At 36.7% G+C, this 144179-nt stretch overlaps 6 protein-coding genes and 1 long non-coding RNA gene across 7 annotated transcripts; 1 reads left to right on the top strand and 6 right to left on the bottom strand.

Annotated features, from left to right (window-relative positions):
• Positions 1–1782: 1782 nt before the first annotated feature.
• LOC145776335 (melatonin receptor type 1B-like) lies at positions 1783–12607 on the bottom strand. The gene is made up of 7 exons (XM_082587734.1): positions 12232–12607; positions 7268–7416; positions 6764–6898; positions 4899–5027; positions 4232–4430; positions 3337–3464; positions 1783–1920 (listed from the first exon to the last, which is right to left on the bottom strand). The coding sequence occupies exons 1-7, from the start codon at positions 12454–12456 to the stop codon at positions 1842–1844; spliced, it is 1044 nt and encodes a 347-aa protein (XP_082443860.1). The 5' UTR covers positions 12457–12607; the 3' UTR covers positions 1783–1841.
• Positions 12608–18216: 5609 nt separating this feature from the next.
• LOC145775276 (uncharacterized) lies at positions 18217–19119 on the bottom strand. Its single transcript, XR_014290143.1, has 3 exons — positions 18938–19119; positions 18589–18707; positions 18217–18308 (listed from the first exon to the last, which is right to left on the bottom strand). It is a non-coding gene; the product is annotated as an uncharacterized LOC145775276 (long non-coding RNA).
• Positions 19120–41173: 22054 nt separating this feature from the next.
• On the top strand, positions 41174–50208 carry LOC145775975 (melatonin receptor type 1B-B-like). Its single transcript, XM_082587384.1, has 8 exons — positions 41174–41416; positions 41840–41988; positions 42620–42754; positions 42988–43116; positions 43991–44210; positions 47415–47539; positions 48688–48775; positions 49590–50208. The coding sequence occupies exons 1-8, from the start codon at positions 41174–41176 to the stop codon at positions 49734–49736; spliced, it is 1236 nt and encodes a 411-aa protein (XP_082443510.1). The 3' UTR covers positions 49737–50208.
• A 7215-nt stretch (positions 50209–57423) lies between these two features.
• On the bottom strand, positions 57424–66075 carry LOC145776209 (melatonin receptor type 1A-A-like). The gene is made up of 7 exons (XM_082587611.1): positions 65815–66075; positions 64652–64800; positions 62974–63108; positions 62553–62681; positions 60326–60536; positions 58052–58182; positions 57424–57490 (listed from the first exon to the last, which is right to left on the bottom strand). The coding sequence occupies exons 1-7, from the start codon at positions 66073–66075 to the stop codon at positions 57424–57426; spliced, it is 1083 nt and encodes a 360-aa protein (XP_082443737.1).
• Positions 66076–85508: 19433 nt separating this feature from the next.
• LOC145776208 (melatonin receptor type 1A-like) lies at positions 85509–111579 on the bottom strand. The gene is made up of 8 exons (XM_082587609.1): positions 111223–111579; positions 110498–110646; positions 109899–110033; positions 109015–109143; positions 105466–105676; positions 104547–104722; positions 104059–104161; positions 85509–85841 (listed from the first exon to the last, which is right to left on the bottom strand). Exons 1-8 carry the CDS (start codon positions 111487–111489, stop codon positions 85509–85511), a joined length of 1503 nt encoding a protein of 500 aa, XP_082443735.1. The 5' UTR covers positions 111490–111579.
• A 1252-nt stretch (positions 111580–112831) lies between these two features.
• Positions 112832–125301, bottom strand: LOC145775892 (melatonin receptor type 1B-like). The gene is made up of 9 exons (XM_082587285.1): positions 125065–125301; positions 124232–124380; positions 123463–123597; positions 122673–122801; positions 121108–121318; positions 119542–119717; positions 117699–117804; positions 115592–115729; positions 112832–114002 (listed from the first exon to the last, which is right to left on the bottom strand). The coding sequence occupies exons 1-9, from the start codon at positions 125272–125274 to the stop codon at positions 113949–113951; spliced, it is 1308 nt and encodes a 435-aa protein (XP_082443411.1). The 5' UTR covers positions 125275–125301; the 3' UTR covers positions 112832–113948.
• Positions 125302–127933: 2632 nt separating this feature from the next.
• LOC145775763 (melatonin receptor type 1B-like) lies at positions 127934–135568 on the bottom strand. Its single transcript, XM_082587128.1, has 9 exons — positions 135297–135568; positions 134763–134911; positions 134154–134288; positions 132962–133090; positions 130329–130539; positions 129826–130010; positions 129571–129649; positions 129004–129108; positions 127934–128771 (listed from the first exon to the last, which is right to left on the bottom strand). Exons 1-9 carry the CDS (start codon positions 135552–135554, stop codon positions 128679–128681), a joined length of 1344 nt encoding a protein of 447 aa, XP_082443254.1. The 5' UTR covers positions 135555–135568; the 3' UTR covers positions 127934–128678.
• Positions 135569–144179: the final 8611 nt, after the last annotated feature.

Genomic DNA, 144179 nt, shown 5'->3' with positions numbered 1-144179 from the left:
TGGTTTTCCGCTGTGACCACATTTGCAGTTAGCAGTTAATGTGATGGTTGAGCTTGTTTTTGCTCTGACAATGTCAATTGCTGGTTTGGTGGTGGAAAGAGTAAGCCGCATGTCATATTGAATATCCAAAACTCTGCGCTGCTTTGTTTTCAGAAGTAACATTGTTAAAAACCTACAGATTTGTCAAAATGTACTAGTATTTTTGTTGAATTTTAATTCATTTCTTTTGTTATATAGTGTCGGAGTGGACTTAGAGATGATAAATTAAAAAAATTAATATTTTTGAAATGTTTTCATGGCCCCCTTGAAAAAGGCTCATGGTCCACTAGGGGGCCATTGCCCTCAGGTTGGGAACTCCTGATGTAAACCATACATAATAAACATAGCCTAACAGCTTACACGACGGTGAAGTCTCAAATTAAGCAGTGTTAGCGAACTACTCATTTTCTTTACCAGAACCCTAGCGATCTGAAGCAGAAGTTTCAGATGCCTATATTTAACCACAAAACAATCATCATATTACGTTTAATATCAGGTAGCAAATTTGTGAAGTTACAGGTTTGTAAGATTTATATATTCACTTTTTGTTGCCCTGATTATCACGAAGTGAAGACTTGGCAAAATAAAGGTTTAAACCGAAGCGGAGATCAACCAAACCGAATGTGTACCGAAACGAATGTGAAAGAATGCAGCACTCGTTAAGCACAAACCAAAAACCTATTAAAATCAAGACATAGGCTACAGCGTTTCATCCAACAACTTCTATTGTTGGATGAAAGGCTGTATGTAGCTATTAGATCACTTAGAAAATAATCTAGAAAAATGATCAGTAAGATGGTTTGGTTTTGAATCTTTATCCTCGGACTGACAAAACCTTGATAGGCTAGGTTATTCCTGGTAGTTTCGCATAGGCTACTTGTAGAGACTCTTAACGCAGGGCCGATTTGACAAAGTGAAATTTTCCCATTGTTTAAGTGTTATTGTCGGGGAATTATTCTATTCACTAGGTGCTGCTGAATGAAGAGCAGTCCTGAAATGCGTTGCTCAAACACACACCCCGAGAGTCGAACCAGCTCCGCGTGACCTTGAGCCGGGGTCGTAACCACTGAGTTAACGGAGCGGACAAGGGCAGATGCCTGGCTTCCTCGCTTTCCCACTTGTTGGATTTAGATTTCCAACCACCGGGCGCAAGCCTGAACACGACAAGAAAGATTATACAAAATTTGTAAAATAAATTGAGTGAGAATTTCAGCTTGATCGCGTTTTTTCTGCAGCCTATTGCACCAAAACCACTCTTTCCCGGAGGTCGTTGTTCGAAATCAACAAGTCGATAGCTGTTACACTTTGTGAGTATGGAGTCGCATCTAGCCTACGAATAGTTTCAATTCAGTTGCACCAGCCTACATTGAATGATTCTATTTTTGTGAACACTTGAACAATCTATCAAACAGTCTAAGAAACAATAACAGTAGGCTAAGGCGATAGTGCGGCATGCACATCGCTCTGAAAACCAAACCGCTAACTTATGTGATACAGGAACAGGAGTAGCCTACGTGATGGCTTAGTATAGGCCTAACGGTACTGGTAATTTGAATAAAAAAGGAAAATTTTGCAATACATTGATGTGATTTAAGCAATTAACCATTTAAGCTAAACTGGGCTAAAAGAGGGGATTGAGCAAAGTAGTGATGAAGATGGAGAAAACGTCTTCTATTTCATCCCATCCCACCATAGCCTACCCTGACTACAACTTTCACTGCTACACAACTAAGGCTATGGCAAGGTAGAATTTGGTTTATTTATAAAATTGCTTCAAATTATTAGTAGATTTTCTGTTGCTTCTACGTTTTTGTTGCAGACAGTTCGTCCATTTTCTTTGGAACACCAGACAACGGCTGTAACTGCGAAAGGCCGTTTGGTCTGTAAAAATTAAAAAAAAATAGCTTATGAGTTAATTTTATAAAAAAAAAAATAGCTGGGCCAGCAAGTCTTAATATCTTCATATAAGTAGAAGCCCAACCCGTTTATAAATGTTTTATGACAGTTCCAGACAATAACAATTATTTTCATAAAATATATGAACATACAAACACAGGGTGTTTTAAAAAAACTGAAATCATTGTACAGTCTTGTAACTTTGCCAATTATTGTTTACAACACGATCTCAAATTTTAACAGTATGTACAGATACAACATAAAATTTTATCTTTTAATTTTCAGGCGTTTTTTTTTAGGTTTTTTGGCGTTTCTTTTTAGATGTAGAAATGCCGTACAATAGCTTAGAAAAAGCATTTTGTGTAGGCTACTGGAGTATGCTAGATTGCTAGAATACAGACGAACAAGGCTATGCAGCGTGCATTTGCACAACGATTTGGAAAAAAGGGCCAGATGGAAAGCAGATTTGGACATGGCATAAAAAGTTCGAACAAGAAGGTTGCTAGTGCAGAGCAAAAGGATCTGGCCCTTTTCTTCCAAATCGTCGCGCAAATGCACGCTGCGCGGTGCACTGCACACTGCACACTGCACAGTCTTATTCGACCGTGTTCTAGCATACTCCAGTACACAAAATGCTTTTTCTACGCTATTGTATGGCATTTCTACACCTAAAAAGAAAAACGCCTGGAAATTAAAAGATAAATTTTATTTTGTATCTTTACATACTGTTAAAATTTGAGATCGTGTTGTACACAATAACTGTCAGTTACAAGACTGTACATTGTACAATGATGTCAAATTTTTTGAAACACTATGTATAGACTAAAGCCAAGTGAAAAAACTCCACAGTGTTTCAAGTTACTTTATAAGTAGTTTTATTTTGAAAAGCTTAATTAAGAAGTTAAATACGCTTATTTCTAAAAAAAACAGTCTTCTTATTCTTTCATAATAACCTGTCTGTAGTAGCTAATAGCCTAGTCCTATAGTACAACTGTACAGTGTACATTACATGAATGCAAAAGAGTTACGGTGAGCCCTACGTTATTTACTCCTATTTTCTTGGTGTTTGATGGAGTGTAGGCTACTATACAGCATTGCATTTTGCTTGATGAATGAAGTTTTGCCATATTTTTAGAGTTCTTATCATACAGTAAATTTTACCACGAATTACCGCATGAAATTTGCGCATCTATCATATTTGATATTTTTATAGGTTATAAGCCACACAACTATACAGTAAGTAGGCTACGTAATCGTAGCTTGTTAACATTAGTGAACGTTTGAAAAACGGGTAAAAAGAAACAAACGTTTTGTTCATTGTATATGAACAAACAACGTTTAACAAACGTTTAGCAAACGTTTCATTTCCAAATTTATAGTTTCTCTAACCCTGAGTGTTACCTTTTGATTTTGCTGCAGCGAAACAAGTAAACGAGATAGTTTTTGTATCCTTTTCGGTAATTCGGATTTAAAAGACCATATATAATAAAATTGACCGCTGAGTTTGTCATTCCAAGCCATCCAAATACCTGTGTGTTGAATGCACACTTTATCAATAGGCTAATCAACAAAAATATCGCTTCACTGAGCAAGTACCAAATATATTGAAGACGCTCTTGTCAAGCTGTAATACTGTACATTTAGCAATCATCATCATCATCATTTTCAGCCTGTGAGAGCCCACTGCAGAGCGTAAGCCTTCCCCTTTTCATGCCAATTTACATGATTATGTGCTAGTTGGTACCTAGTAAATTTTTTTAAACAATGCAATACAACCAATTGGTACCAACTAGCACATACCAACATTTAGCAATACGGTAGCTTTAACATTGAATGCGAGTTCAATAAATATTAAGTGAAGCAGTGTTCTCGTTACGCTTAAGCTTTGTACTGTTCAAACCAGACACTATAATCTGTCACAAGATAGGGCTAAACGAAGAAAACAAATGCTTCATTAGGTTTTTAGGAACAAAACCAAAACAAACATAATACGTTTGTTTCAATTTCTTGCTATCACAACGCTAACTCGGTAGATGCCAAACAAAGAAAAAGTCTAAAAAAATAGAAGCAACAAAACACAAATGTCAAAATGTAGGCTTACTTTCAGACCGATATAAATAATAGGCTTACGAAGTTTTGTTGCAGTAGCAACTAACAAAACTTTCATGTGCACGATTCCTTGCAACAGCTTATGTTGAAACAAATCAGCATTTAGGTTAGAATCAAAAGAAGAATGAAAATGTGCATAGAAAGATAAGCTGAAGGATTCTTTCATCTTTTAGCTAATTCGATTTACCTTTTTGACTTGATGATGTGGTTGTGGCTTGATTAAAGAACCAAACACGTATGGAGCCCAACAGAGTACAAAAAAGACTACTGAAGTCGCTAGAGTGCGCAAGAGATACATTTCTCTTTTCTCAGAAATACGAGTTCCTTCATTCTTGCTTTTTGGTGCTGCTTCCGAATGCACCAGTTTGCTGTGTTTTCTAACAGAACTGCAATCACATTACAGTATACATTTTGCATTGTTCATAGTTTTTTGTAAACTTTTAACATGGGCTATTAGGCTATTTTAAAAACATAGTATTAAATCTAGTACCTTATAGTACAGGATAAAATTGATTGAAAAGTAGCCAATTGTTTTACAAGTGCTTGCCACAAAACGACAGTTTTTATTGAAAGAACGAAATTTAAAATAGCTTTTGAAACATATTTTTTTTTTAGGTTAAAATTTTTCAATACTGTTGCTTATTTTAGTTTGGCGTGCTTTTCCAGTTACCACTACTAACTGCTATAGCGTTTCTAATCCAGATTTACTCGATCCCCAAACCCACTTTTTTTGCCATTTTTTGCAACCCGAAACCAGAGTTTTTCTGGGTTTTTCAATTTTCGATACTTATGTTAATTAATCGTGTATTATTTTCAGGTCTTAATTTAGTAATGAACAGACTAGGTTGACTTACTGAAATAGATTCCAATAGCAGAATGTGATGATAGTCAATGGCAGGAAATGTGTTAAAGTCATTAAAACAATGTTGTAAGACTGCGAAGCTTCGTCGTTCCAAACGCATACCATCATTCTGTAGTCGTACCTTTTAGCATGTAATGACAAACTTCAGTTTTAGTTTGCAACTCATCTCGACTAATGTTAAATGGGATTTTTCAACTTTGTGTCATATAGTGTTGTTTTTATGTAGCATACAGATTTTGGAGTAGCGCAGAAGAAACATACAGTATACCGACTTTGAATGCAGTTTTAGTAAGCAAGAAATTAATTTTGTAAACGCCAAGTTATAGCCTAATCTACTATGTGATTGTGCGTTTTCAATGTAACGAAGCAGCTGTTGTACGGATTTTAAAGCTTTCAAAGGCCTTTACTGATTCCATATAGGCTACTTTTAAGTAAGTTTGTCGACAATGTCGTATAGCCTGAAATGCTGTAATGTGAAAAATACTTTCAGTGAAAAGTGAAGCGGACAGTAAAATTTTTGATTACGTTGAGAAACTTTACCGTGCTACAGTTTTCAAAATTTTCAATACTCTATTGATCAAGGTTATGATATTGAAATCTAAACTAAGTTTTAATTTTTATTTTCTAATATTCTAAGAAAGACAAAAAATCGTAATGTCTACTCAGTGGCGTAGCCTACGCAGGGTTTTCTCAAGGGGAGAGGGGAGGGGCATTCAAAAATTTTTTCAAATCGAATTGAAGCAAAAACAAATCGAAAAAACGTCCATTTGCTAATAATAACCAGTAGGCCTATCATGGTGCACTGTATAAGATTAGCCTACCATAGGCTACTCATCTTGCATTGACGATAATTTTTTAGTTTACAGCAACTAGTTTACTCATTTGGATAGATTTTGTATTGAAAACAAAAAATATGATATAACACTCTTGATGTCGCATGAAAGTTTTACGTAGACGACGTAGTTAGCTTACTCAACCCGATGCATCACCGGTGTTGTGGGGGCTTTCAGTGGCGTCCGTAGGATTTTGTTACTGGGACTCTGGGAGAGGTGAGCATTCGCTATTAAACTGTAATTTGACATTTTTTTATTAATAAGAGTAGCCTAGTGCTAGTTTATAGTCTGACCAAGGCTTAAAAAGTAGTCGAGGTTTTCTGTTGGTGAAGTATAAATTCTCACGGTCTTTGCGTATAGCCTATCACTGCGATTTTGGATTAAATTATTAAATATATGAATATGAAAAGCATGATTGTAGATTAAGCCTACATGGAAAATAGTAAAAACTGTAGTCTAATAGTTCGATTAACAGGCGATGTCCTTAGATTAAAAATCAAAGCTCTCTGTAAAAGTTTAAATATCGAATGCAATTTATTACGGTACTTCAAACAAAATCATTGCACTCTGAACATATACAAAAAAAATAGAAGGCTTACTCTACAGCGCCGTGTGACCACCATTCGGCCCCCTCCAAAATTCACCAGTGGGCCTCTACTTTTTTGTAGAGGTGGCTAAAATGTTTTTCAGACCATAGGTTGTGAATTCGGCTTAAAAACATCAGAATGACTCCACAATCTGTTGGGACTCTATCTTCGACTACATAACAATGCAAATGGCTATGGAGTTTAACTAAAATTATTAAAAAAATTATAGGGCCGTTTTCAAAGGATAATTTGGGAATGAAAAAGGCCGTTTTTAAAACATGTAATTGCATCAATCTTGAAATACAAAAACTAAAAACTAGGGAAAACAATGACGCAGCGTTTGTATTGAAAAAAAAAAAACGCTAGAAGTTTCCTTCCGTATGAATGGCCCCATGTCCCCACCCTCCCCCCCTGCGCACGCCACTGTATTTACTTACACTATGTCACTCCATCCGTAAAGAGTTGGAGACGCAAGGAAGAAAGACCATAACCATGAACAGATCATCATAATAAGCACTCTGGTGTTGGAAAAGTACTTTGGGTATGAGATCATGTGTACCACTGCCCAATATCTTCATACAGTTAAATGTAATGTTTGTTTTTTTTTAAATGAAAGAATAAAAAAATAATTGCAGAAAATAGAACAGTTCACATCACTGAATAGACCAACAGTAGATTTTTAAAGAGTATGATGCGGTATTCACTTTGTAAAAGCAGATACAAAAACATTTCAGGTTTTCTTTCTATTTTACGCAAAGTTGTAGGCTAGTTTATGTTAAAAAGACGCAAAAAAAAATTTTAAACTCAATTTGATAAACAAATTTATAAAGGTTATGTCAGTATTGATAATAATTTAGTTTATTTTAGCTAAAATATATATCACTAGCAGAAACACATGTTGGCAAAACTACCTGATCTGCAGTTATCACTGCACAACCGACCTGTTGAAAGCTATAAGCATCAGGTTCGCAATTGACGTTAGAGCAGTCACAGAAAGAACGAATCCAAAAATTTGACAAGCCGAACGTGGTAGGACGTTTCCTGTTTTAATGACATTTGCGATTACAGTTGGCACAAACACTCCGCAAACCTGTTGATAATACAATGTTAAAAATGTATCGAGCAATTGAAATCAGCCAGTCTCGCACAATTGTATGATGCATTGATAAAGGTTTTGCTGCCGTAAATGTAGCTTTTTCAATAGGTATTTGAAAAATCACTGGCAAATAAAAATATAAATATTGATTTACTGCTAAAATCAACTAAGATCATTGTAAAAATCATTTGCAATAAAAACTTTTCAACAGTTGCAAAGCCACATAAAATTTACTGCTCAAGATAACCTATCACAGAACTTTAATTGCTCAGAAGTAAAGTCTTCTTAAATACTGGTAGGGCCTACTGCTATTTTGCATTCATCAAATGCTGGCATTTGCACAACAATCCAACCTCTTTATAGTGTAATTTATTAAGAATCGATTTCGCTATCGGCTATATAGTAATAGCATCTTCAGCTAGAACATGTGATGTAAAAAAGAAAATTTGAAAAATATGTAAAACGAACAAATAAAGCAAACTCCAATATTATCAACACGGATAAAAATTATATTTTAAATAGATGGTTAGGCTACATAATAAAATCTAAAGCTGCAACCTAAATCTTAAACTGGTGTTCTGCCACGATTTCCAACAATATAGACTACTGGTACAAAATTCAAAAAATATATGAACATTATCATCCATCAAGTAAATTACAACAGTTTAACAAGACGAATACAAAGAAAAACGCAATTTATCTTACAGTCCATTGCAATAAGTTTACATTGATATAACGTCAAAAAGAATAAAGTGTGAGTGGGCATAGTTGGAGAATCTACACTACTGGGGTCGGTGGTTGCTGATGACATAGGAGTAAGAACTAACAAAACAGACTAAGTGGTTGGTCGAATTAATTTCTGTGTGTTAATGGTAGCTTTGATTTTATGTAGCCATTTATCTTCAGCGATGTCTAAATATTATTTGTTGGGTTGTTTGGCAAAAGTAACGACAAAGCAGTCTGCCAGAGCTGGTATCTTTTTCAGTTCAATGTTGTGGAATTTTGCATATCTTTCAATAATGCTGCTTTATTTCCCGGATTTATCAGAGTAATTAAAGCTCTTCCAAATAGATCTGTGTGTGGCCATGGACTTCTTAATAGTAGGCCCAAAGTATGGAAAACCTTATTATGGTTTGTCCTGCATAGTGTTCGTGACATAGCCTATAGTTCACGTTGCACTGTAGCCAACAGTATATCTCGTAATTTCGGCAAGTTAATTTTCGTGTGAGACTGAAATTTTTGTTGGGTTTACATTTATTAGAAGTGCATTTTTTTATCGTAGGTTTATGCGCTCCATGGTTACCGCATTGCACACTTACAGCACGGTTTGGAGAAGCCATAGGTTGGTGTTTCTGTATTCAGGACAATTTTTTTGTATTTTGTAAGTAAATTTCCCAACGTGCTTGGCTTTTTATGTGTAATCATTTGATTGGGCTGTAGTTTTTTTCTGCGTTAGTGGTCTTGAGTAAACTAGGAAATGATGCAGGCCAGATTACTCTGTTGGCTTAGGTTGCATTTTTTTCTGTGAGTTTAGTTATTCGTTCTGTCCATTTTTCAACAAGTTGAACTTTTTCTTTGGTAATTTTTCGGGAAAAGTTTGATTTCAAAGCTTTGTTTTTAAGTTATTCAATTGCGGCAGTATAGTCGTGTTGTGTTTCATTCAATCTCCTGAGTCGTAATGCTTCTTCATGTATGATTGCCTTAAATGTTGATGTGGGGAGATGTGATTTGCCATTGAGTTACAAACGGTCTATTCTTTGTTGTAGTTGGTGGTCACAAATTTAAAGTTCGAAGTTTTGCAAATGCGGTGGTTAACATCTAGAAACTCAACATTTTTATCAGTTTGGGAGGTGTTAATTTTTCTGAAAGTAAGTTACAAGACGTGATTTTGAAATGCTGTAATCAAGCTGTGTTTTATCAATTCTGTGGTCTTTTGGCGAAATGATATCCAAATTATGTTATCTAAAAAGCGTTTGAATATTTCTGCTTGTTTCAATGTGTTGGAAGCTGTTTTGATGACGTAGTGCATGGCAATGTTGGCGATCGATACAGAATGGTTGTCACCTGTTATTATACCCTCTGGTTGCTTATAAAAACTCTCACCGTTTTGCGTGATAACATTGTCAAGAAAATACAACGTCAAATCTGTGGATGTTTCTATTGCAATCCGACGATATGTCGTGTGTTGATCCAACACATATTTCAGCGCCTCTTTAATTAATGATCCTTTGACGTAAGGATATAGAGCTTTGACATCAGCCGCGACTAAATGTAATTGATTGTTTTTAAGCTTTTTTTTGTGATTTGGGTCTGTTTGTCAGATTGCCATTGCATGAGTGTTTCAACATAGTGTTTGCTATCTCTACAGAATTCATTTACTTCACTGTGACAAAAGGTTATGCTGATGGGTTTAAGCAAATATTCACTTAAAGCGGTGATTCGGGATGTTGTGATACGGCCAGATGCCTGTAGCAATCGTACAGGAATTTCAGTGACATTAATGGTTTTTAAATTGTCCGGTGTGAGTTTGTGTGTTTAGAACAGGGAATAGGCAAATGCTGTTCAATAATACTTTTCTGTAAATTGAAAAAATCATTAAAAAATGCTTGATAAATCTTACTACAAAAGGGCATCCTAAGAAGTAAAAACTATGAATCTAATTGTTTCTAGGTAATCTTTCCGAAAACCACAAGGTCGCTGTTCTTGGTGTCCTGAAATAAATGATAGATATACCACCATATTTGGAATGTACCGCTGACGTCATGGAAGTGCATTACAAAGAATCAATAATCTTCAATACTTTAATCTGAAATCAATTAATTATTATCGGTGATGAAAACATTTTGAATATGTGTCAAGACACTATTCAAAAGTTTTTTTTGGGGTGTCAGCCGCACTGTTTTTCTATTTCGAAGCGTTCGGAAGCAGAAATTAGACAAAATCATCCTCAGTAAATTAAACATTAGTAGTAGAGTTGAGAATGAAATCTAACATGAAGTAAATGGATTGTGGAAAGGTGATGGTCAACCATGGCCACCTGGATAGGTAGCCATGGGTCAACACGTGTTCTCAGTTGTTCTTATCACTCTCGATTGCCGAAACAGCTGTCCATCATTGTACATAAGCGACATTAAAAATTGAACACGTAAAGTACGGTAAATATAATCTCCTAGCTGAGTTTGTTTACATTATATAGCATTTTGTAAAAGTACGTCGTGAATGATTGATCGTTGTATATGCCTGTATAGCTTATAATTATCATCGAGAAGCCAAAACAGAAAGTGAAAGATATCAGTGTTTATTTTATTGCTCGTTCAAGATAATAATTAGAAAATCAGTTTGTAAAATAATTACAGTTTTATGGAATGAGGTTCTGAAAACGCTTTTTTGGTCAAGAACAATTTTTTATGAAGAAAATTACGTTAAAGCAAAATTAAGACCAAAAATATTGCATGGAAACGAATGAAATTTGACCTTTATTTTTTATTTATTTTAGCTTCACAAAAATTACGTCAGCCAATACACGCTTTCAAGCTTGGGTATTAGCCTACTTTGACAAACTTGATATTCGGCCAGCCACTATAAAACGCAATGGGCTTTCAGTGCCCGCAGATACGTTTATAAAACAAAATTTATAAAACAAAATTTCTTTATTTTGAAACAAAACGAAGCAAAATATTTCACTAAAAATTGAGAAAGAAATTTTGCAAAGAAACCGAATATTATGGCAATTTTGACTAAGGCTAAGCCAGATATCCACATTTTTTTTCTATGCTGAAAACGGATATATTCAGATATTTGAATATTAGTTAATTTCTGATAAAGATTGCATATTAGGCCTACTAAACATCTTTCCCAATTTATACGTTACAATGAATTTGATATTTAACTCGTTTATTGGTAATATAATTTACTGTCAATATGCACTGTACAAACTGTACACTTGTACAGCATATATGAACGTGATGTAAGTTCCGACATAGCATAGTCTGCATTGCTCACACGGCATTTAGATTTGAAGGACAAACTATTGGTTCTGAAATTGTGTTAAGACGACCGCAGCATGCCAGGAAAGGGTTCACATTTTTGTTCTTACTAAATCTTTTTTTTTACTTGCCACACAAAGGGCCTAGATAGGAAGCAGACTTTCATAAATAAAATTTGACAATTCACACGTCAGAAACTTCATATTTCTAAAGATGTTGCTCTGCTTATGCTTGGACTTGTTTTTTCGAATGCTACTGGCATGTCACAATCCCAATACGTAGGTCACGTTTGTGCGTCACATGCATGCGTGCTTATATCATGTTGAATGCATAACCAGAATTAGTGGTTTTGCTGGTATCTCAGTTGTTAAGGTTATGTAGGTTAGTTTGGTAGCCTACCATAACAATGGTAAAAAGAAATTGCTTGCTACAACCTTCTGTTGTCTGGTTAACCACGATGTAAATACAAGCCAAGATCAAAATACCAAAATGTAAAATACTGGAGCTAAAATTACAAGCTTAAACGGTTATTCGATATCAGGGCGTTCAAACTCTACATTTGATATCTTGTTGATACTTTTTCTACTGCTAAAGTTTTATCTTTTTTAATCTAATCACCAAGTAAGTCCTCATTTTAAAACAATTGATCCAGAATTTTAAACCAGGCTGACCTGCATATAGCCAAAACTATCGCAATCTATCAAATGGAAACAGTCACATATTGCAGACAACAAAATACAATTAAAAATTCAAATTATCTGTTTCGATAAAACTACAATAACATTATGCGCTTGCTAATAAACAAATTGGCCTATGAACTTACAATAAAGTCAGCGATCGCCAGATTTATGATGAACAAATTTCCATGGTTGTGAATCCTCCGCGCATGACTGATCGAGAAAATGACAATCAAGTTTCCAATTGTTCCTATCAAGCTAATCATAGTAAGATAAGCAATTTCAAAACCCTGTTGAGTCCCAAATTGGCCACACCACGGGTTGTCAGGTTCCAAGTCGCATTTTGAAATGTTGCCTGTGTCGTTTTCCATAATTTAGTCTGAAAACAAAGTCTTGTGTAGTGTTGCCGAAATCCTGTTTCTTGAAATAAACAGCATTTGTCCACTGTTGTTGAAGCTCTTCCGTTTCAAAGTTTCACTTTCATGTCTTAACCAATCTAATTGATACCTTTAGTTTTGTAAAATATATAATTTTTGGAAATTGGGGCGTAATTAACACAGTCACTGAATACGTGAGTTAGGGTTAATTGTATCCAGCCTGCAAGTTTATGTATAACTCCAGCAAATCCATCGTGACTTTTGATTTGCTACCAACACTTTTCTAAGCTTTTTCTCTGATTGTTTCCATAGAGTAAAGTCGTAGGCTTATTCTACTGTCATTTAACAACTTATTGTGGTTAAATAATGGAGACCAATGGTGGAAATTGGTAGCTGTTGATAATTGTAGCATTAGGCAAGTTCATCTTGTTGCCTTCGTTTGACGAGATTGCTACATATGGTACTTTGGCAGTAAGTGCACTAAAATGCCGCACATGGTTTGGAATTGTTGGTAAAATTTTAAGTTATTTACCAATAGTGCAATGAAATTAACCAACAATGTGTGCAGCTTGAAATTATTTCGAATAATCTTACTGTTTATTGCTTGAATTTTTATTGATTAATACCCCACTGCAATAAACAAGTGACACGTCTGGCTCTGCTGTAATGACTGTCATAGCCTATCTTGTAGCTACAGACATAACTACTGTATGTGTATTTCAGATTATGAAGGTATTTTAAAGTTGTCATTTTTTTTTCTTCTTACAATAGATTGCGTCATCCAGTACGTCTGAGCTCACTTTTTTGTGTATGTACATAACCAGATGTAGGCTACTGCGTAATAGAAAGTAGATTACAATAACCTTTGTTACGAGATATGCGACCAACCGCGAAGTTGGTTATTGTCTTCTACAGACAGCTATTATGAATCACAATATTTTCTAAGCATCAATAATGCATTTTTTATTTACATTGCTTCTTATCATCTTATACCAGAATGACTTTTACAATTAGTTTTACTTTTGTTACACCGCAATTGTAAAAACACTAAGAATTTTAATCTTTTTTTCTGGCAGGCCATCTACGATGACTGGCATTTACAAACATGACAACACACCACAAAGTATGTAATTTTATCTTTAATGTTTCATATCATTTTTGAACATATGTGGGATAAATTCATTCACCTTTAGACTGCATTTCCTCTAAATAATTGAAATCAGCAATAATTGCAGCACATACTTAATCTCTTATCTACTGTAGCGTATATTGTGTCACAGTATGCTGCAAAATACCGTGCACGACAGACATAAGCTTACTCGCTCGCATCAATTCAGTGATTCAAGCATTTCATCAAGTGTGGATTTTGATCTAAGCAATCATCATCACCCAAAATTATTTATGACATAACCATCGCGTATTGACCGTTATGCATATAACTTCGGTAGGGAGATTACCTTCTTTGATCAAAAACATACACAACAAACCAAATGCACAACGTTTATAACGGCATTTTTTGACGTTTGTAACGGTTTAACAAAGGAATGGTGGTGCTGGCATTTTTGCTTTTAAAAAATGAGAAGTCCGTTTTGCTTTCGGAGATTCGTTTTGTTCAGATTTCCTCTACAATAAATAACAATAGCCTAACTACTGTGCTTTTTGTTGTGATTACAATAGATAACTGTGTGTTGATTTAAGCTTACCATATTCTAAAGACATTTCACTAACGTTTTGAGCCTTTGAGCAATTTTACATTACTGAGCATCATCTATGCATGATCGTGTTCTATCTTGCATCTCATCCTTTTGTAAACCGCCGTCGCATAGAGCAGGCATGCACATTGCACATTTGACCGATATCAAACCGAAAATGTGACAAGCATTCGGTAGAATTTCTTAAAATTGAAAATGGCTTAAAAATTGGTTGTCTCTGACTTGACATCATCAGGAAATATTAATGACATCACCCAGTGGTGACTTCCATGTTAAGCCCGATTAAAATCGTAAAGTATAATTAGAAGGTTTTAAAATTTGACGTTGTATGTTTTTTGTGCCCCTGTGCCTGTAATAGCAACGCTGTATATCTTTTGTATTCTATTAAAAGAGGCTTTAATTTAAATCTGACTTTGAATTATTTTTATTTACTGCTATTTATCCGCGTTAAGGCTTATATATTCAAATCAACCCTCCGGCAGTTAAAACGATTTAGATTGATTGATAGATTTTTAGCGTCTGAAAAAACAGAAAATATACAGTACATACACAAGTAGCTTGAACGTAAAGGATAAAAATAGTTTATTTGCTGTATGGCTATCAAAAAAAAGCAAAAGGGATAGCCTAGGCTATTTCAATTCGGGTCCCTTTTTTCACTGGCAGACTGTTTCCTGGTAGCCTATACGTTTCTTTTTGTGAAAATTAGAACATAAAAGTAGGTTAAACGTTGTCTATTGCTTGTGCTACGACCATCCATGAATATCCTCGCTAGCTGATTTGTTTATAACAATCTCTTCAACTAATTACAATCAACTATTCAACAAATTACTATCAACGTCTTGTATCATGAAGTGCTGCATCTGGTATGAGTCTATTCTGTGCATCTGCTCACTCGGGACTTAAATTTCATTAAAGTGATTAAATTAAGCTAATTGAAGCGGTAGCTATGTAAAGTGATGCAAAAAAGGCTATCTTTGATGGCTGTAAAGGATTACACTCAGCTGGTATTAAAACTCGTCGTGACAAAATGAATCCTGGGTATTGCACTGATACAGTTTGCTTGCCGACTGCATGATTAAAAAATAAAAAAAACACCAAACTGCAGCTTACAATTTAGAACAGGTAGCCTACTACATGACTGTAGTAGGCTAACTTCCGTACAGCTGAGTATTGCTACCGATCGTCCGAAGAGGCGCCGAGCAGTGAGATGTTCCAATAAACACAGATTTGATAGTATTGAGAACATCCAGCTGTAGCCTGTCTTGACAAGACACTTAGTGGCATTCTTGACGTTGGGCAGCAATATGTTCCAGCACTGTCTTCATCCAATTTAATTTAAATCCTCAACTACCAGGTACAGTAGGCCTATTGGCTTGAATATGCCCAAAAAAGCTGCACATCCCACAAAATTTCGGATTTCTAGCGGCTATAGCCAATCAAATTTATTTCTTTACAAAGCTACATTTAGCAAGTTGTCTCACTTCTTTTTTTTTGATTTTTAACATCGGTTTTAATAGAAGCTTTCAGCGGCCTAAACATTTTTGCAAAAAGACCAGCAAAATTGCAAAATTAAAGCAGCAAAATTGATATTTTAATGACTAATGTTGGAAAATTCAACACAGGGTAATTTTTAAAGTTTTTGAAATTCTCAGACTTGGTAATTCTTTAAAAGTTATCATGATCATTGATCACAAAAGGTTAGAAACTACTGCTGCAGGTCTGAAACAAAATGCTCTTTTGAACAATAGCTTTGGTAGAGAGACCAGAGGATAACCTACATTTGGACGTGGGCGGGATTTTCAGGCTTTTCTGGAGTTCGAAATGTTTCCCATTCGGGAAAATCAAGAAATTACAGTAGCCTATATTTTTTAAAGTCATCTTACGTTGTTTAAAGGCGTCTTGTATGAGGGTCTGGGTCTATCAACGATATTTGGCCTAAACTAAACTTTGAACTTCCCTGACTACTAATCGTATCTCGTGTAGCCTATATCCTTTGAGTTCTAAGTTATGTTATCATTTTCTGTAAATACTGCACATGCTACATACTGTAGCATGCTTAAACTAATCAATGAGGTCGAAGATAAACTGGTAATCTATCAGCTATCTTGCGATATCCAGTGGTGAATGTTTCAGGTAGTGCGATATGATAGCTAAGAATCCATTGAAAAAGTGATAAGATAAATGCTTGTTTGTAAGAACTATGCAAAGCACATTTGCGTTGAAACTATGAAGCTTAAAACCCTTTTTGAACCCTAAAACTGCCGAGGGCTCTTTAAAGAGCCCAAGCCCTAAAAAATACACACTGTTTGTAATCATCACAACTCTGGTCTTTGTTTGCCAAACTGCATAGGTCTTACATTTTTAGAAAGACGCCCCTTGTATTTTCTAAAAGTCAAAAAAAAATTACTAGTTTTGTAGCCTACTTGAACTTTTTCTGCAATTTTCTGTCATTTACAGAGAATTTTTTTTTGCAATGTGAAGTTTATTCGGTTCTTTCTTGGCATAACGCATAAACATTACTGTAAGTGTAACAACGTTTGTGTAGAATGCATTGCACTTGCCTGACATCTAGCGGTAAGGTTTACCTCAGTTTGAAGATTTTTTTTTCAGGTGTCCAACGAAAAAGAAAGAAAAACAGCAAACTTTTTGTAATTTGTCAGAAATTATAGTCATTTAGAACATTTGCAAAAAAAAAATAAACAAAAGTTGTGGACTTATTTCAAAAGACTGTTGAAAATGCAACAACTTTCCTGTTTTGATTTTTTTTTGGCAGTTACCCTTCTCAAAATACACCAGTTCAAAATCAAAGCCTTGCTCAAGCTAAATTCTGAAAAATGCATCAAAAAAGCCTGGCAGTCAAGCGGTTAAATCTCTAAATTTATACTGCTTACCTGTCATCTGTTTTATGTTTGAAGTGTTCTTGTTAGTGAATTGCGATAACTTTTCACTTGCTTATTTCCTGACTTCAAAAAACTATGTTCAGACAGCTTATCCTGCGATTTGTAGGCATTGATGCAACCATGGATGCAACATAGCCGGCGTGTACTGCTTCCAAGTATCTATGCGTAAAAATGACGTGTGTATTGCTAGCCTGTAAATTACCCAGTAAACATTGATTGTTGGGGCAACATTGGCAAGAAGGTGGCCGCAACATTGGCAAGATGCAGACGCCAACGTTGGCAAGATGTTTTTTGCACCATTTGGATGCATCTGGCCAGCGTTGGCGTCTGCATCTTGCCACCGTTGGCTTCTGCATCTTGCCAACATTGGATTATGCATCTTGCCAACGCTGGCTACTGCATCTTGCCAACGTTGCCTTCTGCATCTTGCCAACGTTGGCAAAATGTTTTATGCACCATTTGGATGCATCTGGCCAGCGTTGACGTCTGCATCTTGCCAATGCTGGCTTTTGCATCTTGCCAACCTTGGCTTCTGCATCTTGCCAACATTGGCTTCTGCATCTTGCCAACATTGGCAAAATGTTTTATGCACCATTTGGATGCATCTGGCCAGCGTTGGCGTCTGCATCATGCCACCGTTGGCGTCTGCATCTAGCCAACGTCGACTTCTGCATCTAGCCAACGTCGACTTCTGCATCTAGCCAACGTTGGCTTCTGTATCTTGCCAACATTGGCAAAATGTTTTATGCACCATTTTGCTTCATCTTGCCAACGTTGGCATCTGTATCTGGCCAACGTTAGCAAGATGGCTTGTGCACCATTTTGCTTCATCTGGCGCCTAAATTTTGGTTGACTTTTATGCACCATGACGCTGCTTCATCTGACCTATTGACTATTGTGATGCCCGCGCTTTGACCAAGGTTGGCCATGCGAAGCAAGCTGGTGCATAAAACATCTGAACAGCATTGGCATTTACATTTGCCAAACGTCTTTGTACCTAAACTTTGCTCATCACCAAAAGTTTATTGTTGAACCTAGCTAATCCTTGGGCGAAAGAACAGCAGCAACACGGATTTATAAGCAACACTACTCCCTTTGTGACAAAGCAAAGTAACAGACGAGCTTCTTATATTTTCACATTTATTAGAAACAAGCCACATCAAATCGTATTGACAGATGGATATTCATTGCACATCAGCAGCTTTTTCTTGCGTATCTTTATCATTCTGAATTCCTGCAAATGAATAAAAATATTTAATTCAAGAGGGCTGTTTGGCAACAGTGTAGGATTTTGATCAGTTGTCGTCCAGGATAATACGAAGTTAATTGACAATCTGCAATATCAATGTAATATCCCTCTCTCCAACGTGCGTGACAAAAAAACTTATCATTCGATTCTGCGCCATGCAGAGCGATAATCAAGTTCCAATACATTCTAATTGCGTGTACAGATAGTTATTCAACAACTAAAGCAACACATTCGCAGTTGTCTTTCAAACATACAACAAGCTCACCAAAAGTTAGTTTTTGCCGTTTTCGGCCACCTTGCCTGTCCTTCCAATTTCGAAATCACTCTGGAACTCTTCATCAATTTGCTGCACGGCAGCAGCTTTGTCGTGCGCCATCACCATGTCTAATCATGAAAGTAAAAAAAGAAGTGTTAAATCAGTACTGTATATAAATGCCGACATAGCCTACTAACCACCATGTTCGTTGTTCACATCAATGCGAGTACACCACTAAAACATTTTCATACATTACTCAATACTCTTCACAATTACATCATACATTAATCAAAAGAGCAAAATGGCATAGTTATGACATAATCATTTAGTCGTAGTAGAAACATTTATCCGTACTCACCAAGAACAACCTTTTTCAGATTCTTTTTTAAACAATCAAACGAGTGCTTAGACTTCACGATGTTTTTTTTTTCTTTTTTTGTTCTCGACATGACTTGAACTGTGTTGTGTTCGATAATAATAGTTGGAATAAGTCCACTGATACAATCGCTTGCATTTTTGCCAACAACTTGACTTAAATTTGCCACCTGCAAAATGTAAATCGAATGTAATGACAGGGGTTTCATCCATCATATTAAAAAGCTTCAGCACTAGGGTGGAGTGAATTTCACTTAATGTTTTGGATTTTGATTTAAGGTGTTGTAATGTTGTCTTTGGGCCTAAAAAACAACCCCGAACATAATTTTGGTTCTCCTACCCCTAAATTGACCCTCCTACCTGAGGTCAAAGGTCACGCAAGGTCAAAATTGCTCTATCTCCACTTTTACTGGTGCTAGAAATCTGTTTAATGGCTTAAAAGATTCAGAAAACCCATGTTTCTATCTGTTCTAAGAGAACTTTTTCTTCTATTGCTAGTAGAATTTGACTAAACAGCAAAAATATAGTTTTTGTGGTATTTTTGCTTATACAACATTATAGTTAACGAACTTCAACAGCCAAAATAGTAAATTTCAGCAATTGGTTGGATTGTTGTTTGAGAAGAAGTGTATTGAACATCGAAATATTGTTATCTGCAGCATTGATGAGGAACTGAAGTTTGAACTAAGTATGAAATTAATGTTTTGATGCATTTAAGATGACATTTCAATGGTTGAAAGGCATGAAAATTATTGAGAGAGAGATACAGTTTTGTCAAGTCACACTACGTACAATAATAATTATTACACAATCAAAATTTAAATTGAGCATGAACTAACCAGCAACAACGGGAAGGCTGCGAAGGGACCACCGACAGGTCTTCAAGTCAAGCAGCACTTAATGAAAATCCCATTGCTTGAAAATGAAAATCCAGTTGCACTTTTAAACACTCAAAAAATGTCACAAAACATTTTACCTCCCTCATATTTAGGTTCCGGCTATGCCCCTGGTAACTATAAACAAGTGGTTATTATGCAATCGTATTCAGCAGTAAAATTGCTTTTTGGTGTTGAAAGAGGACATCAACTTCCGAGATTTGATCTTTTTGCGGATCACACCATCCCAGGCATCTTTCGAACCCAGCCACATGCATGGAAGCTTCTGTTACGAGCTTCACATGACGCTCTACAGCTTGATTGTGGCATGGGTAATCAAGTTCAAGCTTGTTTATTTTGAAATTTTGTATTGCATCATCATTTATGACTTTGGTTGCGGTAGGTTCTGTGACATGAATTTCATCAAAATTTGCCATGTTGTGGTAGAACTCGGCGTTGATATTGATCTCCGGTATGATGAATTTTCGAACAGTTACTGTCCTCTCTGCAAAAGAATTTGCCTTTGCACTTTCATCATCTGGGGTCATTTCAACATATTTGCTTCTGCGTAGCGATAGCACAATATTGACAGCTTGCGATCGAATTGTATCATCATCGTCAGGCGTCAGCCATCTTCGAAAGAAGAATGTTTTTGGGGTGAGCTGAGAAGCCATTACGTATCAAAGTTTTTGGTGCAATGTCTCTTGCTTGCTTCTAGGGAAATTGGTTGATTCGTTTGAGCATGCGAAAATAGTTGACAGCTACTTTATTTATTTAGAGTTAAGCTATTGACATCAAACCAACTTAGGAAGTAGACTTTTAAAGAAATTCTACCAGAATTGTAAAATTTTGGCTCGGCTTTGTTTGGGAAGTGTAGTATCTCAAAAGACGACATGCAAGTGTCAACCATCTTGCATGTGACAAGCCACCTACTTCAAACTGTGCTAAGTCATTCTCAAGTTTTCCAGATATGACAGCCAAACAAATTTGGTATGCATAAAATTGATCGGAATTCAAACTTTCCATAACTTCTTTTGGCGTTTGAGGAAATTCAATAAAAGATAATGGCTTAAACTTAACCCCATGCCAATCAGACATTAAACCATTTAGCTCTTTGCCAATTGGGCCTGAAAACGAGTCGGAGTTTAAAAAGACTCCATCCAATTAGTGCTTAAAGACATGCCTGAGAGGTAGTTCGTTGGTATGCAGGACACAGATGACCTATTGCGAAGGTCTTTGCACCAACTCTTCTAATGTGGCAATGCTGCAATGGTGTTTACCTGTCATAATTGCGGTTCCATCTGAGTCTATAATTCACAAATTGTTCTGCAGGTCGGTATTTTCCAGTGCTTTGTGATTCTCAAACAACAATCCAACCAATTGCTGAAATTTACTATTTTGGCTGTTGAAGTTCGTTAACTATAATGTTGTATAAGCAAAAATACCACAAAAACTATATTTTTGCTGTTTAGTCAAATTCTACTAGCAATAGAAGAAAAAGTTCTCTTAGAACAGATAGAAACATGGGTCTTCTGAATCTTTTAAGCCATTAAACAGATTTCTAGCACCAGCAGAAGTGGAGATAGAGCAATTTTGACCTTGCGTGACCTTTGACCTCAGGTAGGAGGGTCAATTTAGGGGTAGGAGAACCAAAATTATGTTCGGGGTTGTTTTTTAGGCCCAAAGACAACATTACAACACCTTAAATCAAAATCCAAAACATTAAGTGAAATTCACTCCACCCTATTCAGCACTTGTTACAGAAATTTTCGACTGTTACAAATGACAGCCAACGTTTAAAGTTTTATTTGGGATTCCAGTCGTCTGTTGTGTTGCGTATGTAGGTCGCAGTGTAGGCTACTGTAAGCTATGTTGTCGCAATGGGCGCAAAATAAAACATGTTATTATTATTATTATTCAGTTGACGGCAATGAAAGCTACATTTGCAAATACTCTACAACCATCACAGACCTATCCACACGACATAAAAATACAAACACATTCAAGCAGTCAGGCAAACACTGCCGGAGCAGCAGAATCAAAGATTGAGCAAAACCCTACACATGTTGTGGGACATCACAAGCTCTGCTACTTTGCTGATATCTTCTTAGCACTCATCTAGGAGCACTGGCACTAAATTTGTCACGAAAATATTTCATATGAAAGTTTTCCATTGGTCATTGAGTTTTATAACTTTCTCTAAATTGAGTTTTATAACTTTCTTTAAATTGTGTAAACGTAGCCTAGTGACAAAAACGACTTTACACAATTATTTCAGGTTCAATGAATAAAAGACATTCACTTACCAGGTTTTCATAAACATTGTCGTAAGTCATTCCTATAGTTTCATTTTGATCATTTCTAAAACTTCTTTTGGCTCATTTCTAATTGATCATTTCTAAAACTAATATCTCAATTGAATTCGATTTTTTATATTTTCGATGCAAGAAGCGAAAATTCCTCTTAGCGCTGTTCACATAAGCATTGTGTTTTCGGCTCTCCACGTAATTGTGTATTGCGCACAACCGCCATGCTTGAACAGTCGAAGTGAATCGAGTGACGTCACAATCCCTTTAGCAAAGGATTAAGTCATGGCCTTTGTCTTCCTTCATCAAAACAAACCAAGTTCTTCTGCTAAATTGCATCTCCTCACGTTGATATAACACATCGCCGCATTCTAAAGCTTTGTTGCCTATTTCACTTCAACGCGTCATATTGCCCAGTCAAAGTTTAAGTAGTGACGTCATAATGGAGTTTTCACAACAATTATTGTGCCTGCAGTGTTGTTCTATGCACCGCGGGAGGAGAAAAAACGATTCGCCGGATCGTTGAAAGTAAAAGTAGCGATCGTTTTGTGAAATCTCGCTTCAAAAAATTGAGGAGAGATTTCGACGCAACATCTGCTCCTGAAGCTGGGAATTTCCCACCAGTAGCGGTGTCAGGGGAGTTCAGGGGGTACTTTTGAACTCGGGCCCTGGATAATGTTAGGAGCCCGTAACTTCTTCAAGGTGGCCGGAAAAACAAACAAACTACCGCATATATTTAGATGTAGTGCGTTATTCTTAAAACTGTTTAGAGTCCCAAAGATCTCATTGGTACCGGGCCCAAATTATCTTCTCACTGGCCTGGTCTGTAGCAAATGATGGTGTACATTTGCATAAATTGAAAGAAAACTTTAGAATAGTTGTTCAATTGGCACAACGTTGGCAACATTTCTAACCGATGTTTGCTGACACAAACATATTTTTAAACAAAACCGCATAAAAAAGGTTTGTAGGCTATTGATATTTTTAAAAATGGAAATAAGTAATAAAAGCATTGGCTACTCTTCTGACCAACGCTGGTCTTATATATTCATAATATACTTGTACGGTATCAGAAAATAATAACAGCATTGATAGCCTATTATTAAAATTTAAAATTGTAGCAAAATGATGGCAAGCTTAATTTGAAAGAAAACACCGAAATTGTTATGAATTGGCACAACGTTGGCAATGCTTCTGACCGATGTTAACCAATCACACAACTGTGTTTTGAAGCAATACCACATAAAAAGAGGTTTGTGTTAGTATTTTTCAGGTTTGAAACAAATAAACCTGAAATAAAATCTTTGAGACCTTTTTGAACGCTTAATAAGAAGTATTGAAATTGTTGGCGTATTGTTGGCAATGTTGGACGAAATTGCCGACCTTGTGCCCTCACATCCAGCATATAGCCAACGTTGCAATTGTTTATTTTGTGGAAACGTGTAGGCTAATGGAAACTTTAAACTGTTTCGGTATCAAGCACGTTATCGCATTCGCGTTTTGTTGCTCCTACCTTTTTCTAGACCTCTGCTCAGTTTGGCATAAACAAACTGAAATGAAACTACTTTGTTGGCAAAGCATTGGCTAATCTTCTGACCAACGCTGGTCTTAAATATTCATAATATACTTGTACGGTATCAGAAAATAATAACAGCATTGATAGCCTATTATTAAAATTTTAAATTGTAGCAAAATGATGGCATACATTTGCATAATTTGAAAGAAAACACCGAAATTGTTATAAATTGGCACAACGTTGGCAATGCTTCTGACCGATGTTAACCAATCACACAACTGTGTTTTGAAGCAATACCACATGAAAAGAGGTTTGTGTTAGTATTTTTCAAGTTTAAAACAAATAAACCTGAAATAAAATCTTGAGACCTTTTTGAACGCTTAATAAGAAGTATTGAAATTGTTGGCGTATTGTTGGCAATGTTGGCAAAATGTTGGACGAAATTGCCGACCTTGTGCCAACATACCCAGCATATAGCCAATGCTGGCCCAGCAATCAATGTTTGCTGGGTAATTACTAATTGATTGGCTCAGGTCGTCTGTACACAATCGTTGAATAGAAATTAAAGTGCAAATAAATCTGTTAAACGCTCTTTAGCAGAGTAACGTAGCTGATATGTCATTGCATTTGCAAACATAACGTAGCTTTGCACTGCTATTGCATTGTATTTAACTATTGCAAACAGAAGTTAGTGTTGCATGTTATTTCTATTCTAAAATAGTAGAAAGAATAACAAAAACAAAACAAACCGGAAACGGACACCGTAGTGTCATTAAACTTTAGTTTTTACTCCAATAGTAAACCTAACTGATAGATTGCTCATTGAGTTAGGCTTTATAGATTCTCAACGTGAGGCTCACCCAAGTTTTGAGCTAAATAGTTGTATCTGTAAATATTAACCGTTTCATGAATTTGTATTGTTTTCAAGAATTACAGCTTGTTTGTGACCTATTTAAGTTGCAGTCATTAATGATTAAAGGTTGCAACTTTTGGGCCTATATCGATATTGTCTTAGAAAAAACTCCGATTTGAGGTTATAGTTAGGGCAATATATGACATTTTGTACCCTTACCCCAAAAAAATTGCAACAGAAGGTTTTTCAACTGATTTGATTATTATTGGGTGTCAGTATTGACATATTCAAAATCTTAAGCAATCCAACTTCCGGAAAGTGGTTATTTTCAAGATGGCTTCCAAGATGGCCGCCAAACCCTTAAAATAACAGTGAATTGACCATTACGCAGTCATCATATCACCAAATCATGTAGTTTTGGTGTCTATATCTAGGTTTTTATACCCTGTGAAGTCAATGAGACCATTCTCAGAATTGTTGAATTATCTGATAGCCTATGAATTCAATATGGAAATCCAAGATGGCTGCCAAACCATTAAAATAATAGTAAATTGACCATAACTCGGTCATCATATGACCAAATCATGTAGTTTTGGTGTCTATGTCTAGGTTTTTATACCCTGTGAAGTCAATGAGACCATTCTCAGAATTGTTGAATTATCTGATAGCCTATAAATTCGTGTACGGTACTTAAATTTATCTCTCTCTTTCCACAGTTGGTTGGTCCACTGGATCTTACAAAAACAATTGCATTTTAGCGACCTTTTATTTATTGCAAAAGCAGGTTTAATAATAGTTTGCTGTCAGTTTTTAAGCTAGAAATTAGTCTACAAAGGCCTGACTCATGAAACAGCGCCAGAATTTGTGTTTTTTTTTGTTTCAGAAATGCTATCTTTAACTTTTACTCCTTTAAAAACAACATATGTCATCGTGTGGAATGAGAATTAATTAGCGTCCTTCATCATCTATTTAAACGTTGGCATAGCATGGCCAGCGTTAATGCAACGTCTAAATGTATTAACTCTTTATGCTTGCGCTTAGTTTACCCAAATAGGTATGTAGGCTATAGAAATTTAACGGGTTTTTTAATAACCAATACATTGTTATTGTTCATTTATAAATGTTTTGGCAGCCGTCTTGGATTGCCATATTGACTTTTTTGGCTATCAGATAATTCAACAATTCTGAGAATGGTCTCATTGACTTCACAGGGTATAAAAATTTAGATATAGACATCAAAACTACATGTTTTGATCATATGCTGACCGAGTTATGGTCAATTTACTGTTACTTTTTTGGTTTGGCGGCCATCTTGGATTTCCATATTGAATTTATAGGCAATCAGGTAATTTAGCAATTCTGAAAATAGTCTCATTGACTTTACAGGGTATAAAAACTTAGACATAGACACCAAAACTACATGTTTTGGTCATATGCTGACCGAGTTATGGTCAATTTACTGTTACTTTTTTGGTTTGGCGGCCATCTTGGATTGCCATATTGAATTTATAGGCTATCAGATAATTCAGCAATTCTGAGAATGGTCTCCTTGACTTCATAGGGTGTAAAAACCTGGATATAGACACCAAAACTACATGATTTGGTCATATGATGACCGAGTTATGGTCAATTTACTATTATTTTAATGGTTTGGCGGCCATCTTAAAAATAACCACCTTCCGGAAGTTGGATCGCTTAAGATTTTGAATATGTCAATACTGACACCCAATACTAATCAAATCAGTTGAAAAACATTTTATTGCAATTTTTTGGAGTCAAACCATATATTGTCCTAACTATTATGCTTATCATGCAAATTGTTCTTATTTCCGATTTAATTTACTTGAAAGAAAATTTTGTTTTCACGATGCAAAATGACAATAGAAATAAACAACAATTGTGTAATGTTTGTTCAAATAAATGAAAATCAATTGGTTTGGAAAAATCGATGCTTTTGATTATTTTGAATCAAAATATGTTTACTTATGAACTACAAAGCAATAAAAATATTTTTTAATTCCACAAGCTTCCAATCAATTTACTTTGCCAAACGTAGCGTGGAATTGATCAATAGCAGAAATCCGATATCAAATAATCAACAAGGTAAAAAAACAAGGTAAAACGTAATAACGTTAACAACCAGGAGAAAATAACTACGAGATAATTTTGTTTTGTGCAAATCATTCAAAATCGAAATTTCTAGTGTTTTTCACAACAATTCCTACTGCTGGTCCCGGCTAATCGGGTTTATTCAACACCGAACGTACTTATGCGTTCCTCCATGTTTGTGAATTATAATATGTATTGTCATGTAAGCTTATTGTGTTCCCTACTATAAGAGAATCTGATTGGCACATAAAGTTATGTCTGCCGATTGGACATCGTACGTAATCAATCGTTCTTACGCTTGAGTAGTTTTCAAACTGACGTAAACATTGTAACTGAAGGGCTTAGCACTGAGTCACTTAAATTGCAAGAGATGGCCACTTTCTCCAGACTTTCTCTCTTTTAGCGGATGTAGGATTACACAGAGGTCTTCTTTGCTATCACAATCTGAAAACGTACGAAGCGTCAACATCTAGTTTAGAGAAGTAGCTTAGTCAAGATTGCAGCAAGAAAATAAATAAACTTTTTGCTGGTTTGTTTATCTTGTAAGCTATTTTTTAGCAGTTTCCAAAACTAATTGATTTTCAGAATCGGTAATACATCGTCGTAGTGGAATGTTCCTAGAAATATTTACGTTTGTTTAGTTTGGAAAGTCTTAATTTGGGTCTCAATTTTGGGTCTTAAGTTAACAAACAATACTGGTTTGTGCAAGAAAGATTAACTAGCCCAGTGCTTCCCAACCGGTGGGTCGCGACTAGAGATGTAAAAAAACGGTTTTTTTTGTTTTAAAAAAAAACGAGCTCGTTTTTTTTGTTTTTTATCGTTTTTTTTTGTTTTTTATTCGTTTTTTTTGTTTTTTTTGTTTTTTTTACCTTTTTTTTTATTAAATGTCACAATATGCAGCAATTAGGGTAAACTCATTGCAATAGCGTCTCTTTCAACAAAAAAATAGTCTCATAACTCGTATAACATCTTTCAAATGAGACAATATGTCTCTCAAGTCTCAACACACGAGCCATAAAGGTTTCTCATCGTCTCAAATAGTAACACAGTGTCCTATGGTTGGCACATCTCAAGTATTGTCTGTAATTTGGTTCAGCCAGTTGTTAAATGCAGTACCACACTCGTGTACAGTTTCGAAGCCACCTGGGATTTTGGTTAATGGGCATGTTACGTTAGGACCAGGTGGTCAGGGTCCTGTTTCTCTACTTCACAAAGGCACTTTTCACCAGCACACCACACCATTACCAGTACAACGTCAAGAGATTGTTTCAGTTGATGTGCATTTGGTGCAAACGTGATGAAAATCACACAAGCGGTTCTCGAGTTATAAGTGAAATAACCTTAGCCACTAAGTGGCTTTATAGATAAGGAGCAATAGAAAAACGGCCATATCTCAAGAACCGCTCAACATATTTACATAAGTTTTAGCTCTACCCCCATGTTTTATGGGGTGGGCTATCTGTTTATGAATATTAAAACAAGTTTTGGCTACTACTTTTTGAGCTAAAAAGAAATTAACCTCTTGTCGTTACGCACCAATAAAACCATGGTGCGTAAATTAAAAAAAAAAATAATTGGGTAGAAGAAAGATTGATGACAAGTTTGGCAAAAGCAGTGTAGTGCTAAAGTCCCAACTTTTAGCCCAAATCACATTTAAATGTAGTGAAAGATGGAAACGTTTTGATGTTTTTTTATTTTCCCTGAAGAGATTCAATAATCCTTTGTGACGTCATAGTCATGTTTGTTTTCCCTTAATCACACCATTGTGCTGTCATAGACATGTTTAAAAGAAGTATGGTTATTGGTTGCACTTAATCCATCCAATTTGAACTAGTTTGCAGAACTTTGAGACTTTAGCACTTTTTTTGTTTTTGCCTAACTTTTCGTCAATCTTTCCTCTGCCCAATAAAAAAAATTAAAGTTTGCATCATGGTTTTATTGGTGCGTAATGACAAGAGGTCAATTTCTTTTTATCTCAAAAAACAGTAGACCTAGTTCTCAAATAAAATAAGTTTTCATCTTTGATGTTTGTTTTGTATCTTTATCCTGCATTGTGGGAATATGGGTAAAACTTTATTCTTGTCAGGAAAAGCATTATAAAGCATTTATTCACTATGTGAACACTGAGCACTGAGCAGTGCTGAAAAACTCCACTTTAAAGGAAAAATTTCTTCATTCAAGGTTGGTAGAATGGTAGTTACTAGCAATAGTCAACATGGGTGGTGGGCATTTGAAAGGAACATTAACCTAAACCTTTTCTGACAAATGCACTAACTTTTGACAGCTAAAAATATCAGTGATAAGGTCTCTTGCATTATATGTCCCAAATAATCTGCAAGAAGCATCAATGACGAAGTGTCCAATCCAAGATCTTACAACACACGAAAAGAATACTTCTGTTTCAACATTTATAAAGCATATACATCGTTGGCAAGCTATCAGTTACAAAACATGTTTAAACAAGCTATTGGCAATAGCTTGCATTAGTAAATTACCACGTCCACAAACAAGGTAAATGTGTGTACTGAATACTGCCACCTTGTTTTGTCAAAATTTCGTCAACCCATTGAGTGTGTACAAGAATAACCAGTACCACAGTATACTAACATCATAGGCTAACTTCCATAAAAGGAAAAAGAAATTAACTCATCTACATTATGTCATGTATCAAATTTCATTAATTCAATGTTTGTCAGGCCTACTGCCACAAACATGCCAGAGAATGAAGAAGAAAGCGAAACAACATAGGTCCTCATAGGACTATGCAAGAACATATGCTGCCAAACACAAACACTTAGGAATTTCAGCACACCAATAAAACTATTTTTAGTAATTTAATGTTTTTCAAGAGCACTATAATGAAACTAAGCTGTAAATTGCAAAAAAATTGCAACTTTTTCAGAAAAATATGAAAAAAAACAAAAAAAACAAAAAAAACCAAAAAACGAGTGTTTTTTTTGGCTCAAGTTTTTTTTGAAAAAAAACACGTTTTTTTTAAAAAAAACACGTTTTTTTTAAAAAAAACTGTTCGTTTTTTTTGCATTTACATCTCTAGTCGCGACCCATTGGTGGGTCGCCAAGCTATTTCAGGTGGGTCGTGAAACATTTCTAAATGTTTCTAAATGTTTAAATTTTCTAAAAAATACCGACATTACTATGGATCTCACAAGTCGCAGTTTGGTCTTGAACACTGAACAGTACCGTACTGCGCTTTCGCCATCGCTACTCTTATTATCTTCACTTCATTTGTTGACTTTCCATTTTCATGAACTGTGCAGTGTGCAGTGTGCACTAGGGTGTTACATTTTGCAAAAAGTTTTTATAAATTAGTGCGGCTATGTATTACGGGTTTTCACTTCTGTTAACAAGTATTTTGGTGCATTTTCAGAATTTTCCCGCCAAAACTGTAGTTCTGCCGCCATTTTGAAAAAATGGCGGTCATATAAGATATTATGAAAGTCTACAGCCTTAAACTGGCGTAATGTGATCATATAATATGTCGATTACGGGGTTTTTGGGGTCACAGAACACGAATTTGGAGTCAAAAATGCTCTACGACAACAATTTTGAAAAGTGAAATTTTACCACTTGAAATTTATGGTGAAATTTTACAGACATGGACACAACCTGACCAAGAATACCTCACTCCAGAATGAATATTCCTGAAATATTGTCAAACTTTTGAAATAACAACACGATTCATTTACAAACAAATTGAGTTAATCACTCTCAAACATGATCCATCCCCGTTTCTTCTGCATGCTAATTCCTTATGCTTCAGCCCTGATTGATTTCACTTCCCAGTATTTCATCAACATAATAGCCCACCAGAGTTATGCACACACTCAATTCACTGAATACTTGATGCATTTCTTTAACAATTGAGTCTGGTTGAGATAGCTTTTTTGTAATCTGAGAACTGTTCTCTGTGCCTTTGCACGACAGGCAAGAGAGCTTGCCGGTGGCTCTCGTCAGAATACTTGTCAATAAAATCACTGATTAGCTTAATCCCGCGTTCCGCAATACCGTTGAGGCGTTGACCACCCTTACGTTCAAAACAAATTTGTTTAGTTTCTTATAGCCTAATCACTGAAATTTTTCCATTCTGATACTGGCATTTGTTGCCACTCTTGATCAGGAAGTTCCAAATTGCTTTTCCAGTTGTTGCCTCGAGCAATGTACAAGCACCTTACCACTTCTCTGAATTGGCCGCAGTCGTACCAAACACCCACCACCAATGGCACCTTTCACTCTCCAGTCTTCCACCAATTTTATTACCGCCTGTTCCTGAGATGATCCGGTGCCATCTGGTAGCTCAGGCAACCCCAGCAGTTGCTTCATTTCTGCATTACTTTCATCATCAAAACTAACGCCGGACACATTATACACAGCACTGTTCTGATGAAACATTTCCTCTCATTTTCAGAATCTTAGTCCCAGTAAATTATTGCCAAATCAGGGGGCTGAAACTCATTTCTGATATTTTAGGAGTGAGAGGACCTAGTTTTATTAGCCAGTCTATGAGCTGTTGTGACTGAGATATTAGTATCTTCGACTTGTATGCCGGACGCTTGAGCCACAACGAAAATTGTTCTTTGCCGATAGCTCAATCCAAGTCGATCAGATGTTAAAGCTGTAGGCGACATAATTCCCATTTTCTTTGTCGTCCTTTCAGGAGTTTTCCAGTTGTCACTGTCACTTTCTGTTTCTTCATCTGTACTTAAGACCAACTTTACTGTTTTCAGATTGTCAGCAACACCCTCTCTCTGTTTCCTTTCACCAGCTGCGCTGTGTCATTTTTCTCTAGCTGTCCCGTCTCTTCTACAGAGCATCTCTGCCAAATGCGCAACCTACTTGATCTCGCTGGAGCTGATTTTTCAGATGTTCCAGATCTATCTCCCAGTCGATGATACCAGAACATAGGCGTAGCCAGGGGGGCGAAAGGGGCCATGGCCCCCCCCAAATTTTCAAAGTTTGGATTCCGAAGTTGAGCCCTTTGTTGAAAATATAATAAAGTTTGTAGAAGTTTATAACGTTTTCCAAGACATCTGGCTATTAACACCCCAAGGACTTGTTTTAGACACACAGAAAGACACCAATAAAGTTTGCAAATCGTAAATTGCGCAAAATTTACTCGATTTACGTTTCTTTTAACTAATTTGTGAAAGCAATTTCAGAATGGCTTACTCTGTTGGGTTTTTGTGTAGCTGAGTTTTTGGTGTTCTCTAATTTTAGCCGCAGATTTTGCCCGTTCGTGTGTAAGAGCTACCTTTAATAAGTTAATAGCTGTTTTTCTGCTAATAAATTTCATACAGATATTACCCTAAAAGTGTTTCCAGAAAGCGCTATAATCCATTATTTAAGTGTAATTTTGCAAAAATTTTCCGGGGGAGCATGCCCCCGGACCCCCCTAGAATACGCGTGCCTTTGGCACGCTCTAACCCCCACCAGTTTCATATCTTTCCCTTGCTCAAGCCACCAGGATAGACCACTGCACATCAGGTGGCGATGTCTTAAATCAAACACTTTGTCGTTCTCTTCTATTCAACAAATATTTGGCCCCCCCAAAATTTTTTTCCTGGCTACGCCACTGTACCAGAATGCATGAAAATTGGCCGAATTGACCAAGTAGTCTTTCATATATCCAGATGAACCTTGAGATTTTCTTCCACATCATGCAAACGTTTTTTCAAATGAATCACTATTATTTCTCTCACGCCTGAAATCATGTTCTAGTTGATACCAAGTTTCATACAAATTCCTCAGATACCGGTCTATATCCGCATTTTTAACAATCGTCAATAACCTTACACGATTCCTTCTCTGTTCAGATTGCTTCTCGTTTTTCTTACCAAATACCAAACCCACGCCAAAATGATGTTTCCATACCTGGCGAATTTTCTCCCTTGCCATCACGATGGATTGATTGATCGTTCTGTGACTTTCGTCTCTGAGGAACAACAGCCTATAGCAAGAACGTCAGAGCTTTTAGGAAGCTTAGCAACACCTAGTCTTTCGCTAGTGTTCCCAATGAGGAAATACTTTCTTTTTGGTCTTTGTGCCAATGACGGGTATGCTTCACCGGCCGTCTCATTCAGTGGCATAACTGATATGAATCTTGTAACTTGCATACGATCACTAGCTACTCTTCGAGTTAATGTAGCTAATGGTGATCTCCGTCGTGTAGAAGTAAAGCATTTACCCAGTTGGGAGAGTTCACTTCGGGTTTTCGAACCTTTTGGTCTGCCGTGGGGTACTCTTCTGCCGTCCATTAGTTAATAAGTAGGTAGGTTAGTAACTATATAAGTCACAGGCTACAGGCTACTGTAGACTAGTTAGTAGGTTTTTATCGGATGTGAAAGTACACGAGAAAGTACATGCTAATTTTTCCCTTATGCTGATTGATATAATCACACCAACTAGAAAAGTTTATGCATACATGCATTTTAAGGTTAAAATGACAATAAGATGCTCTTTTTATGTGAATCTGCAATCCAAAACAGTGTGGTCACATCTATATGTCAAAATTTACTTTACAAAATTGTTGCCGTAGAGCATTTTTGACTCCAAATTCGTGTTCTGTGACCCCAAAAACCCCGTAATCGACATATTATATGATCACATTACGCTAGTTTAAAGCTGTAGATTTTCATAATATCTCATATGGCCGCCATTTTTTCAAAATGGCGGCAGAACTCACAGTTTTGGCGGGAAAATTCTGAAACTCCACCAAAATACTTTTTAACAAAGGTGGAAACCCGTATCACATAGCCGCACTAATTTATAAAAACTTTTTGCAAAATGGTACACCCTAGTGTGCACCCTGTTCTCTATTAGATGGGGAAATTATTGCATTATTATTACGTAACAATTATGCAACAATGTAACAAATATGTAACAATTAGATGTGTTGTGTCGCATTAATTATTTCAGTAGTAAAGATGCCATAATAAATATGTCATACTGTATCTCATTGTGGGTGGCATAATAAAACTTGCAAAGTGGGTCGCGAACTGAAAAAGGTTGGGAAGCACTGATACTAGCCAATCGTTTGAGATCCAAGCAATGAGCATTCTTTCCTGCAGTTGGTAGGCATTGTGCGAAAACAAAGCTGCAAACGTAGAACGTACTACATTATGCATTGTTACGCCTTCCAAGCAAGACAAGCTTTCAAGATAATGCCGGGAAGTGAGCCACATGACTAATTAATGAAATTAGTCAATAGAGCGTGACTATCGTCATAAAGGGTTGTCGTGATATCCGACAAATGATGCCGAACGATTGCTGCACGTCAGTTTGTTGATTCAAGTTTAGCAATTGCCGACGTCAAAGTAACGTAAGAATGTTAAATTTTTGAAAAGATGGGTAGCTCCAATGCTACATCTGATGACTGGAATGTAAACACTGCTCTTACATTACACCGAGGTTGCAGTGCGGTTTTGGCTTCTAGAGTTGATGAGCTATATCTGTTCAGTTTCGCTATTGCAGCTAAAAGAGTTGGCTACATGCCATTAGATAGGCATGCATGTAGGCCAAGAAGACAGGTGTATGTCATGCATCAAAACACCGATGTTGAGAAGTACGTAGGCTATGGCCTGCGAACTCGAAAACCGAAATATGATATATTTAGCTTGTATGGGAAGAAGAGTTAAATCAACAGGGTTCAGCCAGTCAACATCCTGGTCATTGCATCTCATCAAAGTAACGAAACGAATTAATACTTAGCATACTTTGCAAAGAAATTAGCAGATAATTATCGGCTGGTAGAGCATTCGTCATTCTTTTCTTTTTACTTCAAACATAGAGCAAATAAAATGTGCCAACTCTCTTTTTTTTAAATAGTCTGACGTTAGTGCAAATATTTGTCAAACTTCCAAGTAAAAACTAAAAAAGTATTTCTCCTCCATCTAAATTGGAAAAGGGGAGTAACCTATTTCATAAGGTCACAGTTTATTATTGATTTTCATAATCAATAGCCTACCACAAAAAAGTGATCTTAGATTAAGATCAAGATCACCAAAATGAAAGTAATCTTGAAGATCAAAATCAGATCTAGATCAGATCAATAAAAAATCTAGGAGTCTACTTGGTCAAGTGTCAGAAAAAAAGAAGAAAATATTTATTTGGAATCACCGAAAACGGAAAGGATGGAACACGTAGGACGGAAATTAAAAATTTCATTGAAGAACATAGCCTACAATACCTCACAAGGTTTTGCAAATTTTGTCGAAAACAAGCGTTGATGAAATCCTTCCGTGACCAATAAAAATAAACTGAAGACACTTAACTTAAAATCCAAACGGAACCGTTGAATTTCAATGTTTACAAACATCATGATTAAGTTAATAAATTTCATCAAAATATAAAGTATATTTGTGTAAAATAAAAAAGTATCCTTTTAAAAAGATCCGCAAAATACGCACGAATAAAACAAGATAATTTTGTCAACATGTTTTGAGGGGTAAGCATCCTGAGAAAGGTACTTTTATGAAGACCTTTAACTTTACCATGGGTCTTTTTTTTAGAATTTTGTTTCTATAAAACCTGAGTGTCCCATTTTTTCTAGATCTGCTATTGACTGTCACAGCTCACAGCTGATCAAGCATAATAAATTTTTGCAGAAAAAAAAGTGAGAAAAGGCGTTGATCGAAACTCAATCAATGGTTGTTTTTGTATTCGTCATTCAATGGATCTCTAAATATAGTTTGGCTTCTTGTTTTCGGTAACAGCTCGATTTAGCTCAAGCGAAACTACCTGTTGAGGGAAAAATTTCTTGCATGAAAGCAGACCGAATGCTATTAAAATCTCCAGTCTGAATTTTATTTTTAAAGCATCTCCTTTGCAGACCAACTCATCGCTGTGAAAACTATTCTGAACTTTGAAAATATGCAGAAATCCAAATCAAAGCAATTTTTGTCAAATTCATCTATGCCAATGGTTCACTTTTTGAGACACGCCTCCCTTTTACAATTCTAACAAAATTCGCGCCACACCTTGTTTCAAAATAAAAAAACATAAAGCAGAACAGCAATTCATTTCCAGGTAAGTTGCATTAATGCGAAAGATGTAACTTTTTTGTGGATACCAAATGTTTAATTTGGGGATTAGTAACAGATAATGCACATCTCAGACCGGCTTCACATCCAAGTTTGTTTCTAGATTTTGTCTTTATGTTTACGAGAGTAGAAAAACCAATTTTGCACAAGTAAGTGGATGAAAATGGAAGAAGTGTGCGTGTAGCCACAGCATCCACACTCTTGTAAATGTGCACATATTTCCCCCAGAACTCTGTTAGTGGCATTGCTTCAAAGTTGTCCCTTGCAGTAGAATTTCATTTTAGCTTCAAGAATTCCTCTTGTAAATTGTCGGGAAGAATTTTCTCATTTACACGAAAGGGATTCCTTGTCATCTGCCATTCTGGAAGTTCGGTGTCACCCAAGTTTGGAAAATAGCGTTCAAATTCTTGTTTCCAAAGTTGGTAGCACTCCACTTCGAACGTAAGTTCGCCCTTCAGTTCAATTTGGTTTTTCTCAAGGACAGTATCAAGGTTGGAAAATGAAGCTGCGTTTCCTTTTTGAACTCGACGATGCCACAGCCCCAGTTTTGCTATAAAGCCTGGATGGCATCATAGTCTTTGATGCGATTAGTAAGCTTATTCTTGCCTCGCAGGAGCAGATTTAAACTACTAAGGGCTTCAAAAATGTCCACGTAGGTCGTAGGCCAACTCGACGATGCCAAATGCGAAAGAAGCTTCTACAACTTTCGCCGACGACGATTGGCGAAAGCACTCGCCAATTGCAATCTTCATTTTTTTAAAAGAGTCTTACTTGCATTGGAAAAAAGCTAAAAGTTTACTTTGGTGGTCAAGGTGTTTTTTTTTTCAAGGTGACCCTGCGAACGAGTTGGTCTCAAAGCGTCGTTGCTCAGATTTTAAAAACATATGACGCATTGTGGTACAACTTGGTCATTTACTATGGCATCTAAAGCTAAACTTCAGATAATTTTGGTCATACTTTCCCTTTTTCCCCACTCATTTTATGTTAATAGAACTGATTAATTAAAAATAAACCTAATTAAATCAATGCTAAAATTTAAAAAATAGTTTACGCATGGTACTATTGTAGAATTGGGAATACTGTTGTACTTCTAGCCTCTGTCATTTGTTGGTCAGTCGTTGCCATTGTTATCACAACTAAAGCTCGAGGTTGCTGTGTCAGAAAGCCGTTGTGTTACGAGAGTTAAGGTGTCGCGCAAACATTTAGCAACGTCTAAAACATCACAAAGAATGCGAGATGTGGCAACAACACGCTCAACAAACACTGTGCCACTGTAACACAAAGTTTCATCTTCAACAATCGACTGTCCAGCGTAATTGTGAAGACACGTTTAGTCATAAATCATACAGAGTTTTTCAATTTCTTGCGCCACCCCCCCCCCCCCCTGTGAGCCTCACACGCCCCCCAAGGGGGGCGCGCCCCCAGTTTAAGAACCACTGATCTATGCAATAACCCTTGAAAGTTAAAGCTATCAAGTCATAAGCTTTCGGTCAATCCATTTGAATAAAAAGTTTTGCGTTATTGTCAATACGAGGAAAGTATTTCTTGAAGATTTGAAATTAAATGCATGAAGTTTCTCAGTCGGCTAAAGCTGAGCAACCATGATAATCTTGGGAGACAGTTCAAATTTAAAAGTGTTTTCATGAAATGTTTGAATGAATCATATTTCAATGCGATAGAAACCGAAAAACTTTTCTTTTCTTCCAAAATATGACATAATATATGGACAGTATTTCTCAGTTTACTTTCAGCGAGTAACCTCGTTGCTTTCAACATTTAATGCCTGGGCGTGAGTAAAGTAGCCTATACTGTACCGGCCCTGCGTCAAGAGCCTCTACAAGTATGCGAAACTACCAGGAATAACCAAACAAGGCTTTGTCAGTCCGAGGATAAAGATTCAAAACCAACCAACCATTTTGAAAACTTCACAATCCTATTTTTTAGTTTTATTATATCATTTTGGTGCATCACGTAAAAAAAAATTGGCCTATTTCCCACACAGTATGTTGAAACATAAAAATAAAAGCGTTTGAGTGATACGTCATCCAAACATAATTGTTGCTGTGCAATAATTTGAAAGCCGTCTTTAACAACTAATTGCTGTAGTATTTCTCTTCCGTGGAGTATCGTAATTTAATTACTAGCCTACAAATTGGCACACATTTCCTCAACAGAGTGATAGCGTACACGGGAAAGTTTCACTTTTAGCACTTTGTAACAAGCTCCATTGTCGTGTGAGCCTCTTGGGCCGAGGGTCTATTCTTTTACCATCCCAGATTCATGGTGTTTACAAACTAAGCTGGAAGGCTACAAGAGAGCAGCCAGTTTTTTGTTTCATAATCCAAGATACTCAGACATTCCACTACATCACGTGGTTTGAAGATAGTGCAATTACCGATGATATGGTCTGCGGTTTTTTTTTAGGCATCACATCCACAAGTAGGTCTAGACTCTAGAGGAAGAAGCCATTCCCCATTGGTGCATGGTTGAGTGGAAAAGCCCGACGCCCGTACTGAGACGGTTGAGGCGCACCCACACCTGTCTTTGTTATGTCAGGCCTGGTGGGAAATGTGTCGGCATCAGGGATGAACTAATGGTCTTGTGGTGCTTGACTTCCATTAGGAGTTTCATTTATGGCCCGCCCAATTAGACGCAGAGATGTTTGGTCCATCAACTTCGTTGATCAGAAGTTGAGCGCAAGTAATGCCGTTTCAGAGTTGATTAAAAGCTGGATGCCTTAACTTCTGGGCATTTATCGACCAAGCAAATTAGTCATAAAATAGCTTATTCCGCAGATCAACCTTTTTCGATTTTGCACCAACCGTATTATGCTGATTAAAAGCGATGATCACCGATCCACAGATGAACTTTCCGCAAACTGATTCACGATTAATTGATTAACAGACGATTAGCTTAATTGAACGCTTAAGATCTTCTATTGGTGCATCCAACCCAAAGAGTTTTCAACCTTGCTGAAGATGATCAGACCAAAGCTAACATCATTCATTATAATGTATGATGGTCATTCTAGACCTGATTTGTTTTCACTGTAGCCTTGCATATGCGATCGTTGAGATTGAATGAAGCACTGTGTATATCCTAGTCTTTTTTCATCGTATAGTGACATTTACTTTTCTGCAGTTAACATTATCTCTTTAGGTGTCTGGTTATGTGATGCGAGCTAGTAGGTGAATCTGGTACTTATTTATAGCTTACCAACACCCATTAATGACCTGATATGAATAATTGAGAGACGAGTTGAGCGTTTTGGAGTGACCATATCTTTACCATTTGAAGCATGGATATTCTGATATGGAATAACACTGAATCGAAGTTGTCGTTTTGAAAGGTTGTGTATTGGAGAATCCCACTAGGAGTATTTAAACTTTCTCATGATATTGTTTCTGATGAGATTAGATAGGTTGAGTCAATGTTTGAACTAGGCTTACAGTATGTACTTGATCAAGATATGTGGGCTGGATAGCTTATATGTGTTTCAGGGGAAAGGAACACAGATCTATTTGTTTCTTCGAAATGTTAGCTTCGAGGAGTACGGTAGCCTATTGTGCTGCTGTGTCAGCTTTTTGAAAAACTTTGTGAAGATTTAGTTTCTTGAAAACGGCTACGAAGGCATTTTCTTGTCAAGATGTACTCAAGTCATCGAAGTACAGTAGCTTATATAAATTTTTGGATGAGGTGGTTTATCACAAGATTTTTAGCGAGAGAGAATAGCTTAGTCTACTACCGTGGGATATTTTTACAATAAAAGAAAAAATAACGGACGACCTGATAAGTGCCAAAGTCTGTTTTGAAGAAGCTGATGGAAATAAATTATTTTTTTACATTTGGCAAGGGGTATGATGAGACTAATGCAATACAGGCCTATTATGCAGCAAGCAAGCAACCATAAGACCATTCCAGTGGCGTACTACTGTAACCATTCTTTTTTTAGGTTTTGGAATTTTCATAAAGTTTCTAAGGTATGCTCGATTTGCACAGTGATTTTATTCATCATATCACATAAGTTTAATTTAGTATGATTTCAACAGCTTGTGAGCAAACCGAAAACCTAGTGTGTGTTTAAAGCCTGCTATAAAAAGTAAACACCTAAAAATGGTCACCTCACGTCACTGAACAATTCCTGTGCCGTAACACCAAGCCTTAAGCACTAACGAGAGTGGAATGACCAGTTCCTTTCTCTCGGCCTCTTTTTCTTCAGCAATTATACCCATTCAATTTATTACACCCTGGGATAGGCCTATAGGTGAGCGGTGCTTATCAGCAACCAGCTTAAGCCGGGTGTCGAAGCAGATTTGTATAAATGGAATACCAAATCCCTGTCCGCTGCTCCATCCCACTCGCTACAGGCAAGGTAAACAAAAGCAAATGCACGTATTGTTCAAAAGATAAAGAAGATTAAACGAATATGGAACTTAGTTTTGTATAATGGACAATATCCGTTCATACTGTCAATGGCTCTTTGTTTTTAGCGACGACCTGGAAACGTCTGTTGAAATGTAACACTGCTAATTAGTAGGTACTGCATCTTCGGACATCTGCCAGATTTTTTAAGCTGGAGGTTGGTTGGTTTTAAATCTTTATCCTCGGACTGACAGCCTTGATAGGTAATTCCTGGTAGTTTCGCATACTTGTACACGGTACAGGCTCTGGGGCCGGTTACCGAGATTGGCAAAGTAAAGTTTTTCGATTTTTGAAGTGTTGTTGCCGGGGAATTATTCCATCCATTAGGTGCCGCTGAATGAAGAGCAGTCCTTAGAATGAGTTGCTCAAGCAAACACCCCAAAAGTCGAACCAGCGCCGCTTGATCTTGAAGCTTCTTCGTTCACGAAGTTACGCGCTAACTAACTGAGCTATCGGGGCGGACAAAGGCTGTGGCTAACTATATCATGTGCCGAGTATAAATCAACAGATGCAACACCATTCTGGAATCAGAATTCTTACAGTAAAACTGCACGATAGCTGGAAGTTCAGTTTCTTTATTTTATGAATGTAAGGTTGGAAATTATGTTATGCAGTAGCCTATACTGCATATTTTATGAAGTGAACTTCATATTTTATGAGGTAGGCCTATAGTGCATCAACCAAAGTAATTCTACTAAATGCTTATTAAGTGATGCAATTATGATCTTCATTTATCCTTTAGACTTTTGGAGAAAAATATTTATTTGGGCATGAGTTTTACTTTTTGTCCATTTTGGGTGCAAAAAATTTGTTTTAAAGGTGTAGCGGAAAAAAAGTAAATAGGTTATTTAGTGTGGTGTTCAAATTTTGCAGTCATATTAAAACTACCGCACTTTCATCAGCTGACTGTTCCTTCGTTCTATTTATAGCACCCGTCAAAAACGGAAAACTGATCGTGCTGAAAAAAATGCGTTTTTTATGTTAGATAGGGAAATCATATATAAGGCAATCACTTTCTTTTTTTAAAAGGCATTGCTCTTAGTATTACTAAAACATAAAGCCTATTGACAAGTTACTTGATTATGGATGAAAGAATTAACGTTTCTCAATCTGGCAACACTTCAGATCCTTGCGATCTGCAGCCTGAGAATCCATGGTGTGGACAATTCGGAGCAAGACAAATGTTTGAAGTCATTTATTTGATGATTGTTTCCGTTGTGGGATCATGTGGAAACCTGCTTGTTATAGGTTCGATTGCCTACAAGAAGAGAATTCACAAGAATGGAAATATTTTTATTGTCAACTTAGCTATAGCGGATTTGATAGTAAGTGGCGGTGATCATTTCATTAAGTGCTTGTTATTTATTAGTAAATTCTAAAAAATAACATCTCCAAGTCTGGTCTCATCTGGTCAAGTTTAGTTATTTCAACAACAGACGAGATTTTAGTCGCAATATGGATTTTCCTGGGGACATTACATTGCGGGACGCGCAGCTGCTCCGCTTTTCCGCGTATATTAGAAAAGTCAATTGCCAATTTGACAATTTGTTCTCACCTGGCTACAAGATTGCTTTCAATCAATACTTAAATTACTTAAAAACCAAATTCACAACTGTTATACAATCATAAAATGTGCAATATTTTGTAAATCATACAAAAAAACAACGTAACTGTTCTAGTGCTGTTTAAAAACCATAAACGGATGTATTTTCGAATCCCCATGATCTAAAATCCCTAATTTTCTCCAGGTAACAGGTATCATCATTCCCACTGTGATTGCAAACGTTTTTGAGACAGGGCAGGCATTGCCCGACATTCCTTGCATGATTATCGGTTACATTGTCACGATTACTTGCATATGCTCCGTTTGCAATCTCACTTTCATAGCTCTCAACAGGTAAAAGTTTTTTATAAGTCACGTACAGTTTGTTTTAAATGAAACCTTCGTGATAAACTTGTTTTTATCCTTTTAGCGTGATGCTTTCTGCTTTTTTGTTTCGAATCTTTCCAGATGTTTTTTTTTCATGGTACTGAAGAATTTGGGTGTTCGTCCGGATTATTTACTAGTCTAGTAATAGTTGCAGTGTTCCCTTGATGAATGAGAAATTAAAATATTATAAGAAACATTATCTGTTTTATTGCTCTGACGTTTCGTGAGTCGTAGTTTGGCGCATCCTCAGAGCGAATAACTTACAGTAAGCTACAATATGAAGTTTCAAAAATGTGCACTGTAAGAAGTGATTGCAAGAGAAAAAGTTAATGGATAGTTCCGTTTCCGAGATTGGATAGCTTAGTCTTTCAAGTACGTTTTTCAACAATACTTACTTCATCATTTCAGCAGAACAAAGAGATAAATCGCTTTTAAAAAACATTTAAAAATAGAAATTGAATTGCACACAACACTAGCATAAGAGCTGACTTTTGTTGCAGCTAAATAGAACATTTATTAATTATTAAACAGAATTTTGCCAGTGAAACACAAGGGTAAGCCATGGGTGAGCTAACCATCTTTGACTGGTCTTTTTCAGGTACTGGGCCGTTGTTCAAGCAGCTACTTATGAAAAGACATTTTCAAAAAATAAAACATTTGTTATGGTGGCCTTTACTTGGTTATGGTCCAACCTGATTGCAACCCCTACATTGTACGGTTGGGCTGGTCTTGGGTAAGATTTGTATTTGTAATTTGTGAAGTGCAAAGTCAACACAATCGAAAGTAGCCTAGATTTGACAACCACTTAATACACAGAAGATATTTTAAGAGTTCAAACTTAAAAATACCCTGCTTTGATGCGTGAGATGCTCGACGTTATAAAGACGAAAGTTTGAAAGACAATAAGTGTTTATTTGCAATTAACTTTACAGAAAATCACGAAATTACAAGGAGATTGTTTTTCAGATACGATTCAAAAATGTTGCAATGTGCCTGGGATGACACTGCGTCCATTTCGTACAACATCGTCCTCATGATTTGTGCTATCTTAATACCATTATGTATCGTATCTTTTTGCTACTACAAATTGTTCTTGTGAGTTTGATTTTCACTGCTAAAAGAACTAATTTATCATAGAGTAGAATTAGCTCGATTTCCTCAGGAACATGAATCCAACAACAAAAAATAGACAGTTATAATTTATAATTAATTATAAAACAATTGTAAATAATTATAATTTTATTATAAATCAACGTTTCTTAAAAAACATCCTTTGAAAACTTAAAAAAAAAAACGTTACGACAGAATGTGAGTTTTTGCTCAGCAATGCTTTTGGCGAGAAAAGAAATCATCCCGACAGGCAGCAAATAATAATCTATTAAATAAATAAAATAATAATACTGTAACAATAAGTGTTGTTTATTTTAGCTTTCACGACCACACAATAACTTTAACCAATCATTTCCATTTCTTTTGCCTTGACAACGCTTTAATGCGTTATGATCATGAACGATAATGATTGCAGCAACAAAAACGTTTCAGCGTAGAATACTTAGTTTATACGCAGCTAGCACTAATTCTTAATGAATAATAATAAATTAATAATTTAAAATTTATTTAATTTTTATTTACCTTTTTTATTTAATCAAAGGCAATATTAAGTTCACAAAAGAATGATAATAACATAAAATTACAATAGAATTTCCTTTGAAAAAGTTGTTATTCCAACGCATTAAGTCGCTTACAGTATGTATAAATTGTATACAGAAAGAATGACATGATCATATAAACTACTATAAATTCGTAGTGAAACGTAAATTTCAGAACAATCCTGGTGTTGTGTATAATTAGAATATCTAAAATAAAACATACCCAAAACCAATTTTCGATAAAGGAAATTCCAAATTTTTACTTTTGGCCCACTCTCATCAAAAGTTAATGACGATAAGCACTGTTGTATCTTTTATAGAAATGTTCGATCGCGTGGAAAATGGATGAGGAAAGTGTCTAATAAAAGCTCTACAGGCAAAAAGAGAGATGCTGGAAGCAAGAAACAGAAACTACTGGCAAGAGAGGTAAACCTCTTGAAGACGCTTGCCACCACTGTCATTATTTTTGTACTGTGCTGGGTTCCTTATGGAATTACTATTCTTGTAAATCCAGAAACAACGTCAAAGAATTTAAAAAAGGTAAATATTTGTACCATTTTTTAAATTTAGTTATCACTAAAAAGTGGGATGGCGGTAACGGTGGGATGGCGCAGCGGATAAGGCGCTCGCTTTCCAGTCACGCAATCCTGGTTCGACTCTCGGCTTAAACTGGTTGTTGACAAACACCGCTCACCTCTACCCAGGGTGTAACAAATTGGGTGGGCGTAGTTGCTGAAGGAAAGGCGGCCGAGAGAAAGGAACTGGCCACCCTACTCTCGTTAGTGCCGAAGGCTTAGTCTAATGAGAACCTTATCTTCTCGTTTCCCGATGCTTGGATCAAGTATGGGACCCACCTTTTATCACTAAAAAGTTTAATTGCAATGGTATAAAATCTCTTTTTTTCTCTTATTGAAAGTCACTAAAACTAAAGCTGATAAAAAATAAATAAACTCGACATATAACATACGGAACTTTGAATTTAAGTACCCACGATCAAAATTAATTTCTACTCACATTAAATTACAATTTAAAGTTAAGTTGTGCAGCCTACTATTTATTATTTCAATATACTGCACATGCAAGAGTGTAGCAAATTTGTAATTTTATCCCAGTGATTTTGTACTAGATTTACTTGGCAATCATGTTGAGAAGATGCCTAAACTGCCTGTAAACCAAATTCAAATTTTTCAAGATCCGTCAATGGCGTTAAGAAATTTTTTCTTGATGAGTTATTGAATTTGTTCACGCAGTGTGCACAAAAATAACACCATGTAACAAAATTTCGCAAAATTTTTAGTTGCAGTAAAATTTTTATGTATTGTGTTCTGTTACTTCAAACTAATCACCAAAATAGCAAAAAAACATCTGAACTGTCCTTACTTTTGATAAAATGTCACTTTTTCTGATTGTTAGTTTTACTCAAGGATTTTCTGTATCTACCAGCATAGTTTTCTATTAAACGTGTAAGCATGCAAACACAAAGAAATATTATGCAAATATAAGCCATATATGCATCATGCAATGATGAAAACACTTCAAAAGTGAGCACATTTGTGTGACTTGTGTCTATACACTGATAACCCTTCTCTTATTACCGATCATACACCCCCCCCTCCTCTTTCATGTTACAAATCCACCGCCCTTGATATTTTCTTTCCATGTGAGATGAAACCTTTCACCACGTTTTCCGCTTCCACCAATCACCCATACAAGGATCAAAACAATCAAGATGGGAGTGCAGGAAATGCATTTTTATGAACAGGAAACACACCATTTTTCATATCCTATTATCACATTGTTTCCGAAAGTTGATAATTATTGCTTCGCTTAACCAATTACCAAAATTCTGAATTTATGTCTGTATTAGGCCTATGTTAAATTCATCATGAGAGACTTTTTCTATATTTTGATACACTACCGTGTCTTATGCAGCTTTTTGCTCGAGGGTTTAAGAAGTGGCAACTCAGCTGCTGAGCGCTATGCGAAACAGGTGCAATAGAACATAATATGGAAGAATATGCAATGTCATGTCGGTTTTTGTTTTTCTAAACCGTGAACTGTCAACCATATAGCAACAACAGTCTTCTGTATGGTTTCGGGGTTCTCTCCAAACTCTTGAAATGGCAAATACTGTGGTATCAAATGTTGTTTTCCCTTAGTCAGCCATCTAAATTGGACCGATGTGTTCTGCAGATCACATAAGGTGCACAGCTTTTATCTTGGTCAATTTGGTCACTAATTTCCATACCAAAATACATTTCATAAGTATAAAAGCTTTGCTTCTAGCTTTGTTTCACTGCACATTTCGCTTGTTAGTCTGATATGATTACAGTACTGATATATAGATAGACCACAGACATAGCAAAAAGTTTCAAAAACAATCTGTAGAAATAAAGTAAACAATATCACACCAAATCAGAAGAATCGGTTTATTTAAATACAGAGCTTTCGCCACACAAGTGTGGCTTAACACAAAGTGTGGTAAAAAAAAGTATACACTAAAAAAAAAAAAAAAAAAAAAAGTAACACAAAGTATGTGTGTAGCACAAAGTGCAACACAAGTGTGGCTTCTTTCGCCATTCAAGTGTGGCTTGAAGCCACACTTGTGTGGCGAAAGCTCTGTATTTAAATAAACCGATTCTTCTGATTTGGTGTGATATTGTTTACTTTATTTAAAATGTTTTGTCACACCGTGCATCCCAGTGGATCATCAGTTGAATTATAGGAAAATTTGATGAAAAGTTTAGGAACGAAGCTTTGTTTTGGAATCTGTAGAAAGTTTACATTCACATGATGATCCAACTCCCAACTTATCTGCAATTTAGGCTAGAGCTTTTTACAGAACACAGTAAGAAACAATGAATGATTGAAACATTTTAATTCCTTTTATTTTCTGATTACATTGATAGTAAATAAAAACAATTTGAAATTTCTGTACTTGCTCTATTCCGCGACTATGATGAAACAAAGATCATTGTTATGATACAGGCTACAATTATGAAGCTAAAATGATAGCCATTATGACGTCACACTTTTTCGACCTTATAAGGAATTTAGAATAAGAGCTTAAGAAACAGGGTACTAAAAGTTCAAAAACCTTAAATAAATACTTTTTGAACGACACTTGTGGAAAAAAATTGCTAGAAGCATGTTTTAATCAGCAATATCTTTCAAAAAATACTAAAAACTTGGCACAACTAATTTTTTGTTACATGGTGTAATGCATTGATAATGCAATTTTCTATAACGTGCCTATAAAAGAGAAAACACGTGTGTATCAGTATTAGCGCAACATTTTTTGATGCATTACATTCTTGAAAACAGGATGCGTAGGAAGTTACGCATGTCGTTGTTAAACCTAGTAATTAGTAGTATTTTTTTTTTTTGATATCTTTAAGTAACCTTACAGGCCTATGCCAACAACAGGCTTTAGAGATAGCCTACGTGTCACAACGTTGTCTAGCTTTTAGGACATCATTGTTTACAACAACCTTTTTTGATTGAGTAAGGGAAATTTTTTTTTGGATTATTGTATTGTCATCGCGTTAAATTTTTAATGCGTTGCCTGAATGCCTTTCAACAGAACTTTTCACATCTTTAATTAAGCACTGTTACATAACCGAATGGGTAGCCTATTGTGTGTAGGCTACGGGGTACCAACAAAGTAACATTTTATTTGTTCGGCTGTAAAATAAATGCAGCAAATATCTATTAACTAACTGGCGACCCATATTTATGTTTTAGATTGTTGGGTGGTTTGGATTGAGCAATTCTGCTGTTAACTTTCTAATCTATGGATTGATGAACAAAGTCTTTAGAAGAGGATATCACGACTTTCTTGTCTATTTATTCTGTTGTGCCCGAAATAAGTAAGACATCTTTTTGTTTAAATCCGTACCATCAGTAGCGTATAGGTTACTTAAAACATTTTTAATGCGAGAAGAGAAAAAAAACTTGAAATGTTTTTCACGACTCCAAAAAATAGCATTAAAGGTAAATTTTACATAATGGAAAATTGCTTTTGGCACAATGTTTACTACCAAAAGAAATTTTGCTGTAACATGTCATGGTAACCATAGTTAAATTCTTCAGTCTTGACGCAGTTTTTTGAAAAGTTTTTTTACGATTGACCTGCGTTATCTTGAGTTTCCTTTGAGGAGTAAGAATTAAACAAACCCGAATGACTTTTGGCATCTGTGCAATGACATATGTACTGTTGAAGGCATAATTTCCTTAATTTCGTCATCAACTTGTTGTCTCAAACTATAATCCAATGACGTGACATGTGAGATAAAACTTATCACAGGAAGTAATTGAACGTAGGTTGGAGCAGCAAAAACTTAATTAGGAAGGGTTGTACATTTTTACAGTGCATGATATGTCATCAAATTTAGGCTTTTACAGTCATGAGTCATATTCAAAAACGTTAAGAAATGAACTCGGCTAACGTGATGTTTCGTCTGGATGAAACAATGTTCGTGCTGTGTTTTGTATCCTATTTCAGTTGTTTTTGCTCTGACTATACTGTTTTTACCGAAAACCGCAGATAGTTGTTGCGTTAATTTTACATACAAAGACGTTGAAGTGTTGTAAATGCAATAACGCTCTGTTAGGTAAAAATATTTGAAACCATCACTTCGGAAATGTCAAAGAAACGCGACCGAAACGTGTTATTACTTGTTACACAAAATCTGGTTTGTAAGTAGGCCCTATGCGTATTAACAAACATACCATCGCTTTAACATAAAAAGATTTTAATGCAGTTATGCACCAAACAAAATGGAATCACAGTTTCAAACAAGAAGAGCAGCTAGTTGAAACAAATCCTTTCTTGATGTATAATTGCACATTTACCCTGTGAGTGTGGCACATTTTTGGTTTGGTTTTGTTAAGAAATGCAACATTAGAAGACAAATGCTCAATTACTATAAATTTGTTTGAATGAACATATCGTTGTAAATCTACTCAGAAACATTATATCATAACGATAATAATACTACGATATTTTTGTGTTCAGTAAATCGGTAGCTTCGGCTTTAGCCTTCACTGGACTGACAGCCGGAGTTCGTGCTAAACCAAAAAAGAAGTCACACTGCAATACCAATGTAAGTCAAAGTCAATTAATAGGTCTTACTATTCATAATTTGTCACATCAAGTGATTGTGTGTAGAAGGAATTATTTTTTTCCTGGCTATTAATCAAAAGCTGGGTAGGCTGCTCACCTAGAACAGAAAGCAACTGCGATTTGCAAACAATAACGGTGTAGCTTCTACGCTAACCATTTTGACTCGCACAAGGAGCATTGGTAGCCTACTTCTCTAGCAATAATTGTCACATCTGATGAATGAGAAACATCCGAATAGATATTTTCGCATCAGATAAAGGTTGCAACTATTACTGAGAAGCGAATAATCTTGGTGAACATATCCACGCTTCTTGGGATTCTGGAATACGGTCAGACGCTATGCTTAGACATTTAATGTGGCGCACCAACTTGATTTCAAGGCACAACAATAAGATATGGCATGGTGGTCATTAGCGTAATATTATCTGAATTTTGACAAAAAGGTGTGAAAAGTGGATATTAAAATGTTAGTATGTTTCAATATAACCTATCTTCTTAGGGATGCATCCCATATAGCCACATTACATGATCTAGATCTTCACCAGTTTGGGTACGGTACTGACCAGATTGCAACCAGATAGAGTGGCTGTCTAGGATGTAGATAAAACTTTATTACGATTCTTTATTTCCCGAAGTTGGAGCAACTTCATATGAAACTCTATTGTAAACTATTGAAAAAAAGTGTAAACTTTGCACAACGTTGTTTGCTAATTCATGAATAACTGACGTATCTTTCTTATTTAATCAACATACAGTTGATTTTAAAATACAATCTGATCCGTTTGATTTTACAGTCCCTCAGCAGCGCTCCATCGACACCAATCTTTTCAAGAAATATCAAGATCCATGAATGTAAAGTTGAAACCTTAAGAGCTTCAAACGCAAGTAACCCATCCCCACTCAAACCATCAACGAAAAATGAAACAACGACAAAAAAATAATAATGGCAGCTCAGAAAAACAATTTATCTTTAAAATAGAAGTAGCTTAGTATTTATAAGACGAATTATTAACATGTCGCAAGTTACTTCGCAGTGATTGATGTATGTTGTATCTTCAAAGTTTTTCGTTTTAGTGTTTGTACAAGTGCATGATAGGAACTCAGGCTGTAGCCTATTCAATAGTTTCAAAAGAATAACTTTTCAGACCTTTTTATTTTTATAAAATTGTTGAATATCCTTTTTCTTAATGTGTATAGCTAATCTATGCACGTTGGACACGTACTATGGCCTTTTAAGGCTTGTTTTTTGTACGAATTTTGCTCAAAAGAATCTACTGCTCAACTATTTCACGAAGATGTTAACATCGATAATATAACTATAGCCTACAACATAAAAGCCCACCATAATGAGAGAGACTATACAGTACACCACGTGACTTACCTTCGCATTTTCCAAATTTGCTGATTGACAAATTTTTGCCCACTATGGCATATGTTTAGTGCAGTAAAAATGTCTGCATTAAGGGTTTTAATTATTCATAATGCAACTTTATTCTTCAACAATAAAATATGCTTTAGAAGATTCCAGGTGCCATATGATAAACAAATGCAGTCACCAGGGTTCGTCACTGTGTAGACTATCAGAATCCCAAAGTTAAGGTTTTGTCTTCTAGATATACTGTGAACAGCTGAAATCCAAGTCAACATGCAATTGAAGGTGTTGTGAAGAAAGGGGCGTTCTTCCCGGCTATCAGCACAAGGCTTAGCACTCACTAGTACAGCGAGCAGCTGCGATTCGCCAACCATAACGGTGTAGCTTCCACGCTAGCCATTCAGACCATCCAATCAACAATATGTTTCTCGGCAGCCGATTTGTAGCAAGAATTGACAGCGACAGACACGTGTTTCGCCCATGAGGCTGGGCTCATCAGTATCGCACCGTATTCTGCCACAAATTTATTCGACCACCGCTTTACCAGTCAGTTTAACTCTTATCTTTGTGGAAACAAAGAAAGAGCCAACAAAACCAGCAGGCGCCAGGGCAGAGGACATTGTGAAGAAAGGGGCGTTCTTCCCGGCTATCAAAGAACGCCCCTTTCTTCACAATGTCCTCTGCCCTGGCGCCTGCTGGTTTTGTTGGCTCTTTCTTTGTTTCCACAAAGATAAGAGTTAAACTGACTGGTAAAGCGGTGGTCGAATAAATTTGTGGCAGAATACGGTGCGATACTGATGAGCCCAGCCTCATGGGCGAAACACGTGTCTGCTGTCAATTCTTGCTACAAATCGGCTGCCGAGAAACAATTGAAGGGTTTAGAGCGAAAAGTGACTAAGTCACAGTTTCACTCGAATTGAGTTAAGTACAAAAACGTATTGCTTTCATTGTCCTTTGTCACCAGACACAAAAATATTTTGGTATAAAGGTTGCTAAGCCATCATTTTCGAATACAGGTTTTGAGCGGAAAGGTAATTTTTTCTTCTAAAAGTAGCTAAGTCCTTTCTGACCAATAGCGTCGAGTCATTTAACCACGTGACAGATTTTTATTTTGCTTTTTGATGGGGTTCCATTTTAGAGGATATAAAGTCATTAGCTGGTTACCGGTTATTTAGACTGGGACGCTGCCTCTGGTGTCGGTAGGGTAGGTGAAGGATTAGGATCATTAGTAGTGCTAAAAACGGTAGTGTTTTTGTCAGCTTTTAATTGTAGATATTTTGCAAATAAGTGATCAAATACCGGTAGTATTTATAGGCCTACTGCTTTCGAATCAAATTCAGCAGTCCACAGGTCCAGTTTGCAAGAAGTTTAGCAGTGCATACTTCAATATTCATGGGACATGATTAGGCTATTCGATGGAGTGTTGGTGCCAGCAGATAACGAAATGAAGTACACTTAACCAGCTAAGATTAAGTAGCCTATTAGATTGGACTATTATTTTTATAACTTATTCTGTAAAAGTCCTAGCCTATCTACCAGTCTTCTTCACTTCTATACTAGCCTAGACTACTAATGAAGGGAAGAAGGTTTTGAGAGTGTACCCAATTATTATTATGTAGTCTAGTAGGCCTAACCCAATTATTATTCTACTGTACATTGCCATTTGCCAATGAAGGTGGGGAAGTCTCTGTACTTTACCAATTCTTTGCAGATTATTCCAATGTCATATTAGTACGAGGTTTGAACAAATATATTTAAATAGCTTACTTTACAGTAGTATCTGGAGAAAGAGATGGCAAATTCTGTTAGGCCTACAGAACACTTAAAAGTGCTTAAGTCCATCATTTGTGTCTAAAAGTGCCTAAGTCCAAAAAAGAATATTATCAATATTTTTTGACAAGTTCAACCAAAAAATCAATTAATAGTGCAATCAGAACTAGGTTGGGGTTGTAGACACTGACATATGGTAAAAACAAAAAAATCTTTTAAATCTTGATTTTACAATGCAATTGAAAACTGTACATGTCAATATCTCCTTAGTAGTATTTTGTGACTTAGTCACTTTTTGTTCTGAACCCTTCAATTATCCAAATCACTTTCAATGGACATCAGTTTGAGAAGTAGGCTATTGGTAGACACATAGAATTGCTTTCTAACATTGCTTCATTAAGAGTGCATTCTTTTACTTTGCTACTTTAGCACTCACAACTCTAAACTTTAGCTCTCTTAACTCAAACTGTTTGACTTTGAACGGTCAATTCGGTGAGCCTTGTAAGTTGTAAATGTACTAAATTAAATATCTACAAAGTAAACTTTCGTATTTTGAGTTTTTTCAAGTGAAATGTTTCAACTGTGGCTTGCTTATACCTCCTGCACTGTCTGCCAAGGGAGAAAGTTTCTTAATAGCATGGAAGATAAAACTACTAATCAAATATTGGGGTAAATCGCATTGTTAAAATTTGATCAATCTGAGAAAAAACGTCACTTTATACCAGTGGTTCTTAACCTGGGCGCTACCGCCCCCTAGTGGGCGCTGTTAACTTTTAGAGGGGCGGACATATTCAGGGGGCGTTATAGGGGGCGCTACATTCAGAAGGTGTAACGATATTTTCCTCACTGCAAATTTGCTTTAGTAATTCTGCTGGGGGTACGAGAATCCACCGAGGATGAGGATCTATATACAGTATAGAGATTGTGTTTAACAACGAAAGTAGTGATTCTCTCTCAGAGCATTCTATGTTGGCCTATACAGCACAATGCACAACACCATCCGACAAGCGTGGACGTCGGATGGTGTTGTGCATGGCCTTTGTTGTTGATAATGGGCATTGTTTCCCTTTCCTTGTAGTAAGTAAATGGCATTTTGTGGTCAGCTTTTGGCAGGGACAGCGGGCAGGCAGTGCAAGCAAACCATAAGGACTGGTCATAATAATAGTCAGTCAATAATGGTTATTAGTGTAACTCTTACTAACTACTAAAAAATCAGCAGAGATGTGCCTTAAGACTTTTAAGTTAAGAGCCTTAAGGCACATCTGTGCTGATTTTTAGTATTAAAACTAACATCGGCTTAAACTAGTTTTTTCTTACTATCTAATAACTAATTACTACTGGCTGTAGGCTAGCCTTATAGTCTTGGAAGAAAATGTCATTAGTAGGCTACAGCCCTTATATTATGGTGGGCGCCAGACTATGGAAATCTCTGAAAAGGGGCGCTGGGGAAAAAAAGGTTAAGAACCACTGCTTTATACCAATGGTTTTTCACCTGGGCGCTACCGCCCCCCTAAGGAGCGCTGTTAACTTTCAAGAACTGAAATGCTCTAGGTACGCTATATTCAAAAGGTACAATGCTATTTTCCTAACTACCAATTTGCCTTTGTACACTGTACAATAGTTCAAGATCAATGTAGCCTACTGTATATTCGCGCTCTGCGTAGGCTTACTAGCCCTATCGTAACTGCATTCGCCTAGCTAGGTATAGGCCTAGTCATTAATCAATGCGTATTTTTTATATATTTATTATTACTGTTATTATTTTGAACTTTTTTTAATTTGTGGCCCATGCATGTTGTACTTGAGAACTGATTGAAATACCGACCTGATTGTGAATGCACTGTATTTATTTAAGTAAATTTACCATATTCTCAGAATTTAAGTTTTAATATCCTAATTGGTTGAATTGAATCTTCAAAACTCATTCGGTTGAGCTTACGAAGCCGTGAAACTGATTGAAATACCGACCTGATTGTGAATGCACTGTATTTATTTAAGTAAATTTACCATATTCTCAGAATTTAAGTTTTAATATCTTAATTGGTTGAATTGAATCTTCAAAACTCATTCGGTTGAGCTTACGAAGCCGTGAAAATTGAGTAAATGCTCACAAACAGAAGCACAACCAAAAGAATATTCGAGTTACAATGTCGAAAAAAATCAAGAATTAACCACTACATTAGCCTACATTGTGTTTAGGGGGATAAAACACAAGTTGATTAACTTAATTTTGTACATTTTTTTTTTAAATGTTGATTGAACTTCTAGTGCATGAAGTTTTTACAACTTTTATGACGCCAATAGAAAGCAGACCTAATATCTCAAGTTATCGAAAAAAATAACAAACTTTAGTGACGTTTCATCAATGACGCACTAATTTACGAAGCAGTGTTATGGTATCGTATCTGCTGTCATGATAACAGGCTATCCATTCAGTAAAAGTAAAGTCTGCTTAAATGAGTTTTTCGGCCTCGATGCAACAAAGAACAGAACGTCAAACCAAAAACCAAATGAAAATTACACTGATTCAGGTTCTTTCGCCCCCATAGCTTGCGGCTGCGTGAAATTGTTTGCTTAGTAATGTGCTGAATGAATGCTTGATGGTTGTACAATAATTGTTTCTACTTTCACTTTCTTGTTTATCGGAAATTGCAACTATTGCTGGAAAAGAAAATGTTCACGCAGACGAAATTTCTTTTAAAAAGAAAAATTCGTTCATATTATAAGTTGATTTAGGAGACTGAGAAAAGGTCTTAGAGATCTTAGCAGTTTCGCATACTTGCAAAGGCTTTGAACCTATGTCGCATGCCCGGATACCGAGATTGACAGAGTGAAGTTGCCGCATGTTGTTAAAGTGTTGTCTGTGAATTATTCCATCTGTTAGGTGTCACAGAATAGGGAGCAGTCCTTAAAATGCGCTGCTCCAAACACACCACACAAAAGCCCGACCAGAGCAGCTGCTTGCTCTTGTGGTCTTTGCGGTTAACCCGATGCGTGCGGCGGGTGGCGTTTTGTAACCCAACGGGTCAACTGAGCTATTGGGGTGGACAAACTTAATGAACTAGAGTTTTTAGAACAATGCTATGTTTGCCATTTTCTAAATACAATCAAATAAATTTGTAAATTTTGTTTCAAAGCTTTTTAGCTCACCTATCTTGAAAATTGATAATAGGCCTACTACAATATACCGGTGCATACATATCGGAAGAACACCGGCTAGGCTTGACTATTGTTAAATCTGATTACCACTGACTTATATAGAGAAGTCCAATGAAATAGTTTTTTTTTACTATCAAAACAAATAAGTTTGGTCATTTTAGCTTTATTATATAGCGATTCAGCCCTATACGATTTTTCCAACCGGGGCTTCTTTGGTATCATCGCCATTTATTCTACATGTTTTTAAGGAGGTGAGTCTCATTGACAATGCTGGAGACGGACGGGAAGTCTGCAAAAATTCAAAAAATTAAATTAATCATTTTCAGTTACGGGAACAACAACGTAAAAATTTATTTAAAATAAATTATTTTCAGTTGCGGTAATATTCAATAATTTTAGAACACAATGCAGTCAAATCAAACCGTAGACCTAATTGCAAAACCATTTCCGTGCAAAGATGCAGCTATTGCACCACTTCCACTACATCAAGCGTACAGCAATTGCAATTGAGTAGCAATACAGTCTGAAAAGCATATTTAACCGAATATCCTTTAGTAGTTTTACAATATTTTTGAACATTTATTTTAAATAAAGTCACATGTAAAAAAAATAACCATTTCAACAATTTTTAATGAGACATTTTACGACGGCCTTGAAGCTACAATTGACGACCTGAGTTGTTGAATTACTTAAGTCACACTTTGTGGAAATTGAGTTATCACCAAAAATATGTTTCATGATTGTTAATCCCTGTTCCAGGGCAAAATTTGATTTACAAATCGCCTTATATCCGCAATAACACACGTTGGTATTTACATAGAAATATGATTAAACGACGTTGACATAATTTCAATTTACTCTATCTCAAAAGTCGTATTTTGGACAAGTAGTTATTCAACTCAGGTCTTCAATTGCAATTTTGAGAGATCTTTTCTTTACAATTCGCGTAATTTAAAGTGTTTTGAAGTACTTGCAAAATGTTTCATCCTCGATCCGACACAATTTTAGCAAACACAAACCTGTTTTGCAGCAACATAGATAGTTCTCTTGTAAATCGGCATTTTATTGGGGCCCTTTTGATGTCGTTTCTTGTCATTTACTTGTGGCTTTGTTAAGTGGCAAAGATACCTATCAAACAGGCAATCAATTAACCAAAAATTATGTTGCTTTGTTCTATCGCGTTCTTCTCCGCTTGGCAAGACTTTCCCACTTTGCTTTCAAGACATACTGTAGAACATTAGGCTACTCTTAGTAAGGTATCTTTATTAAGCTACCCGTTTTTGCGCAAGCGACGTTCCTCGACCTAAAGTTCCGCTATTGTGCTTTCAGACGTTACAAAGGCTTTAACAGTAGAAAAGCATCCGATAATCTCGCACCTTCTAGGTTGCTTTGTACAGATTAATGTTAACCAGCAACCACGCGATGGCAGAAGAGAGAGCTTATTTGGAATCTTATGTCAAATATAGATTTGTAAGTATCGTTTCCAATGGCATTGAGAGACCTCAGCATGAAATGTCTCTCAACAACAGTTCCATGCAATGACAGGAAAAGATGAAACTCCAACCATTTCACTGAAAATAATTCCAATTAATCCATAAATACATGAAAAATTGCTGTAAATTTAATGATGAAAATGTGGTTTTTATTAGATATGTTTTCTATCGTCTAGCCATGCTTCATATGAAATAGAAATTATTGGAGAAAATAATGCAGTAATAACATCGCAGTAATAAATGCAGTAATAACATCGCGAAATTGATTTCACAAATTTACATTAGATCAGCTAAATGAGACGTAGACTGGATGTTGGCATGAGATGAATTTAGTTAAAATTTGCATTATGTATGCTTTCATTAAATATTTTATGGTAGGTCGCAAGGCTACACTGATTGTTCTTTGTGGGTCGAGGTAAAAAAATAGGTTGATAACTACTGAAATATATGAAATGAAATAAGAAATGCAAAAGAATGAAATAAACATGAAATTGGAACACATTGAAGACACATCACATGACAATTTAATGAAATATCTTGAGCAAATATGAGGAACGTCCGCCAAACAACTGCTTATTGGGCAGAAAATTGCAGGATTTGATGAGCATAGCCTTTGGGAGAACATTTAGGTACAATTTTAAAAATCTCTAAGGATGGTTGATTGATTAAAGCATGATTGACATCCGAGAAGCCGATACATGATCATTCGGTTTAGTTCATTTTTTTGCATTTGTTATTTCATTTCATATGTTATGAACTTAAAATGTTCAGGGTGCTTGACAAAGGTTAACATGTTGTAAAGGCTAAAACGCTTGTAACTTTTAGTTTATGTCTTCATATAATGTTACATGCTGTGTCATTGCTTGGTTTGATCTGCTTATAGTTAAACAAGGTTGTCTCCCTGCCAAATTTGTATTATTTACGTGAGACACATTCGCTAAGAATGCATCAGCACTACCTTTAGCAGTTTAGACCTATTCATAAAAATTGTAGCTGTTTTTCTCATCAAAAGCAAATTTCGTTTCTACAATAAAGTAAAATCAGTCTCTGCAATTGCGACTTAAAGCTCAAGTTTGCTAAAGAGTGCGCCTCAACCGTCTCCGTACGGGCGTCGGGCTTTTCCGCTCAACCATGTACAAATAGGGAATGGCCTCTTCCTCCTCCAGTGAATGTGGTGCCGAGGAACAGACCGCAGACCACATCATCAATGACCGTACCATCTTCAAGCCACCTAACAGAGTGAAAGGTCTGTGTGTCATGGATGATGAAACCAAAGACTGGCTGCTCTCTAGTAGCCTTCCAGTGTATTCCGGGAACATCGTGAACCTCGGGTGGTAAAAAGGATAAACCCTTGGCTCCAGAGGCTCACACACGACGACGACGAGATAGGAAAGTTCAATCACTTTGTACAACCTTTTTCTCGTGCTATTAGACGGTGGTTTTATAGAATAGTTCAACTCACCTTCCATTAAAATTCTTGGAACACGTCATTCGTGAAAGAAGATTCTTGTAGCCTTGCCGAAACACTGGATTGATGACACCGTAAATGATGAAATTGATTGACGAATTGAAAAGACCAAAGCGGGCAGCAGCCTTAAATCACAAAAACAATGATTTGTGTAGGTGCAAGACTGCTCAACAGACCTTGTCTACTTTACATGTTAAAGCTTTACATTTTCCAACCATGGTGTACTGTAGGTAACCTGCAAGCAGCCTGCAACATTTGGTTGATTCATTCAAACTGGATATTAAGTAGTGACTGAAAAAAAGTGGGTTAGGAAATGCAATGCTAAATTGTTAATGCTTTGTTGCGTAGAAAATGCAATCTTAATGTTACAACGCAAAAGTGGTTTGAAAATTGAATTTATTTATTTATTTGCATCAGACTCAAGATGGTCCATATTACAATCGAACATAAAAAGTAGAAACAAAGCAGATACTCAGCTCCGAAGAGCTGAGTCGTAATGTACCAAATACAAAGGTTGATAGTAAGTCTGTTCGCATTAGTTCATAAATCCATTGATTGGAAGACAAGTTACCTCGGGTTACAAACTGATATAATTTTTTACGAATGAGAGCTTGAAAAGTTGTGGTATTGTTATCAATGAGGCTGTTCACCAGGCATTTAATTAAATAACATGAGGCGTTCTACTGGTGCAAATTAAGTTTGTTGAAAATAATCTTACAAAAATATGCCTGCCTGTTCCCAAAAAAAGAAATCCCATTTCAAATCAAAATAGAATTTTGCTGATTTTGTTTTGCTTTGAAAAAGGTTTCTCAATAAGTATTTCATTTAGTTTTGTTTTAACAAAAACAAAAACCTCAGAACTGAGAAAGCTCAGTAAAATTCAATTTTTGTAACATGGTCTTGCCGCATTAAAAGACTTATCAATTATTCAAGATTACGATTGAGGAAACAAAAATATTAAGGCTCAATAACAAATATCGTTTGAAAGCAAAATAGATTAATCTTGATTTGCAATTTGTAATGAAGCAGTTCATTTCATACGGAACACTTTCCCACATGATATAAATTTTACTTCGTTTCTACTAAAAAAGCTTTGTTTTTAAAATCAAACTACCTCATCAGTGAACTACATTTTCATATTTGTAAATTTTTAAAAATTCTTCTAGTGTACACTTGTGAAATAAATTACCAACATGCTGCCCCAGGTGAAACTCAATCTATTACATAAAATTTGTAAGTTAACATGATCAATTGATCATAACCACGACACGATAGCTCACATGGTATCGAGGATCAAATTCGAATCACAGGCTTCTGGTTTTTACAGCACAGGTTCAAACGTTGAAACTGGGGTCAATGCAATAGGTTCTCTATTCTTCTCTATTCTCCCACTTTACCGTCACAGATGATTACTATTCACTGCGAATTACGCATAGCGTACTCTTAGATGAATACGCTAATGACTCAATCAATGATTTGATTCAAAGATGTTTTGCATTATGTTTTTGCTAATAGCACTTATCATTTGCTCATAGAATACATGAAAAGTAGATTAATTAAAAATCCTTTTTGCTTCAGTTTGACATACAAATGACCAACATTCTGATAAATTGATTTCAAGCAAGGAGTTCAATTACACTCCAATGGTACTACATCTCAGCTAATGTAAGTTGCTTTTTGCATCTCTTCAACGTTTTCTTTTTTACGTTAAGGCGATGTGAGACAACTTTATCTAGTCAGATAGCTTACGTCCTGCATTATTCATTGTTGACGATGTTTACTGTTCAATTAAATATAAACAACCCACTCATTACTTTTGTTTTGACATCTTGAAAGTGCTGGCGGAAGATTAAAAGTATGTTTTATGAAACACACACACGTTTAAGTCAATCGTATACCTGTATGAGGCTAGATGGTCAATGGTGCTCTAGGCATGTGTTTTGGGTATATGTCAAAAATTGATAGCTTACCCCGTTGATGTTAAACTAAACATCAAGAAAAAATGTCACAAAAAGTGACAAGAAACCTATTGTAGTGCAATTGGCAGGAATGAATAGGAGGATTTAACAATTATGATCATCTGTGCTTTCATTTTGGTATTTCAATCAATAGCACAACTTTGCCTCCCTCTAGTACATGCACAAAAGTCTATTGAGACCACTAATTGTGGAGTAACGGCCATGGTGCTAAAAGCGAAATCCAATCAATTGCTGAACCTTTAATGCTTGATTGTGTCATTTTGCATCGCCAAAGTGTGACTAAACTTACCTTTTTTGCTTGCGGCTGCACCGTTTTAGCAAAGAACATTACTACTACACCGTAGGGAAGCCAACACAGCAAGAACAATGTTACTGTGATCCCCAATGTCTTTAGTAAAGTCATCTCACGTCGCAATCGTGCTTGGTACTGCGCACTGCTACTGTCTTTGTTAATAGCTGTACCTTTAGTCTTGAACCATTTGCCGATGTTTGTCACGTAACTGCATAAGTAATTTAAATGTAAATTGAGCAGAATAAAATACATTCACTATTTTTCCAACAGCAAAAATTGTGACCCTTTACAAGTTTGTATTAAATACAATGAGAAGATAAAACAGAAACGAATATTTAGACACAGCGTTGTACTAATGAGATTCAATGAGTTTACTGTAGTTTTGCGCCTAACTTACCTAGCCTAAGCTCGGCCATTTACTTGTGCAATAATGAATTATTCGGAATGGCCCGTTTCGAAGAATAATAGTTATCGTGGAGAAAGTTCGAGCTGTGTTATTGTAGATAAAAAGATTCGTTTGGGTTGTAATTTTAAAGAGAAATAAAACAAAGTAACTTCAGCGGGTTTAACATGATGTATTACATACACAAAGTATACTTTTGATGTTGTATCTCTGTTTACCAACGTGCCTCTAAAAGAAACTATTTCTATAATTGCTGACCATATTTTTAATGAAAACCAACCTAATCGACTGCCCATTGAGAAAAAATATTTCATAAAATTATTACATTTAGCCACAGAAGGCATGTTCTTGTACAACAATAGTTTGTTTCAACAGATAGATGGCGTCACCATGGGTTCCCCATTGGGCCCAACACTGGCAAACTTCTTTTTGGCACACATCGAAACCAAAATATTTGAATTCTATCGTGATTTTTATCCCAAACTGTATTTACGTTATGTCGATGATATTTTTGCCATTTTTGATGATGATGAATCGTGCTCAAAATTTTTACACCTCTTAAACTCTCAGCATAAATATATCGAATTTACACTTGAAAAATCTAATGATACTATCGCTTTTCTTGATGTTGAAATCGAAATTAAACCCAATTTTTTTGACACCTGGATTTGGCGAAAACCTACCAACACTGGCTTGCTTTTAAATTATAACGCTCTATGCCCTAGCAAATGGAAATCTGGTTTAATTTTGTGTCTGTTGTCTCGTGCTCGTTTGGTGTGTTCTGATAATCAGTTGTTTCAGACAGAAATCAAGAAATTGAAAAACATGGTTTATTTAAATGGATATCCTTCTCACTTTTTCAATAAAGTTTTAAACACCTTCATGGCTGATGAACCAAAAGACACGCCTGAAGAAGTAGATTTTAGTTATTTTATTAGTATACCCTTTTTAGGAAACGATTCAACAAGATTTGCCAAAAACCTAGCTAAACTTATAAATAAGAAATTTTCATGTGACATTCATCCTGTATATAAAACGTTTAAAGTGCACCAATATTTTCAACTGAAGTCGCCTACCCCCTTTGCTCTTTCTTCGAATGTTGTGTATAAATTTAGTTGTTTGCGTGACGCAAACCAAACATACATTGGTATGTCAACCTGACATTTGTTGACAAGGGCCGGGGAGCACTTAAAGCCAACTTAACAACCAAAAGTGCAATTAAAGAGCACATCGCCTCTTGTGAAACGTGCATTGACAATGTCTCGATCGACCAATTTAAAATCATCTCTCGAGGCAGATCTGAATTTCAGACTAAGGTCATGGAAGCCTTAAGAATCAAACGTAATAATCCGTCTCTCAACCGGCAGTTATTCGCCTGTGGCTCATCGTTCCTATTGCGTGTGTTCTAATGGTTTGTCAAATGCCTGTAGTTTACACCTCATGCGTGATCTGTTTCCACCGTATAATTTACTTGTAATCATTCCTGTGTCACTCGTTCAGTTTGTGTGTTTTTCAGTCTGGAGTGTCGTTAGTATACAGTTACAGTTATAATGCAAAGTCAAATTTACCTTACAATTTTCATTTTATTTATATTGCAGATATGTAATTCCTGATGAGGACACATGTACGTGTCGAAAACGTTTGAGTCTATTTTAATTATGTTATATTTGTGTATGTAATACATCATGTTAAACCCGCTGAAGTTACTTTGTTTTATTTCTCTATGGTTCAACAAAGCAAACTCTCTACCAAAGCTTTATAATTTTAAAAACTACAGTACATTGGGTTATAGCCTACTGAATAAAATACCAAAACTCTTACACGTATAGTCTCCAATAGCAGAGCGAAATCACCGAGATTGGTATAAAAATAGCGCATGTTATCAATCCCGCGTTGTAAAAGTATGACGCTTGATCGTCCCAACCACATTCCGCAATCTTCTCGTCGTATCTGTAAATATAAAATGTTTAAAAGCAGAAATAAAATTGAATTGTCCCCCCCAACGCATTAGGACTTGTCCCACTTCTAGAAAAAGTTCTAGATTTGACTGGTGCTCGCAATTTCTCACATTTTTGCAAGAAAAACATGCTCTTTTTGTTGTGCTACTTCATGTTTTGAATACACAATCAAATTGTAAGAATTTTTGATATACAGCAAGCAAAAGCACAACATATAGGCTATTAGCACACCAGAAATAGGCCTATATAGTGTAGCCTGAAATTGTTAGGCATAAAATGCTTACATGAGGTTGCTCCACCCGAATAACGTTGGTGAAACAATAAAGTTTGACCAAAGCCAAGTAAAAATCACCATGAAAGCGACATTTCTTCTACAAAACACCGTCTTGTATGTTTCACTTCGAGCGACATACCAATATCTGAAAAGATATATGTCACGATTTCTTTCTATCTCTTACCAGGAAAAAGACTTGGAAAGATTCAATGACGTAGTTTAATGGGTTATAACCGAAAAGCAGTCAATTAAATGTCGAATAATTCTACTAGTGGAATGATAATCTAACTTCTTGAAGGACTTTAACGAACGGCTTCTCAATTAACTCTAATTTTGATCAGAAATTATATCAGCATCAATTCTCATCTACTTGTATTCGATTACTTCAACTCTCAATCAACAATAATTTCTGCATCAACTACCAATCCACAACTCATAACACAACTCTCATAACCAACTCAATAATAATCATCATAATAATCCATTACGCAAATTACACCACTATTTATAAAAGGTTTGTTCGGTCTAGTAACGTCGAGAAGGTTACGTAGTGTTGCATCACACGAACTCATCGTCGGTCACGTAGCATTGAGCGGCATAAACAAGCAAGTTTAAAGAAGTCTAAAGAATGTCACGTAGGAGTAGAGGACTGTTACATAATACAGATTTCGTCATCAGAGGTTACTTTAGGTCAATACCCGATAATAACACATCGCTCAAAATTCCATAATGAAAACAGCACATTCTGTCAAGACGCAAAGCAGCCCGACGCGAGGCCTTACACATTGATTGTGACAATATATTAATAAAGACTTTTTTTTCTCAGCTAAGTTATAATTACACCTCCATAAAAGGTATAATTAAAACCATAGCTCTTGAGAAAATTTTTAGGGCCTCGTGTAAGATAAAAGCGTTTTCTTAGCAATTTAGAGGTAAGAAAAAATTTTTAAAACTGATTCTAAGTTGACTGACAAATATCCTACAACACATTTATTAGCATGAAGCCATACACTACTGGTTAAAACATGTACACCATGTACCCGTAGCTCTGTCTTTAGCATTTTGCCGGCCTTGTTAAAAATGGATGACTCGGGGCACCTAAGAAAAGGGGAACTCAGAAGGCCTACTCTACACTTTTGCTATGGAAAACAAATTATAGTCAGTAAATTAGGCCAAGTTTTTCTAAAGAAAATTTAAAGCAAAATACACATAGACCATCCCAAAACTTTGTTCAAACTTACGTGCGCTGCACGGAAGTATGCCAAGGAAATGTTATTGTGGAATCTAAAGTGGTCAACAACCGGTAATATAAGAGCTTCGGTAGAGAGTTTATCATGTTGGACCATAGGGGTACGAAGCCGAGCAACTTGATCAAGTTTAATGTATTCAAGTTTATTACATTTATGATACAAAAACACAAAACTACACAACAGATTAAATATCGAACGTTTTCGACATCACAAGATGTCCTCTTCAGGAATAACATACCTACAATTTAACTACATCTGAATAAAATACAATGGTTGCATTTGGTGATGCCGAAAATGTTCGATATTTAATTTGTTGCGTAGTTTTGTGTTTCGGTAAATGTAATAAACTTGAATAATTATGTTAAACTTGATCACGTTGCTCGGCTTCGTATGCCTATGGTTCAACTAGTAATAACATTACCAACAAGGCTAAATTACCTGGAAACTGCAATAAAGGCCATGTTACACACTGAACATGCGCATGTTACAGTTACTATGTAGCCTGCAAATTGGCAAACGGGCATAGATAAGACATTCTCCTTGTATATAGCGTTTAATAGGACAGTGGGCAAGAAGAATCCACTCACCTAAACAAATAATACAAAGTTTCAAAATTTGTGGAGTCAAGGTTAGGCTCTCAGTAACTGATAAAAACCTTCACTCGTGCGATAAACCTATTTTTCGAGACTTTTAAATTGGTCTAGTCATATGAGGTCTAGTTAAAATTGTTGTTTTGTTTTGATAAAATTGTAACTTTGTGTTGTTGTAAAATAATACATTTCAACTATTTCACATCAAAAAGGTTAATGATTCAAAGTGTGGAAACATCTTGTTAATTGAAACTCCAAATATTTCCTTAAAATAAACTGACGTAAATAAATACAGTAGCCTATGTACAAGGCCGTTGAAAGGACAATTTGGGCCCGGTACCAACCAATGATATCTTCAGGCCCACATATCAACACGTTTCTAAGAAAAACACACTGTATCCAAAGAATGCACGGTAGTTTCTTTAAGTTTCAAATCCCCTTGGAAAGATTACAAGCCCCTAAAATATCAAGTATTGTTGTGGGTTTGACACCTGTCAGAAGTTACTTTATTTTCTTGACAAGCCCCTAAAACCATCTAGGCTACCCTGTGTGGTGGACTTGACTCGAATGAAACCAAAATCCGACAAACATTCGAAAGAACGTCGTTTTAATGTCAACCCAAAGTGTATAACTTGACTTTGTCTTGGCCAAACGTGCATGCGCCGATGTGCTTTGAAAGTGGGGACGAAGATTAACGTCCCATTTACTTTACGCTTGTTATTTGAATCTTCAACAACCAAACATAAATAAGGTGAAACATTGCAAAAAAACAACTCATAATCTACTGTAGCCTACGGTTGATTTCGACTTCTGTGATACGCTCTTGATATCTTCAAAAACTAATAATTTGATCAACAAAGTTGTGCAGTTTTGTATACAAGCAAATGCACAAATTAATGCCTTATAAAAGATTTATTTTTTCAAAAAGTGCTAGCCTAGCCTACTTGTTGCCTACAGTGCTTCGGTAAAGGATATATCTACAAAACAAAATAGTTGCAGGCATATACTTACTATTATATCAGTCACTGCTAAGTTGATGTAAAACAGATTTCCATTTCTATTTACTCTTTTGTCTAAAATAATGGAAAATATAACCAAAAGATTTCCAAGAGTGCCCAGGAGGATAAACACAGCAATGAAAAAGACTTCGATAATTTCTCCCACTCCAAACACGGAACAGTATGGATTTTTAGGTGGGTCAGTTTCACAATGCGACAAATCATTGCTGAATGAGCTGTTTTCGTAGTCTTCCGTAGTCACGCCAGGCTGCATCGTCAGCTTACACTTAACCTAAATTAAACGGTCACATATAAAATTAATAGTTACCTAATACCTATATCACAAGCAGTGAAAATTGGGCAGTTTTTTTGTTTTAATACACTGAGAAATGAAACAAATAATTTAAACTTTCGATGACAGGCTTATACTGACTATTTCATACAAAGATTAGCTGACTTTTCTTTAACGTTGAAATTCGTCGCAATTTTTGTTACCTTACCTAAACCATTATTTCATTATTTTTTCATGAAATGGTCTTTTTATTCTTAGTCTTGTCAAGCCCAGCTGGCCAATAGTCAATTAATGACTGTCACTATCACTGTTTTATTATTCAGTAGGCTTATGGCTTGTATGCTATTGATTTTGCAGCACCACTATGGTCAAGGCTTTTTAACAACTGTACATTTAATTTTGTGTGATATTGCGATATAATCAGGGCCTCTGAGAGAAATTTTCACTAGGGGTACGAAGAGTCATTCCGGGCCCCCCTCTCACTCCGGGCCACCTTTGTCTAGGGTAAAGCGCGTGATGTTTGCTTAGACGTATTGCACACCATACAGCACTTTACTGCAGAATTGGACATATTTCTCTTAAATGTTGCCTATAATTATTCCTGATGACACTATGTCGTGTCGAAAACGTTAAATTTAGTAGTTTTTTCTTGTTTTTCTATGTGTTTAATAAAAAATGTTAAATCTGTTAACGTTACTGAGTGTTATATGTATCTGGTAGAACAAGTCAAGCTCTGTACCAAGGCTCAATCATAACATCTTGTTAAAACATAATCAAATTAATCATCTGACCAATAACCTTTCTTAATTAACTTTTGCATTCACCACATGCCTAGCAAAGGTGAACGAAGTCACTTGTTTTTACTCTGCCTCCGCTCCTCCTCCGAAACTATTGACTCCGGCTCATGCTCCAACTCCGAAATTCATTTTGAAGTGGAATAAGCGTGAAACTGTCTTTTTAAATAGTTTTGATACACTATGCCCCCCCCTCCCCCCCGGAAAGGAGAATAACCCACAGTTGTGATTTAAAGCATTAAATCATTAAAGTTTTGCACATAAAGCATTAAATCACCACTTTGGGCCTTTTTTCTAAATTACAGCCCCCCCCCCCCCAAGGACTAACGAATAACAACCTTTATGCTTGAATTTAGTTGTTTAGGATGGTTTTAACCAAACATTTTTGCGCGTAAACTATAAAATCACAATTTCGGGCCCTCTAACAATCACAGGCCTGGGCCCTCAAGGTTACACTGTACTCTCCGTACCTCCCTCTCATAGGCCTTGGATATAATCATACTGTTAGCCCAAATATTCACACTGTTTAACGCAAGATTACAATCGACCAGGGTTGCCAGACTGAAATTTGAAAAAAAGGCCAAACTCAACAAGAAAAAAGGCCAAATTGAGGCCAAATAGGTAGAAAAAAGGCCAAAAATAAGCCAAACTTAAACTAGATAAAATAAGCATTGTAATCAGGGTTGTCAGACTGTAAAAAGGTCTTAATGCCAAAAGAATACAAGAAAAATCCATGGAAAATTTTCTTAAGAGGTGTAGGCCTAGCGCCTGCGGTCTTTTTTTATGTTTGCTTTAGACAGTCTAATTGCCATTGTGAAATTTGTGCTTGGTAGGAATTTGAAACGCTGGCTGAAAATTAGGGCGTTTCTTCGGAATTTTCACCACTTATCATGGTTTGATTTTACATACGTAGTTTTACGTTGTTGTAGGTGTTGCGCATTTGACACATGCTGCCAGGCCCGTAGCCAGCCGGGGGCCAGGGGGACCTCGCCCCCCCTGAAAAAAAATTTGCCCTCCTTGGCAAAATCCCAACATTCTCGAGCAACAGCCACAATTATAATGATTTTGCCCATTTAAAATTTTTCGGCCCTCCCTAAAAACAGTTGGACCCCCTTGCTCTGCGGTCTGGCTACAGCCCTGCATGCTGCATTGCTTGAAGCAATAAGCCCCTTTAAATCAATCGTTCAGCGTTAAATAAACACAGTCAGTTTGTGAGTTTCCAGTATGGTTTCTGTCGGCCAGTTGTGTGGTGCCTTATTTTCTCAGTCAGTTTGTCACGGATGCCTTTCTCGGAAGTCACGGTGTTAGTTTAATTATGGTTTTAGATTGTAGTGTAGTTTTTCATGTTCTGAATTAGTTTAGCTCGTTCTATTTGAATTCAAGGCATTATTTGGCTACAACGTTACGACGTGGAAGTTCATTCATTTCTTTGTAATAAACTCCTACTCGCAAAAGAAGCAAGGTATTGTTCTCAAGATCATCCCCACTACGCGCTAGTACCCGGAATGTTGCTATAGCAGCTACAGCTAGGTATGGGAGGATGTTCAGACCACTCGATGTCCGCTACAAAGGCAATACCTTAGCAAGGTATGAAAGGAATGGTCCAACAGGAAAGAGTCTTACTGTAGTGTCGAACAGACCTGAACACTTTTCATAAGAAGGTCAAATATGAAGGCAATCAATATTAAAATGTCGTCAGTGAATAAAGCTAAATTCATATCGTCATAATTGAATAATTTATGTTCATGTCGTCTAAATTCCTCAATCGTCGTAGGCTAGTGCGTGATGTGCAGTCTGACCATGGGAAGAGCTCAACACTTTGCTCTCCTGGGCCGCATCGAAACGGGCTTTTGCCTAAGGATGGGTTTCTTTTATGCCTGGTTTTCTTTCTCCATCCTATTTTTATTATGATGACTGCTCATCCACATTAATATTGGAACTGGCATCCACATTAATATGGGCAAATGCGAACCACAACACTTTTCATTAGGCTATCATTTATTGCTACATGTGTGCTTCTGTTTGTTTTTTGGGTTTTGTGGCCGTGCTAACTACAGACATACAAGCTACTACATGATTTACTATTCAGGCACGTTTTAAACCTTTCAAGGTTTTGCCACCATTTCCCGTTCATTAACGTTCTGGTAGGCCGATATCGACTATTGTAGCAGAGCCACTATATACTATATACATACATACTATATACTAAAACAATGAAAACTATTAATACTACAAAAAGTGCTCAATGCCAAGCAAAAAGGCAAAGCAGAGCGAATTAAATCAAATATAGTTATTACTATCTGAAGCCTTTACAACTTGTTTCACCTAACGGATCATCAGAAGGTCTTATTCAAATAGAAATAAATAAATAAATAAATAGATAAATAAATAAATAGATAGAAATAAATAGATTCTATTTGAATAAGACCTTCTGATGATCCGTTAGGTGAAACAATTTGTAAAGGCTTCAGATAGTAATAACTATATTTGATTTACATACTATATACTATATACATACTGTATATAGTGACTCTGATTGTAGTTACTATACTTAGTTAGTATCGTTTTCGTCCCGGACGCGTTAATGACTAAAAATAAATGAATGAATGATGTATGTATCATTTAAGTGAACATTACTACAGTAGTTATTAAAAAAAGATTCTTTGTAAAAATTCTATGATCAATAATATATTTGCTCATCACAAATTTATTTATAACATCACAATAATGGTAATTTGAAACGCACTCAATTGCACAACCACGAATCACTTGTATTGCTCAACAATTGAATTTCTGAAAGCATGCTCTGCTGGCAAGCCAGCGGTTGTGTTGGACTACCGATCGATCGAAAATGCAGCTGACTTTAGTGACCTTTTGGTCTTTCGCTGCCATACTTGTTGTGCGAATTATTTGTGTTTATTGTGTTTTTGTATATTTTTGTTTTTTTCTTTCTTTTTTGCCAACAAAACAAAAATAAATTGAACTGAAAAGTGAACACGTTAGTCGTTACATTTCTGTGTGAGCTACCTACTTTTGAGCGTTAACATTATAATTCCAAAGTAATGTCTATAACATTCATATTTATCGATATCTTATGACTTGTAGCGGATTTTAATAAATTATAGCAAAAATAATTCTGAAAGTAGCAAGTATATGTATATAATAAAAGGACTGTAGCAGATGAGTTTTAATCCGCTACAGTGGTGACATCTGGCACCACTGGCTGGCTTAGAGGGAAGCGCAGTCTGACTCGGCGTCACATTACAAGTATTTAACAAGTATAGTCCATGTATTGAACAATGGTGAATACGGTTTTCATCTGGTAAAGTTACGATATATGAGAAATATTGATTATTATGCATTTTAAAGATTAAATTTAAAAAAGGCCAAATTTAAGGCCAAATCTAGAAAAAGGCCAAACGTATAATTTCTAAGGCCAAACGGCTTTAAAAAAAGCCAAATTCGAGAAATTTGGCCTTAAAAAGGCCAATCTGGTAACCCTGCAATCGACCCAATCTATCTTTGCTGCTGTGACCTCACCTGGAACGAAAACAAACCTTGTCAAGCACAAACGTTGAATCCATTCAAAAAAGAATATTTTGTTGGATAGAAACCTATGCAGCTTCTCAGCTGGTTGCTTTTCCCATTGTTACGTAACAGTGTTTTCATTGTAGCATAATACACAAAAGCGCTGTTTGGTGATCCGATAAATTGCGCTTGTACCAGCTGTAGTGTACATTTTTTTCACAAAATTAGTTAATGGCATGTTTTTCTATAAGTACGTTCATGTAAAGACATAACTCAGATAAACCGCAGCAGTGCTGAGCATTTATATGCAATCAACTGAGGAAATGACTAAGGGGAAAAGAAGAGGTTATTTTCTAACCTTATTTGAATTTTACTACAACTTTATGTTTCAAAATGTAACGACTGTCAAATATTTGAAGCACATGATAGTTTGATTCTTGTCTTACATTGCAATGGCAAGACGTAAGCAGTAAACCTTTAGAATAGATAAAATAAAAAATATAATTCCACAAAATCATTCGTTTAAATTGAGTACAGAGATAATCGACAGCTCAAACAAGCTTTCCGGGAGCACCAAAAGTTCACATGGCGGTTTTACTGGTCTATTTACTCATGACATGCCTTCCTTACAAAAAAGTTAACAACACAAAACCAGCAGAGCTAAATAAAAAGTTACGGGCGATAAAACAGGAATGTTTTATAACTTCTGAGCAACGCATTCTAACAACTGCTCTCCATTCAGCGGTACCTAATGAATGGAATAATTCCTCGGCAACAACACTTCAACAATAGGAAAACTTCATTATGTCAATCTCAGTAACCGGCCCTGCGTCAAGAGCCTCTACAAGTAGGCTATGCGAAACTATACCAGGAATAACCTATCAAAGTTTTGTTAGTACGAGGATAAAGATTCAAAACCAACCAACCGTATACCTCATCTTTTAGCATAGACCCCTCTTAGTTGCCATTGAAATGGCTATCTGTTAAATCTGCTGTTTCTTTGAAACACGTGTGCGAATTGCCATGGGCTACTAGTTGGTTGAAGCGAGCGAGTAAACGAGAAAATTTTGCAAAATTCTAGAAAATTTGCATATTTTAACGCGACACGTGACCAAATGCTCCCCTGCACTCGTTACTGTGTGAGGCATATTTAAACTATCTTAGTTTTCACAAGTTAAACCGTGAACGTCGCTATAATTACATGTTTTATTCTAGCCTGGAACCTAAACGCTAGGCCTCATCTTGCACGGCAAGCAGGATTGCCATATAGGCGGTTTTAACGCCAAATTTTAAAAACTTGCCGTTCTTTTAATACATTTTCAGATTAACACATGGCACGGTTGCAACACCTTAGGGCGGCTATGGGAGTAATCATGCTGTTGACAAAATCGGCCCGAAATGAATATTATGAAAAGCATCATCAAGGTTCGATTAACACATGTTCGATTAACACAAGGTTCGATTAACAGTACACAAGGTTCGATTATCACAAGGTTCGACAACATTTGCCTTTTCAAACCTCATGTTTTGTAATTAGGCTTCTGCGCATTAATAAAACAGAGCTTTTTAAACTATTTACAACGCTGAAAAAAATTGAAAAAACGCCAAAAATATATCATAATGCCAAATTCAATCTAGCTTGCCAAACGCTCAAATTTCTAAAATTTAGAAACCGCTATATGGCAATCGGGTTTGGCTTCCAGTCCAGATGGTTAAACTAAAACCAGCAACTAGCTCGTTTGAGGTATAGGCCTAAGGTGCAAGCAGTTGTAAGTGATATTCAGAACTTACTGAATTCGAAAGCTCCTGGCCTCGCACAGAATTTGAAAACTAGTGCCTTCGCCACTGCGCAAAAAAATGGAGCTACAATAAGTCACCTTTTAATGCTTTCCAGATGAACTGTGCTGATTTTTAATGCCCTCGTTTTCTGCTATGGCATCATGGAATAAAGCTACTGGAAGGCTTTCTTTTTTTTCTATAGTTATCTTGCTTTACTGTGTCACATCATGTGCGATATCAGCATATTACGCAAACGGTTGTAAGATTCTGAAAACGTTGTGACGTTACGGTTATATATTTGTGGAAATAAAAACGTTAAATGTTTTCAATGAAGATTCACGCTATTCAAATCAAAGTAATTTTTAAAGGTTAGCGACAACTCGACCTGTTATCAGACGTGTTCAAATGGCCACGCCCTTCACTAGTTTTGAAATTTTATATAGAAGGAATTTTTCTAAAACGCTGATATTTCTTGACTTTTACTTTTTATCATTTGAGCATCGTTTAAACCTAATTTGGTTATTTTTGGAACACTATGTGGTTCACAATAAGCATTTTGTCACAGGTTGTTCAGAAATTTTGTTTAAATTCCTAGATTTTGGCAATCGGCATCGAAATGACTCATCGCTTCTGCTATTGTATACACAGTGGCCGCAGTCAACCGCGAGTCAAGTCATCAATCACACATTAAAACTAAGAACGAAACGCAATAGGACTCATAGTACAATTTATCGTTTTAGCTCAATTCAGGCAGTTTTTGTTGCGTCATTGCAAGGCAAGTGAAGTTGACCAGTTTTTACGAAGATAAAACGTGTTCACAACATGAAAAGCAAACTTTAGCAACTAGTAATGATCCGTTACTTTAGTTTAGTATTTACACTTTGCTACTTTTGAAAAGAAAAACAGAGCTAATCACAACCGAATCATCAACCACAGCCATCCACAAAGCGTTTTGTACCATATGTGTAGACGACATCAGAGGAACAGATTATTCCAAAAAAAGAAATAATCTCGGCAAAATTCCTCATCGTAGCTTCAAATGCAACATGCCTTTTTGCACAAAGCACATGTTGAAACTATGTATGTTATTGTCATTCATGACATGTACAGTTGAGAAAAAGCGATATTCCTGGCGTCAGCACTACCTGACTGCTCACGACAGAACAGCGAGCATTGTGTTTCGCTAAACTGAATTTTTCATAACTCAACGATCATTCGATGTGTGTTGATATAGAATTGTGGTAGCCTACATTTCACTTTGAATCTTGAAAAGTAAAATTAACTTTTCTTACATTGTCTCGACATTGCCAGACTCAAGTTAAACAACCCAGACAGAAAAACCGGGAGAAAAACCCATCATTTTTAGATTGATTCAACGTCTGAAAAATGACGAGTAAAATTAACTTTTCTTACATTGTCTCGACATTGCCAGACTCAAGTTAAACAACCCAGACAGAAAAACCCGGGAGAAAAACCCATCATTTTTAGATTGATTCAACGTCTGAAAAATGACGAGTTTTGCTATCTGGGAAATTTAGCAAAAAGCAGGCAGCCCAGGCAGAAAAGTTGGCTTTTATATCGTTTCAACGTTTAGCTACATTGAAAAGTATCAAAAAGAAGTTTTTTTTTTTCTTTGATTGTAAAACATTTGGCAGGTTGAAATGAAAGCTACACTCGATGAAATGAAACGCCTGACAAAACAGCTGATTGGAAATCGTGTTACCTATACTTCTAACCCAGCCAGTAAATCAACCACTTTCAACAATGATTCGACGTCTGCAGACGTTAAATAAATGTAAAAAGGACCAATTTTGCTGGCTGGGAAAGAATGTAATAAACTAGAGTTATTTCAACCAGAAATTCAATCTGCCAACGTTGAATCAATGTGAAAAAAATGATTTGCTGGCTGGAATCGCTACAACTATTTTATGCTTTCACTCATCTTGATTTGTCATGAGAGATACTGCGATGCTAAGCAGCCATGACCACCTGCGGAGAAGCAATTCATCACAATAACCTCAAAACCGCTTGATGTAGTATGAATATGAAAAATACTGCATTTATTGCAGGAAAAAATAATTAGTTTCAAAATATTGTTGTTGAATGTTCACAAATCATTAAAATTAAAATTCGAACGAACAAAATCGGACATAAAATGCCTAAATGCCAGCAAAATTTGTGTTTTTAGAGCTTTTTTGCAACATATGTTTTCAGAATGCACAAACTAAACATTTGTTTTGAAAACAAATAATTAAAATATAAAATAAAAGCATTTGACTATGTGCATGCCGATTTTCTCAAATGTGCGATGTTTAGCGGCTGAGTTATAAACCAATAATCAGGGCGTGGCCAAATGGTCATGTCTCGTGCTTTTCGCGCGTCTTTAAGACGAATACCAGATAGGGTTAATATGAGATAGATCAGCCCATCTTAGTCTTCAGTCGCAAGGAAATATATATCGATCTTCTAATTGCATAAGTGTAGGAGAAGGTAAATTTTACGGAATGCGAAAGAGTTCTTTCACAAATATTAATCAATTGCGCCTCAATAAATTTAGAACTTTGCCACTGCTACCGATAAACGATAAAGCATAAAAGTACTCTGTCGACTACATTTTCACATTTATGTAGCCTGATATATACATTTTAGGCTATTATTAAGCTACCATTTTGATCATTCTGGAAAATACAGGAAACCTTTGTGCGCAATTTTTTAGAAAATTTTTCTTAAATATGCACCACTGCACTAACCGCTAAGCCAATCTATGAGCAATGCGAATGTAGCCTTTTAGCACCGAGTATCGAAAACGCCGGTTGATAGAGACACAACTTCACTAACCACTACGCCACTCAGTGAGAATGTAGCTATTTAAGAGTTATGTTAGACTTTCCGTGACACTACCGAGTATCGAACACGGGCCGGTTGAGTGAGGCACCACTGCACTAACCACAAAGCTAATCTATGCGCAATGCGAATGTAGCCTTTTAAGAGTTATGCTAGACTTCCCGTGACAGCACCGAGTATCGAACACGGGCCGGTTGAGCGAGACATCACTGCACGAACCACTACGCCACTCAGTGAGAATGTAGCTTTTTAAGGGTCGAATGCAGAAAGGTAGCTCAAAACTAGTTTTAAGCAAGGTGGGCTTAGATAGTGGCTTGAGCCGAGTTTTGCGCTGCAGAAACTATTCTTACTTTAACCCTCTGTCTACCAAAAAAATAATAAGCAAGTTTTACCGTTGGGGTCCATTGGACCCCAAAGTTCAAAGGACTTGTATTGGACAAAAAAATCATCTCCGATGATGAAATTAAAGCTCAATAGGAAAAAACGTAACAGACTACAAATATCATAACCAGAGGTGGGCAAAGTTACTTTCAAAAGTAACTGAGTTACAGTTACAGTTACTTGGCCAAAATAGTAACTGAGTTACCGTTACAGTTACCGATTTCAAAAATGTAACTAGTTACCGTTACTAGTTACAGTTACTAGTTACTTTCAGTTACTCATAAATCTCAACATAAACGCTGTAATCCAAATTTAAACAAACAATTATTTGCGGGAGGCGCATCCATTTTCCTCAACATTTATTAGATGTATCACGCACTCTGTGGTGCAAATTCTTTTCTAGTTACGCAGTTGCCTTTTCCTAATGTAATTTGTTTTCCGTCTGTCTGTTTTCCACACTACTGCTTATAATCGTTGCGTGTTTCTTGATGCTTATAGTCAGTTAGTTATAGTTACTTTCAAAAAGTTTAAATTTATTGCAATTTATACATATTTTCAGATTCCTAATGAGGGCTTAAGTTAAGCCGAAAATGTTTGACTGTTAAACTACTTGTAAATATGTAAAATATATTGTTGTAATGCTCAACCCTGTGGTATTGTAATTGTTGTGTTTTGCCTGTCTTTGGTACAAAAAAGCAAACTCTCTCCCGAAACTATATTCTCTTTAAATGCTCGAAACAAAGGAAATAATTTGTTTTCCCTGCTATGACCAGGCCCGGATTTAGGGGGAGGCAGAGGGTGCAAGTGCCCCGGGCCCCCCGACTTTTGAAGGGCCCCCCTACGCGGAAAAAATGGGATTTTGTGTTATTTTTTTCCTTTCAGCCTTTAAGGTTTCTGCAAAATACTGTGCAGTGCTGGATTACTTCTACTGTTGACATAGAAGTGCTTTTTGCACGGGGGCCTCCCGATTTAAAAGTGCCCCGGGCCACCCATCAGTCAAATCCGGTCCTGGCTATGACTCGAAGTTACAGACATCGACTTCCGATTTTGAATCGAGAAAACAATAATGTAATAAGGTTGCGAACAGTGAACGTAACACCGAGACTCCGGGTCCTAAATACTCCAAAACTACGGCTCCTGTACACCCCTGGCAGCTATACGACAAGCATGAACTGAGCTATCAAGTGTTACCAAACATTTTTGCTAAACATTGCATAGAAAGTCACATATTGATCAGTCACCAAAAGTAATTAATATAGCCAAATCAGTTCTCAAAAAGCGCTAAAAAAGAGCCAAATCGCCAAACCATAAATATGAAGCCAAACGTCTTAAAAAATCGCCAGATTTCTGGATTTTGGCGATGAATTCGCCAATATGGCAATCCTGCTCCATAAGATCACAAAACAAGAGCGCCGCGCATGGGCAGTGCTGCTCCGATACAGCTGCGAGAAGAATGCATTATGGCGCAACGCGCAGCAAACACCCATAAAGCATGACACAAACATGTGCAGAGAAATGGACGGCAATTAGAAACAGAAATTTCAATACAAAAGTAACTTGTAACTGTAACTGTTGAAAAAGTGCTAAAATAGGAACTAGTTACCGCGTTTCGTTACTTTTGGAAAATAGTAACGAAGTTACCGTTACAGTTACTCAAAAAGTAACTAGTTCCAGTAACTAGTTACTTTTGTAACTAGTTACTGCCCACCTCTGATCATAACTTATAAACACTGTAGAAAAAACAAAAATACTCTAAATTTAACAAAGAAGTCATACAGTAGCCCATGCACAAACCAAACTGATACGGAATTGGTCTAATCTTGAGCAATGGTCAAACTATTGAGAGATTTGGCTAAAAAACGCATATTGGGCCTATACATATTATAGTCTGGGAGCCTACGACAGAAGATTTCACCCCATAAGGTACAAAAGGTTTGACCCCTTGAAGTTACTGGGGTCAACCATGTCACTCACAAAAAGTATGGAAGATTGACCGCACCGGGTGGATCTGGACCCTAGAGCCCCCTAAAAAGCCCAAAAAGGGGGTTAATTTCACCCCATAAGGTACATGGACCAAACTTGGTGAAAACGAAGTTCTATGTCAGGACATCACAAAAATATCAAATCTAACAATATTTTCGAGTGGAAAGGTGATGTAAGACTCCCCCCAAAGTGACCCCCCAGGGGGTTAATTTCACCCCATAAGGTACATGGACCAAAGTTGGTCAAAACGAAGTCTTATGTCAGGACATCACAAAAATATCAAATCTAACAATATTTTCGGGTGGAAAGGTGATGTAAGATGCCTTCAAAGTGACTTCCCTTAATGTGACCCCCTCGGAAGGTGTATTCCACCCCATAAGGTACATGGACCAAACTTGGTCAAAATGAAGTCTTATGTCAGGACATCACAAAAATATCAAATCTAACAATATTTTCGGGTGGAAAGGTGGTGTAAGATGACTTCAAAGTGACTTTCCTTAATGTGACCCCCTCGGAAGGTGTATTTCACCCCATAAAGTACATGGACCAAACTTGGTCAAAACGAAGTCTTATGTCAGGACATCACAAAAATATCAAATCTAACAATATTTTCGGGTGGAAAGGTGATGTAAGATGTCATCAAAGTGACCCCCAGAGGGTTTATTTCACCATAGAGTACATGGACCAAACGTGGTCAAAACGAAGTCTTCTAGGGCACCACAAAATATCAAATCTAACAATACTCTCAGTTGGAAAGGTGATAAAAGACCTACCCAAAAGTGAATCTCCTCCTATAGTTTAATTTACTTCATCCCTTTCTCGAACCAACCTTGGTGTAACGAAAGTGCTATGCCAGGACAGTACGAATGGATTAAATTTAAAAATATTTTTATATAGGTTTTGATGAAATACATTCACAAGCTGTCCCATGATGCATGAAATGGAACTATAGCCTACTTTACAAAAAGTTTTTGTATAAATCATATTAAGTCAATCGAAAAAAGGCAACAGGACATGACAATACATGGCTTTGTAACACCAAAAACAGAAAGTACACAAGAAGCATATAGGCTACAGTAGCCAGAAAATTGATCCAAGATCTTGATACCACCACTAAATGTGGACTTAATCGAACAGCTGACTATCCAAATCAAAACGTTTCGAAATGAATCATTTGGAACGTTAATTTAGGCAGTAATGAACATTTTCCAGCTGCTACAATAAATAACCTAATAAACCCAATGCAGTAAATTTTTATTTAATGCCATTTGCTTCATGTCTCCAATCAGTTATCGTAACTGTTCATTCATAAACAGAGATTGTTCGTGTAAATGTAAACGGTCGTTTCTTTATTCTTCATTGTCACTGCTGTCGCTTTCACTTTCTTCATCTTATTCTTCAGATTCATACAATTCTCCTGTTATATACAGAGATAAAGCAAGCTGTCTGCGATGTACCAGCCCCAAGCAATGTGGTTATCCGCACGTCTGACACTGACTGTCTTGTAATTGGCTTAGGTTGCTATGGAACTTTTGATCCTTCATTAAAGATATGGATAGAAGCTGGCTTGCAAAGCAATAACACGCAGCGGTACATCAACATCAACCAGCTGCATAGGCCTACCGTACTTGGAGTGACGATTTGCAAGTGTTTACCTGCATATCATGCCTTTACAGATTCTGATTTTACCTCGTCATTTAGCAGGAAAGGGAAAGTGCGGCCGCTGAAATTACTCCAAGGAAACCACGAAGCGCAGGCAGCTTTTAGCCAACTCGGACACGACAAAGAAATTAGTGAAGACACTATCATCGCCATAGAGAACTTTGTGTGTAACATGTACAAAAACAAGAAAATTAATTATGTCAACGAAGTCCGTTTACAAATGTTTTTAGACGGCTACAAACCCAAAAAAGAAAATGAAAGGATATCATGCATACCAGAAGCTACTGTAGATAGTAGTACTCTACCACTTTGTTTACGAGTACTTCTCCAGAAGACAAGGCGCACACATCTCATCACAAGATGGTGGTTATCTTCAACTAGAAGTGAACAAGCAGCAACGTTGCTGCTAGAGTATGGCTGGAAAGAAGAAGGAGGTTCTTATAAAGTGGTGTGGTTTGAAGGTAAAGGTATAAAGCATCTTTAGATGTCTCTGCGTGGAATCTGATCTCATCCAGGAAAGTCAAGAAGAAGGTAAACAGCATTGGATGTCGCTTGGGTTACCCTTTATAAATATAAAACTTTCTCCTGGTCTATCAGTCGTTTACTTTCTTACTGTAAACATTAGCCAATAACTGGCTGTAAAGTTTCGTTTTAGGAACCTATAACCAATAGTTTCTGCAATCTTGAGAAAAATGCCTGGGTGCACTAAATAACAAATAAATGTTGAACTTTTTCCAGTTAATAGTAAGTTGCAATGTTGCATTATTCGAAGAAAAATAGACGTCTGTAAAAGATAATAAAATTACTATTGTATGTTACGCATATCTGTAGTGCATAATAGCAATTGTTTCGTACAGTCTTTATTTCTCTGTATATAACAGGAGAATTGTATGAATCTGAAGAATAAGACGAAGAAAGTAAAAGCGACACCAGTGATTGATTGATTGATTGAATCTTTATCCTCGGACTGGGAAAGCTTCTTGCAGAGCTTAATCCTGGCAGTTTCGCATACTTGTAGAGGCTTTGAATCACTGGCGCAGGCCCGGTCACCGAGATTGACAGAGTGAAGTTTCCGATTGTTGAAGGCTTGTTGTCGGGGAATTATTCCATCCATTAGATGCCGCTGAATGGAGAGCAGCCCTTAACGTGCGTTGCTCAAGCGCACACCCCGAGAGTCGAACCAGCGCCGCTATTGATCTTGAAGCTTCTTCGTTCCAGAAGTGACGCGCTAACCAATTGAGTTACCGTTTACATTTACACAAACAATCTCTGTTTATGAATGAACAGTTACAATAACTGATTGGAGACATGAAGCAAATGGCATTAAACAAAAATTTACTACATTGGGTTTATTGGGTTATTTATTGTAGCAGCTGGAAAATGTTCATTACTGCCTAAATTAACGTTCCAAATGATTCATTTCGAAACGTTTTGATTTGGATAGTCAGTTGTTCGATTAAGTCCACATTTAGTGGTGGTATCAAGATCTTGGATCAATTTTCTGGCTACTGTAGCCTATATGCTTCTTACGTACTTTCTGTTTTTGGTGTTACAAAGCCATGTATTGTCATGTCCTGTTGCCTTTTTTCGATTGACTTAATATGATTTATACAAAAACTTTTTGTAAAGTAGGCTATAGTTCCATTTCATGCATCATGGGACAGCTTGTGAATGTATTTCATCAAAACCTATATAAAAATATTTTTAAATTTAATCCATTCGTACTATCCTGGCATAGCACTTTCGTTACACCAAGGTTGGTTCGAGAAAGGGATGAAGTAAATTAAACTATAGGAGGAGATTCACTTTTGGGTAGGTCTTTTATCACCTTTCCAACTGAGAGTATTGTTAGATTTGATATTTTGTGGTGCCCTAGAAGACTTCGTTTTGACCACGTTTGGTCCATGTACTCTATGGTGAAATAAACCCTCTGGGGGTCACTTTGATGACATCTTACATCACCTTTCCACCCGAAAATATTGTTAGATTTGATATTTTTGTGATGTCCTGACATAAGACTTCGTTTTGACCAAGTTTGGTCCATGTACTTTATGGGGTGAAATACACCTTCCGAGGGGGTCACATTAAGGAAAGTCACTTTGAAGTCATCTTACACCATTTTTCCACCCGAAAATATTGTTAGATTTGATATTTTTGTGATGTCCTGACATAAGACTTCATTTTGACCAAGTTTGGTCCATGTACCTTATGGGGTGGAATAAACCTTCCGAGGGGGTCACATTAAGGGAAGTCACTTTGAAGGCATCTTACATCACCTTTCCACCCGAAAATATTGTTAGATTTGATATTTTTGTGATGTCCTGACATAAGACTTCATTTTGACCAACTTTGGTCCATGTACCTTATGGGGTGGAATAAACCTTCCGAGGGGGTCACATTAAGGGAAGTCACTTTGAAGGCATCTTACATCACCTTTCCACCCGAAAATATTGTTAGATTTGATATTTTTGTGATGTCCTGACATAAGACTTCGTTTTGACCAACTTTGGTCCATGTACCTTATGGGGTGAAATTAACCCCCTGGGGGGTCACTTTGGGGGGAGTCTTACATCACCTTTCCACTCGAAAATATTGTTAGATTTGATATTTTTGTGATGTCCTGACATAGAACTTCGTTTTCACCAAGTTTGGTCCATGTACCTTATGGGGTGAAATTAACCCCCTTTTTGGGCTTTTTAGGGGGCTCTAGGGTCCAGATCCACCCGGTGCGGTCAATCTTCCATACTTTTTGTGAGTGACATGGTTGACCCCAGTAACTTCAAGGGCTCAAACCTTTTGTACCTTATGGGGTGAAATCTTCTGTCGTAGGCTCTCGGTCTATTAGTTCACAAGAAGTATTGTGAGTTTATATACTGTATTATCGTATTCATTGCAAATGAATTGCGAATATTCTTGGCAAACGTTGAGTTTGCAAGTAGAACAGAATTGTCTGCATTTTTGGTCTTTTTGTCTTTCGCAAAGACAGTATCTAGCCTTTTTTGATTTTGGCGTTGGATCTTCAACAGCTGTTTCTTTTATTTTGTTGCGGATTTAGATGTCTTGTTGATATTGAAGTTGAAGCTGGTAATCCAGCAAGCTCTTTTCCTAGTTGGATCTAAAACTTTCTTCTCTTTCATGCATGCATGCATGCGTCAATGTTGTGCTGCTATTTTCGCCTTGCAATTGATGCAATATCACAAAAACATTGGCAGCAGTGACATCGATCATATTGTAAAATAAAGCTATCGGTCATCTTCTCGTCATTCTTTTGGAAGTGTATTTCCTAAAAATTCTGTCAATAGTGTCGACTCCTCTTTTAGTGCTGTTGTAATACAAGATTACTTCGAATGCAGCAGGCTTGGGGTCCGTTGGACCCCACGGCACAAGGTGCTATTATTTTTTTCTATGCTACCAAATTTTGTTTGAGATCAATAATTATTGTATTGTCCTAAAGATCAAGAAAAGTTGTGAAAAGTCAAGGTATATCAATATCGCATCTGCTATATGTCCTAAGAAATCGCAGAGCGAAATTTGTTTTGGGGTCCATTGGACCCCACGGTAGACAGAGGGTTAAGCCTAGCTTAAAACTCGTTTTATTCCAGGTTTTGAGCCACCAATTTAAGTCGCCAAAAAAGGCGACTTAACAGCGGCGGATCTTGACTTAAGCATTTTTGCAAACTGGATTTCAAAGGATTGCGGTGAAGTTGTGTAATCAGTCCATCGTGCAGGGCACTCTTTGAAGCTTGCTAAAATAATTGTTGGTAAAATTAATTCTTTGTAAAACAATTCTTCCTAAAGCATTTTTTCGTGCATGCAGTTAAAATTTGATGTATACGAAGAAATGCTTTACGAAGAATTGTTTTACGGATTTCAATTTACGAACAACAGTTTACGAACAATTGTTTTACGAACAACTGTTTAAGAACAAATGTTTTACGAACAACTGTTTACGAACAATTTACCTATAACCATTCATTGCATTGGTTTTGTTTGTTCGTAAATTCGACAATAAAATGTACAGAGTTAACAGAAATGATGGTAATGCAGCAGAGCAACAGAAGCCCTTTAAGAAAAGTGTTCAGTGATGAACTGGCTTCGAAACAAGTTGCCTTGTTGATTGTTGTCATTTTGATGTGAATCACTTGAAAAGTCTTCATGGAAGTCCATTCCAGTAATGATATCATTGTGAGAGATAGCAACATTGTGCAGACAGGCCACTGCAACAATGATAACCAATGTATTTTCTAGTTTGGTCCGCAGCGGCGTTCTCATGCAGCGGAATCTTTGTTTAAGAACACCGAAAGCTCTTTCCACAACTCCTCGTGTCTTGATATGGCTTCTATTATAGCGCACTTGTGCTGCACCTAATGGGTTTTGCAGCGGAGTCAATAAATAACTTCGGCAAGCGTAACCACCATCTCCTAGCAGTATTCCATTAACATTGCCTTGTTGAAATTGGGAACAAATCCGGCTATTATCAAAGATCCGTGAATCATGGGTTGTTCCTGGCCATGATGCGACAATATTTGTAATGCGTAATTCTGCATCAACAATGCACTGGGTGTTTATTGAGAAATAGCCTTTCCTGTTCCGAAAAATTTCAGCGTTTTCACCACCAGGTGAAACTATAGGTATATGTGTGCAATCAATTGCACCTATTACACGAGGAAAATTGGCAATAGCATAAAACTTTTGTTTGGTATGCAGAATTTCTGCTGGCGATGATGGAAACTTTATGAATGTGTTTTTCCTTGCAGCTATAATATATGCTGAAACTTTTTTTACCGTACGGCATACAGTCGTTTGGTGACATTGAATCAAGTCACCATCACTCCGTTGAAAATGTCCAGTTGCATAGAATCTCAAGGTAACAAGCAACTGTAGCATTGGTGAGAGGGATTGACTTCGCTCTGTGAAACTATCGGATAGTTGCTGGCACAGTTCTACTACAACAGCTTTGCTAAATCTGTAGCGTGCATGAAACTGGTCATCATCATAATAGTCAAATGGATTTTGTGCATCCCTAATCATCCTGCGTGATAAGTTAACCGTTGATTCTTCATCTTCAATGAATCTTTCAAGCAAGTCTAATGTATCCATAAAGTACCGTATGTTATTGCTAAAAAGTAAACCGTTTTCTGGTAAAAAATAAACAAACGTTTGTTATCCTCCTCTTGCTAGCAAACAAAATATTGGATGCATGATTAACCAATGCTTATCACTTCGGCAATTTTATGTTTTTGTTGTAAAAACTATTTCCGAAGTATACCTGCAGAGGCTGTAGTACAGCATGCAGGTAAGCTATTTTATGGCTATACATTCAGTAAGATGAGGCTCTGCTTTTCTACAACCATTTTTTATCAACGAAGTTCTATAGATATAAAAGAAAAAAACTCTACAGTACTTGTACAATAGGGTGAAGTGAATTTCACTTAATGTTTTGGATTTTGATTTAAGGTGTTGTAATGTTGTCTTTGGGCCTAAAAAACAACCCCGAACATAATTTTGGTTCTCTTACCCTTAAATTGACCCTCCTACCTGAGGTCAAAGGTCACGTGAGGTCAAAATTGCTCTATCTCCACTTCTACTGGTGCTACAAATCTGTTTAATGGCTTAAAAGATTCAGAAGACCCATATTTCTATCTATTCTAAGAGAACTTTTTCTTCTATTGCTAGTAGAATTTGACTAAACAGCAAAAATACAGTTTTTGTGGTATTTTTGCATATACAACATTATAGTTAACGAACTTCAACAGCCAATATACTAAATTTCAGCAATTGGTTGGACTGTTGTTTGAGAAGAAGTGTATTGAACATCGAAATATTCTTATCTGTAGCATTGATGAGGAACTGAAGTTTGAACTAAGTATGAAATTAATGTTTTGATGCATTTAAGATGACATTTCAATGGTTGAAAGGCATGAAATTATTGAGAGATACAGTTTTTGCCAACAAGTCACACTACGTAATAATTATTACACAAACAATCAAAATTTAAATTGAGCATGAACTAACCACTAACCAGCAACAACGGGAAGGCTGCGAAGGGACCACCGACAGGTCTTTAAGTCAAGCAGCACCTAATGAAAATCCCATTGCTTGTAAATGAAAATCCAATTGCACTTTTAAACACTCAAAAAATGTCACAAAATATTTTGCCTCCCTCATATTTAGGTTCCCGTTATGCCTTTGGTAATTATAACGAAAAAACAAGTGGTTTTTATGCAATCGTATTCAGCAGTAAAATTGCTTTTTGGTGTTGAAAGAGGGCATCAACTTCCGTGATTTGATCTTTTGCCAGATCACACCATCCGTCTTTGGAACCCAGCCACATGCATGGAAGCTTCTGTTACGAGCTTCACATGACGCTTTACACTTACAGCTTGATTGTGGCATGGGTGATCAAGTTCAAGCTTGTTTGTTTTGAAATTTTGTATTGCATCATCATTCATGACTTTGGTTGCGGGAGGTTCCTGTGACATGAATTTCATCAAAATTTACTTTGTTGTGGTAGAACTCGGCGTTGATATTGATCTCCAGTATGATAAATTTTCGAACAGTTTCTGTCCTCTCTGCAATAGATTTCGCCTTTGCACAGTTTTCATCATCTGGGGTCATTTCAACATTTTTGCTTCTGCGTAGCGATAGCACAATATTGACAGCTTGCGATCGAATTGTATCATCATCGTCAGCCATCATCGAAAGAAGAATGTTTTCGGGGTGAGCTGAGAAGCCATTACGCATCAAAGTTTTTGATGCAATGTCTCTTGCTTGCTTCTAGGGAAATTGGTTGATTCGTTTGAGCATGCGAAAATAGTTGACAGCTACTTTATTTATTTTAGAGTTAAGCTTGACATCAAACCAACTTAGGAAGTAGACTTTTAAACAAAATTCTACCAGAATTCTCAAAATTTTGCTCGGCTTTGTTTGGGAAGTGTAGTATCTCAAAATGCGACATGCAAGTGTCAACCATCTTGCATGTGACAAGCCATCTACTTCAAACTGTGCTAAGTCATTCTCCAGTTTTCCAGATATGACAGCCAAACAAATTTTGTATGCATAAAATTAATCGGAACTCAAACTTTCCATAACTTCTTTTGGCAATTGAGGAAATTCAATAGAATATAATGGCTTAAACTTAACCACATGCCAATCAGACATTAAACCATTTAGCTCTTTGCCAATTGGGCCTGAAAACGAGTCGGAGTTTAAAGAGACTCCATCCAAGTGCTTAAAGAAAGGCCTGAGAGGCAGTTCGTTGGTATGCAGGAGACAGATGTCCTATTGCGAAGGTCTTTGCAGCAACTCTTCTAATGTGGCAAGGCTGCAGTGGTGTTTACCTGTCATAATTGGGGTTCCATCTGAGCCTACAATTGACAAATTTTTCTGCAGGTTGGTATTTTCCGGTGCTTTGTGAAAAGCTTTGTGATTCTTACATAACAATCCAACCAATTGCTGAAATTTAGTATATTGGCTGTTGAAGTTCGTTAACTATAATGTTGTATAAGCAAAAATACCACAAAAACTATATTTTTGTTGTTTAGTCAAATTCTACTAGCAATAGAAGAAAAAGTTCTCTTAGAACAGATAGAAATATGGGTCTTCTGAATCTTTTAAGCCATTAAACAGATTTGCAGCACCAGTAGAAGTGGAGATAGAGCAATTTTGACCTCGCGTGACCTTTGACCTCAGGTAGGAGGGTCAATTTAGGGGTAGGAGAACCAAAATTATGTTTGGGGTTGTTTTTTAGGCCCAAAGACAACATTACAACACCTTAAATCAAAATCCAAAACATTAAGTGAAATTCACTCCACCCTATTGTACAAGTTGCTGTTTGTTCATACTTGCTAGTTGATTTTTTGGCTCTCATAAAGAATCATCCCTCTCTCGCCATTTTGTAGACTTCAATAATACTTTTAAATTTTATTAATAGCCTACCCCTCCCTATTTAGCCCCTTGACAAACCTCCAGATATTTTTGGTTCACTGCTATTTTTCAGTTACAAAGTTGTAAAACAACTGCTACTTGTAGCCTACAAATTGTTGTCTACCACTACATGCTTGCTAGTTGCTGTCAACATGCTTTGTCAAAAATCACCATGGCAAGTCGAGTGACGTCACACTTTGCGTCAAAAACGTGGCTTAAAACCAGTTTTATTATGAAGCGCAGCTCAAAGGCTGGCTTGGCCAAGCGACCTTGCAAATTAGTTTCTGCAGCGCGCTTAAGTTTTAAACCAAGCTTGACTAAAACTCCGCTTGCCTGAGAAGAGCTTGGCGTTAAGCTAGGTTTATTTTGAGTATCGAACACGGGCCGGTTGAGTGAGCCACCACTGCACTAACCGCTAAGCCAATCTATGCGGAATGCGAAAGTAGCTTTTTAAGAGTTAAGTTAGACTTCCCGTGACAGCACCGAGTATCGAACACCGGCCGGTTGAGTGAGACATCACTTCACTAACCACTACGCCACTCAATGAGAATGTAGCCTTTTAAGAGTTATGTTAGACTTTCCATGACACCACCGAGTATCGAACACCGAGTATCGAACACGGGCGGTTGAGTGAGGCACCACTGCACTAACAGTTAAGCCAATCTATGCGCAATGCGAATGTAGCCTTTTAAGAGTTATGTTAGACTTTCCATGACACCACCGAGTATCGAACACGGGCCGGTTGAGTGAGACTCCACTTCACTAACCACTACGCCACTTGAGTGAGGCACCACTGTTGAGTGAGACTCCACTTCACTAACCACTACGCCACTCAGTGAGAATGTAGCTTTTTAAGAGGTATGTTAGACTTTCCGTGACACCACCGAGTATCGAACACAGGCCGGTTGAGTGAGGCACCATTGCACTAACCGCTAAGCCAATTTATGCGCATTGCAAATGTAGCCTTTTAAGAGTTATTTTGGACTTCTCGTGACAGCGCAGAGTATCGAACAACGCCGGTTGAGTGAGACACCACTTCACTAACCACTACGCCACTCAATGAGAATATAGCTTTTTAAGAGATGTTAGACTTTCCGTGACACCACCGAGTATCGAACACGGGCAGGTTGAGTGAGACACCACTTCACTAACCACTACGCCACTCAATGAGAATGTAGCTTTTTAAGTTATGTTATTAGACTTTCCTTGAAAGCACCGAGTATCGAACACGGGCCGGTTGAGTGAGACACAACTTCACTAACCACTATGCCACTCAGTGAGAATGTAGCTTTTTAAGACTTATATGTTAGACTTTCCGTGACACTACCGAATATCGAACACGGGCCGGTTGAGTGAGGCACCACTGACTGGTGATAACTTATAAACACTGTAGAAAAACCAAAAATACTCGAATTTTAACAACCAATCATTCAGTAGCCCATTCACATACCTAACTGATATGGAGTTGGTGTATTCTTGAGCAATGGTCAAACTATTGAGAGATTTGGCTAAAAAACGCATATTAGGCCTACATACTAGTTCACAAGAAACATTGTGAGTTTATATATTACCGCATTCATTGCAAATGAATTGCGAATGTTCTTGGCAAACGTTGAGTTTGCAAGTGTAGTACAGAATTGTCTGCATTTTTGGTCTTTGTGTCTTTTGCAAAGATAGCATCTAGCCTTCTTTGATTTTGGCGTTTGATCTTCAACGGCTGTTTCTTTTATTTTTTTGCAGATTTAGATGTCTTGTTGATATTGAAGTCGAAGCTGGTAATCCAGCCAGCTCTTTTCCTAGTTGGATCTAAAATTTTCTTCTCTTTCATGCTGAATGTTGTGCTGCTACTTTCGCCTTGCAATTGATGCCATATCACAAAAGCATTGACTGCAGTGACATCGATCATATTGTAAAATAGAGCTATCGGTCATCTTTTCGTTATTCTTTTGGAAATGTCATTTCTAAAAATTCTGTCAATAGCGTTGACTCCCCTTTTAGTGCTGTTGTAATACAAGATTACTTCGAATACAGCAGGCTTGGGGTCTGTTGGACCCCACGGTACAAGATGCTATTATTTTTTTCTATGCTACCAACTTTTGTTTGAAATCAATAATTATTATATTGTCCTAAAGATCAAGCAAAGCTGTGAAAAGTCAAAGTATATCAATATCGCATCTGCTATATGTCCTGAGAAATCGCAGAGCAAAATTTGTTTTGGGGTCCTATGGACTCCACGGTAGACAGAGGGTTAAATCTTAACCAGTTAGATAATATATATATATGTGAAACCTTAAAACAATGAAAACTATCAATACTACAAAAAAGTGCTCAATGCTAAGCAAAAAAGCAAAGCAGAGCAAATTAAATCAAATATAGTTATTACTATCTGAAGCCTTTACAAATTGTTTCACCTAACGGATCATCAGAAGGTCTTATTATCAGAAGATCATCAGAAGGTCTTATATGTGAAACCTTATTAATAAAATTACGTAGGCTACGCTACAGTTTCAGCTTAGCATGTTAGATTACCAGCTTCTCCGATGAAACTGCCGAGGCAAATTTTTTTGTAAATACTGGCTACAACTTGGGAGAGATGTTTCACCAACGGGCCATGTTTCACATATTTGTTATTTTCTATCCATACAAAGCTCATGCGTCCTCCTTGTTTGGCACAACAGTAGGTGACATACCCTGGTACATTCAGCCAAAAACGTTTCTTAGTGTTTCAACTACTAACTGCCTAAAAATAACTATTAAATTATAGTTAAAAATGCTCCGTTGGTCAAACCCCTATACCACCAACGGGCCACTGCTATTCGACCAACGGGTCACTTCTTCATGGCAAAAAGCTAATGCACTGGAGCTTACTTTGGACTATTTAACAAACGAACAACACACAAACAACACAACAACATAAGCAATAAACACGGGAAAAATGCTTTTATTATGAAATTTCACTTTATATTTTCATATTCAATTCAATTTCATAATATGAGATTCAAGTGTTTTTGGTGTTTATTTTACTCTTTTTAAATCTCATATTTTTCTAAATTGGCAGAAAACTTTAAAATATCAGACAGACGTTCTGTAGATGCCACGGGTGTTGGTGCTGTAGTTTTCTCACTATCCATTGATTCATTCTTAAACATAACGAGCCAAACATCTTTGACAGCTTTGTTGAAATTTTCAGAACTAAACAACCCTGTTTTATTGCTAGTTGTTTTAATTTGTGACATCTTTAATTTGAATACATAAAAGATGACATTGTTGAACAATTAGCTAGTGGCCCAATGGTTAAGCAAGTGGGTGGACCGTTGGTCAGATGCATGATAGTTCTTGGATTTTATGGCCTAGTTTAATGATGGATAAAATTTAAACATTTAACTCATTGCAATTTCATTAATCAATGAATAAGCAATCAGCAAACAAAAAACAGTCTTGAAAAAATAAACCGATGGGTGAAAAAAATTGCAGAAGAAAAATGTTCAAAATTTACTTTCTACCCTGTAAACCATACTTTCCTTCATAACAATACGAAAAAAAATCACAGGTCCCAGTAAGGAAGATTCCAAAACCAAAAAGGTTAATCTCGATACCACAATAACATTTTTCGTGCTTCCGACTTTTATTTTATGAAATTAAAGGGTGGTCCGTTGGTCGTATCCCCTATCCGTTAGTGGAACATCTCCCCGACTACACATTATTAAAAGCACTAACCTTATCAGTATGCAGCTATTTTGATCTTCTATGAAAGAAAATTAAATAAAAGTATAAAATTTCAGCCATAGAAAACAATAGTTTGAAACCTTCCAAAATAAAACGTGGGCGTTTTTAGTGGAATTCGTTAACTTTCCATGCATGTTTTTCAACAATAAAGCGAAATCTTGATTAGTTAAGCAAGAAACCAAAAACAAGTTCCTTGATGAAATTCATAAAACATACTTCAATTTCTTATACAAACTTTAACCAAACCTTCCAAAATTCTCAGCAAATTGAAAAGTTTTGAGGTCCGGTGGAACTCCCTGCTCCCCAGTTCCTACTCATATGTCTATTAGTGCCACTTGGACCTACCAAATTAGATAGGTCCAGAAAAGCGTGTGCCCTTCATAGTTTTTGTTACCTTTGTTGCAATTTCAATTGAACAGCTTTCAACTACTTGCCTAATCTGATTTAATCTCAAGTATGTTGCATTCAATAGTGTTTACTTTTTCTTTACCAGTCAGGTTATTACAAGAGTTTAATGTTGCTGCAAGTCAATCAATCTTGATTAGAAAAGTAGCTTTTTTTCCACTACCTTTCCATTAATGAGAATTTTCATGTAATTACAGTTTGGTTTATAGTTGACCATCGCAGATAAAGCAATATCGTGCAATGTCAATAACTTTACAAAGATCAACAAAAGGTTACAAAACGCAGACAGCAGCCTAAGTGCTCGAGACTGAAATCCGAAGAATAACAAAATCGAGTACAGTAATTCGTAACCGTCACTCTCAAATTTTTTTCTTGTTCTCACTCAATGTCACAAAAATCATTCGGTTGGTTTTGAATCTTTATCCTCAGACTAACAAATCCTTTGATAGGTTATACTGGTAGTTTTGCATACTTGTAGACTAATGTAGAGGGTTTTAACGCAAGGGCGGTTACCGAGATTGACAGAGTAATGTTTCTGACTGTTGACATGTTGTTGCCGGAAATTATTATGGAGAGCAGTTGTCCTGAAATGCTTTGCCCAAGCGCACGCCGCGAGGGCCTAACCAGCGCCGCGTGATCTACAGTCGTGCGCTTAACAACTATCCTTGCGGAGCGGTTAGCGGTTTAGTTTATTCTGTTTGCCACTTGCTCATTGCTTTCTGCTAATAATTGCATTTTTATTGATTGTAGTTTTGCTTGTGATGAGAGTCTGGCTAGACTGGTAGTTTAGCGATCAATCCACTGAAAAACCGTTCATCCACTGAGCGCGATGTTACATTAACGTTTATCTCGATGGTTTTAATATGAACAATCCCGTCATGATGTCAATATGACGTCATGACTTATTCCCTCTGAAGACATATTTGACGTCGCTGGACGTAGGTTCTCCAGTTCCAACTCTACTTGTGTCGCATGAATATTTGAAAGCTGAAATAGACAAACTGTTTGTCGTTATTGTGTTTATGCACAAGTGACAATGCAGATACCCAGAAACTATATCTATCGTTGTGTTCCAGTCACGTATTTGGCTACCTAATACTTTTATGTTTACGTATTGGCTGCGTTGCCTGTGGTGATCTCATTCAGGATAGTCGAAAGGTCCTCGGTTCTACATCGCGCCAAACTGCATTACTTTGTCTTGACACGGAATGGCCCGTTTCGGTGAGTCCGATTCGGTGAGTCCGATCCCCGGGGGATTTTTTCAGTTTTTTTTTTTAATTATTGGGTAACGTAGCCCAGTGGCTCCGAGAGGGGGAGAAGTCGGGCGAGTTTCTCCCCTAGCAAAACATTGTAAAGGAAAAACGAGTAGTTTTTTGTTTTTGCACTTTTGAGGGGGGCCCATTTTTAGTACTAAAGTAAAAATGTACCAACTAAATAATCAACAAATTTTTAAATGAAGTGCGTAGTTCCAGGTATTTTTCAATCATTGCAAATGTCACTCTCGATGCTTCTCATCAAGAACAAATCATTTTCGTGTTAAGGTAGGCGATGTTGAACAGCTTCAAGACGTAAAATCTGAAGCTGAAATGATTTCTGTATCACTGAACGGTTTCGATTGTATTGATAGTGTCAACTTGAAAACTGGTGATGTTTTAGCTAAGTGGGAACTATTTTTGCTTGACAACTGAATCTTAACTTCAAAATCTGCGTTGGCCAGGCGTAAGATGTTGTATCCAACATAAGTTATCTGGGAAAGTTAAAGGTATCAGTCCAAGCACGATTAAAGAAAGTAAATCCTGCATATTTTTTGTTTATGGATCATCATCAGTCATCATCTCCGCCTGCAGCAGATTGCGCATCAACATGAGTTATTTGCTTCCAAGAGTGGCGATTTCGAGCCAGCTCGCCCAGTGTCGCCATAAAGTTGAGTCCGGTCCATGATTGGGTGTTGTCTTGCCATCGTTTTGGTTGTCTGCCACGTTTTCTTTTTTCTTCTACTTTTCCTTCTGTGCAAACTTTGCTGATTCCGAATTGTGATCTTTTAGTGTGGCCGAACAGTTTTAAAACTTTTGATTTTATTAACTTATTGCTGCAATTGGGTGTAATTTTGTCATAGATAAAAGATCTTCTGTTTTCGTGTGGTCAAGTAGCCTTTTGTTGGTCATGCTTCTCATGATGTGATTTTGGAAGGTAGTGAGTTTTTTCTTTATTTGAGTTTTTGTTTATGGATGTTGTTGCTTAAATCTAGTTGGAATTCATAATGTTGCCTACAGACAGCGTTGTTCAAATGTCGTATCATTTTTGGAGTAATTGATTATCTGTAAGCTAGTGACATCTTTAAAGTTATAGCCCAGTCAGAGGAAATTTCTGAAAAATCTAAAGAAAGCTGTCCTATCATCTTGCAAAGAAAATTGACTTCCAGAGAGTAATCAAGGCGTGGTGCAGTCAAACCCAATGCTTTACATTACCCTTTTGCAATTGAAGACCAACAACAACAAGAGCTTGATCGGAAGCTGAGTCCAATGCTAAAGTAGCCCACAACTAGCAGTTTTAAATTTGTGACTACTTTGCATTATGTGGATTACGGTCCTAAACAAGATTCACTGATGAATTTAATGAAATTAAAGGAAGATGTAATCTAAGTAAGAGAAAGCTGAGAAGAGTAGGCTACTACTCGCAAGCTAAATTTGCAATTATAAATTTAAATGAAAATGATTTTCTTTTCTTGAGGACTGGTCACAGCGGTAAACCATAATCTCTTCGTGGGAAAATTGTAACATAAAGTTCCCGAATCCGTTTGTCTGCATATAGTGACCGAAAGGAAACACTCCTTGAAACGTCTATTCTTAAAGTGTATTTTACGTAAAATTAGCCCGCGGCTATCGAAATCGAAATGCAACGCCTTGCACCTCTAAAAACTGTCACTACGATACAGATTACTTGGATAAAAGACGGAGAATTTGTCCAGCTAGCAAGCACCAAATAAACCAGTTAAATGTGCGACCGACTTCCAACAAACAACTTCGAGAATGAATCAGAAAAATTTGTGATAACTCAAAGGCGACGCAACATTTCATGTTTAAACCGGTTTCAACAGGTTTGACACAGGTCTTACGATCGATGGTGCAATTTTGGCTCATGTTTTAGGAATTTCCATGACGTAATATTCAGTAGACCCGAACGGTTTCTACATGACGTTTGACCAGGCGAACAACCGTCTGGAACATAGCAGCCCCTAGTTATGACAGTCTGACATGGCATAACTAAAAAAGAATTGACGACAATTGTGAGCCAATGAATAAAAACACATGATACACAAATTGCTTGAATCACTCACGTTTAAGTTAATACGCAAATACAAAGGGCATGCGAAGAATGAACAGCAATAAGAACACGACGATACATGAAATTGGTACCATAGGTATTAGGTACACGCAAAAAATGACGCTATATACAATGGTTGCGATAATAACCGACTGTTCTGGGCTCAGACAAGTGTCGGCCACCGCAGACAAAACCAGGCTCAAACCCTAACACTTAGGTGTTCTTTACGGGGGCGAGGCACGAAATATCCCTCAACACATAGTCTACTTTCACTTTCCCCGTACTCTCATCATAGTTGCAGACGGCAACTTTAGCTCTACGAACCACAGGCTTCCCTTTCCTAATTTGTGGAACTACCTCATGCACCCTCCCAAGTTGATACTTCCCACGTTTACCAATGTCCTGGAGAGAACCTACCACTACAAGTTGACCAGGCTCCAAATTCTCGGCCATTTTTAACCATTTTTTCCGGCCCTGAAGACCTGGCAAGTAAAAATCGATCCATTTACTCCAAAACTGCTGAGAAAGTGACAAATTGAACCGATAATCCCTTCTTAATTGGTCACGATCATGTGGTTGCCCAACAGCACAGTATGGGTCTAAGTATGGGGTCAAAAGTGAGGCAGGGGTGATGACAGTAAAATCCCTAGGGTCGTCACTCAAAGGTACCAAAGGGCGTTCGTTCACGATCCGAACGGCACTGCCTGTGTACGTAAGCAGTTCAATAAAATTGGGCTTACGACTTGAAGAGTCCAAAATGTGAAAAAATGCAATTTTAAATTGTTTAACCATTGCCTCCCAGGCGCCACCTTGCGCCGGAGCATACGGAGGTATAAATTCCCAGTTTATCTCTCTCTGTCTCAGGGCCTTGTGAAATTCAGCTGATTCTATCAACTCGGGTAACTTCTTAGATGCTGCCTGAAAGGTACTTCCATTGTCGGAATAGATAGCATTAACCTGCCCACGTAAATCTGTAAACCTTGTAAAGGCAAGTAAGAAATCACTCAGCGACAATGACGTAACCAGCTCAACATGAATAGCGCGAGATGCCATACATGTGAACAAGAGTCCCCAAGCTTTTTTGTGACTTCTACCTTCAACAAAGGTTAAAAGTCCAAGATAGTCTAAGCCGCAATCAAAAAAGGGTTTCCTATGCGCAGTTGTGCGAGACAAAGGTAAATCAGACATGAGCTGCCTTATAGGCCGTGCTTTCTCAATCGCACATACACCACAATCATTAAGATACCTCTTCACGGAGGCATTATCATTAGCGATCCAAAACTTCTGTCGCGTAGACAACAAAGTGTGCTGTACTCCACAGTGCGCATTTCCCTTATGATGCGACAGTACAACAAGCCTAGTGAAGGGGTGCTTCGAAGGCAAAACAATCGGGTGCTTTGCTTCTAGAGAGATCTCGGGAGAATTACTTAAGCGCCCTTCAATGCGGATTACACCAGCGTCATCTACACAAGGTCTGTACTTTTTAAGTGAACGTAATTCTTTCAAGCGTTCCTTCTCACGTTGCGAAGCGCCAACACTACCTCGCTTTATCACTTCCTCAAGGGCATCCGGCGATCGTTTGGTCATTAAATGTACCACATCGCCATACACGCTCTTCTGAACAAACTTCACAGCCAACTCTGAAGCACTGTTAAGATAAGATGCATCCAGTTTTGGCTTCACAAAGCTACGCTTTCTCGTTTTACAGCACAAAAATTCAACAAAAGCAACCAAATAAGCGATTCTCTTTTTCATAACATACAAAGAAGGTGCGGCCTCGATCAATCTGTGAAGGCCACCCTGTCCAACGTCGAGCGACCCCTCTTCGTCACGAAGGTATAGGCTATGTACAGGTACTGGAGTGGCGTTTTCTACAGATGGAATTTCTTCACACTGATAGAGAAGACTAGAACCATTCAACCACAACTCTCGAAATTCCTTCTTTGTAATAAGATTTGGCCGTGTGCCAACATCAGCTGGGTTCATATCGGTAGGGCAAAAACGCCAATCCTGGGCTCCAGACAACAATAAAATATGCTCAACTCGACGCGTAATAAACTTATTCAAACGTAAATCAGGGTTTTTAACCCACTGCAACACAGTACGAGAATCACACCAAAAATACTTAAGGCAGTCGGGCATCTTCAATGCCTCGTAGGCCTGCTTCACGAGTCTTGCTGTATTCAAAGCGGCAACAAGCTCTTTCCTAGCTATCGGCCTAGAAAACTGATTTTTTACAACAATGGTAGATTTACCCAGAACGAAAGACACACTCGGAACTCTGTTAACCAGTCTACGTAAGTAAACAACAGAAGAGAAAGCTTGATTCGAAGCATCACTAAACCCATGCAATTGATATGAAACAATATCATCCGGACTGCACACACCAGAGTTTGCAAAATACCATCTCGGTAACGAAAAATCCTTAAGCAGGTCCAAAGAGCGAAGCCACGACTCCCACTCTTTAACAAAGCTATCAGGGACCTCGGTGTCCCAATCAAACTTGTCTATCGCCAATTGCTGAAGTATAAGGCGTGCTTTTAGAAAAAATGGCGCTCCAAAGCCTAGCGGATCAAAATTTTGTCCAAGCTGACTGAGCATACTTCGGCGCGTGTGTTTAGCTAAGGGCTTTAAGGAACATGCGATACGCATCTCGTCAGACTCGGTTTGCCACACACAACCCAATGTTTTCGCTGATGGCAAAGTCATATTTTCAGTCTGAAAGTCAATGTCACGAATCAAAGGTGAAAGCATCTCATTATCCAAATTTGACAAGACAATCATAGCCTCCTTGTTAGCACTCCACTTACCAAGTTTAAACCCACGGCTATCAAACAAAGCAATTGATTCATGAGTGATTTGCTGAGCTTCCTCTAAGCTATCAGCCAAAAATATAAAATCATCCATGTACATATTATTTGCAATATTGCAGAGAGTCAATTCACCAGCACTGCTGGGATTCTGCTCGATCATTTTCTTTATAGCCAAGCAAGCGATATACGGGCTACTCTTTATTCCCCAAGGGTGTACACAAAAACGAAATGGTACCATCCTACCATTTTCAAGGTCATCATCTTCAAACCACAATATACGAAACAAATCCCTTTGCGACTCAGGTAACTTTATTTGAAAGAAGCATTTAGTCACATCAGCCATGAGACCAAATCTACCAAGCCGAAATCTAGCCAAGACATCTACCAGAGGGTTTAACAAGTCAGGACCCGAAAACATTACATCATTAACACAAGTTCCTCGAAATTCAGACTTGCCATCGTAAACAATGCGCTTTTTTAATTGTGACGTAACAAAGTATGGTAAATACCATTCAAATCCCTTGACATTTCCTGCTTCACCAGTACGCTCAATATAGCCATTTGATTTAAGATCTTTCATGGTGTCAGTAAGGAAATCACGAAGTTCAGGTTGTTTTAAAGCTTTCTTCCTTAAAGCAGCAACTCTATCTGACGCCAACACAAAATTGTTAGGTAGATCAATATCTTCCTTCAACGGAACAGGTATCTCAAATCGACCATCTTTCAACTCAATATTCGGTTCAACAAGTTCTCTAGCCAACTTATCATTGCGAGACAATTCACAGGTTTCATTTTGCAACGTCAAATCCTGAATGACTTTATTCAGGTCTGCTATTTCCATATCACGAGACTCAATTTTACGCTGAAAGCCAGAGATGACATCCGACTCTGAAGACGTCTGCACTCTGCACACTTTAGCAACGCTTTCATCTAAGGGTGACTTACCACCACAAGCCAACCAACCGAGAGGAGTGAGTAAAGCATGCGGTTCACTACGATTTTCACCAACACGTTCTTCTTTTGCCCACATCAAATAAGCGTTGTCGTTGCCAATCAGTATATCTACAGTACTACAATCATTCAAATGAAACATATTCACGTCATGAAAATGACGGAAACCATTTAAATCTTGTTTATGCGGTAAAGTTTTAACATCGTCAGCCCAAGCTGGGTTAACCACCGAAGTTATATCACAAAACAGTTCATCTGTCTCTAACGACTGGATGTTGAGTTTGACAAGGTCAGCACATTTAGCTTTCTGACCAGCCAGGGTATCCATTTTAAACGACGCTTTATCGTGCGGTTTAAGATCAAGTTCACACACCAAATCACTCGAAACAAACGTCAACTGCGAACCAGGATCATGCTGACAATACACCAACTTCGATTTGCCAGTCATTGGATTCAAAACACGAGCAGCAGTAACGCGGTTAAAAGCTGCTTTAACATTTCCAATCTTAACATTACGCACAGGAACTCTGGCACGAGCATCATCTTTCCCAACAGAATCCAGAGAATCATGTGACGTCACATAAAAATCATGCAGAAGATAATAGTGTTTCCTATCGTTGTTAGGCCCACACTTACGACAGTTATTTGCATGAACGCAATCCCTAACCATATGCTGGCGCAAACAATTCAAGCATTTGCCAGCTTTCACAATGACATCTCTCCGATCTTTAGGTGTCAAGCGCAAAAATTCTTTACAATTAGACAAAAAATGATATTCAACTTGACCACGTGACGAACAACAAATGCATGCCGGTAGGTGTTTACGTCTAGCTTCACCACCGCGCGGTGCGCCAACAACAGTCGAGTACTGCGAACTCCCTGACATCACATCATCATGGGGTTTTACGGACGTCTGCCTAACCGGACATGAAGGCAATTTTCCTTTGCCAAACTTTTTAAATTGCTGCGACTCACCAGAATCGCCCATTAGCATAATGCTAAAATCAGTCGACTTACGCGTTTCCTCCCGTACTACAAATTCAAACAAACTCTGAAAAGTAGGCTCATCAGTGCCACCATACTGATCACCTAAAAAGTCAAGATAACGCTGCTTAGCGTCAAACGGGAGTCGCTTAGCCAAATCCAAAACAAAACGTCCTTCAAATTTGTCACGCTGACCATAAGCTTGCGCGTAAAGCAAACACTGCGATAATTCATCTTTAAACTCTTTCAGATCACTGGAAGAGGTCGAAGTCAATTTGCTACCATAGCGATACTTTCTAATTTCCGGTTCTGCAAAAAGACCTCCACGAACCCCAAAACGCTGGGACAAGCGAGCTAACGACATTTCTATCCTGTCTTCCTCTGACAAGCCAGGGGTGTCAGAAACCAAATTAGCAATCGTTTGCGCAGCTGTCCTAACACAAGCTGCTTGTAACAAAGTCAAACGAGTCCCCTTAAAGGGCGAAGCTGCCATTAAGGCCGTAACACGATTTTTAAAGAAGATAAATGGCATATTATTACCATCGTAACCAATCAAGGCCGCCTTATCGAAAAACGTCCTACTATTTTGGTATTCAAAAAAGCAATCCTGCTGTTGAGAACTCGATTTAGCGGGAGAAGACAAGCTATATCCCTTAAGGGGCTGAGTGGGCTCAGTCACGTGCACAGCCCGATCACGATCCTCACACACGTTAAAATCAGGAGACGCGATACGCCTCTCATAACCACCCAAATTACGTGTAGCTGGGCAATCAAAACCTAGCGGCGCAGAGAACTGTGAAGGGGGCAAAGCATTACTACTAATGGCGGCCTAGTGACCTGTACGCTCTGGGGGAGGAGTTCGGTTGTAATTCGCAGACCTTGGCTCTACAGCATTCGGAAGACCCTTAGCCGCGGCCCCGAGACCTCCTGAAACAGCTGGAAAACGTGTGGATTGCCCTGGTCCACTCACAGGTTGAACGGGCGTTTGGAAAAGGTTATGTAAATTAAACTGCGATTGATGTTTATTTCTGGAATGCCTAGAAGAGCCCTTCTTAGAGCTACGCCGAGAGCCCACCTCTGATCGATATTCAGCTAAAACTACCTCTTTACGTTGTTCAGCCCTCAACTGAGCGTCTTTGAGTGCGAACTCAGCAGCTCTCGCTTCGGCTCTCGCGGCGGCCTCAGCTGCTCTCGCTTCGGCCTCAGCTCTCGCGGCAGCCTCAGCAGCTCTCGCTTCGGCCTCAGCTCTCGCGGCAGCCTCAGCTCGAATGGCCTCAGCTCTCGCGGCAGCCTCAGCAGCTCTCGCTTCGGCCTCAGCTTGTATCTGGAGCTCCTCTCGTCTTAGCTGCAGGTTAATTTGTGCCACTATCCGAGACGAAGTCATAGACATCCTAGTGCTTACATTTGAGGCGCTATCCTCAGGATGTATGTCAGCATCCAACATATCTGAGAACTCACTTTCTTTTTGTTCAAAGTTATTTTTTAACGAGTTAAATTCGGGATCTACCCTATCACGAAGTTCTGCCAAGATTGCAGAGTTAAAGATTTTAGTCAAAAGAGCATGGAAATGCCGTAATTCCTCTTCCAAAGTAGATAACTTAGATCTAAAAATTAACAGTTCCTGCTTATCACTCAAAGAACCTAGGGCAACAGAAAGTTTCCCAATTTGAGTCAAAATATCCCGTCTAAGATGCCGGGCCTCTCGAACTGACTTAGCCTCATCGTTAATGGGTCCCTCCCCAGAATGGCCTGCCCGACCGCAAAGAACATCATCAGGCTTAAACTCAGTCGAGTCTACGGCGGTCGAGTCCTTGTCGCCACCGAGTGTAGACATATTAAATGTTGGGGCTAAATTTAACAATTAAAAAAAATTAAGTTACACAAACACACAAAATTATTAGGCTACAGTAGTTATAAAAAATTAACTGCAAAGACCGTAAAAATACAAAAAAGAATTTAAATGCACGATACCGTAGCTGTACGAGTATGAAGTCCTAAAGTCCACAAAACTTGCTTGGATTCTTCCACTTGAATCTACAAGCACATATGGATTGTCTTTTAATCTTCTTTCTTGCCAATGAATGTCAAAGTTATTTTTCTTCAGTACCAAACTGAGAAGAAATGTCTTTACTTTTCTTTGCTTCTGTAAGAGTGTAGACTACCAACCAACAAATCTTCTTTTATTATTTCTTGTACTTCTAATTAGTTCTTCTGCACTAGCTGACAACAAACACGTCGTTTATTTTTATGCCTTCAAGTGCTTCTTGGCCCACCAGCTAACAAAAATCGTCGTTTATTTTTCTTGCTTTAATTTCTTCTTGACCTACCAACTGACAAGAACTCGTCTTTTATTTTTTATGCTTTAATTTCTTCTTGACCTACCAACTGACAAGAACTCGTCTTTTATTTTTTATGGTCACAGCGGTAAACCATAATCTCTTCGTGGGAAAATTGTAACATAAAGTTCCCGAATCCGTTTGTCTGCATATAGTGACCGAAAGGAAACACTCCTTGAAACGTCTATTCTTAAAGTGTATTCCTGTAAAATTAGCCCGCGGCTATCGAAATCGAAATGCAACGCCTTGCACCTCTAAAAACTGTCACTACGATACAGATTACTTGGATAAAAGACGGAGAATTTGTCCAGCTAGCAAGCACCAAATAAACCAGTTAAATGTGCGACCGACTTCCAACAAACAACTTCGAGAATGAATCAGAAAAATTTGTGATAACTCAAAGGCGACGCAACATTTCATGTTTAAACCGGTTTCAACAGGTTTGACACAGGTCTTACGATCGATGGTGCAATTTTGGCTCATGTTTTAGGAATTTCCATGACGTAATATTCAGTAGACCCGAACGGTTTCTACATGACGTTTGACCAGGCGAACAACCGTCTGGAACAAGGACAGAACGCTTTTATAACTTCACTTAACTAGCTGAATCATTCGAAGGAAATATATTCTACCGTACATTGCAAAGCATTCGATAGTTGTTGGAATTGACAAATGTATCAACAAACTCAAACACATCGTCGATGAGTTTGAAGTTCCATGAAAATTTCATCGTATGTCTGTTGTGCAGTTGCGGGCATGTGGGACAAATTTAAACCATTTGTAAGCTACAACAATGACATTTTTCAAGACAGTTTGGATAAGTTGGTACTTTTGACAGAAAGCCACACAGCAAACTTCAGCTGCAAACCAGAACGAACCACCCCACAATCTCTACACAAGGAATCATCGATTGCAACTTTTGAAAGGTTTTTCCGAATAGTTTTGTTATTATGATTTTTTTTGTGTTCCAGTAGCTACCTCCAGCGGTTGCGCTTTGAGAACGTGGTTTTAGCAATCACTGATATTTGTAAAGAATTGTTTGAGCTCCAGTAGGCCTATGACTCAAAACCGATTGAAAAGCCTAACTATACATGTTGTGCATCAATTCAGATGTCGCAAAATTTTATTATTTGATGCTGTGATCCGTAACTTTGCATTGCAAAAAGTCCAGAAAGGGTTGAATTAAATCAGGGATGTCCAAAGTCCGGCCCACGGGTCAACTCCGGCCCACGAGACGTTTTTGTATGGCCCGCGCCTGTTGTACAATGTGTTATTTTTGGCATGCAGACACACAAAAATCAGATAAATTTAACTTGCAGTTTTCAGAAAAATTATTGTGGCTGTTGGCCCGCGAACACTTATTATCAAATCTGGCTCGCGTGGGAAAAAGTTTGGACACTCCTGAATTAAATGCTTGGTTGAACTATTTTCGTTGCTTGTAGGCCTATTGTGTGTTTACAAAGCTTTCTAGACAAAATAGTTAGCCTCAATGGCATTTTTGCTGCAAGTGTAATCCAGTGATTAAATATTGATGATTTTTACATTGAACGAACTTCTTTTCATGCTGAGGGAAGTAGGCTAATTTCAGCTCAACACGAACATGCAACGCAATATTTTCTAAAAAATATTATGGGGCCCATTTTTCGTATTGTTTCCCGACCAGTGCTGACTTCTCTCGGAGGCCCTGCCGTAGCCTAATTATCATTGCCGTTTTAGGGTTAGGGTTAGGGGTTAGAGGTTAGGAACTCACCGAATAGTAGCAGACCCGTCTTGACAAGACACCAACGCATGCCAACATAACTCGGGACCGCATTACATGATGTCTTGCATCTAATTCTCAATGTACTGCATGTTCTTGCATCTCCGATTTCTCACTTGGTGGGTAGTGTGAATGAACATGGCAAAAACTAGTAGCGCTGCCTTCTCAGGGTGATCGCTTGAGCAAAGCATTTTTAAGGACTGCTCTTGATACAACAGCATCTAGTAGATAGAATAGTTCTCAGACAAGTGAAAATCTCGTTTTATCAATCTCGGTGATTTGACATGTGTCACTGTGTCAAAGCATCTACAAGGATACGAAGCTGCCAACATTACGCATCCAAAGAGGTTTTTCAGTCCCAAGATAAAGATTGATTGATTGAATCTTTATCGTCGAACTGGGAAAGCTTCTTTCAGAGCTTAATCCTAGCAGTTTTGCATACTTGTAGAAGATTTGAAACACTGACACAGCCGGGATTGACAGAGTGAAGTTTCCTATTGTTGAAGTTTTGTTGGCCGGGAATTATTCCATTTGTTAGTTTCCGTTGAATGGAAAACAATCGTTATCACGCATTGCTCAAGCGCATACCCTGAGAGTCGAACCAGTGCAGCTTGATATTGAAGCTTCTTCGTTCACGAAGTTACGCGCTATCCAACTGAGCTATTCCCACAGTCAATCTACTATTGGCACAAAATAAAATGATTAAATATTAATGTTGATATTATCATTATCACATCGTCACCAGTAAGATATTAAGATAACGAACTTACTTCATACAAAGTAGAAATGTTTTGCATGCTATGAACAGATTGCATTGGGTGGTTGCATGTCAGAGGGGGCGAAATCAGATTGTTTGGTTTCCTTTCTATAATTCTGCGCATGGTGGTGGTTGAATTTATATGGACTGCAGTATTTTTTTAAACAGAAAAATATGTCAAGCCTGAATCTAACTATATAGGCTACCTTTCAATGCCTGCATTGAGCCCAAATCTGGCTTGGAAACCCCCAGTCAGACACACAATTCTGCTACGTCGTATAAAGCACATAATATTTAATTTGACACTATTGAACATACATTAGGCCTATAACTTACTATTAGAGTTCAAGGGTTTTAGACATTTTTAAAGGAATTCATTGAAGTTTACACGTGTAATTATATTTTCACACACTCTAAACACATTCATTTTATTTCACTAAGGTTCAGCGTTTAAAAGAACACCACAAATTAATTTAATTTTTTGGGAAGCTTTTACTTAACCTGAACATAGATTCAGAATTAGCTGTATGCGGTAAAGTGGAAGAAGCTTTTTTTTGTTTTTTACATCTGAGCAAAAGATAGAAAAGATTTCGATATCCTCTTCTAAATACCGGATTCATTAATCCGTATATCATAAAGTTAACTGCAGAATTGCTGAGACCAATCCATCCAAATACCTGCAAAAAAAAACATTGCTTCAAAAGATATTGTTTACAAAAAACAAAGACCTACTTAACAATAAAAATAAGTAATCTGCTGTTTTGTATCACATAAAAATAGCAAATAATTTCCATACAAGAAGAATTCATAGACAACAACATTTCAACAACAAGCGAAAACTTGGACAATCTCGATGACTGGGCATCGTTAGTAGTTCAAAGCTTTTACAAATATGCAAAATTGCCATAATTAAACTTTCCCATTCTGAGGATAAAGATTCCCACCATCGAATGAGACATGTGTGATGTAAAATCGGTCAATAACCGATAAATGACCGAAAAAAAAAAAACCCAGATGTGACCTGTGTGGAAACTAGCATACAAGTGTAGGCCCACTGATATAGATCGAATTGTTAACCTAACTAAAGTGAGATAGACCAATCAAAATGAACATGTTTGTCAGCTGGTTTCAATAGCAGCTTGAATGTTATTGCAACTGACTTTCATTTTTTGCCTTTGCGCAACGCTCAGAGTTCAATGTGGATACCACTACACCTTGTAGACTTACATTTTGTCCATATAAAATGGAATTATTGTTATCTGACTCATCATTAGTGCAACATGCGGGAGTGGAAACTCCCGATGTTGGGTTGCTAAGCAAAGGTAATTTCAATCAGAGTCAGACACAACTCAGGTTTGTGGTGCCGAAGTAAGAGCAAAATTCCAAAAGCGGATTAAGCAGTTTCGTGCCACAGTCTTACCTTTTTAACTAAGGCAGGAATTCTATTTGCGTCAATGAGAATTGCTGACCCATATGGCAACCAGCAGACACAAAAACATGCTACAGTTGTGGCCAGCGTTTTCAACAGGTTTTTCTCCTTTTGCAATGATCGCTTGTTTTGTGGACTTGGTATCGGTCTCCCATCAGTTGAAGAAATGCTTCGAACCCATTCTCCTTTTTGTTTAACTGCTCTATGATTAGAAAAGTATACAGTATCTACTGTAATATGGGCTACTGTAACAGGTAAAAGCACTTTCATATGCAGACACATTTCATCCTGTAGGCTATAACAGTGCTTTAATTGTCTCAACTACAAGGTTTGCAGGCCTACGCCTTGATCTAGTGTTAGTCATACTTTTGTGCTTAGATGGATTGTAAGATTTTTTGTGCTGCATTCATAATCTGCTACAATTTAGATCGCAATCAAAGTGTAAGGATTCTGGAGTTTTTCTTTCAATGAATACTTTGTGCTTGGCTTTAACTAGTTTAATTTTTTTTTTTTTTTTTTGTCATTGCACTATAAAGCCGTCCTTGTTAAGTAATTATATCAAGAGGACACAAGTTGCAAAATTAGTCACACTGTTAGCATTGAAAGTACGGTAATGGCTTTTCAGACCATGCTATCCTATAGTTAATTCCTGCATAATAGCCTACATTTGAATTATGGTTTTAGCGTGAATATTTAAACATTGCTGCGCTTCTTAAGTACTTCTGACAAAAACACCAAACAATTTTAAAAATAAATTATCTATTTTAAGTCGGATTTACTTGTATTAAAACACAAAACAAAAAGTTTTTTTTGCAGACCTAATTTTAAAAAACATATTTTCATTACCAAATTGTGGTTGATGATAAATGCACAATAGTATAGCCTACTTTGTAGAATTAAATTGTCCGTCTTCAAATTAACGTCAGGATAATATACTAAAACATTTTTTTCTGGATATCAACATCTTTGTATAAGTAGGTTTCTTGCGCAAATTTGTTCTCTATATTGATAAGCATGCTGAACCGTAAGGTAAAATCCCAGTCTACCTAAAGGCCCATCTTTTGTTATTTCATCAGCCATACGTAGGCTATTTGTAAATTGCTCGAATCACAGCTTACAGATGCTTATTGAGATATGTAGAGATGCAATATGTTTCAACGCAATTAGTTCTTGTATTGTCACAATGGATATCCATCATTACATTGCTTTCAGATTTTAACAAATGTCAACCTTCCAACCACAATGAGGCCATGCGTTGGTTACAGCAATTGGACTTGCCTTATAAGCAAGAAGACACAACGGAAAACGGACATATAGAGTTACGGTATGTTTCCATGAAGTTAAAGTTTGTATTTGCATTCTCGGAAATAACATTATTTGATATGTATTTTGTTTTTACGTATTTTATTGCTAGCGTAATGCAGCATTCCGAATTCATGCTCAGAAATGTATTTTAAATAGGCCTATATATTTGCCTTTCTCAAACTCAATCAAGTTGGCTTGAGCTAAAGCAAAAGTTTGAAAATGAGCACGTTGACAGCATTAAATATACACAAAAACACTGACGAGATTTTAGTGGAAACAATGTGTGATGCATATATACTGTATTATGGCTGACTGTGTTTATTGTGTTCCGACGGTTCATGAAAAATAGATTTTTTTTTCTTCTGAAAATGGGAAGTTTACGAACGATAAGACGATTTTTACAAACAAACTGGAGATTTAATATTCTAGTTTATTTCAGCCAAATCTCCACGACTGCAGTTATGGAATTATTGTTTAAGATTTTTCTTTTTAAGAGTGAGACAGGATGTGTTGGTTTATAATAATTTATAGCCTACCCAGCCGGCAAATCAACCATTTTTCGCATTGTATCAATGTCTGCAAAATACTTTCATTAATTTGTTGTTGAAGCAACACCATTTTAATCGAGCTTCGTGCCTTTAAACCTGGTGATGTGGGTTTTATGGCATTATACTCAGAAGGTGAAAATAATTTGACTGAAAAAATAGGGATTTTTTAACATATAAAAGCTACCTTAAATAATTAAACTAACTTGACTCAATGTTAGTTAACGTGAAAGTAATTGAGTGAAAGAAGGGGGTAGATTTGCTGCATTTTCCTGGTAATTAAACAAATATGTAGGCTAAATGTAATGCAACATGCAATTGACGTATCACCTAATATCTTTAGGATTGTATCGTTGCATAATGGGTGGTGGCCAACAGGGCCTCCAAGAGCCCTGCCGGGCCCTGGTGCAGATGTTGCTGCCAGGCCCCCCAGCGCGACATGTCGCGTGATATCTCACAAATCACAAGCAAAATTTGCGGTGCGCGTTCTTACAAAGGATAAATTAGGTTAAAGTATTAACACTCCATTATTTCACAAAGAATGCACTATTGTAAATATGACTTTAAATTCACAGATACACACTATAGTTATACACAAAGATAAAATGCTGTGGCTATATTTGGCTATATTACTCAATAGCGTTGCCAGATATGGAATTCTACCCTAATTTGAGGAAAAGTTTATAGCTGTTGAAAACAAAAACTTGTGTTTTGGAAATTTTTTTTAGTCCTGGGCAAAGATCAAAACCCTAACCTTATTCCTAACTCTAACCTTTTCACCTTAACCCTTTCTAACTTTAATCATAACTCTGGCAACACTTGATTGTAACCATGGCAACAAGTAAGTAAAATCAGCCATTTCGAAGATAAAAATACAATACCATTTCTGACCTTGAAATCTGCAGAGAGTAGGGGAGCAAACTTAGGATGAGTGCATTGCTATTGTTCATGACATTAAGAAATACCAACTTCATATAAGAAATACCAACTTCATGATATAAAAAACATTTTATGCAAAATTGACCTTAACACGCAAATCTAAACGTTTTATCGGGCCCCCTGAACGCAAAAAATTAAAAGTTTTGTTGTTCTAAAAAATGGCATACCCATGAGGGGGCCCACTCAAAATACGAAACTAATATAAAAAACAATACTTCATGCAAAATCGTTGAAATCAATCTTTTTATCGCGTGAATTTAGACATTTTGTCGGGCCCCCTTGAACTCACCGGGCTCCGGTGCAATGCACCGGTTGTCCCCCCTCTTGTGGGCCCTGGTGGCCAATACGTGATCGGCCTACTGGGTACTCCAATACTCTCAATTTGACGACATCATTAAAAAAACAAACCCAGGTCTACCGCGCAGTGTTGAACGGAATGCAGCAGTCTTCATGTAAATCTTCCGTGCTAGCTTTGATGTTGCATTTTTCTACAAAACCATATTTCCAGCTATGTCACTGTAGCTGCTGTTAATGTGTATAGGCTAATTTTATTTTTACACCGTATTTTTTTCTCCACTTGACATGCATGTAAAAATAAATGAATAAAAAATGAGCTTTGGCGCCAAATTTTCTTTTGTAATTACCATAATTCATAGCTGCATTAAAAGTTTCTCAGGTAAAACATTTTAAATGATATTGCGGTTCAAATTTTTATCACTCCTGTGTAACTGGAATTGTATAAATAACTTACAAATATAACTTTGTGTAACAAAAGAAATTGATCACAACTGGAACAAAAATTGCAAAGATTGTAAGAAAGATTGTGTAGCTGTAAACAAATGCATCATCCCATGAGCAAACCTGCATCTTTACGTCATATCTGAAAAAGTATAAGCAACTTTAAACAATAGCATTTGAACAGGTATAATATTAGTACAGTCAGTTCTGCTATGCTGATGCTGATAGAAAAGTTTTAAAAAAATGTTCTGCATTACAGTTCATCAATTGCTGGGCTAGGTCGTATACCTAAACACTTTGTTGCGATTATTACTAGGAAAAAAAGATTTTTCATGCTGCTAACTATTGTACAGTATATGCTACAACAAAAACGCATCAGTAATTAAGTATAAAATCAATAAAACACTCTAAGTTTAGACGAATACAAAAATTGAATCATTATATTTACATAAAAAACCTCAACTAAAGTTTATTATTTTGTAGCTTTGTGCAGTAAATGTATTTGACTGACAAAAGTAGTTACTTTTTGTCTTGCAAGAAGCCAAATTAGACATTATCAAATCAACTAATCATAAAAGCAAGATTCTCATAAAACGTTCTTGCATGATGTCTACTCCACCAGTTTCAGAAAATACAAATATTGCTTTTGATGCCCTTCTAAAATTATTTCTTAATTTGGGTTACATTGGTGCCCCAACTTGATAGCCGTTCTGGGTTTCCCACAAAGGAAAAGTACTTTAAGTGTGGTAGAAAATGAACACAACAAAAAAATACGTCGGCATAACTCTAATACAAGGAGCAAAAGACCGAGTAACTTGGCAGGTTTTTGTAAAAGAAGCAGTCAATGCTTGGAATGAAATATGACATTTAAAGTAGAAAACCAGTCTATGAACTTACGATATCCTGCTCCATCCAACCAAAGTGGGAAAGGAAAGGATGATTGACCACAACCAGCACGAAGCTGCTATGATGTTCACACTTTTCATTGTAAACTTGTCAATATACGAATGGCTGTGAACCACAGCATAATATCTGAAAAGTTAATTGTCAATACATAATTGATTTTAACAGTCTAAACACTTAGAAATTTAAGTGATTTGCTATGCTAACTGCTTTAGCACCGTAGCTTAGTCAGAGAGTCACGACCTAAAGTGCCAAGCACAGAAGGAAGAATAAGCATTTGTGCGTGCTTTGAAGCTCTTGACCAAGTTGTAAACATTTGATAGCATTGTTTTACTATGGTCCAATATCAGGTTTTACTCGAAGGATCCTTGTTTCCTAACTTCGACTCTGGCCAATAAAGTCGTGATCTGATATAATCGGTCAAACGACTGTTAATGAAAGGACAAATTTATGATAACACAGAAGGTCTAGGGAGAACGCCTTTTCTAACGGAAATTTCAGAACTCCTGCTTTATCCCACTGTATTTTTATTACTTTTGGATCAAACTATGTCTCGTCAAACCCTTCCTTTTTACTACTATCAGTCGCATTACCTGTTAATGGCAATGGCAGTGAGATTCGAGATAGAGCAAGTACACGTAACAGTGACAATGATTCCCACCACTGTACAAGCCCCCATGGACAGAGCATTTGTCCCAGCCACAACATTGGCTAACATCGTTGGAACCACAAAACCGGTCACCTGTAGATTAATAAGTGAAATGTAAAATTACTTGTTAGAATAGCCTTTAAAACCTTAGTCTAATCATGTTTGGTAAGATATGTTTTGTTATGCAAAATAGCATTATCATGGTACGGCAGCCTACTCTTGACACAAAACAGCTTAGAAATTTAAGTATACAAAAAAATGAAAATATATGGCTTACGTCATAGACTACAGTGCACTAAAAAGAAAACTATTGGTCACTTTATGAAACAATCAATATCACAATAGCATTGCATGTCACTCTATTAAATATGCGTGAATTTCATCAAAGAGAAAAGCATCCAAATGCTCTTTGTTTTATATATAAATATCATCTCCACATGATGTAATGGATCAATATTAGGTTCTAGTACAGTAGCCTAGTACTCGCCTATAGTGACATCTGAGGGGACCTTCGAAAAAGTGTCACTGTAGGAAAATTCCACCATAGCCGATATTCTACGGTACCAGTAGTTTAAATATAACACTTTGCTACAGATGCCACTATAACTGAATTCTATTGCAGGCTATTTGATTATTCTACAAAAGAACTTAAACAAACTTTCTACTTACCATCAAATCAGCTATCGCCAAATTTATTACAAATATATTTCCGTGTAAATGAACTCGATCTTCGAGGGTAATTGAGCAAATAACTACTAAATTCCCAATGATTCCCACAAAACTTAGAATGGATAGATATATGAGTTCGACCGCTTTCTGAGCAGGGGGTGTGTTTTTCCAAGGATTGTCAATTTCCGTTGCATTCATAAAGTTTTCTGTTACCGATAGCGTTGTTGAATTTCTTTTTTCATCAGTTATTGCATAAAAGCCAGACATAACTTTCTTGGTAACAAATGTAGGCTAACTAGTTGTATGTAAAAACCTACGAATGAGTCAGTAAGCCATTACCTCATACCTACAGTAGCCTATCAAACTCATATTTTACTGTTGTCAGATCTTCACCTTGAATATGCCAAGTCCTCTTCAATTGATCTGACTTTGTGATTCACTACCAAATTAAACAAAAGTGTAAAATTGAATGCTTGACGTCGTACTGCATAGAATGAGACCAACTCGCTTCTTCTTTTTCACTAAAACCGCAGATTGATGCTGCCGGTACTACTTTTTCTCTCAATCCTTTTTACTTATTGCTACGTTTATTCGTCGGTGGCATAGCCGCGTGGTAAGATCTCTCGTTCTGCGTTCGGTAGGGTTCCGGTTCGACACTGCTCAAGAGCATGTGACTGGGTCTTCATCAATCAATCAATCATCAATCATTTTATTTTTCGTCATTAACGCGTCCGGGACAAAAAAGATACTAACTACAAAAATCGATATAAACCTACCAGCACGTTAACGAACGGGAAAAGGTGGCAAAACCTTGAAAGGCATAAAGAAAATGGCTTTCTTTGGCAAAACACTTAAAGGCATGCCGTCGATTGCAGAGCGGCGGCTCTTCGACTAGAGCCCTTGATTTCTCTCATGATCATGAATAGTATGCTGCTCAACAGATAAATGCCTATGGCCCTGCTGAGGGCTATGTCCTGCTGAAGTGAACGTTTCTCCGATGATTTAGTTTCCAATTTGGTTTAAGTGAGGTTGTGCCTGTGATCGTTTTGTTGTGTTGGTTGGCAAACCTGTGGCACATGCGAGATCAATTAAACCACAGTATTAAAAAAGGCATTAAAACTTTAAGCTTATGAAACTTCTTATACAATTTAACATCTATAGCCTACCGATTGACCTGTGAACTTTTTGCTTATACTTCCGATAACAGTTGAAAAACTGTTTGCTCAAGATAAATGCTGTAGATGAGTGTAGAACCTTGGTATAGCCTACCAAAAGCATCCATAGCCTACTTGATGCATTTCTACAAATAATGCATTGTGCTATCTTTTAGTATAAGCAACGTTATAATAACTTCTTTTTCCGCGTTTTCGATGCATCGTAGACTATTTAGTTTTGCTTTCTAGCCAGAGATTGACGAGTATTTTAGACCGAATATTGTGCATGTCTCTGTCGCCACCATGAGTGCGCTACTTTAGTATAGCCAAGTATTCTATACAAGAAAAAAAAAGAATAAGTATGCCGAGGCAATATTTTGATTTAAATACCCCAACTTCACCTAAAATTCCATCAAGGATATAAAAACTTATGGCACTGATACAACATGGGGGAAGCAATACAAAAACTTATAGCAATTAAGTGAATTAGCAGAAACAGACTTTTTCCATAGAAAGCTGATCGTTTTGTGACAAACAGTGTTATCGTATTTTGTTTATTAATTATTATCAATGCGTTACCAATTTTGAAAAGACCGTAGCTAACTGATACTTTCGGGCAATATACCCTCGGCCGTGAAAAAAGTGAGTTTTTCATGTTTATTTCTACATTGGCATTAGGCTACTATAAAATATCAATGACACAAAGCTTAGGCCATTATAAAGAAAATAGACGTTACACCCGGTTATAAAAACAAGATTTTAGTCGGTTGAATTCCAGACCAAATTGTTAAATGTATTCAGTATAAAATAACACGATTTAAGTTGTAAAGTTGTTGTTAGGCAAAATACGTTACTGGCAACTATCGACTACAAGTTGAAGGTTTTCTGACTCGTGTTTCCAAAAAAAAAACATTTGGAACGGATCATTATTATGTGAACAATATCAGGAAACTTTTGTGTGAAACAGTAGGCTATAGGACATCATAAGCATCAATTCAAGAACATAAATTTTATTTTGAAATCAAAAACAGAGAGCAACATAATAAGGGTTTGAAGCATTGAACGCTTCAAGAATCTGGCTATAATAAACGTAACAGGAATGTGGTCTTACTTGTTTTTTTGAACTGAAGCAATGTTCAGCAGTTCAAAATATTAATACGAAGTTTTCAATGCACAATATTTTCAAGGGTATAAGAAAAATCTATAATTATATCTCCAAAAATTGAAGACATCGTTATAAAGCATAAGAAGGATCTGTAATTATATCTTCAAAAATTAAAGGTCTCGTCATAGACTGATCCCTCATGACGGGAATAATAAGGTGCAATTGTTTACATGTAGTCTATATGAGATTCACCATACTGTACAAACAAAACTAAATATTTTCCAACCACTGCGCTTGAATAAAAAAGTGTATAAAAGCAGCACAACATTGCATTTTTCTGAAAGAGTTTTGTAGCCTCGGCTAGCAAGTGAGATTTTTCTGTATCAATCCAATCTAGATGACGTAGCCTACCCGTTTTTCAAAGAGTTGACGTTTTTTAGAATTGTAGTTTGCTGGTGTTTGTATGTTTACTGTTCTTTCTCACTGGTATCTTTCGATAGTTTTTCTTCATCCTGTGTAACCTGCAAAGCAAAAACTATGGAGTGTTGTAGCATGCTGATAACAGCTCTATACAAGAGTTGTTTGAAAAGTTACTTTTCAAACTTATGTCGTAGCCTACTCTTTATTGCGAAGTACTGTAATGTGTAATCAGCAAACAGCTGAATATCAACAACTCCACAAGTATCAATGTTGCAAAATAAAGTTACCCTAAAACAGCTTTTTATGTGTTATAACTAGTAGTGCACCAGAAACAACATTTTGACCGGAGGCCGGATGTTCCGGCCAGAGAATTGCAACTCTGGCCAGAGGTCGAAACTTCCGGCCTCTGGTAATACCCATTTCATATACGTAATCAATGGTCCAACCAAGAGGTTGTACGTACAGTTACACCAGCACTGTTACCAAGCGCTCTAAAAAGTGCCTCATGGCAATTTTTCGGGTCCTTTAAAAGGATCCATTCAGGAATAAACTTTCAGGTAAATTTCAAATTTAGCAATGTTTTTTTATCCACCCGATATAGTATTGTTTTTAAGATATTGAAGATTTTTAATTAATATCCTTGATCCTATTATCAATGTTAAGTTCTCCGTACAGTCCTATGTTGCATATATGCAACAAAGATTTCTGGGAAGTACCTGACTTGGGAGAGTAGAATGAATATTTGTGAAAGAAAATAAAACAAAATAACACTTCCAAGTAATCCTTTATAAGTCAATGATGCAACATGTTTACTGCTAAATATTTTGATTTTGTGTTGGTTATGCTAGGTTACACCTTTTTGAAAAATAATTCTAACAAATTGATTTTTCTTCTTGGTAGCTACGGGTTGACCAATGTTACAGGTAACATGTGTAGCTAATTTTTGCATTATTGCAGTACCACATTAGTACGAACATTAGTATCATTGTTTAGTACGAACAACAGATATAGGCTACTCTCAGTAGGCGATAGCTTACAGTGAAAAATGTTTAACCTAAAGATCAAACACAATTTTCTACACAATCTATATACCATACAATGATAAACTTTTTTTAAACTGCGAGTCTATTATACTGTAGCCTAGTACACAACTACACATAGACAGATGAAACCAAGCAACCACACGGCATTTAACATAATATATTAAACTAAACTATAAACTACGAACGTTTTCGGCTATACACACGTTAACCCTTTTCAAGTAACGAAACAACAAACCATCCTTGAAATCTTTTAGAGTTCTGCGTACTTGTTTCACCGAATTTGACATTAAAATCCACGAGGCATTGCTAACAAAATCATGGAATCCTAGCCTCAATACGCAGTTGTTTGCCCGCCATGTGATGTGCTTTTCTCCTCTGCTTTGCCGTTTCATTCTTATGCATTTCGTTTTCAATTTATTGTGTAGATCAGTTATTTATTTCAATGTAGATGTAAAATCAGTTATTTTTTCGTTACTTGAAAAGGACTAACATGTGTATGGCCGAAAACGTTCGTAGTTTATGTTCAGTTTAATATATTATGTTAAAAGCCGTGTGGTTGCTTGGTTTCATCTGTTTATGGTTGAAGAAAGTTACCTCTTTACCACGATTGAACTACACATAGCTTGTAAAAACTGTTTAGTACGAACATGTGTAACTGCAGCTTGGCCAGCAGATGCAGTTGACGAAAAGGAAGACTCGCGTTTGACTTCATGGCAAGATGCGTTTGTCGTCGTTTGTGTATTGGGTTGGCTTTGTTCGGGTTCAGCCGAACTGTTGCTGGAAGCCTTTAAAATCACACCGCAAGATTAGATTAGAAACTCAATCTTCAACTCTTTTTATTATTTCAGATCAATGTAACTTATGTCGTCATATCTCATATTCAGGGTTATCTTAACCTCTCCAGCCGGGGGGGCCACTGCTGTTTAGGGGCCTACTCATTTTAGTCTGTTTAATTTTTTTGGGGCTATTTGAAAAATCTGCTACAGAAGCTCGATATTCAATTGCGTAAATCTTGCCACGCCGTATTTACTGCTTTTCAAACTCCGGTTGGAGGCCCACCTATGTCTAAGGACCCACGCATAGTTAGTTTGTGCGTTTTTCGACTTGTAATTTTACATTTAATATGTTAATTTTTGTTATTTCTGCAAAATTTTCTCGCCCGCTTTGCTCGCTCAACCAGAAAGAAAAAAAAAAAAATATTAATAATAATTAAATGTTAATGCTTTTGAAGTGGACTAAGTGGAAATTTTTTTGTGTGCCATAAAAACCTAACAAATAATGTAGGCTAATGTTCCGAAATAAACAATGCTCACTCAAATTGCCTATAATTAAAATTAAATTGATAAAGTTCAGTGTTAATGGTGAGGGCTATAAAGTGAAATGTGCCGTGAATATAGGCCTACTAGGCTTTAAGAAAAGATGGGGATATCTCAGATGAATGTTGAAGTCCTAACCTGCTGAAAGGCTACATCACACTATACTAGTGCCCAAATGCCTGCAGTTATCTTGCCTTATTAATTACCACTCACTCCTTGTGTCACGTGCACTCCGCAGAACCGTTATCGTACTCTGTTTTATTCATGTCATTTCATTCTAGCAAGACTAGCAAACAACAATTTCTTTTGTTCTAGTTCTTGTGTTGAGTCTGATAGTCTTACACCTTCTTTTGCTGTAGTAGTTCAAGTGGTTTAACAATACGCTGTGTATTTTGTTGCAGAAATTGCGATTCTATCATTTTCTTTTGTTAGTACATTCAAAAAAATAACCGTCTTTGTTCAGCTGTTAGCTTATATAAATTTTCAAGAAATAAATTATTGAAATCTTTCTGTGATAGTAAATGATTTTTTTTTTTAAATGGCAGCCTAACTTAAATTTTAAATCCAACCTTCTACCAAAAGCCTAAGTTTAATTTGATTACATAGCGACGTATGGTTGCAGCTGTGGCTATTAAAATGTGCATCTTGATAAAAAAAAACAAAAAAAAACGCGACAGTACCGGTAGGCCTACTTCTAAAAATGGCCCAAAGTGACCGAAACAAGATTACAACAATTTCGACAGGCAAGCCCCTACACCCCCTTTATAACTTTATTTTTTTGACAATAAGTTTTATAAATATTAAAACTTGATTTTTCTCTAATTTTTTTTGTACATGAATGAGGATGTAGGCTTAGCTTATAACTTCTTTTTTTTTGTATAAAATTTCGGAGTAGTGTACTCTTTGCTAAAAAGTACTCTTTGATAAAAGTGAATTTTTCGCTACATTGAAAGAGTTTGCTGCCCTAACTTAACGCTTTCTTGTCCTATTTTTAAGGGCCATCACTAAATATAGGGGCCCACTAGTAAATTTTTGGGGGAACTCAAGATAGTATTCACACGGCCCTGCTCATATTCATTAAATTTTTATTTTATGAAATTTGAATTATAAATAAGAAGTACTTTCGTCATCAGTAGCTTTACAAGATATCAGGACTACCTGATCAAATAATAAAAAGCCTAAAATGTAGATAGCCTACTAAACGCATGTTGTGGGATTGTTAGAAACAAAAATACCGGTAGGCCTATTTGGTTTAGACATTGGTCGGTCCATCGTTTCAAAATTCCGGTGAACAATTCAAAAATAGTTTTAGTTCCTTCAATTCATTGAAAAGAAGTAGGCTACGATGTGTCAGAACATACATAGGCCTAAGCATACAAAATTGTATCAAAATATTTATCTGATTAGGCCACCTGATTTATTTATGTTAAGTGCTTACCTTTATGCAATTTGGAGAAGATTCTTGCCGCTGGAATATGTGGGGAGAAGTACCAAATTTATTGCAGACCGCTGTGATGGATCTAGCTTTTCGTTTATTGATTGTTCTGCCAGAATGTATACAGGGTGGTTCACAAAAATGTGACATATTTTGTTTATCTGTCATTTCCATAAAAATGAATTCTACCTCTTGATTTTCAGGTAAGTTATAGAGTACAGCTATAAGTTTTATGTGTAGCAGTTTGGAGCCGGGATATCAATTTTCAGTGGCTGAGCGGACAAAAATCATTGAACATTACTTTTCGACAAAATCTGTAATCTTGACCCAGAGACATTTTCGTCATGACTTTCCTGGAAGGAAAACACCGTCTCGGAATACTATCAAACGCTTGTTGGAGAAGTTCAGAGACACTGGCAGTGTGACTAACAACAATAAAAACCATAGTAGTCCACCTTCCACCGCAAGAACCCCCGAAAAAGTTCACGATGTTCGAACTTGTGTGGAGAAGTCTCCACGGAAATCCACCAGAAGACTTTCTCAGGAAGTGGGGATTTCAAGATCTTCTGTCAATAGAATTATTCTTGCTGACTTGCAACTTTTCCCATACAAAATTCAGCTTCTTCAGACTCAGCAAATCAGTGAACTGATTAAGAACAATCCCGGTCTTTTGGATGTGCTTCTTTTTAGCGACGAGACCCACTTCCATTTGAGTGGCCATGTGAACAAACAAAATTATGAGATTTTGGGCAGAAGCACAGCCTCATGCGCATGTGCAAGCACCCTTGAGTGTAACAAAAGTCACAGTTTGGTGTGCAATAGGACGTAATGGCATTTTTGGTCCTTACTTTTTTGAGGACCACGAGGGATGCCAGGTGACTGTTACCACTGAACGTTACATCAAATTGCTCAGACGACAATTCATTCCAGCAGTAAGGAGGAGAAGGGGGACCGACTTGGATACAGCTGTATTCCAGCAAGACGGTGCCCCACCGCATTGTTCCAATCGTACCCTTGAGTATCTGCATCAGTACTTTCCTGGGGATCGATTGATTTTAAGGAGGACCAACAACCCCTGGCCGCCATATTCACCTGATCTTAACCCTCCTGACTACTTCTTCTGGGGATATCTGAAGGATAGAGTCTACCAGGACAATCCTGATACCATTGACAGACTGAAGGAAAACATTAGAAGAATTCCAAGGGACATGTTAGGGAAAGTAATGGACAATTTCAATGTGAGAGTGGCAGCGATGATTCAGCAGCGAGGAGCATGGATCGAACATATTATCAAATATTGAAATAACTCAGAAACCAGTTTGTTTTTTCAAAAGTGCTTTTGAGGCCAAAAACTTATAGTTATGACCCATCTCCGGCTGAAAGGATTTTGAAAAATCTTCAGATTTGTAGAAATTATGAACAAACGAAATGTGTCACATTTTTGTGGACCACCCTGTATATAGTTTGAGTCAGCAATTGCATGTTAAAAATATATCTTCCTCTCATTTACTTTGCAACGCAAAGTTTGTCTTGTGCATTCACAGTTACATTCGATTTAACTCTGCCATCACATCCGTGTAGCAACAATATTTTTATAAAATTAGTCTTGTGTTTGGAATTTCTGGTTTGACTCCCGGGGTATGTGCTTGAGCAACGCATTTTAAGGATTGCTCTCCATTCCGCGGCACCTAATTTATGGAATAACTTAGACAATAACAATCGGAAAATACACTTTGTCAAAACTGGATGACCGGGCAGCAGTGATTCAAAGCCTTTACGAATATGAGAAGTCAGGTTTAAGCCCTCTCAGTCTGAGGATAAAAACTCCCACAAACAGTCTACCGACCTGTACATTGAATCGGAATTAGTTCCATGAAGAACAGTTGAAGTTATTTTACGTTGAGTTTTGCATCTCAATAGAAGCAAAAAAAGATTTCGATATCCTCTTCGGAATACCGGATTCATTAATCCATAAATCACGCAGTTAACTGCAGAATTGCTGAGGCCGATCCATCCAAATATCTGAAGGGAGACAACATTTTGCATTAGGCCTATTGATTTCAAGGTTATGTGCAATGTATGGGAACATTCTAATTCGCTTTGCGAAAGATAAATACAATTGCATCGTTGAAACGAATACAGAAAAAGTTAAAATTTGTTCTTAAAATCCGACTTGGAGCATGAAAATTATGTAAGTCTTTAACTCACCGTAAAAACGGGCCGTAAATGTTTTTTTTATTAGTCAAGGGCCCTATTGAATGCAAACAAAGTTAGGAAAGTAACAACTTGTTATCAATCACGAGCCACACGTCACTGATTGCATTCTACAATTATTTATTGTAAAGCTTCACAAAGCACAAAACTAAATTGAAGCGGAAGTGATGACTTCCACCACTGGCCAGAGCTGTATCTATCAATTGGCTGTTTCTTATTTTAAGCTTTTTCTTAATGCCAAGTTTGCTATCGTTGTTGATGTTTACACGCTCTGGTCATACATGAAAGGAATTCATTTTTTATAACCTACGTTTGTACCAGGGATGGTTCATACACACTAGTTTGATGCAAAAATGAGTTTGAAATGAACTGACAAAATATGTTGTTATGGCAGGGGTTTTCAACCTAGGGGTTGCGAGCCATTTGAGGGTCTCGAGACTCCTGAAGATCCAGTGTATCGTTTTCAATTCTTTTTTTGCCAGAAAAGGTTAGAAACTGTGTTTTTTTGCAATCGACCATTCCACAACCTGGGGTTGTTCTATTGTTTAAGCTTTTAGACGCTGCAAAGACTTCAGGCCTAACAATAGAAAAGCGTTCGATATTTTCCACCTGGTTATACGTTGCTTTGTGCAAAATAAACTTAACCAGTAATCACGCTATGGCAGAAAAGCAAGATTATTTGAAATCCTATGTCTAATATGGATTTGTCAGTATCGTTTCCAATGACAGTAAAAAAAATAGTGCAGCCTGTAGGCTATTTTGTTTGAAGTTCTTTCAGCAACAGTTCTACGCATTGACAAGCTTGTTAAATGCAGCAGAAACCATCTCACTCAAGCTTATTTCAATAAATCCGTATAAGATTGCAATAAATTCAACCGGTGAAAATAAAAAAAATGTAGCTTATTCCCATTATTCTTTCTCTTATAATCTAGCCAAGCCGGTTGGAAATGAAAATAGTAATTAAAGAAAATGTAATAAAAACCGTAATAACATCGTGAAATGACCGTTTTGGTTTCACAAATTTGCATTAGAACAGCGAAACGAGATATAACTGGATGTCGTGGTGAACCAAATTCGGTTAAATTTTGCATTGAATATACTTTTTTTGAATATTTTTATGGGTGTAACGAGGCTACGTTGATTGATCTGAGCGGGTCTGAGTGTAAAAAGGTTGAAAACCCCTGTGCTATTGCATCACCTTTTTAACCAATGGTGATATTCCAGCGGGATTGATGAGCATTGCTGAGCCATAAGGAAGCCAGCATAACGAAAAAAAAGCAACTGATGTCGCCAGCGTTTTTAGGAGGTTCCTTTCTTTTCTCACTGATCTTCGGTTTTGATCCATGCATGACTGACTTCTACCTCTTGAACCGAGGGTCCGAACCCATTTTCCTTGTTTTCTGACAGTTCTGCAATATATGGTGTAGGCTACAATTTGATGATGATTTTGAGACTAATTTCATTATTGTCAAGCTTCGTATTTATCAATTTGAATAGAAAAAATGTAGGCTACATCAAATTGTACATTTTTTAAGACTAAAGAAAGCAACTAAGGAAATGTCAATTCATTGTCATGTAAACATGAAGATCTAAATTCTTTAGCGATTTCCGTATCGATCTGTTTGCAATATTAAAAAACTTAAATTGACGGAACAAAGCTATCGGCACTCGGAGTCTTCCCTGTCATTTATTTCAAAATACTACCACTATTATGATGTTGATAAAGGCAGGATTTTTCCAACTTTAGACAGATAGAAGAGGCTTATACGAAGAACAACTTATGCTTTGAGTAAAGAAAAGCATTAAACGTTTAACTGGGCATCGTGTTTTGCTACTCTATGTTTTCCAGCCTACTTTCGCACAAAGCAAGGCATATCATTGCTGCAATTTCTGCAGTTATTGACCTTTCACCTCACACTCCTCTTTGGTGACGTCATCATGCGTGGTATTCTCACCCACCCTTCCTCCCATGCTCTCAATTGCACAGCTTTTGTTATCATCTGGCATTAGGCGTAACTAACACCTCCCTTCAACGTCGTTTTACATTCAAAATCTTTATTTTATTTCTGTTCGCAGTTAGGATATGAGCATTTTTATAGATTGAACAGACATATGGGCCTACGTAAAAAAAAAAAGCAGAATTTATTACATAACTTGTACTGTTGACTAGGAAACAACATGAGCATGTCTAAAATGACACTAAGGAAATTTAAAATTGATTTTAACGACTCATACAAGCAAAACCGTCTCTTTTGAACTGAGTCTCACGAATGGGATTTATAATACTATGACATCGCGTATTGCAGTTTTTTGACTAACCGTTCTATTAGTTAAACGGAGTAAATTCTGGCTGTATGCAACAAAGCATTGTAAGACATAATGCCGTTGGTGCTCGCTTTCTAAGCATACAATCGGTTTGACTCCAGGCTTAAGATGGTTGTTGAAAAACACCGCTCACCTCTACCCAGGGTGTAATAAATTGGGTGGCCGTAGTTGCTGAAGGAAAGGCGGCCAAGAGAAAGGAACTGGCCACCCTACTCTCCTTAGTGCCGACGGCTTAGTGGAATGAGAACCTTATCTTCTCATCCCCGGATGCTTGGATCAAGTATGGGACTCACCTTTACCTTTTTACCTAACTTACAGTAAGCTACTAGTAAAAACTAAACTTTCATGAAAATAAGATTTATCATGTGAAAACGTTACCGAGACTAATCACGTTAACGTCTAAGATATAAATAAAGTCATAGAAAAACTAAAACTTACATAAACAGCTTTGTATAGCAGAAGAAAACAATTAAAAGTGGGACGAAAATCGCAAGGAGAATAAGGAAAGCAGTGTAGCTATAACTTGCAGCTTCGTCCCATGCACAGACTTGTATCTTTACGTCGTACCTAAACGTAAAGGTTAAAACAGAGGGAGTTGTTGAAATGTGCAAAAAAACAGCAAGGGAGCTGCCATTGCTAGTGATGGACTATCGGCACCTACACATGTGCAGTTGTGCACACATGCAGACCTGGTTGAACGAAGACAACACGATTGACTTGGATACGACAAACGTTGGTTTAATCAATCTAAGCGGTTTTACTGTAATTTGCATCTTGTGTTGAAGATTTTGTTTGCAAGGTGGTGATAAAGATTTTGAAGCTTTTAGACTTAGAGGAGGAAGATTTTATGATCTCCTTCCAATAAACCACTAAATTCCGAATCACATTGTTCTCCCACTTTCAACATGTTTCTCAAGGATAAGTATGTCAATTACTGGAACGCAGTAGGCTATAAATTTGCTGTAGCCAAACGGTAAATGCGTTTCCATGACGATTTTACTGACTTCCATGCTTTTTCTTGTTAGTCGAGTTGATCGCTTGGTAATATCTTTAATGGCATATGAGCAAAAACGTGTTCTCTACTGAATTTTTGAATAGAAATGTAGGAAAACTGGCCTGTATTTTGAAAAAAGGCCCTGCATTGCATGTGGCCATTAAAACACAGACTATTGTAAATTATACGTTTATCTATTAACCTTTTCTTTACCAAACCCTATTTAGCACTTACGATATTCTTCCCCAACCAACCAATGTGGGAAGAGAAATAACACATGACCACACCCAACATAGCACTGCTATGATGTAAACCTTTTTCTTTGTGAAAGCATTGACATAGGAATCGCTGTGAACAACGGCGAAATACCTGAACAGATTAAATGGAATTACCTTTTTATGGAATTAAATCTTTTGCAAATAATAATGTAGCCTACTAGAGATGTGACAGGAAAACAAGGCTTTTCAGGCATGGTCACCACTCAAAACATCAGCCTATTAGGTAGCTATTAACTTATTTCATTGTTGAACCATAGACAAACAAAACAAAGTAACCTTAGCGGGTTTACCATGTTGTATTACACAGAGATATAGCATTATTAAAAAACAATCAGTTGCTTTAACAGATGGTTTGCTCCAACAGATAGATGGCATCACCATGGTTCCCCATTGGGTCTAACATTGGCAAATTTCTTCTTGCCACACATTGAAACCAAAATATTTGAATTTTTTATGATTTTTTAAAGTTTTTAATGATTTTGTATCATTCCGTTTCATTGGGATAGTGTTCTAGGTGAACACAAATAAACATAATTACATCTAAAGATGGCAAAAAAGACATCGGCAGATGCACACAAGCAGTGGCAATTTTTGCATGCATTTGCTGAATTCATTCAGAAAAAGTTGTGAGAAGTTTTATTGAGAAGTTTATTACAAATGATGAGATTTGCAGTCGTTCAAACAATGCATAAAAGGACTGATTTGCTAGCTGCTTTGAGTCTAACCTGTTTGAGGCAATGGCAGTAAGGTTAGCTACCGAAGCGGTGCATGTAACTGTGACCAAGAATCCTGTTGCTTTGCATGCAACCATCTGCATGGCGTTGTCTCCAGCTATTACATCCGCTAGTATTGTAGGCATGATAAATCCAGTTACCTAAACATTCAAATGAATGTAGTTAAATGACTTTAATCGGAGGACCTCACTTTCGCTGCATTGCCGAGTGATGAGACATGAGAGCCCTGGAACGACGTTCAAAAGGGCGCCTGATCCGCACCGCTCAAGAGCATGCGACTGTGTTTTTAGCAAGACACTTAAAGGCATGCCTGAAGGTGGGCACGAGGGTTGGCTTCCTTGCTTTCACGTCCACTTCTAAATTTTCAACCACCGCGCACATTAAACCTAGATACGAAAAACAAAATTAGGCTGATGTCTTAAAGTTAAGTCGGTTCAATAAGAAGACTAGGAAACCTTTTTTAAGCATGTGATTAAGTGTCTCGCAAAAACACATGAGCTTGCTCTTGATAGTTGTTGAGTGTTAAACCCACGGATTTTTAACGTTCATCAGACCCGCTTAGCTTGTGGCTGACGTACAGACATACTTTAGTATAAACAACTTGTACAATGATAAAGAAATGCAAATTTTATTGTAAATTCTTTCACAATCGAATGGAAAGTACTACATCATCATTATCATCCGTTCAATCGGCTCCGACTCTAGGTCACTCTATAAACCTTCTCCTTCTACAGCTCTTGATTCCTCATTCCCTCTTTCAGCTCTTCAATGCCCATCCCGCTGTCATTTGTCATAGTATTTAGTCAGTATGCTCCCACACTCACCATTAAATCAGCTATAGCCAGGTTAATCACAAAGAAATTTCCGTGTGAGTGAACTCGATCTTCAAGAGTAATGGAAAAGATAACAACCAAATTTCCAATGCTTCCAACTATTATTATAATGCATAAGTATATAATTTCGATCACTTTTTGAGGCAAAGGTATGTTTTTCCAAGGATTTTCGATGTCGTTTCCGTTAGTAATATTTTCCATTACTGTTACATTATCCAGTCCATCAACAGTTGTATAAATTCCAGACATGATTATGTCCAAATCTGAGTTTTCTTTAGATCTTGTGAAATAGCTACTTAGCTATTAACGTAAAAAAACAGGAATTGAAGTTACTCAAAAAGACTTTAAAGTATCAATTAATAAACATTTTAGCTTTTTTTGTGGGAAACAAGTCATATTTAAAATAACTCTCCTCTAATGGAAAATTTTACTTGAAAGTAGTTTTGTTCAAAAAACGTTAATAAATGAAACAATCAACATTTTTTTTATCTTATTTCAGTTTTGCTGTAGACTACGCCTGTCATACTCAATTCAAATCTTTCAAACCTACACTGTTTTTTTACATAAGAAACGCCCGTTTTCGGTAGATGATCGTAAGTAGCCAAAAAACGTCCCTGTAGTCAGGTAACCAAACTAATGGTTTTAATAGTTCCTAAAACATTTCTGAAAAGTACTTTTGAATAGCGTAGTTACGCTCTAAGTAAACCGATAAATTTTTAACCACCGCTTAACAAAATACTTAACAGATTTTTTGGTCCTTGAAACATTTTCTTGTCAAGTTTTCAACTGCTGGAATATCTGCTACCTACTTTGAGCTGTTCCAAAAATTTATTATCACCATGTTTCAAAATTGAAATTTAAGAATAGGAGACTAAACTTTATTGCCTTGCAAACTCATATTTAGTTTAGCAAATAGAAAGGACAATTTTTCCTTCAAGTTAACTTTTTATGTAAAACTTCATATGTGACAAAATACAAAAGACACTTAACTAAAAGCTTTTCGTTTTGTATTTTAGCAGAAATAAAAGCTTAAACTTATTGTATAAAAATTGTGCTCTAGATATTCTACTACGGTATTGTTCAGTTATTCTATCTATACATTATTTTCTTATCCAAACCACCAATAAACGTCTAGCCAATTATGAGCTAGTGAGCAAACTATTTGAAATATTTTCACAAATATGAAGAGGTGTTTTCTGCGATGTGGTGTGTGCAAGACCACTGTCTTGGGAATTTCTATTGAAATCAACTCTTGAGTCACTCTTACAGCTACGTGAACAATAGAATCTCACAAAGAAATTGCTTGGTAGTTTTTCCCGAGCTGGTACCTTTATCATTTCCTGTTGTTTAGCGGAAGTTGCGTATCATGTGTGTTTTTTGTTTTTTTCAGCCCAAGTAAACGTCATCACGATCTTGAATCAACGCAACAGAAAAAAAAAATTGACTAAAAATTAACATTTGGGCTACAGCAGTTGTTGGATGGACAAGAATTATAAATGAGTTACCAGCACTAGACTAGCTCGTCATTATTAAATTTCTTTTTCTATCTCTGACTAACAGTTTTTGAATGACACATGCTCCTATATCTCCCATTTCTTTGTGAGACTGACATGCACTACTGATCGTAGTAACATCATAATTCAAGAAATAGGAGCTAATATCTCTCAACCTCTGTTCGGGTTTTTCGATGTTATTGAAGATGAAAAGTTATACAGGAATCCTTACTTTAGAATGCAGCCGAACTATTAAACATAATAAGTAAGCAAATTCAGTCAGATTTGGAATCTTGTATAATTTATTGACAAAGTTCTCACCGACGTAGGCCTAAATGCGGCTCTTCTCAGTAGCCTATCTAGAAAAGCACAAGTAGGCCTAAATGAAAATATAACAATTTAAACTTATTTAACCAGTGAGATCTACTATGAAAACTATTTAAAACAACAACTTCTTAGGAAAGATTTCAGTGATTTTATTAGTCATTTTATTTTATTATTACTTTACAAAAAATATGTAGGCCTATATCGTTTTCACGGCGTTTAGGGACGCCTCTATTTTATGCAGCTTCATGATATCTTTCGCAGCTTTGTAATTGTTAAAATGTTATTGTTTTAAATAGTTTTCATAAATAGATTTCATTGGTAGCCTAAAGTCATTTTAAATGGTTATATTTTCATTTACTTGTGCTATTCTAGATACTGAAGAAGCTGCCCTCACGGTGGCAAAAGCGTTGTCAATCTGACTTTGGTTACTTATTATAGTAACATTAATTTGTTTGTTGCATCGCTCAAACGCCTAGATGCAGATTGAACATTTAACTACTTACGTTTTGCTAGACTCCATAGGCCTGAAGTCCCATATGAATTACGCCCCATAGCCTACTGATGCAATTGTATTAATTTTGATGCCTAATTCTCATTTGTATTCGAAATATGTTTTTATTGTTAATTAATGCTATTTATTTTGTTTTATTGTAAAGGTTAATGCCATACTGTGTTTTTATTTTCTATAAATGTGCAAAGTCACAATAAATATTAAATATGACACTTTGCATTCGTTGTTTTCTCGATGTAAGCTATATTGTCAGTCTGCGTACACAAGGGTTCACACCTTATTTTCTAACTGTGGAGCAATTAAAACCTGATGCTATTGAGGCTGCGGCGATTGGCCAATAGAACAATAGAAACATGTAGATCGACCCATTCCAGCTGCATAGCATGGAGAATTGGGAAGATGGATGTTGTCATTCTATTCGGCTTTCGGTACTAACGAGAGCAAAGTGGTCAGTTCCTTTCTCTCGCCATATTTTTCTTCAGCAACTATAAGCCCACTCACTTTATTATATCCTGGTGAGGTGCGCGGTGCTTTTTAACAATTACTGAATTCGAGTCAGGATCGTGTGATTGGAAGACCACTATACAGAGGTACAAGTGTCCATAATATTTTAAGTCAAAGCCTAATAACATAAACCTGGACTCTTCAAAGTAGCCTAATATTAGTTATTGAACAGAAAGAATCTGGAAATGAAACAATTGCTGACCACCCAGACCTGACACAAAATGCTTGTTCCGATTTTCAACTTTGATAAAATTTTATGTTATTTGCATTCAAAAACACTGCGTTGGTTGCATATAATAGCCAACATATGGCAAAGTGTACGTACGGTACGTGAAAATGAAATCACGCTTTAAAATAAATAACGTGATGTTGAACCGCAACAGCACGACCAGTTGCGAACTTTGGTTTTTGTTTCAGCCAACCAAGCCACCACATTTTGAAATAATGTAGGCTACAGTTTGAATGATGGCTATACCTCGTCTTCGAGGATGATGGTCTTCGCAACAACAAAAAAGCTAACGGTGAGTTCTTAAATGGCTGATGAGTCCAATCCTGGCTTTAAAAGTTTAGTTACATTTGAAAGATTTAAGATCCTTTGGAAGAATTGGTTGTGGGTGTAATTGTCATTCTTTTCTTTGTATTTTTTTTTCTTTCAATCTTTGAGATCTGCTCTTCTCAAACGTGGCAACACCTCCATGGGTGGCAGATCTCCAAAGCAGCCTATCCTCTGCGGTTTCCTCAGTTTGAATACTTCGTGACCAATACAACGTTCAAGCTTTGGTTTGTGACATTGTTTTTATTTGATGCATTATCTCCATATTTTTATCTTTGGTTGGGACTTCTTCGTCAATTAGTTCTTCCACCTGAATAAACAGAACATGAAATTAGTAAATATAGGTGAGTTTGTGAAGTGAAAACAAAAAAGTTGTGATTCAAACTTTATTTCGTTTTAGAATATGTCATCTAAAAGTCATCACTCATCAGGTTTGTAGTAAGACATAATGTAAGTTCACAATACATGCAGTTCAACGTAATTGCATTTTAAAGTAATTAATTTGCAAACATGTTGTTAGTTGCATTTTGAACTACTATTACCGTGGGTGTCAAATATTGATTTGCCAATCCATTTGCATGTTTATATTTTTCTCCTGGGAGGTGCTGTTGTGTTGTAGTCGAATCAATTGAACAAATGCTTTCAACCTGAAAATACAAAATTCAAGCTACCAATAATACTAAACATGCAAAATAATGTTCATAATTACTTTAATTTTGCAATAAATTGAGTTCCGCTTTAAGCAGCGTGATCGTTGCTTTCAGAACACAGTTTCCTAGTCATGTGCTATGACAATTTTTTTTAATTTTCACGTAATCAAACTTCAGATTAACGCGAGATTTTTTTAATAAAGACCCACCAACCAAAAACGCCAGTTTTCCTGACTGCACTGAAATAACCAGCGTACTGAATGTAGCCACCTTATGACAATGTGTGATAATAATCCACTTCAAAACAGCATATGCCTCTGTAAGACGAAATCATCACAGCTCGCAAATCAGTCATTTTAACTCATATTAATTTACGTCTGCTGTGGACACTGTCTCACTTCTAGGTGTTGAAAGTTATTTTATATTCTCCTTCGTAAACAATATAAAAAATGAACCAACCTGTCGAACATGCGAATTTCTTTGAGAAGGTTTTTTGTTTCCGGCTGCGCTGACGTCAGATTGTTGTATAGGAATTACTCTGTCGTAAGGCATCACCATAAATATTTGTAAGTAGCTTAGATACCAAGTTTTTTGCATGGCATTTTCCATCATTAAAACTTTTACTCTAATCACAGCATTGTAAAACCAAATTTCGGATACAATCTCTTTTCCATCATTTTATATTGTCACATGCAGAATAAACCACCAACTTACAGTCGTTTTATTGTTTTGGGCAAAGATCGTATCCCTTGAGGAAAGGTCATTGCGTCATTTTCTCTTCTTTTGCATCTCAATAAAAGATAGAAAAGATTTTGATATCCTTTTCTGAAAGCTGGGTTTATTGCTCCATAAATTATGAAGTTAACTGCTGAATTCCCAAGTCCAAGCCATCCGACCACCTGAAACAAATTATAACATAGCATTAATTATTCAACAGGCTAAATGCTGGAGAATTGTAATGATTCATCTACAGGCCACAAATTGTCATTTTTGTAAAACAAATGATAATCTATTGTGTCATAAAAGTTTTTAGGTCTTCCCTTCATCAAGCTTTCGTAGTCTATTTGAATTTGTTGTACTGTACTTTGTTTGTGGATGCTCATTTTTACTTCACACTTCTTTCGACCGTGCTCTCGGAAATTGAATCATACACACAGTTTGCAGTCGCAGTTTCTTACTTTACACTATCACTTCTTCACAACAGTTTGCGGTTTTACCTTTTTAGGTAAAGCAGCAACTCCTCTGGCGTTAATGAGGACAGTCCCTCCATAGGGAAACCAACAAAAACAAAAAAATGTGACTGCAGTTGCAAGGGTCTTCAGAAGATTTTTCTCCGTTCTCATAGATCTCCTGTTTTGATTTCTTGACGATCGAGAATTCGTAGTTGTAGTGAGTCTTCGAATCCATTTTCCGTGCTTTTGAACAGTTCTGCAAACCAACAGATTCTTTAGAAGAATATTTTTTCGATGATTAATTTAATAAGTATCCAACATGCTTAGCTCTTTCCTCAGCAATACAATTAAGTTAGATCAAACTAATCTCTTGCTGCATATTTTTTAAATACAATATTTAAGGCTCCAATCGGCTTAAAACCTATTTCGACTCAAAAATCATTGTAGTTGTGACTTATACACTGCAGTGGCCTACATTAAATCGGTACCCGGTCATTTGGTTGACAGACTTTTGGTCGACAGTCATTTGGTCGACAGAACGTTAGGTCGACAAACATTTGGTCGAGTGAACATTTGGTCGAGAGGACATTTGGTCGACACTCGACAGACATGTGGTCGACAGGACGTTAGGTCGACAGTGGACATTTGGTCGACAGGACATTTGGTCGACAGAACGATTCATTTTAACTTATGATTATGTATAAACTTATGATTATGTATAAGTAGAACGTATTGATGTATCGTATTGTATGTATCGTTCCTTACAAAATGTTTTGTTCATTAAAAAAAATTTTGTTCCTTACAAAAAATCCTTTCGACCAACTGTCCTAAATAAATGTCTTGTCGACCAAATGTCTGTCCTGTCGACCAAATGTCCTGTCGACCAAACGTCCTGTCAACGAAATGTCTGTCGAGCAAATGATTGTCGACATAATGTCTGTCGACCGAAGGACCGGCAACGCATTAAATCAATGATATTAATGCCAATTTTTAAAACGCAATACTTCTCTGGGCCTATTGCAACCTTACAATTTTTAATAACATGAAGTAGGCCATTACTAATATCAAAACAATGACAGAATATTACTTTTAATTGTGCAAGAAGTTATCTAATCAACTTCACAAGAAAGATGTACAACAACACGTCATGCAACTCATCAAAGGCCTGATCAGTTTATTTGTTTATGTTTTTCAAAGTAGAAAGAGGGATATTGCAAAGAAACGCACGACTTTCATTTGCTCAAAACAGTATCGTCTGAAAGTTAATTCAGATACAGATATATTGCTTTACGTCATTTTCTGAAAACACAACTAATCAATTCTGCTTTCAGTACAAAATCAATTGGAAATCTTAATGCAATTTACAAAGAATGTGTTTCATTTTGAAGGTCAATAAAAAATAATTGGCAGTGCGACTGGCAGTGCAAATCCGCGACATGATAAACAACATTGTTTACTGAATAATGAAAAGTTTGGGTGTTTATCAGGACAATTATCGTTTCTAGCACTAGTTGCAACGTTCATCTGATGAGATTGAAAGTAAAAGTTGTAGAACTCAACACATTGTTTACAATGAAACAACCATTCGGGTCTGGCATTGTTTGAATACTAAATAACACTTGGAAGTTAAAATGCACTATATGGACTATCGATAATGACAATTCAAAACAAGGATGATTTTAAATAACCCAGAAAACTGTTTAAAATTTTTAGCGATTTGAAATTGGAAAATTCATTAAATGCTTAATTTACAACAACTTTTTCAAAAACAGCGTTTTTTGGATTGCTACTGAGTAATACATTTTACTTAGAAAATTTCAAGGGAAAGAAATTTCATGAAACCTTAAATTTTTTTTAAAAATTTTGTTGGTCTCTAATGCTAACAAAGAAACAAACGTAATTGATTTCTTTTAGCAATGTAAAAAAAATTGTCTAAGACAATTCTTTATCGAAATATTGCTAAGACTTACAAAAATTTTAAACTGCCTTTGTGTATAATTATTTGTATTGTGTTGGCTTGTTCTCAAATTCTCTTACAAGTAGTCAAAAGAAGAAAATTGAAGTATTTCGGACACACAATAAGGCAAAACTCGTTACAAAGATCATTAATAGAAGAGAAGATAAACGGTAAAAGATTTCAAGGCAGACCAAGAATGATTTGGACAACAAACTTCACAAAATGGACAAAATTAACTTATGAAAGTGCAGTACGCACAGCTCATGGTCGAGAACAATGGCGCATTGGCGCATTGTATCCAACCCTCCATACGAGGAAGGAACAAAATGATGATGATGATGTTTGCTTGTATTGCAGGGCTGGAGAGTGGAGCGATGAATGCACGACCGACAGTTGGTCTTCACTGCTTCGAATTGATGTTTATTGTTGGAAGTTTTTACGTAATTTAATGTGGAAAGTAACCGTCCACACATCATTGGCCAATCATTAAAATATTGTGTGTTTTATTTTTTCTTGCCTTCAATCGCACTGCAGTACAGTATATAAACTTGTGAAATTTTATTTTGTATGTTATTCGCTCTGAGGATGTGCATTGTGATGGTGCGCGAAACGTCAGTGAAGCCATAAACCGTCCTGTTTATTGTTGCTTTTACTTTCAATTTCATCAGATGAACGTTGCAACTAGTTCTATAGAAACGAAAGCACAACCTGCAAGACTCACAAAAATAGCTTTAGGTAGCACACGAAGGCTACTGTAAGAGGAATGAATATTGCAAGGATTATGATGAAGAGTGTATAACCGATGTCTTTAGTATCATCCCACATACAAATTTGTATCTGTTCATCATACCTAAATGCAACAAAAACAAATAATACTTGAGTATAATATTAGTTATATGAAGTTATTTCGTTTTTCAACAATTAATAAATTTCCGTTGGCTGTACACTTGTACAACCGAGCAGTGAGAGTTCTTAAATACAGCACTCAAAAGAGCGCCGGTTAGACACCGCTCAAGAGCATGCGGCTGTGTCTTCGATAGGACACTTAAAGGTATGCCTGAAGAAAGAACACAAAGATTGGCTTCCCTGTATTCCCGTCCACTTCATCTAAACCTAAGCCTGGATAAGACAAAAAAGGAGTTTCTTCTTCACAATGGTGTAACATTTGATCACAAAAGTTGTAGGCTTATTTATTTATTCGTGTTTAGAAACTTACATCAATTTTTCTGCAGTATTAATTGCATTTTTGCTGTATTTTCAATGCAATGCCATTCAATACAACACGTTATTTCTAAACAAGAAGTTCTTTCAAAACCATAAAAAAAACTGTTTGTTTTTATCAGTGAGAAGAATTGTAATAAAATAATGATTTTGAATATGATATCTTTTATACGCAAGGACAGAGATCAAACTATTGCCTGTGACGCAGGTTTTGATTTTAGCCAAGAGCTATTATACCGGCACTTCAAGTTTTGACACAAGACATTTTGAGCTAAATTTGTTTTTTAAAAGTTGTTATGGTTATTTCGGATTTTTCAAGTCACGACGATTATTTAACTTCAAATTATAATTTTAAATTTGACTAAACAAAATAATAATGTCGCTGAATAAAACCTGGCTGAATTGTCTACAAATGCCCAGAGGTTCTCAACTGAGAATAAATTTACTTCTTAGGGCTGCAGTTTGTCTATCAAGTTTGTAAATTTACAAAAACATGCATAATAAACTGTTTCATAAATTTTCAAACTCTGTTTTGATGAGAATATCTGAGGAGAATAAGTCTTTCGAAAGCTGACAAGGGAAAACGAGGAGTAAGAAGGTTCAGGAATACTGGACTAATCTCCATACTGGACTGGACTCTACAAGTTACATGCATAAGCAACCATCAGTGAAGATCTTGACATGACACTTACTGAATGTGTGTCCATCCTGTTACAGCTGGGATAGAAAGTATGCCTGACCATAACCAACAGGATACTGCCATGATGTAAACATTTCTTATCGTAAAAACATCAGCATATGAATGGTTGTGCACAACAGCGTAATATCTGCAAAAACAATACAGTAATTCATTGGTCAAGGAAGACGTTGATTGTGAAGTATTAGATCACTATTGGCCTACTGTTGCAGAATTTAATGGCCTTTAAGTAGATTGCTCAGTGTAACTCAACAAAAACTTTTGCATATATTATCATCATGCCTTGTCTAAACCAATTGTTCTGTTGAGTCGTACAACATCTAAAATATTTTATTGCAGCTCTCTGGGTTTGTCTTTTGCTTTGCAGAAATCTTTACAGCTGAGTTGTATTGAAACGTTTCTATTTCGCAATCAATGTTCTAACTATAATGGCAAGGACAATGAAATCAATCCTTATACACGACACATCTAATATTGACTTTGGTTGGACTTACAAATGTCCTCATGTGAAAAGCGCAAAAAAGTGAATAAAAGAAACCTCATTCATGCAATAATCTTTCATTCAAACGGTTACTTCACTAAAAATTTTAATTTTCTTCATTACCTGTTTATTGCAATCGCAGTGAGATTAGCAACTGAACAAGTGCAAGTAGAAGTGACTATAAATCCGGTTACGGCGCACAAGCCCATTGTAAGCGCGTTATTCCCGACTATCACGTTGGCTAGCACAGTCGGAACAATGTATCCTGTAACCTGGAAATACAGAAGCATGCTTGGATCTAGCTTGAAATATTTTGTAAAATGCGGAAATACCAAAGTGAAGTTTTAATGATAAAAAAGATCTTAATAAAAGTGCGGTTTGCAAACACAAAAGGTTAGTGTAAGAAAATTTTTATAATTAAATAATATGAGGTGTTCTACTGGTGCAAATTAAGCTAAACTATCACCAGATGTATACAGTGACAATCTGCTTTTATTCCGACGTTTCGTCAATCAGACACGATTGTCTTCTTCAGGGGGCTAGTCCAGGTAGTGACTACCTGTCTAGCATGGCAAAATACAGGACCATGTTGCTGAAATCAACTAAACATGCAAAATGAAAATTCAACTTCTAGACAAAGAATCTTTTCATACTTACTATTAAATCAGCGATTGCGAGGTTGATGACAAAAACATTTCCATGCGAATGAGCTTTTCCTTCAAAGATAATCGAAAAAATTACCACTAAATTGCCAATAGTTCCAACTACCATTACCGTAGAAAGGTAGATAATTTCAACAATTTTTTGACCTTCAGATATATTTTCCCAAGGATTTTCAATTTCAAAAATTGTGTCTGTAACTCCTAACCTACTTATTCTTTCAGCAGTGGTATTTACTGCATTGATAGTTACCATGCTTCAAAGCTAACTTACATCTAAAAATTGCAGCAAAATTTTACATTTGTTAAAAAATATTAGTTATTTACAACAGGTGAACAATATCAGTCAGGTTCAAAAACTAAAACTTGTATAATTTATTGATAAAGCTTTCGACGCCGAATAGGGGCGGATTCTTCTGTATCTTATTCATATAGAATAATGGTATTTTCTCTTTACACCATCAAAGTATCCTAGGCTGTCCTTGCACTAATTTGCTGGAACTACTTCTTATATTTGAAATGGTCTGCTAGAAAACCGGGCGCACAATAAAAAGCGACTCGTGAGAACACGACAAGTTTACAAACTTCCACTTTCTCCCAAAAAATGCTGATGTGTCTAATCTTAACGTTTGTGCACAATTGCCATTGTGGCGTTACAGACAGGAAAACACGTGTAGGCATCCTGTCATAAACATAAAAAAAAAAAAAAAATTCCGCTCCCAAAAATCTATAGAAATCGATACAAGAAGTATTGAGTTTGAAAATATGCGCTTATGTTCCTATCACGCTGAGTAACATTTTCAAACAAAAACGTGATGACACTAGCTCGCCTATGAAAGGACATGATGAAACAGACATGACAACAATCGTAGGGCGACCTTTACAAAAATCCGAAATGTTCCAATACTCCACACAAAGGAAAACATATCTCGGAGACAACCGAAGATATTTCGATATATAGTTTCGGGAGAGAGTTTGCTTTTTTATACCAAAGACAGGCAAGACACAACAATAACACAGGGTTGAGCATTACAACAGTATATTACATATTTACAAATAGTTCAACATTCAAACGTTTTCGGCTTTCTACAATAAATTTCACTTCTTGACAGTAACTACTGTAACTAACTAACTAAACAACTAACTAAAAGCATCGAGAAACACGCAACGATTAAAAGCAATAGAGTGGAAAACCTATACAGACAGACGAAAAGCAAATTACATTAAGAAAAGGAAACTGCATGACTAAGTTACAAATGAATCTGCACCACGGGGAACGTGATACACTAGTAAACGTTGAGCAGAATGGAGGCGCCTCCCGCAAATAATTGTTTGTTTAAATTTGGGTTGCTGCTATCACTTTAGTTTCTGTGTGAAATCTGCAAACAGCCTGTGCTAGGCCTACGTATTTCCCTTTTAACTTTAAAGTGTGTGTGTGTGTTTTGTAGCTAGGTTCAGTCGCAACTGTATTGCTTCAGCAATAGCATGTTGTTTTTTGGTAATGATAAGACAACTGATTCTTTTAACTAATTCATTTACTTGATTAAACTGTTTGGTTTGGTGATCGTGTCAAATTGTTTTCCTCTTCGTGTAAACTTTTAAGTCTACATCGTATGCACGTCTAAGAACATTCTGGTTTTGCTACCTTTTTCTTTTGTTGTTTTTGTTTCTGTATTCTATTTTAGCAACACTTCTTGTTTTGCAAGCTGATGAAGAAAAGCTGAATTAAACTATGCAAAGTAGCGAACGACATGTAATTGTAGCCTAGTACTTTGTTGGAGTCTGTTTTTGTGCATGAGGTTTTCGAGGTTAAAATGTCTCCACTACAACACAACCATTAATATAATCGTTCTGACACTACTAAAAATTTACCTCCAGCACTTCTGTTTTGCAATACTTAGTCCAATAACCAGAACAAAAAAACTGTAGCTAACGTATTTAATGACCTCTCATTCTCAGGTCTTGCACTGACTGAGGTTTATGTCAAAATGCTTCTTATTCAAATGTCTTTTGTGCAACGCTTTGCTTCATGCATGCTTGGTAGAGACACGCAAAATAAGTGACATGGCTCACAGCCAGTGAGAAATCAATTCATCTAATTCTAAAGGACGTTGGCTAACTATTGTAAATTTCAGTGCATGCCACAATTGCCACATAGCGCACGACATTTTACAATTTCTGGACGAAACCTTTTAAATTCATTTCAAAGTGGGGATTTTTAATTAAATTTATTATTTTTAAGCATAGAATTTTACGTTTTAAGATTATCTTTTGATATTGTAGACCACTTCCAACCCAGTCAATCAATACTTTTTACCTTGAATTGAATCACAGACATTTAAAAATACTGGATTATGGCTGGTCGATTCATGACTGCTTTATTCATCCATTTGTCCCTTCTTTTTTAGGCCTACAGTAGATATGACCAATGACCAGACATTTGTTTATAAAATATGCTTCACTATAAAGGCAAAGCATGTTACGCAGTCTACAGCATCAATATTCTCATTGTAGTCTATGCATATGATTGAAACTTCTTTTTTAGCGAAACTAAAAATGAACTATCGGTTGCTCGTCGACAAGAAAGGAGTAATTTTTCTTCAAGAATCTCCTTCCTATTTCCTTCTACCTATTGTTCATATGCACTGTTATTTAGTCTATATTGCAAACGTGTCTACCTTTTTCTCTTCGAAGTTTAACACATGAAAGCGTAAAGTAGGATTGTTTGCATTATTTCTGCATACGTTGCGTTTTGTTTTTTTTGTTGATAACAGCCAGTGATGGCATTCAACCGGTTCGCGTGAACTGTGTTTAAAGAACATCGGACCAATTATTGAAGCACTAGTGTAGCCTAATCTCAAATCAGTTTTATACAGTCAAGAAATGTACAGGAGTCACTCCATGCAATCTGCAACAAACGTTAGTTTTAATTCAATAGCCGGTCCGATCTCCTTTACACGCACTTTACGTGAACCGGTTGACGACCATCATTGGTTGTTATCAACAACAAAAAAAGCAACGTATGCAGAAATAATGCAAACAATCCTACTATGCGCTTTCATACGCTAAACTTAAAAAAAAGGTAAACACGTTTGCAATATAAAAAACAGTGTTTACGAGCAATGGGTAGAAGCAAATAGGAAGGACATTCTGGAAGAAAAATTACCCCTTTCTTATCGACGAACAATGAAACAAACCCTAACTTCGACAAACCCATACCCCTGCTAAGCTTCACCAGTTGACTTTTCTCTTTACAGCTTAATTTTTTAATGTAAGCTTATTGATTTAAGAGTCACTGCTGCTTTTTATTCAAAGCAAACCATGTATTGATCTGGTTAATCGTCTTGCAGTGTAGTTTGAATATAATTTTTTAAATCTGTAGCAGACGCAAATCTATTCTTTTATGCAGATCCACTTACGTTTAGGAAATAATCTAGTCTAATTTGAAAATACGTTTTGTCAAAAATAACTGTACAAGTGAACGATATGAGTTGAGTATGAGTTAGCATTCTTAAAGAAATTGCGTACAAGCTGTAAGTTTCGATCAGACATTTCCCAGAAATCTGAAGTCGTTTTTGAGCGTCCTTTATACGTCAACTGCTAAAGTAGCCTCTCGCTTTTGCCAGTTCATGTAACCATTTGCAGTGCATTTACTTGCTCCACAGAAAATGTGTGCCATATTTTCGACATGACCTGTCAATATCTTAAAAACTTTGTTTTTATGTGTTTGTAGCCTATTCTGCTTTACAAATGGAAGACATTAGCGTTAGGCTGCTGCGCTAACACTGTGTGCTTTGTAATGCGCTAAACGCAACTTGTAGAGCTGTAGAAACACACACATTATTACTGCATTATGTGGGCTACTGAGCAGAAAATTTACTGCACTGTCATACAGTTGATGGGTTTTTAAACAACGTGGGATTTTGCAGTATCTTTGTCATAAAAAAATCCAAATTCCACTGCAATCCACATGAAGAAGCAGCAACTGCATTCGATTGCGCCTCCATGTCGCTACCCTGAAACTTTCTTGCGAATAACTGGAAGCAACACGTATCTGTGACAGATACAACGGTACATGAAGCATCTTTTCCGTTTTTGTGTAAGTTGGTCGTTAGTTTCGCTCGCTCAATCACATTTCCCGAAACAACGCCATGCTGCACTTTTGTTCTCAGAAATTGATATACTGCAAAGGGTAGAAATTTTAGACACTCAAAAGCTGGGAGACAATAATGCATTGTTGCGAAATTAACGCATTGCTAACTCATCCAGTTAATAACTATAACTAACTAACAGCAATTAATAACTAAATTGAACTACTGTACTGCGGTGTTAATTGATTAGGTGTTATTATTGTAGTGTTGGTGTACAGTAATTGGTGTATAAGATAATGTGCAATAGTAAATCAAACTAAGTTTTTCCAAGACACATCACACCCAGACAGAAATAGAAATCGTAATCAATTTGCTTCTTTTTAAAACTCTCAACATTAACGATTTCGTTTTTGCTTACGTTCAATTTAAACAATTCCAAGTTCACGAGCAAAGTTGGTCGTTTAATAAACATAAAACAAACAAGAATAGGTGACAATAACGAAATAATTTTGTTTTGAACAAGTCTACTAATCCACCATACAACCCTTTTCTTAGACTCTGAAAAGACTGGAGGACTTGCTACTCGTTTTAAACTGACTAAAACACTAACATAGCTGGAGTTGGCTTACAAAACGTGAAATGTTGCAAAATGTCAACAAGAAAATGCCAAGTTGAACATTTGTCAACGTATGTGAGGATCAAGTTACGGAAAATCTTTGTGCTGATAAGAGCTAATGTAAAACTCATGGCATTTTAAAAAACCGTTTAAGCGTTTATTCCATTTGCAAAATAGTGTTGTCGTAAACCTGCAATAAAAAGTTTTGGAAACATTTTCAGTTTCTGCGTCATCCCAATCTGAGTCATCAAAAACAGTATTAGTGAAATCGCATCTCATTTTTAGAATGACGTCGGAACGTTTGTCTTTTTTTCTTTTTGTGATGCGATACTAATTATTTATTTTCTCGTTTGACAGATCTTGTTGCATAACATATGCTCAGTATCGGATATACAGAAAAAGTAAAAAAAATGAAAGTAGGCTACACCAGAGGTCCGTCGTAGCATTAGTTTGTAAAATAAAATGGTCACTATAAAGGTTAACTTAAAAAAAAAAAACTATGTATAGCCTATACGCCAGCAGAAGTGAAGTCGTGCTCCGGAAATTTTGCCAATTTCAACATTTTCTGTAGCTTTTTAAATATTTTTCTTTTATGACAAGTGAAACATTTAATTGATTGATTTTGACAATGTATTGAATAACCTTTTCAATGATAATAATTAGTATAAAATGCAGCGGTAATAATCTTCGAACAAATTTTCTTTTTTGCTAGTTACTTTATGTAAGTAAATGAGAAAAAATCTTGTTTACAAATACAGTATTAACTCTCGTTTTTATACGCTTAGGTCTAAACTCTCCCCTTCAATACGCTGCTGGCTTAAACATGCAGGTTCGTTGCCAAACAGCAAAATCCGACCTTTTTACATTGATTCAACGTCCGCCGACGGTGATCAAGTGCCCCTTAAATCCGCTATTGTTTCTACTTTCACTATTTTGTTCATTGTGATCATCGTATTCACATCTAGGCTACTTCCGAAGCTTTAAGAAGTTTTACTTATAATAATATAGAAATCCTTTCAGCGTTATTCAAACGTTATCGGCAACTGAACATAAACCTCGAAACCAAAAACTAAAACATTGTTAAAATAGTTTACCTTACCATACTACTGTCAATCAACAAGATATGACCAAAAATGACTGCTGTAAAACTATTCTCTATTTGACCTTACAAACGCAAGGTAGCCTACATAAAGTCACTTTCTTATCGCCCAACCGCTCCCTTCGGATCAATTACTGAATAGGCTCGGAATTATAATCAAATTAAAAATTAGACGCATGGTATATGCATGGCGATGTGTTGCCAAACCGACTCAATTAGCCCTTTGAATTGATAAGTAACCCAACAATTCACGCATGATTAGTCACGCATGAAGAGTCAAAACAGAAGTCAAGCTGAGATTGAAGTTGTATAACAGACAACAGAATCGCCGATACAGTCGTGCTTGAAAAGAAAGATGCTATTAGAGCATATAATTTAACACAAAGGGATTACTCGCAATCTCAATTCTTTAAGTAAAAATTTACACATTTCGAAGTAGATGTATCCATCTACATTTGTAGCCAAACTATTGGTAACAGCCTGCACTTGGACATTCTCAGGTAACTGTCATCTCATCAAGCACGATATCTCGCGGTCAAGTATACAGACGCTACACACAACTTATTTTACTTCCCAAATAATTGCATAAACTTTGTTGTATTGACAAAACAAACAACCGTTTAAAAACAATTTTGCTTTCTAGATCTCGCTTTCAAATGTGTAACTTTCTATAGTCTACTATATCGGTGGCAACGACGGTAAATCTACTTGTATCAGACACAGTTCAAGAAAACAAATTCTATGACCTTTCACGTGTCAGTTACGACAATGCTGATTTAAGATTTTGCTTACATGAAAATTTCAACACGCCTTTTGAGACATAACATCATTTAATGACTCAAAGAAAAGCGATCGACAATTTTGCCAAAAGAAAGGACACCAAAGCAGTGCCGGATTAAGGGTCTGCTGGCCTGTAGGCACATTTTACAAGTGGCCCGAAAATCAGGGTTGCCAACTAAACAATTAGAATTATCAGTGTTGCCAAATCATTGTCACAAAGATCATTGTTGCAACTATAACACAGGATACCGTGCAAAAACTTGGTCATATGCCTAACTAAATAACAATATTGCGCGTTTTTGCGATTGAAAACGCGTCAACTAGTTTTTGGAGGTCAATCTTACGCAGTAGATCGCTTTGAATACACAAAAGTGCCAGTGTACCAAGACGTTGTTGATACATTGTTGATCGTTTAACGTCTTTAATTCGTTTCAGTTGTGAAAACGAGCGTTCCCCCGAGCAATTCGTAGCCATTAGAGACAAGTACATTCTAAGTGCTACTTCAGTGTTCGGAAATGCATTATAAACAGTGGCGTAGCCAGAAAAAATTTTTGGGGGGAGCCAAATATTTAATGAATTGAAGAGAACGACAAAATGTTTGATTTAAGACATCACCACCTGATGTGCAGTGGCGCATCCTGGTGGGTTAAGCAAGGGAAGCAATAAAGCTGGTGGGGGTTAGAGCGTGCCGAAGGCACGCGTATTCTAGGGGGGTCCGGGGGCATGCTCCCCCGGAAATTTTTTGCAAAATTACACTTAAATAATGGATTATAACGCTTTCTGGAAACACTTTTCAGGGTAATATTTGTATGAAACTTATTAGCAGATAAACAGCTATTAACTTATTAAAGGTAGCTCTTATCTACACACAAACGGGCAAAAACTGCGGCTAAAATTAGAGAACACAAAAAACTCAGCTACACAAAAACCCTACAGAGTAAGCGATTCTGAAATTGCTTCCACAGATTAGTTAAAAGAAGCGTAAATCGCGTAAACTTTGCGCGATTTACGATTTGCAAAATTTATTGGTGTCTTTTTGTGTGTCTAAAACAAGTCCTGGGGGGTGTTAATAGCCAGATGTCTTGGAAAACAATATAAATTTATACAAATTATATTATATTTTTAACAAAGGGTTCAACTTCGGAATCCAAACTTTGAAAATTTGGGGGGGGGCCATGGCCCCGTTCGCCCCCCCTGGCTACGCCTATGATTATAAACGCCAGTAATGTGCAGCATTTTAAACATCTTCTGGGCACTTCCTGTTGCTGTTGTTTCATCGCATCTTTGCTCTTTATAGTCTAAAATTTATTTCTAATTTCTTAGACATAACACAACGCCACGTTTGTTTCGTTGCGTCACCCAACGGAAATGCGAATTTTTAAAAACGTTTTATCAAATATTTCTGGAAACTTCCTTGGTTTCGTATTATCAAAAAGGAAGTGGCAAATGTTTCAATTCTTCTTTTTTTAACGATTTTGCAACCTTTAATTCATCTGGAAAGACAGAGCTATTAAGATAAATACTTATTGGTTTAGAAAATAATTATTTTGAAAATATGACTAAATTTCTACTGATTTTAAAGTGGCCTGGATTTTTGACTGGCCTGTAGGCACGTGCCTACTTTGCCTAATGGTTAATCCGGCACTGCACCAAAGGCCAATTTTTGATACTTTTGGCTACTACTGCAGGCCTACGAGCACTTTGTTTACATTTTTCTGCAAGGCTCAAATGTTTTTATTTGCATTCACAGTATGTAAATTTAATTGTATACAGTCGTGACTCGTGATAGGTGTAAAAATATTTTTTGAGATAGACTTGTACACCCCATAACTTGTAGAGAATAATTATGTTTGATTATTACGCAAGTTTATTTCTGAGTTATGCTTGAATCGTACCACTCACAGCCAAATAAGTAGGCTAAAAATGCGCAAAAAGTGCTCACTTTACCATTTCACTTTAACACTGATTGTTGTGACTGGTGTTAACAAAACAATTTAGTAGTTTTGTTTACGTAATCTACTCCATATAGAGTAAAATCCAGTAATAATTTAGAACTTCAGGTTTAATAACCCAAGTAAAATGTGAATGTAATTAATAATGAAAAAGTCTGACTCTTGAAATATGCGTTGTTAGAGAAAGCGACTGCTGGTAATATCTCAGACGTAAAATTACTTCTCTGCGGTCGATAAATATTTTATATTTAAAAAAAGCTAATGTAAATCACAACCAGGCACCTTGTGATGTACGCGCATCAAAAAAATATTGACGCCGTCAGCGTAAACGCGAACGTTCGAA

The sequence above is a fragment of the Aplidium turbinatum genome, chromosome 8 (genome assembly GCF_918807975.1).
Source record: "Aplidium turbinatum chromosome 8, kaAplTurb1.1, whole genome shotgun sequence".
Taxonomy (NCBI): domain Eukaryota; kingdom Metazoa; phylum Chordata; class Ascidiacea; order Aplousobranchia; family Polyclinidae; genus Aplidium; species Aplidium turbinatum.
This window is presented reverse-complemented; position numbering and strand designations above follow the sequence as displayed.

Excerpts from the sequence above, each read along its gene's own strand:
- LOC145776335 (XM_082587734.1), bottom strand. The coding sequence starts at position 12,456 with ATGGAAAACGACACAGGCAACATTTCAAAATGCGACTTGGAACCTGAC. Across the intron at positions 7,417-12,231 it reads TGGCGATCGCTGACTTTATT|GTTTGCGGAGTGTTTGTGCC; the intron begins GTAAGTTCATAG and ends TATTATCAACAG. Across the intron at positions 3,465-4,231 it reads CACATCATCAAGTCAAAAAG|GTATTTGGATGGCTTGGAAT; the intron begins GTAAATCGAATT and ends TTCAACACACAG.
- LOC145775975 (XM_082587384.1), top strand. The coding sequence starts at position 41,174 with ATGGATGAAAGAATTAACGTTTCTCAATCTGGCAACACTTCAGATCCT. Across the intron at positions 41,989-42,619 it reads ACTTTCATAGCTCTCAACAG|GTACTGGGCCGTTGTTCAAG; the intron begins GTAAAAGTTTTT and ends GGTCTTTTTCAG. Across the intron at positions 42,755-42,987 it reads TACGGTTGGGCTGGTCTTGG|ATACGATTCAAAAATGTTGC; the intron begins GTAAGATTTGTA and ends ATTGTTTTTCAG.
- LOC145776209 (XM_082587611.1), bottom strand. The coding sequence starts at position 66,075 with ATGCAGCCTGGCGTGACTACGGAAGACTACGAAAACAGCTCATTCAGC. Across the intron at positions 63,109-64,651 it reads GCCTTTATTGCAGTTTCCAG|ATATTGGTATGTCGCTCGAA; the intron begins GTAATTTAGCCT and ends ATATCTTTTCAG. Across the intron at positions 62,682-62,973 it reads TTCGGGTGGAGCAACCTCAT|ATACGACGAGAAGATTGCGG; the intron begins GTAAGCATTTTA and ends TTATATTTACAG.
- LOC145776208 (XM_082587609.1), bottom strand. The coding sequence starts at position 111,489 with ATGTCTGGCTTTTATGCAATAACTGATGAAAAAAGAAATTCAACAACG. Across the intron at positions 110,034-110,497 it reads ACTGCCATTGCCATTAACAG|ATATTATGCTGTGGTTCACA; the intron begins GTAATGCGACTG and ends TTAACTTTTCAG. Across the intron at positions 105,677-109,014 it reads TGTTACACAAAGTTATATTT|AGCAGTTAAACAAAAAGGAG; the intron begins GTAAGTTATTTA and ends TTCTAATCATAG.
- LOC145775892 (XM_082587285.1), bottom strand. The coding sequence starts at position 125,274 with ATGGAAAATATTACTAACGGAAACGACATCGAAAATCCTTGGAAAAAC. Across the intron at positions 124,381-125,064 it reads TGGCTATAGCTGATTTAATG|GTAACTGGATTTATCATGCC; the intron begins GTGAGTGTGGGA and ends TTGAATGTTTAG. Across the intron at positions 115,730-117,698 it reads CTTCTCCAAATTGCATAAAG|GCTTCCAGCAACAGTTCGGC; the intron begins GTAAGCACTTAA and ends GTGATTTTAAAG.
- LOC145775763 (XM_082587128.1), bottom strand. The coding sequence starts at position 135,554 with ATGGTAACTATCAATGCAGTAAATACCACTGCTGAAAGAATAAGTAGG. Across the intron at positions 133,091-134,153 it reads ACAGGATGGACACACATTCA|GTATGATGAACAGATACAAA; the intron begins GTAAGTGTCATG and ends TGTTGCATTTAG. Across the intron at positions 129,109-129,570 it reads GAAATTCGCATGTTCGACAG|GTTGAAAGCATTTGTTCAAT; the intron begins GTTGGTTCATTT and ends TTGTATTTTCAG.